This window comes from Onychomys torridus, chromosome 9 (genome assembly GCF_903995425.1).
Source record: "Onychomys torridus chromosome 9, mOncTor1.1, whole genome shotgun sequence".
Classification (NCBI taxonomy): Eukaryota; Metazoa; Chordata; class Mammalia; order Rodentia; family Cricetidae; genus Onychomys; species Onychomys torridus.
Window position 1 is genome coordinate 37,931,161 of NC_050451.1, and position 144,179 is coordinate 38,075,339.

General features: G+C 41.3%; 1 protein-coding gene and 1 pseudogene across 8 annotated transcripts; one reads left to right on the plus strand and one right to left on the minus strand.

Moving 5' to 3' along the window:
* Positions 1-721: 721 nt before the first annotated feature.
* LOC118590696 lies at positions 722-1,122 on the minus strand (annotated as a pseudogene).
* Positions 1,123-3,588: 2,466 nt separating this feature from the next.
* On the plus strand, positions 3,589-101,811 carry Ktn1 (kinectin 1). Of its 8 annotated transcripts, XM_036198586.1 has the most exons (44): positions 3,589-3,914; positions 26,410-26,962; positions 30,526-30,663; positions 32,857-33,027; positions 35,107-35,237; positions 37,921-38,037; positions 39,919-40,059; positions 43,745-43,851; positions 45,082-45,214; positions 46,594-46,681; positions 50,500-50,666; positions 51,390-51,458; positions 52,990-53,027; positions 54,178-54,268; positions 54,631-54,699; positions 55,250-55,287; positions 55,420-55,501; positions 55,949-56,017; positions 60,894-60,928; positions 61,363-61,453; positions 62,061-62,129; positions 63,081-63,118; positions 64,025-64,115; positions 64,262-64,330; positions 65,503-65,540; positions 66,162-66,252; positions 66,329-66,397; positions 67,163-67,200; positions 70,252-70,342; positions 72,039-72,107; positions 73,247-73,281; positions 75,649-75,739; positions 77,806-77,892; positions 81,122-81,211; positions 85,540-85,620; positions 86,821-86,910; positions 87,039-87,131; positions 88,162-88,233; positions 88,445-88,528; positions 88,691-88,774; positions 95,482-95,565; positions 97,923-98,018; positions 98,695-98,811; positions 100,901-101,811. In XM_036198586.1, exons 2-43 carry the CDS (start codon positions 26,440-26,442, stop codon positions 98,797-98,799), a joined length of 4,053 nt encoding a protein of 1,350 aa, XP_036054479.1. In that variant the 5' UTR covers positions 3,589-3,914; positions 26,410-26,439; the 3' UTR covers positions 98,800-98,811; positions 100,901-101,811. The 8 variants fall into 8 exon arrangements, with proteins under 8 accessions (XP_036054479.1, XP_036054481.1, XP_036054484.1 ...); XM_036198588.1 differs by lacking the exon at positions 88,691-88,774; XM_036198591.1 differs by lacking the exon at positions 77,806-77,892.
* The last annotated feature ends 42,368 nt before the right edge of the window (positions 101,812-144,179 follow it).

The window sequence follows — 144,179 nt, forward strand, 5'->3', positions numbered from 1 at the left end:
GTGAGAGCATATGAACAAGAGAGCCAGGAGAGCATTACTGATGAGTGAGGCCCTCAGGATGCCAGGGGGCTGACAGCCAGAGCTCTGTGTCATGGGACTTGTGATCCAGAAAAATGATTCTGTAGCCGTCACAGAATAATGTCTTGCAACAGAGCTTGGAATCTGCTTACTTCTAAACAATATATAGAAGTACCAAAAGGTAGCTTTCAAAAACTGTTCAGGGGTTGGGGATTTAGCTCAGTGGTAGAGTGCTTGGCTAGCAAGCGCAAGGCCCTGGGTTCGATCCTCAGCTACACCGAAAAAACAAAAACAAAAACAAAACTGTTCACCCAGCTGGGCATGGTGGCAGTTAGAAGATTCATTCATCAACGTGGCATCTTGGAGGGGACAGTTACTTGAAGACTGGGGGTCCAGTTGAGCCACTTTCCTCTCCATCTAGTCTCAGGGTCTCTCTAAGTGGTCTCCTCAGTCATGGAGTGGGATTTCTTTTCTTTCTTTCTTTTCATTTTTTTTTTTTTTTAAAGTGACCTCATCCAACTTTTTATTCAACTGGGAACAGCTGGCAACATGGCTGCTTATCTTCTTGCAGTCTGAGCTGGAGAAGAGAAACCAAGGCAGGTGGGTAGATGGGAGACATGGAAGAATTCAGGGAGAGGTGGGGAAGAGGGCAGAAGGGCAGGGCAGGGCTCTGCACAGGTGGATTCTGGGGAGGCACACCCCCTCACGGAGGCGCCCTCTGGCTTGATTTGGTGGCTGCAGGAACATCGAGGAAAGACCACAGACCTTTGAGACATTTCATTCTTGCCGTCATAAGGCGGCTGCCAGAGGGTCTCAGGACCCTTGCCTCCAGGGGTCGCTGGCACTGAGCCAGGGCAGCTCTGAGGGCGGTCAGCAGTTTCCGAAACTTGCTTCCTGTATCCACGTAGCCATCACCTCTCATTCTTGGAGTGAACCAAGTTGCTGGCTACTGTCATTTCAAAGAACACGGGGACCTGAGAAGTCCCCTCATCCAGGAATGTCCAGGCATCCAGCGAATTCATGTTCTAGCTTCTCCTTGAGCTGGAGATAACTGGGCTTGTAGCCTCAAGCTCCACAATACAAGACTCGAACAGCGAGTGTCATTTGCTCCAGATCGCATCCTGGCACAGCGCGAGGACCCGACAGAGGAGCAACAAGGACCTCGAGATCTGCTGGAGTGGGATTTCTTAAGAGGCAATTTAGAGCTCTAAGTTGAATGGCTCCAAGAGACAGTGAGTGTGAGGATGTGGGCCTCACACTTAGCATCAAGTTAATTCTGCCGCATTGGATTGGTCATAGCTATACAGAGCCCCCCCCCCCCCCATTCAAGAATGAGGACACACATCCTGAGTGACAGATGACTTGTGACCCTTATTGTTGTACAAGCCCTTGCATGCCACATGTTTGAAAAGATCGCCTACAAGAAGGGCACAGCACAGACTCCCTTCTGTGCATTAGCTCCTTTGTTTTCTTTTCTTCACACAGGGTTTCTCTGTGGAGCCCTGGCTTTTCCGGAACTCACTTTGCAGATGAGGCTGGCTCATCTCTTTTGTTTAAGAGCTGGTTACTGAGCCAGGCAATGGTGACACACGCCTTTAATCCCAGCACTCAGGAGGCAGAGGCAGGCGGATCTCTGTGAGTTCCAGGCCAGCCTGGGCTACAGAGTGAGTTCCAGGAAAGGCGCAAAGCTACAAAGAGAAACCCTGTCTCGAAAAACAAACAAACAAACAAACAAACAAAAACAACAACAAAAATCCAGCTCTATGCACTGCCTCACGTGTTTGTCCATCTCTGCCTCCCCCCAATCTCTTACTCATATGTTGCAAGAACAGGCAGGCTTCTCCTTCATCTATCTGTATATTCCATGTCTTTAAATCCAGGAAGATGGGAATTGCTACATGCTAAAAGCAGTAAACCGCACTTCTCTCAAATGAGAAGGGGAAGAGAAATACTCTTTAGGTAGCTACATTACAGCTTACAGTTTCAAGAAGGTTTAATTTCTTGGTTATTTCAATGCAGAGTGCTAATGTTTTTTAGTTAGTTGTGGGTTCCAGCAACATGGGTGGGTACTAGGCAGCAAAGTTAGTTATAACTTAGGTTAATTATATGCGTTAATTACAGTTAATTATGTTACATTTGACTATACTTCCAAACTTCGAGGGTCGATCTTACACCCCAATAGGGCTTACCACCTGTAACGTTTCTAGTAAATCTTTGTTTTGATGTGAGACATTAGAAAGCTTATATATAATGAAGCATCCGGCCACTTCCCTTTGAGGAGTCAAATTCATCCAGAAAAGATGAAGTAGCCAAATGCATTTATTCTTCTTTATCGACTACAAGGAGCAGTACATCTAAAGAACTGGTTCCCTAAAGACCATTTTACTGTCTAACAAATGCAGCTAAGTACTATTTGTGTGTAAAATGATGGTGTCCTTTTCCTAAAGTCAGATAAAAAAATTAATTCTAAATGGAAACCGTCTTTCTTCTTCTTCCCTTTTTTTGGGGGGTGGTAATTAGAGTTGTTTGTAAGCTCTTCAAGATCCTTTAAATTCCATTACAGAAACGATACGGCTCCACTTTGTATTAAGCCACTAATGGTTTCACTTCCCAACAAAGCCAGCTCTTCTGGCTTTCACAGGCTCAGGAGACAGCCGCTCAGCAACAGCTTTTTGCTGGTCTTGGAGCCCGCTGAGGGCTGAGTAATGCTTATGAGATAGAAAAAGAAGAGCAGGCTTCTTGAGTTAAAATCTGTAGAATGTCGCGGTGGAGAAAGTGGTGACTACTCGCTGGCAGAATTCTCAACACCTCATCGGGCTGCTGGGGCATCTGCTTCAGTTTTCATTTCTGCTTTGGAGGTGCTCTGGAGAGCTGGGCCAGAAACCATCTGAATCCAGGTGCACACTATTCCTGTAACAGACATTCTGTTAATGTTGAGACCTATCTGCAGCTCAAATCCTTAAGGATGTCTGTCCCTAGTCAGGATGTGGGTGAGGGCGAGTCCTGTATCTCTACCCGCACTCCAGGAGCATGGTAACTTTTGAGAAGAGCTTTGAGTATTTTGAAGCTACGTTCTGGGCAGTAACCGGCATTCTTTGACAGAATAATGCAAATTAACCACTAAAAAAATTAACACCGGACAAACCGCTTCCATCCTCGCAGCAGAGAGCAAAGAGAAGCAGGGATTGTGGCCAATCCCTCTTTGCGCTGCAGTTTCTCATTATTTACCCTGGTTTAAGGAATGGCCACCAGCCAGCAGACACTGCAGCCTCATAGTATTTGCACAACTTATTTAGGCCGGTGTTTAATCTCTCTCGGTTTGTAGCTAGGATTGCTCCCAGGAGAATTCAGAGAGAACTCTAGATACTCAGCAAAGGGAGCTCGTTTTTGTTTTTGTTTTTTGTTTTTTTAAAATTTCTGAGAAATCTCTGCTGAATGCGCGCGCGCGTGTGTGATGTCTAGCAACTTTGAGTATGGTTAAGAGGAATTATCCGGTGTCCGGGGCCCAGTGGTACTCTTGTGCGAGGGTCACGTGAGACCAAGGCCGATGCATGAGGGCGGGGCGGGGAGTCAGAGTAGAGTTGAGTCGATGAAGGGATTCCATGGAGACTTCCAGGCTGAGGGGGTGACGTCTCCGCAGGGCAGCGGGAGAGGGGCATCTCGAGGCCGCCGGGCACGCGGGCCTGTCCCTTTAAGGGGCCGGTCTCCGGGCCCCTCTGGCCGCGACGCCCGGACGTGCGGAGCCGCCCCGCCCCGAAGCCGCCCGTTTCCTGCGGGGCGGCGCGACGGCACCTGAGCTACTGCGGCGGGGCCTCGGAGCGAGCGAGCGAGCGCGCGGAGCCGGCTGTGGAGCCCGCGCCGCCGCGTCGTCCCGGCCTGGTTCCCGGCTGCGCAGGGTGAGGAGCAGGGCCTCCGGGGGCGGGGGCGGCTTCCGTGCGCTCCGGCGCGGGGCGCGTTCTCCGGGTAGGCCTCGGCCCCGGGGGTCGCAGTCTGCAGCGTCCGCCCAGGCCGCGCCGCCGCTGGCCCGCTCTGAGGATCCGCCTGCGGGTTCCGGCTCCGGGGCGCCGCCTCGGCCTCTCCCGGGCCGCGAGGCCCGACCAGTGGCCGGAGCTCCGGGGCCGGCTCCCGAGGGCGAGGTCGGCTCGCTCGGGCCGCGGGGTGACCGTGGAGCCTATTTTTAGCCGGGCCCGCGGGCCCCCGGGAGGGAGGGTGGATTAAGGCTCCGAGGAGGGTGGACGGAGGGAGCGCCTGGCTTTGGGGCGCCCTGGGCCGCGGCTAGGCCACGCGTGCGCCATGCTGGAGCCGCTCGCTTCTGGCTGGTCCCGGAGCGCGGCCCCTCCCACCGCCCGGTGCGCCGAGTTAGGGGAAATCCGCGAAGTTCTCCTGCCTCCCTCCCAGGGGTGTGTCCGCCTCCGTTCCCAACAATGGGATTTGGGGCGTCCGGGATCTGGTCCCGTTCGGGAGTGAGGGAGCAGAGTCCGGCCACCCGAGACCGGGGCGCGAGGGGAGCAGCGTCCCCTCCTTTGTCCGGCTTGCACCTCGATGAGGTTAAAAAGTGGGCTGGTGATAGTGTCAGCCGGTCCTTCTGGGGGAGGAGGAAGCCGGGGTTCTAACAGCCGGGCCTCTACTAGACACGGATTCCGGAGCAGCTTAAGCGTAGCTCCAAAAGCTTATGTCTGAACACTTCAGAGTTGTAGGGTGTTGTGAGAAATGTACACCCCTTACCCAGGTAAAGAGGAACACCCCAGAGGTGAAGTAAACACGGCGATGTGTAGCAGGTGACTTAGGGTGATTTGAGTTTTTGCCCGAATTAGTGAGCAGTGCAACAGTGGCCCCGGTGTGGCCTGAGACTTGAGCTGAGCTGGAGCGCTCCGGCTGACCTGTATTTTGTATGTCCCGCAGTGGCCGTTCATATTTGATGTATTGCTTGATAAACCAGCCCCTCCCCCACCCCCTTTCCGGACCTTACATGAAATAGCCGGGCTTAATGTGTAGGTTTCTTGCCCATGCCTACCTTGAGTTAGAAACGTCTCTTAATTTTGTAGCCCTCAGTAGACGTAAGTGTCTTAATTATCAGGTGCGTTTAGAGAATAAGGTGTTCTACTTTACTGAGACACACACTGACTGAAACTTAAAATATAGCAGGACCTATCGGAAAAAAACTCCTCAAATGTATTAAAAACTTCAGTGTCATAAAGGCTACTCAGTATATCCCTTTCTTGATTCATAGTCAGCATTATGAAGAGGCATTAGTTTTTTTGTTTTTTGTTTTTTTATTGCATTGGGATATTTCTGTGCCCTCCCTAAGTATTAGCAATCTGTTGTATAGTTTCCCCTTACACAAACAGAATCCAATAAATCTATCCAAAACCCTCTCACCTCAAGCAGCTCACAGGCTTGCTAGTTTCTAAGTTTTCATTTTCTTTTGTTACGTTTTTCTAAAGACCTAAACAGCTCTTGTTCTGAGGCTTAACTTGTAAAGGACCTGTTAAGATTGGTTGTTGGTCAGTTTTTGGCTGGAATTTTACTTGAACTGTTTGGAGGATGTATTGTTTTTCCAGGGAGGGGCGCATTGGGATGAACCAAGAATCTTGAGAATGCCCAACAAACAACTGTGCTTTAGAGGGACACCTCTAGCCCTGGAATATGTATTGTTATTTGTATGCATTTTTATAGCAAAATTTTAATTAAAAAGATTTCCAATACTTTGTAAAAATTAAAATTTAGTGAACTTAATGGTTCCAGGAGAGTTTGGTTTAGAAATTGCAGGAAAAAATGCTTTACATAAATATTCAGGTGTTTGAGAGTAACTTTTTGGGTGCTTGTGTGTGGTTTTAAAGTACTTTGAAGGATAATCCTGAGTGCCCATAGAGACTAGAAGCCACTGTCTAGAAGTGACAGTGACTACCATTTATTTATAAACAGACTGCATTTCATTTCATGCTGCTTCAGTTTTTAGGAGCATAATTTGGGGTATTCTGATAAAAAAGATCAGCTTATGTGTAAGTGGCTGGGGGAAATTGGTCTAAGAATATGAACTATATTTTCCCTGTACATAGGAATTTAAGGAGAAAAACTAGGTGCCATGAACCAAAGAGTTTAACTTAAAGCTGTCTCTAAAAGTCTAGAGGAGAAAAGTAATAATTTACAAGTGTTTGTCAGTCAGGTGAATGAATTGGTGTTTACAGTGTCTTTGAAAGAAGTGACCGTGTTAAATTGTTTTTAAGCCTTTTCACTTTTAAAAGATACTGGGGACTGGGGATTTAGCTCAGTGGTAGAGCACTAGGCAAGCACAAGGCCCTGGGTTCAGTCCTCAGTTCCAAAAAAACCCCAAAAACCAAAAAATACTGTTGGGCACGATGGTGCTTTAAACCCAGTACTCCTGAGCCAGAGGCAAGTGGATCTCTGTCAGTTCCAGGACAGCTAAGGTCACATAGTTAAGACCCTGATTCCAAAATAAAAATAAAGGTGGTTGTTGTTGTTTTTCCAGACAGGGTTTCTCTGTGTAGTTTTGGTGCTTGTCCTGGATCTTACTCTGTAGACCAGGCTGGCCTCGAACTCACAGAGATCCACCTGCCTCTGCCTCCTGAGTACTGGGATTAAAGGTGCCTGACTTGAGCTTTAGCTTTTAACTAAAAGGCTTTACTAAAAATTAAGCAATCCCCTCACCCACCTTTAAAAGAAAGGGTCTAGTCTCTACCATAGAGATAGTTGTACCCCCATGTTTATGCACTATAGCAAAGGATTGGAATCAACCTAGTTGTCTATCCGCAGATGAGTGGATAATGAAAATTAGGTCTGTGTATAAAACAGAATACTACCCAGCTCTAAGGAATAATTATGTCAAAAAATTTGCAGGAAAATGGATAGACTTGGAATGTATATTAGTAATCAAGGTCACACAGTCTCAGAAAGGAATAACTGAATGTTGTCTCTTGTAAGTGGAGTCTAGCCTATAATCTATGTACAACAGTGTACATGTAGGTCCATATAATAAGGTAACAGAACAAAGGCTAAATATAAGGGGATGGGAAGGACAGTGCAGGGACTGGACCTGAGTTAGGATTGAGGTTAGGAGACCTATTGCTCTTTTTCTTTTGTTTTGTTTTTGAGACAGGGTTTCTCTGTAGCTTTGGAGCCTGTTCTGGATCTCACTCTGTAGACCAGGCTGGCCTCGAACTCACAGAGATCCGCCTGCCTCTGCCTCCCGAGTGCTGGATTAGAGGCGTGCGCCACCACTGCCTAGTGACTGGTTGTTTTTCTAGTGCTAGTTCTGTCATGGATTTTTGTCTTGTTTTGTTTTCGATGGCAGATAAGTACATAAAATATATTTGATACTGCAGCTTCCATTTTGAATGTTAATTCTAACTGTATAGAAGCTCATTGAGTTGTATAGACTTTGAGTCTGGTTAATTTTGGCATTTGATGTTTTTTGCAATTTTTAATTAAAGTTTATAAATAAGTTAATGAAACACTTTACTAACATAACAGAAGAAAGAAAGGGGCTCACTCTAGCCTTGACTGCCCTTCAGCTCACAGAGACCCCTGTCTCTCTCAGTAACTGCCTCTTGAGCAGCACGCCTGACTCCTGTGGGCTTTTATTTGCTTTTATAGACAGAGAAGCAAGACACACTTTCAATGAAAAAATAATTTTGGTGGAGATTCTGATTGGAAATATGACATTCCCAGGAAAAGTATATGAAACATTTGGCTCTTTAAAAGTTGTGTTCTGCCACTGTGCATGCCATTACCCCATCCCCTCTTGTGGAGGATTGACTCAGGGCTCCATATGGTGGGCAAGGGGTGTATTGTTCACCTAGCTACCTGGCTCTCTGTCATCTTAACTACTGCAGGGGCTTGAGAACTTTGAACTCCAAGTCTGCTTTCAGCAAAGGGATTTGTACTACTTTTCTTCCAGGATTCTCTGCATATTGGGTTCCATCCTCACGAATTGGCTCTTTTCTTTATTGGTCATCCGGTAAAAGTGGACATGCTCAATCCTTGATTCACTTTCTCTTTATATTCTTCTGGCAGTTTCATCCAGTGTCACGGCTCACATATCTACTTAAATGTCTAGTCTGGTTTCCCTCTGCTCTTTAGACAATGTTAGGTCTTTCCATTTAAACTAAGCTTCCCTGTTTCTCCTCCACCCACTTCTGATGCTGCTGAACCCCTTCATAGCTAATGCCATCTATCCAACAGTCTGGCAAAAATGATTGGAGTTATTTCTGACTTACCAGTTTTATGCTTGACATTCTCTGATTTTTCTTGTCCTAATAACATGATGAGAATCCAGATGCTTGGCACTGCAGATGGTCTGGCCCAAGGCACGCTCATCTCTTGCTTAGATATGTGAAGTTGTCCCCCTAATGGTCTCCGAGCTTCAGTGCTAACTCCCCACTGTCGTGTGATATTTTGTGTTCTGACAAATGAAGCTTGCCTGGAGATCAGAGCTAGCCACTAGTTAACCATAGAGGCCAGGCAGTGGTGGCATGTACCTTTAACCCCAGCACTTGGGAGGAGTAAGCAGGAAATTGTGGAGTTTAAGGCCACCCTGGGATACACAAGATTGAACCAGTCTAAAAGAGAAGCCGGGGGGTGGGTACTCGCCTTTAATCCCAGCATTAGGGAGGTGGAGACAGGGTCTCGGCCTCCATTGAGTAGTGGAGACTGGAGCCCCCTATTCGGTCTGAGAGTTCATAGAGATAAGTCTCTGGTGGCTGGCTGCTCTCCTTCTCTGATCTTTCAGCTTTCACTCTCCATATCTGACTTGGAGTTTTTATTGTTAAGACTAATTAAGATGGCATACAGTCTTTGCACCACAGCAGCCAGATCATACCACTTCTCAGAAGTAGTCCTTACAGCCTGGAAGGCCATACACAATCTGGGCGTGCTCTCTCCAGCTCTCCTGACCTCAGTTTAGCTGCTGACCCCCAGGTTGTTTGTTACCTTTCTTCTCTCACTTTCCCGTGAAGTATTTCACGGCTTACTCTCACAGCTCCTTTGCTATTCAAGGTCCTTTTTCTGCCTGCTTGGTTTAAAGCTTACCTCTGCTTCTAGTCTCTGCTGTGCTCTAGTCTGTACCATGCTCCATTTCTCTCTTAGCACTTGTACGTTTTAGCATACCTGGTAATTTTCCTGTTAATTGGGCTTGTTATTTCTTCTACAGTCAAACACATACTATAAAACAACTTTTAAGAGAACAGGTGTTTTGCTTGTTTATTTATGTATTTATTTTTGAGAGAGAGTCTTCTCATATAGCTGAGGCTGTCCTTGAACTAGCTAGGTAGTCCAGGCTATGTACCCTAGGTTGGTTTGAATTTGCAACCTTTCTGCCTTCACCTTCCCAGGATGGGATTATGAATATATGCCGTCACAACTCACACTTCTTTGTTTAACCTAAGTGTTTAAGGCATTGTCTGGCTCATAATAGGTGCTAAGAAAGAATTGGTCAAATGAAATAATTAAGCCTGTATCCTGCAGTTCCTGTCTTGTGGATACTGCCTTCTGGATCCTGTAGCTTTTAGTTTGTCCCTTTAGTTTGTTTCTTAGACAGTTCCTAAGAACTTTCAGAGAACAGAAGGGAGTGGCAGGGAGACTCTGTAACCTTTGGTAAAGGGAATAAATAATGTTACACTGTGGTGGAGACTGAGTTACCCACTGCATATAATTAAGACTATTGGTTAATTTAAAAAATTGGTTAAAACAAGGACTTAAAATACATATGTACTTTAGTCAGGTGAAGTGATAATGTGCCTTTAATTTCAGCACTTGAGTGGTGTGGGGGAGAACAGGCAGGTGGATTTCTGTGAGTTCGAGGCCAGCCTGGTCTATATAGTGAGTTCAAGGAAAGCCAGAGCTACGTAATGAGATCCTGTATTGAAAAAAATATCCTAAAACCAAACCAAGACACATTAAATGTTTGTACTCAAATCATTTAACGTTAATTTATATGTATACCTTTTTATTCAGGATAATTATTTTTCTTAGAATAGGGGTCTTCTGATTTTCCTTCCATAGTTGTATTCTAAAAGCATTGTCTATAACTTCATTGTTTCTAGCTTTTTTGTTTGTTTGTTTTCGAGTTTCTCTGTAGCTTTGGAGCCTGTCTTGGAACTTGATCTGTACACCAGGCTGGCCTTGAACTCACAGAGATCCTCCTGTCTCTGCCTCCCGAGTGCTGAGATTAAAGGTGTGTGACACCACCGCCTGGCTTTTGTTGTTGTTTTTTTTGCTTTTTTGTTTTTCTAGACAGGGTTTCTCTGTGAAGCCCTGGCTGTCCTGAAACTCACTCTGTAGACCAGGCTGGCCTTGAACTTACAGAGCTCTGCCTGCCTCATGTACCACCACCACCTGAATGTCTAAAACTTTGTAATATTGGTTTCTTTAAATGAATGAAAATGTTGATAGTGAGAAATTCAAAATCCTGGAGTTTTCCAGCCCTTCAGAGGTCTTGATTTTATTTTCCTACATTTATCTTTTGGCAGACATTAGTCATATATTTCTGCAAAAGAGAGACACGCTAGTGTAGTTAGAGTTTTCCTGCCTGGCCCACAGTCAGGACAAATCTCTCTCACCCGCCGGGCCCATATACGCTCAGACCCAATCAAGTAAACACACAAAAACTTACATTGTTTACGAACTGTATGGCTGTGGCAAGCTTCTTGTTATCTACTTCTTCTATCTTAAATTAACCCATTTCTGTTAGTCTGTACTTTGCCACGTGGCTTACCGGTGTCTTTACATGTTGCTCATGGCAGCAGCTGCCAGTGTCTCTCCCCCAGCCTTCCACTTCCCAGAATTCTCTTCTCTCTTGTCCCGCCTATACTTCCTGCCTGGCCACTGGCCAAACAGCATTTTATTTATACAGAGCGATATCCACAGCATACTAGTGCATTCAGGGAGAGGCCAAGACAGCACCATTTTGAGTAAACATCACAGTCATAGTAGCTCTAGGGTCTTAGCAGTCCCTACTGCTAAGAAGAATGCTCTTTGCCCATATTTCTTTATTTTACTGTTTTCCTTTTCTTTTTTCAGAGGGGGTACTGGTGATTGAACCCAGGGACTTATGTAAGCTTGGGAAAGTGCTCTATCATTGAGTTACAGCCCCCATCTATTTCTTTGTCTTGATCTGAGTAAATTTGTAATTATCAGTACTTTTTTGAGATTCAGTGAGTACATTGTTTATTAGGACACATTGTTATGTTACATGCTCATTGAAAAATGTGGGACAATTCTTTATTGTTACACAGGAACCAGATGAGTTGCCAAGTAAACAGTAATAAGCTAGAAGTTGAAAGGAAACTTGCAGGTCTTAGGCCTTATTAACATTTAGGTTTTATGTAAGTTCTTTATCTTCCCGTTCTTAATTTCGTGCATTCATGTGTCCTTAGAGACAATGCATTAGAGACAGTGAGTGTTAGAGAGTCTGAAGAACTTTGCTTTGAGTCTCGCCTTGATGGTTAGTACCACCTGGTCATGGCCACCTACAGCAGTTACCTCAAACTCATTGCTCTTTGCTTTTTTTCAAACTTGCATGTATATTTTGTTCCTAAGCCATTTTTTGTTTGTTTTGCTCCTTTTGAACTCTATAAACGGGGTTCTTTTTGTATGAATTTATTTGAAACTTCCCTTTTTCCATTCAAACTTTGTAGTCATGGTACTTATTTTTTGCCACACAGACTTTTGTATGATTGTTGTTTTTTTCTGAGACAGGTTTCCCAGACTGACCTTGAACTCAGGACCTCCCTGCTTGCCTCCAGTGCTGACTTTAGAGACCAGCTGCATCATTGTGCATGTCTGTAGCTTTCTGTATGTTGCAGGACATTCTTGTCTCCTTTTCTTAACACATAGCTGTTGACTTTTCTGTTGGGTTATATATCTTTCTTTTTGGCTGCTAGGAGTTATTTGTGTGACCTGAATACTAATTCACGACCAGTTATGTATTATAAATAACTTCTGCTACATTATGGTTTGTTGTCATTTTTTATGTTGACTGTATTAAACCTAGTTTAGTTTTAATTTATCATTATTTCCCTCAGTGATTTATACATTGTATCCTGAAATTGTATTAAGATCAAGATTTTGAGAATGTTCCTGCCTGTTCTTAGAAAGTTTCTATGCTGCCTCACAGTTTTGTTCCTGAAGTTGACTTTGTAATTTCTTCTTTCATGTGATTGTTTCTTTTTCTGCCAGCTCTGCATTGTGTCAAGTTTCTCCTTTTTCAGGGCTAAGATGTGTTTGTTTACTAGATTCCTCAGTAGTTTCCTACAAAATAGGGTTGTTTTAAGGATTGTATCTATGTTTTGCTTTATTGATTATGTGGGGTTCATTAAAAAAATGGAGGATAGTTACATTCTTTGAAATACCAAACCCAACGCCCACAGGAAATGTAAAAGATTAGTAAACCTCTCAGATCAGGCCTGTGTTTGCTGTGGTTTTCTTAATTTGTCAGTACTTGCTGCCTGAGTCAGTGCTGTGAGGCCTGTGTGTATCCAGCTGATGAGTGTTCTTAGGGAGTAAGCTCTCAGCTCTCTTGTCCTGTGTCTCGTGCCTCCCCCCCCTTCACTGTTTGTGTAGGCTTTCCATCTCTGCTTTCCCTTAAATAGACTGTTAGGAATTTGCTTGTGGAGTGACATTAAAGTCAAAATTAAAATTTAGACTACAAATTAGATAGTAAGGTTTTAGAAAGAAGAATCAGTGAGCACCCTTGAGTTTGCCCATCTGAGTGTGCGTCCATAGCATAAACCACCAGGAAAGACATTTTCTCTGTTGAAGAGGATGCACTATTTTTGTACTTACTAAATGTGTGTGTGTGTGTGTGTGTGTGTGTGTGTGTGTGTGTGTGTGTATACACATACAGGTGTGTGGAGGCCAGAGAAAAGCTTTCTGGGGGGTCAGTTTTCCTCTTTAATCCTGTGGTTCCTGGGGATTGGCCTCAGATTGTCAGCCTTGGTATCAGGCCCCTTTGCCAACTGAGCCATCTTGCCAGCCCTGTTTTTATATTTTGGTTATGTCTTTCCTAAAGTTCTCTTGTGATTGAATTAATCATACGCAGACTATCATTGTGAAAGTTTTTTTCTCAGCCCATGCCTTTAAATATTTGCCAACACTAGTGAAAGGTGATAATGTTTTCAAATGTAATTTTCTGATGGTTTCATGAAATCTAGGATATAATAAGCTACATTGTTTAAAGTGTCACTTTACTGGTGAAATGATTACCATTCTCAAGGCACTGAACTCGTACTTCCTGTCCACAATTTCTTGGTTTTCTTAGTAATCCATTACTCTTTGTCCTGGTTGCCTAACTGAAAAGAGATGCTATGGTATTTCAGTCTGTGTATCTTTAATGTTACTCGGGTTGCTTTGAAAATCCATCCGCTCCTGGGTGGGAGTGGTGGTACCAGCCTGAAACTCTGTGGCAGAAACCAAGACGGGGAGAAAGAAGAAGGAAAAGATGCCTACAAGCCAGGCTGGTGGAGGCATTTTCTCAGTGGAGAGTCCCTCTTGCCAGAGATGTCTACGTTTAAATCAAGTTAACAAACTGACCAGCATGCTGATTTGACTAGAATGTGATTTTAGGTGAAATTTTGCATTTTGATGTTCATTTCAGGAAAGGTTAATGTTTTGTCTTTATTTTCTTTTGTGTTATTTAACTCTTTAAAAAATAATTTATTTTTATTTTATTTGTGTTGATGTTTTGCCTACATGTATGTCTGTGTGAGGGTGTCAGATCTTGGAGTTACAGACAATTGTGAGCTGCCATGTGGGTGATGGGAATTGAACCTGGGTCCTCTGGAAGAGCAGTCAGTGCTCTTAACCACTGAGCCATCTCTCTAGCCCGTATTGTTTATCTTTTGCAAATTTATGGATATCAAGCTTGTTTTTAAGATCTCTTACTGGCAAATGTAGTGGATTTGTAAACCTTTAGCTTGTATAAAGGGAATTCACTATTTTTTTAGGTTTTAAGTACTTTGTTTTCTATGAATAAAACTTTGGATTATTTATTTAACACATTATGGTGTGCGTTTATGATGTGTATGTGTGTGGGTACCCATCTGCCAGTGTATGAGCAGAGTTCAGAAAACAATTTCCTGGAATTATCTGGCCTTCCACCAGGGGATCCAGGGATCAGACTTCATGTTGGCAGGCTTGGGTGGTGTCAGCTTTCGTATGGATAAAATACCTGGACAAAAAACAAGTTAGGGAAGGAAAGGTGAGTGGGCTGTGGAGGGGAGGTGTAGGGGCAGGAGTGGGAAGCTGGCGAGGCTGTCCAGTGCTGGACTTCCTCTATCTGGCACGGTCCTGGGTTCCTAACCTTCAACAGCACCACTAGATAAGTGAGCCTGTCAGGGACGTGTCTCACTGAAACCACCATAGACAGCAGGCTTTTGTACTGGCAAAGAAATCTCTCTGGCTCTGGATGTTTTTATTTGATGTAAATGATCTTGTCTTTGCTCTACTGATTTGAAATAACTTTCGGCAATCTATTTGGGTTTCCTTGAGTTAGTTTGTTTTGTGAGACAGGGTCTAGCTAACCTAGAAGTCATGTGTAGATCAGGCAGGCCTTGAACTCACAGAGATGAGCTGTCTGTGCCTTCAGCACTGGGGTTAAATGAGTGCTCTGCCACTCCTGGGTCAGTTTTTTTTTTCTTTTTAATTATTAAAAGAAAATAGTATTTACCTTTACTTTTTGTGTGTCTATGTGTATGTAAAGTGATTTTTTTTTCATTTATGGACTCTTGCAAAATACAAACAGTTACTTTGGGCTCATTAATTTACAAAATTGCCTTGTCTTGTAAGTGGTTGCACTGCAGTACTTGTGTCTGTACTGGCTTGAGTTTCTCCTCTAATCTAATTGAAGGCGTGTTAATGATGCCCTTTGAGACAGTATCTCTCTCTAGTCCAGGCTGTCCTCCTGCATTAGCCCTCCAAGTGTTGGTGTGATAGGCATGTGCCACCATACCTAGACCCTCCAACCTATTTTTGTCATTTGTTAGTTTTAAAAGTTTGATTGCTTTTTACTTTAATTTTTCAGAAATCCCAATTCATATTTGTTTAGTCACTTCTTTATATTGACTGCTTTTTGTTAGTATTTGTCTTAGTTAGGGTTTCTATTGCTGTAATAAAATATCATGACTAAACTCCGTGTGGGGAGCATGGTTTTGAATGAAAATGAGGACATGACCTCTCCCAGGTACGGTTGATGAAGTTTTTTATGTAGAGAACAAACAGCTAGAGGCATCTGGAAGGGTGCAGACTGAACCAAGCTATGAGAAGAGAGAGAGGAACCAAGAGTCCAAGAGAGCACATGAGAACCAGGAAGGCATGTAGCCAAAATGGCTGAGTTCTACAGGAATCAGAAGCTGGGGAAGGGAAGGGAAGCCCAGCCACCTGAGTTGGAGAGGTTTAGGGTAGGGTGGGCGGGAAGTGCTGGGAGGAGCCACGGGTACTGAGTGAGACTTGTCCCAGGTTTCTTTGTGACCCGACAATTCCATCCTACAGGTTATAGTCCATCATCCAGAGAAATCAGATCAGAAATTCAGGCAGGCGCCTGGAGGCAAGAACTGATGTAGAGGCTGTGGAGGAGTGCTGCTTCTAGCTTGCTCCCCGTGGTTTGTCTAGCCCGCCTTCTTGATTGCATACACGTTCATCAGCCCTGGGATGGGCTTGCCCACAGGCCTATCTGGTGGGGGTGTTTTCTCAGCTGAGGTTCTTTTTTCCAAAATGACTCTATAGTGTTTCTCAAATTTGACATAGCACTAGCCTGCACAGTATTAATGAGTGTGACATATTCGTGCATGGATATAGCATATTTGATCATATTCATGCCTCTGTTACCTCGTCTGTCCGTCCCTCTGTCCTTCCCTGTAGTGCCCTTTCTACTTTGATGCATTTCTTCCTGTATTCTACATAGGAGAAAGTCGTTGATACTTGTCTGTGTCTGGTGTTTTCCACTTCACATGATTGTCTCTGGTTCTATCTGTGTCCTGTAAACGAGAGGATTTTCTCTGTTGCTGAATGAATTCTCTACTGACATATACTACATTTTCTTAGTTGATAGACACCTGAGTTGGTTCCATAAACTTGGCTGTTGCAATAAACATGGATGTGTAAGCATCTTTACTATATGCTGTTTTAGATTCCTTTACTTAGGGAGTGGTATAGCAGGATCATATGATAGTTTTAGTTTTTTCGCTTTTTAGAGTCCCTCATACAGATTTCCAAAGTGGTTGTACAACATTTCTAACAGTATATATTATTACCCCCCCACCATGATCTTTTGGTTTAAGTTTTTTTTTTTTTTCAAGTTATTGACTAAGTCCTGGATATTAATTCTCTGTCGAATGAGTAGTCTGTAGAGATTTCCTTGTTTTTAGCTGACTTTTTCAGTTTCCTTCGCCGTGTAGAACTGGTTTGTTTTGTGCAATCTCATCTGTCATCCTTCCTGAGCTGTGGGGATAATGTCTGGTCGTTACCTGTGCCTATCTCTTGACTTACTCTCTGCTAGCAGCTTCAGGGGTCCGGGCTCTTGACTTGTTTTCAGGGGATTTTCAGGTAGGGGAGAGAGACGGTTCTAGTTTCAGTCTTCTCCGTGTGGCTGTCTGGATTCCTAGCGAAGAAAGGCTGCCTTTTCTCTCTCGTGTGTTTGTGCACCTTTTGACGGTTGGCCATACATGCTTGGGTTTGTTTCTGAGCCTTAACCTGGCTCCGTGGTTATTTTTATGTCATGCCGTGCTGTATTTGTTGCTGGTGCTCTGTAATTTAAACTGAAACCAGGCACCGTGATAGCTCTAGCAGTGTTCCTTTTGTTGAATGTTGCTTTTGGACATTTTGGCTACCAGTAATAGATAATTGCTTATCACTATAGCATACTGCCTACAAATGAACCATTTTTCTTTTTTTAAATTAAATATATTTATTCATTAATTTTGTTTCCATTTTACATACCAACCCCAGTTCCCCCTCCCTCTCTTTCTCCCGCCTCCTCACCTCCCTCCCACTCTACCCCCATCCACTCCTCAGAGTGGGTAAGGCCTCCCATGGTAGTCAACAAAGTCTGGCATACCAAGTTGAAGGAGAGCCTAGCCCCTCTCCATTGTATCAAGGCTGAGCAAGGTATCCCACCACAGGGAATGGGCTCCAAAAAGCCAGTTGATGCACCTGGGATAAGTCCTGGTTCTGCTGCCAGGGACCCCACAAACAGATCAAGCCACACAACTGTCACCCACATTCAGCAGGCCTAGTTCAGTCCCATGTAGGTTCCCCAGCTGTTAGTCCAGAGTCAGCTGTCTCTGTGGGTTTCCCCATCATGTAAATGAACCATTTTTCTAAAAAAAAAAAAAAAAAAAAAAAAAAATGCATTTGGCTTAAAAAAAAGGCAACATAAAATTAGGTATTGTAGGCTTAAAGGACAGGAAACCCCTGATACACTGGTGGTCTGTTCTGAGGCTCAGGGATGAGATTACAGATTGTTTTACCAGGATGTAATAAACTTGCTTGCTCAATGTTACCTTACAGCTATTCTTGTCCTTTGAATAGCATGCTTATAGGCTAACTCATGAGCATGCGCTTCTTTTAAAGGTGGATTCATTTAGTTGTCCATTTCGTTGTTTTATAGTTAAGGGTTTTTGGTGACTGTATATGGATGGGGGTAAGAACCACTTTTAGTTTGCTTAGTCTTGTGTTTCGATAATTTCCCCCCAAATGTTTGTTTGTTTGCTTGTTTATTTATTTATTTATGAATGATACAGGGTTTCTTTGTTCTGGAACATGCCCTGTAGACCAGGCTGGCCTTGAATTCAGTGATCTACTTGCCTCTGCCTCCTGAGAACTGGAATTAGAGGTGTGTGCCACCACTGCCCAGCTTCCAATTGTTCTTTTAAGTCATCCAGCTTAGGTAATTTTGTTAAAGTACAGAAAAAATTTAAAAGTAGGTGTGTGTGTGTGTGTGTGTGTATCACTTTCATTTGTTTTAAGGCTTAGTTTGAAGAAAATGTTAGTAGATGTGAGAATAAGTGAACATCCCAGTAAGAAGAAAATAGAATTCAAATTTTTTACTTATTTGAAATTTAATAGTATATGATGATATTGCTTCAGTTTTCCTCTGTGCAGGCAGACAATTTTTTATTTCTGTTTTTACTTCTAAAAGTATAATGTAACTGAGGGTGGTGATTTAAACCTACAATTCTGTATTTGGGAATATTAGGCCAGCCTGAGCTATGTAGTAAGACCATATCTGTCTTAAAAAATACTATTGTCCATTAAGAATGGTTCCAGTCTGGAGAGATGGAGCTGGCTCAGTGGTTAAGATCACCGGCTGCTCTTCCAGAGGACCTAGGTTTAATTCCCATCACCCACATGGCAGCTGTCACTGTCTGTAACGGGCTCCAACATCATCATGAAGGCATGAATATAGACAACACACCAATGCATAGAAAAAAAAAGGTTCCTAGTGGAGCAAGGTGGCATATGCCTTAGTCTTATGGGTCTCAACTTACTTTAATACATTTCCTTGTATTGTGGTGACCTCCAACCATAAAATTATTTTCGTTTCTACTTCATAACTATAATTTTACAGCTGTTTTGAATTGTAATGTAAATATCTGGTATGTGACCCCTATGGAGGGTCCTTTAACCCTAAAGGAGTTGTAACCCACAGGTTAAGAGCACTGCTTTAAGAGCACTTTAACCACTGCGTAGCTGGAAGGTTTTTCTGGTCCTGCTCGGCCCTGTGGTCCCCCAGCCGCTTATAAAATAATCATTAGAAGGCTTATATTAATTACAAACTATATGGCCTATAGCTTAAGTTTCTTGCTAGCTAGCTCTATCATCTTAAATTAACCCATTTCTGTTAATCTGTGTTTTGTCACATGGCTGTGGCGTTACCAGTCTGCTGGCATGTTGCTCCTTGGGCGGCAGTCTCTCAGACTCTGCCTTTCTCTTTCCTGTCTCCTTGGATTTTCCACCTGCTTTTAAGATGGCTTGCCATAGGGCAAAGCAGCTTATTTATTAATCAGTGGGAACAACATATATTCACAGTGCACAGAAAGACATCCCCCAACACCACTGCTTTAAGAACCAGCACTCAGGAGGCGGAAACAGGCAGGTGAATCTCTTGTGTTGTGAGGCCAGCCTGGTCTACAGAGCTAGTTCCAGGACAGCCAGGGCTACACAGGGAAAAACCTTGTCTCAAAAAACAAACAATGAAAAAGTGGTTCCTTAAATATCTAATTTTAATTAAAGTTTTTTTTTTTTTGAGACAGGGTTTCTTTGTGTAGCTTTGTGCCTTTCCTGGAACTCACTTTGTAGCCCAGGCTGGTCTCGAACTCACAGAGATCTGCCTGCCTCTGCCTCCAGAGTGCTGGGATTTAAGGCATACACCACCACCGCCTGGCCAAATATCTATTTTAATGTGAAAGAGATTTAATTATTTGTGATCTCATTCTTTTAAAAAAATGTGATCTCATTCTTTAAAAAAAAAAATTCTTGTTTTTTATGTATAGTCTCAGTTTATGTAACTGTTAGGTTCAATATAAATGCTCTTTTATGTATTTTTCTATATTGTCTTAACTCTTGTATAAATATTTCTGTAGATGTTCCACATTGAAATAGTTTTCCCATTAAAAACAATGAAATCCATCTCTCTCTCTCTGTATACAGACACATATACTTTTACTAGTTAAGTACTTTAATTAGAATTCTGAAAATTATTTTCAGACTTAAATATCTTTGAGACAGGTCTCACTGTGTGGCACAGGCTGGCTTCTTCACTGGTGGTCTTCCTGCTTCGGCCTCCACGCACTAGGCTTCAGTCACAACTTGCCATATGTCTCATACCATTAGAATTTTGTATTATACATATTCTTAATATAAACTAGCTTTTGTGCTTGCTAAGAGATTTATACAGTTCATTTTAACTCAGTGATATAGCTCAATTTTTATAAGAAAATGTATAAATTTTAAGAGGACAAGTAAATAGAATTTAAAAGCAAGATGATTACCATTCATAATAAATACTCTGAAACATAGCATGTGACTCTTATTTCTCCATATTTTTTCTTGGTTTTGCAGTGCTATGGGAGTCATGCATGCTAGGCATGTGCTTTACCATTGAGTAATCCCGTCCTTATAGTGTTAATATTTTTGGAATTCTTTAAATGTACTGCATGGTTGAACTCTTTGATTCTTATTTTAGGACAAGGTTTTTGTGCATAGATGTATGTTTTCCCTTGAGAGAATCTGGGAATTATTTGTAAACATTAGTGGGTATACTTTTTTTTTATTGTAGTAAAGAAATAGTATATTTCATTATTTTATTTATTTATTTTATTAATTTTATTTTTTGGCTTTTCAAGACAGGGTTTCTCTGTGTAGTTTTGGTGCCTGTCCTGGATCTTGCTCTGTAGACCAGGCTGGCCTCCGACTCACAGAGATCTGCCTGGCCTCATTAATTTCTTGAAGGATTTAATCCGGAGTAAAATAGAAAAGAGACTATTGTGTGGACTGTGCTTTGAGCAGAGTTTGGGCTCGATTTCTTGTGTCCTGTGCAAATTTTGCTCTTGATTTACTTGACAGAAATTCCATTTGCCATTATTGGCAGTTTCCAACATTCAGATTAGAATCCATTAAAATTTGCATATGGTTAGGTTAAAAAGGTAATTAATCTTCATGCCTGGTAAGGGGAAAGTAACATAGGTCACTTTTGCCAAGTCTACCTAGTCTCTATTACCAGTTCAACAAACACAATGCATTGCATCTTAAGGGCTTAGAAAATGTTAATGATCAAGTTTCCATCCACTACAGATAACTTTGTCTCAACCCTTTCCCTCCCCTTTCCCATTACCTCTACCTGGTAAATCCCTTAGCTTGTCTTTTTTTTCCCTTTCTGTGTAGTTTTGGTGCCTGTCCTGGAACTCACTCTGTAGCCCAGGCTGGCCTCGAACTCACAGAGATCCGCCTGCCTCTGCCTCCCAAGTGCTGGGATCAAAGGCGTGTGCCACCACTGCCTTTTTTTTTTTTAAAGTTCCCTCTTATTTTGTTCCTAGGCCCTCATTGCCATCCTTTCCCCTCAATGTATAACCCTGTTACCTGTAGTTATAAAGTGAATTTAAGGTGTAGTAATAGATATAATACATGCTTCTTTATTTTTAATTTTACCTATAACAAATATGGAATTGAACATTTTGTAATCTTTTTAAAGTCAAAGTTTAACATTTTAAGGCAAGTGATTCTGACAGTGCTATATCCCTAGTTTTAGTTATTGAATTTATTATATGTAACATATCTTAATTAAATAAAATTATGACTTTTTTTTACTTTAATTATTGCATTTTTTATAGGTAACATATCCTCCACCTCAACCCCCTGCTCCAAGATAGGGTTTCACTGTGTAGCTCTGGCTATCCTGGAACTCATTATGTAGATCAGGCCTTGAACTCAAGATCCACCTGCCTTTGACTCCTGAGTGCTGGGACAAAAGGCATGTACCACTATACTTGGTTTATGTAACACTTTTTCCCCCTTCTCTTTCTTCTAGACAGGGTTTCTCAGTGTAGCTCTGTAGACCAGGCTGGCCTCGAACTTACAGAGATTCCCCTGCCTCTGCCTCCCACAGGGATTAAAGGTGTGATTTTTGACTTTAGTAGAATTGAATTTAATCATAACCATAGTATTTATAGTTTTTGTTTTTGTTTATTTTTTTTAGATAGAGGCTTATGTTGTGTAAGCTGGCTTTGAATGTGTACTAGCACATCCAGTTTAAATGGTTCTAAGGATTGAATCTTGTGCTAGCAAGCACTCTATGAACTAAGCAACCCCAAGTACTTGTAGGTTTAATAGCTATACACTGAGTTGGTCTTGAAGCTGAGTGTTTTATGTCTTCAGTTTGTATGTGATGCTGCTCTGTGTCCTGACATTGTGGTTAGGTTCCTCCACATACATTTGAGATCCATATGAATTCAAACAAAGTCTTGAAGGAATTCCATGAAAATCCAGAGGAAGGCAGCAACATTCCTTCAGATCTGTGGGGCCTGAAAAATGGACATAGAAAGTGAGCCTAATGTGAGGACAGTGTTTTCAGACCTCTGTGCTCTGGTGTTGGGTCTCTTTGCCCTGAGTGTTTGCTGCTTTTCCTTTTTGTTTGGATGAACTTGGTTAGTATGATCACAGAGGAAGATTCTGGAAGCCTACGTGTGTATAGGTGTATGGATTTAGCGTACTCTTGTAGCTTCTCTGTCTGCTGCTAAGCAAAACTTTGAAATGTTCTCTCAATGGCCCAGCACATCTGTATATCCTGTGGATGCTTTAAAACACACACACACACACACACACACACACACACACACACACACACACACACACCACTCATCTTTAGAAGCATTTCAGTTGAACATAGCTAACAGGCAGACAAAGCAAATTGTGTTTAATTGACTCTCAAATGAGACGAGTTGTCAGGGGGAGCAATCTTAAATAGTTAGCATGTGATCCCTTTCCTCCTTGAGCTTCTGTGATCTCACTGTAGTAGATTGCTTGTGGAAATGTGACTTTTAGTCAGAAAGATTAATCTTGTGCCTGTTGAACTATTTTGTTTTTAGGTTCTGTTTCAATTTTAGATGTGGGTCATTGCTGGTGTAACTTCAATTAAGAATGCTCTGGTTTTAAAATGAGCTATAAATTAATTGAAAGACAGAGTTGATTTTAATAAGTTTAAAGCTGTTTATGATTACCATGTACAGTCATTCTGTTTGGCTTGGCAGTTAACACAGACAAATAAATGACTCTTTTACTAACATCTATATTCAGGGAGGATCTCATGTGGCTCAGGTTGGGTTTCAACTCTTAATCCTTCTGCCTCAGCCTATATGCAGGGATTGCAGGCCTGAGCCACCACTCTGTCCCAAGTATGTTTATTTTGTCTTGTAATATTTAACTTTGTAAAAATACTTCTGGTAAAGCAAAGTTTTAAAATAACTATAAGAACAATGATTCCACATTTAGGAAGAATTTGTTCATTTTTTTTCTTTGAGATAGGGTCTCACACTTTGGCCTAACTTTGTATGAGGGTGCTTGAACTTCTTAATATCCTGCCTCCACCTCTGGACTGCTGGGATTCTAGAATCTTGTGCCACTATACCCAGTTTATGAGGTGTTGGGAATCAAACTTCATGTATGGTAAGCAAGCACTCTGTCAACTGTTTACATCCTCAGACCATCCCCTTTAAAAACAACACTATTTACACATTAACTGATTGATTCAATTAAGAAAAAGATCACATGTATAATAGGCTGGTTTTGAGTTCACTATGTAGTTGGGGACGGGTGTTTCCTGTCTCAAATGCCTGTTCCCAGATACCCAGTAGCCACTTTCCAAATTACCACACAGAGGCTTATATTAATTATAAATGCTCAGCCAATATCTCAGGCTTATTACTGACTAGCTCTTATACTTAAATTAACCTATAATTCTCATCTATGTTTAGCCATGTGGCTTGGTACCTTTTCTCAGTATGGCATTCTCATCTCCCTTCTCTACGTTTGCAGGCGACTCTCTGACTCTGCCTTCCTCCTTCTCATCATTCTCAGTTTGGCTTTTCTGCCTAACTTCCTGCCCAGCTACTGGCCAGTCAGCTTTTTATTAACCAATGAAAATAATACATATTCATAGTTTAGAAAAGTATTATTCCACAGCATCTCCCCCTTTTTGTCTAACCAAAGAGGAAGGTTTTTGTCTTATTGTAGTAAAACTGTATATAACAAAACAGTTATTAAGTAAGAATTGCAGTGACAATATCCAATCCATTTGCATTTGACAAAATTAGAGAAAATACTATTTATCTTATCTTGGTGAGTCTAAAGTTTTGTATCTAATTTGTTTTCTATTATAACTAAGGAAAACTGTAAGTATAACTATTTATTCTTCAACTACATCAAAGACCCCAGAAGGGTGAAATGTTGCCTATGACAGGGACAAATACAAATGGACTAGACATTATTAATATAATTATTGCCTGTATATATATTTGTATATAGTTATTGTATTGTATATAGTTTTACTGTATTAGCTAAAACCTTTACTTTTTATTTAGACAAAATGGGGGAAATGTTCTGTGATATTTTGATTGTGTTCTGACAAATAAAGTTTGCTTGGAGTCAAAGGGTGGAGCTAGCCACTAGCTGACCATAGAGGTTTGGAGGACTGTAGATAGAGAGGAGACAGGAAGTGGTAAGGCAGGACTGAGAGAGGATCTCGGCCTTTTGGATGGAGGAGTGGAACATGTAGGAAGCAACTGGTGGCTGCCCCCGGTTCTTTGATCTTTCAGGTTCTTACCCCAATATTTGACTCCCAATTTTTTTATCGATAAAGATTAATTAGATTAATGCTTCAATAACCTAGGATGTAAAATGCTCCTGCTCTACCTCTAGAGTGCTGAGATTAGGGGCTTGTACTACCAAGCTTGATTTTTATGATGTACTGGAGCTCAAACCCAGGGCTTTGTGACTGCTAGGTCTACCAGTAGATCCATCCTCTGCCTCAGAATTTGGCTGCTTTAATCATCTCAAGAACATTAATTAAAAAGCTGGAATATTCTTAAATTTATTCTACATTAATTGTGCAAAAGTTGGTACTGGGGAGATGGCTTAGTGATTAAGAATATGTACTGTTCTTGCTGAGGACTTCAGTTTGATTCCTATGTCAGGTGGCAGACCTGTAATCCTAGCTCCAGGAATTCTGATGCTTCTGGCCTTTGAGGACACCTACATTCAAGTGTACACGCATACACATACATGCACATAATATAAAACAATCTTTAAAAAGGTACAAAAGTTAATTAACTTGCTTCAGTTTGCTTTATTACAAGTGTGTCATAGGATATAGTTAAATCTTGTGTTATATATACTGTCCTTTCCTCCAACATGTTGGAGGTAACATAAGAATACACGTAGCATAGAAATATATATATATAGGAATATTAATGTCTAGAATTTAAACTCCCAAATCACTTTTTCTTTAAGTTTCACAGAAACCCCTGGAGGTGAGGCATATGGTGTCTGTGTTCAGACAGGCAGATGTGACCAGATAATGAGATTACACCTTCAGGCAGCATTGAGTCATCAGATAGGGGATATTGGGTGCTGCTGCTGAGATAGAGCCTTGGAGAAGACAGTGATGGCAGTGCACAGTAAATTGTTTCATACACAAAGTAAGATCAGAGGATTTAAGAAAAGCATCTACTTTGTGCTTGTAATGTCAAATACCATATCAAATCATTGTGATGTTTTTACTCCTGTTTCCTTAATCTTGCTGTATCCCATTACGTCATGAGGCTGGTTGTTAGAGGAATGACATTTGCTAGCAGTTGTCTTAACCATACCTATTTTTCCTTTTCCTTTTTTTTTTTTTTTTTTTAATTTCTTTGAGGCAGGGTTTCTCTGTGTAGCTTTGGCTATCTTGGAACTCACTCTGTAGACCAGGCTGGCCTCAAGATCCATCTACCTCTGCCTCCATAATGCTGGGATTAAAGGTGTATGCCACCACGGCCAGACTCTAAAGTTTGGCACTTTAATGACGTTAGTATGTTGGTAATTGCTAATACATCACTATTTTCAAATGTAGTAAGTAGTATATGTTATATACTAAAAAGGGGGAAACTAAGTATTAAAGTAAGTACCAAAAATGAGGGTGGAAGAATAGTGTATTGTAGGTGGAATATTCTGTCCTGCCTGTTAGCTCCCAAATAGCCACACAGAGACTTATTTATTATAAATGATTGGCTGGTAGCTTATGCTTGTTACTAACTAGCTCTTACAACTTAACACATTTATTAATTTACATGCTGCCATGTGACTCATGGTTTGTTACCTCATCTTGTATATGTCCTGCTTCCTCTGTGCCTGGCTTGTGACTGTGCCCTTCTTTTTCTGGAACAGCATTTTTAGCCTCTTCCTGCCTAGCTTTTGGGCACTTAGCTCTTTATTAAACCAGTGGAGCAACACATCTTCACAGTGTACAAAAGGATTATTCCATAGCAGTGTATTGTATAATATGTTTGGGATGTTCTGAGTTTAATTCCTAATAGTATTACTTCTTTCACTTCCTACCCTGTCAAAAAAGGGAGGGCAGTGGAGAAGAACTACCCTCCCCCACCTGCCCCTTTTAGGGTCTTTTCATGTGCTTTGAGAAGGAAAGGATATGCCACACTACTTAGTTATCATTTCCCTTTCATAGTATAGTTCAGTTGTAGAACCTGTGGTTTAAACAGCTAACTTGTTTTAGGCTATGTTTGTAGATTGGGTTAGATTTGAAATGATAATTGAAAGGACAGGGTGTTTTAAGTAGGTTTTTATAACTGACTGGGGTTTTTCTTTGTCTTTTTTGCCTCCCCCATTTAGATTTCATAGGCTCCCGTTAAGAAAAGCGCCATGGAGTTTTATGAGTCAACATATTTTGTTGTCCTTATCCCTTCAGTAGTCATTACCGTCATTTTCCTTTTCTTCTGGCTTTTCATGAAAGAAACACTATATGATGAAGTTCTTGCAAAACAGAAAAGAGAACAAAAGCTGATTTCTACAAAAACAGATAAAAAGAAGGCAGAAAAGAAAAAGAACAAAAAGAAAGAAGTCCAGAATGGGGCCATTCATGAATCTGATTCTGAGAATCTACCTCGGGACTTTAAATTATCTGATGCTGCAGCCGTGGAGGAGGAGCAGTTTGTACCTGCTCCATTGAATGCTTTTGGAACTTCCAGCAGTGTTAAGGAAAGAAAGAAGAAGGAAAAGAAACCAAAGCCTTCACCTGAAGAGCAGACCATCAAAGAAAGTGATGCATCAAAGATTTCAGGCAAAAAAGTAGAGCCCGTCCTAGTTACAAAGCAGCTGGCCCCACCTCCTGAAGCAGCAGCCTTGAAGAAGAAAGCAGGGCAGAAGAAGTCTAAAAATGGCAGCGGTACATAATCTTTTAACTCATTGCATGGTTCTATGTAGTAATCTGAAACAGATTGTTCACCTCTCTGGTTGCTCTGGTTAACAGGAATTGCTGATAGAAATTAGCAGTGGTTAAAGAAACACTTTAAACTTCATCTTTAACTATGTAAAAGACTCATTGGAAATTTATACACCTGATTTTGGTGGCTTGAGGGCTTCTAGTTATTGACAGTGACATTTCAGTGAACACATTGTAATCAGTGTGATAGGAGTTGAAAAGGGGAAATGTTTCTCCCTTTTGATTCAGTTTTCAAACAGTTACATATCTGGAGGCACTGGGCCTCGGGAGATGAGTCATTTGCCAACTGTAGACACTAGAGTAACAGGTCATGATGGTAGAAAAAGATCTGTTGATCCAGGTCTCAGGACTTCTAAGGTGAGCTCCTTTGGAACATGCAGTGCCAGGCATTAATTTTAAAGCTTGAGAAAGTGCTGGCTAGTTGTGACTGTGTATGTAAATATATATGTGTCTGTATATCTCATGTATACACACACACACACACACACACACACACACACACACGTATGCACATATGTAGATATAATTAATAAACATTGGATTGAAAATACTTGAAAAAAGATTGTGAAAATATTTGAAAGAGAGTCCGTTTTCAATATGGGCAGTCATTTAAAATTGTCATTATTTCCTAGACAATATGGTACAACAACTATTTACATAACATCCACTTTTTATAATATATTATAAATAATCTAGAGATGTTTAAAGTATACAAGAGAAGTACATGGGTTGTATTGAAATACAGTGTCATTTTCTGTAAGGGAGTTGAGCACTCTTAGGCTTTGATATTGGTGGTGCTTTCTAGAATCTGTTTCCCCCATGCGTGTCAGAGAAGGAGTGTACTATGGAAAGGAGAATGTGTAAGCTAGTGACAAAAGGTGATTTATACAAAAATATGGAAGGGGTAATAGAGAAGAAATACAGAAACCAAAGCAACAATAATTAATGGTATTTAATTTAAGAGTTTCCAGAGGGGGCAGTGCCCAAGCTGTCTTTAGGGCTAAGTCACTTTACCAAGTCAATAGTGGGTCTCACCCTACACTGACAGAAAGCTACTTGTCAGGGTACAGGAGAGATGCATGAGTATAGAGTATTGTTACGAGTGCCGTCAACAGTTTAATCCTAGCACTCATGAGGAAGAGGCAGAGGCAGGTGGATCTCTGTGAGTTTGAGGCCAGCCTGGTCTACAGAGCAAATTCCAGGACAGCCAGGGCTACACAGAGAAACCCTGTCTGATGGGTGGAGGGGGAAATACAGTGAACAAACATGAAAAGGTCATAGTACCTAGGTCATGATGGTTTTTGTAAACACCCCAGGAAGTAGGGCTTATATTAGTTACTATTAGAGCTTTCAGTCAGGTTAATAATACAGTCCTTCCGTCCGTCCTTCCTCCCTCCCTCCCTCCCTCCCTCCCTCCTTCCCTCCCTCCCTCCCTCCCTTCCTTCCTTCCTTTTGCTGCCTGCCTGCCTGCCTGCCTGTCTGTCTGTTTCTATCTATCTAATCAATTTAATGAGTACATTGTAGGGGAACAGTGAGTTGAGCAATGTTGGATTGCATTTGATTTACATATATGTAAATATGTATTTTAAGAAATATATGTATTTTAAGGATTTAATCTTTATTTTATGTGTATATGTATATGAGTATTTGCCTACAAGTATATTTGTGTACCACTTACATTCCTGGTGCCTTAGGTGTGTCCTATTTTCTGGAACTAGAGTTTTACAGGTGATTGTGAGCTACCATGTAGGTCCTGGGTACTGAACCCAGGTCCTGTGCAAGAGCAGAAAGTACTCATAACTGCTGAGCCATCTCTCCAGTCCCTGATTAGATCTATATTTTAGAGAGTTCTTGGTCAGAATTTATGAGAACAGATTCCATGACATTTTCACATAGGCATAAAGATGGTTCATCAGTAGTGCAGAGTTAGGTCATGGGGTCAGGCTGTGGTAGTGCCAGAGGAGGGAAAGAGAGGTGTGCACATGTTAGGAAGCACCAACCTCAGACTGGAGTGGCGGGTAAAGAAGTGAGGGTCAAGGCTGATGGAGATTCTAAGTTAGGATGGGCTGGGCAGACTTCAGTCTGTGAGCTAAGTCAGTCATCCTGACTTTTGTTGCCAAGAATAGATTTTGCATTTTAAATGATATGGAAAAGAGTCAAAGAATAATACTTGGAGAAATGTAGAAATTATCAGTTAGGCTTCAGTGTCCATAAAGTTATTTTGAGCACAGTCACTTCTGTGTATTTGTGACCAGTCTTCACAGTGGTCAATAGTGGACTTGGATGGTTGTGGTGAGCGTGTAGTGGCCTGCAAAGGCTGAAGTATTTATCCCCTGGCCTTCAGAATAAAGAAAAGTTTTCCAGTCTGTGTTTAGCGGGTCTTTGTTAGCACTGAGGTAAGGAATGTTGGAGAGACTGACTGAGAGAAGAGAAGAGAATGTTTCTAGTTTGGGTCGTAGGTGTCTGTGTGTCATTCACATAGTTAGCAACTGAGGGTGCAGCCAAGTGCATCCGTGGGACGGCCAGGGTGCAGGGCAGGCTTAGAAGCCAGAAGTGTGAAGGCAGTAGTTGAAGTCATGGGTGTAGTCGTTCGTTGTGAATGCCAACATGTGAGGTTTTCCTTAGAAGTAGTTCTCAGGGCTGGAGAGATGGCTCAGAGGTTAAGAGCACTGACTGACTGCTTTTCCAGAGGTCCTGAGTTCAAGAGGTCCTGAGTTAAATTCCCAGCAACCACATGGTGGTTCACAACCATCTGTAGTGAGATCTGGTGCCTTCTTCTGGCCTGTAGATATACATGCAGGCAAGGCAGAACACTATATACACAATAAATAAATCTTTAAAAAAAAGTAGTTCACAAAGGACACTCGAAAGGGATGTGAGAAAAGAATTGGGGAGCTTAATATTTTTAAAGTGTAGTAAAGTTTGGGACTCAGATTTGAGTTAATCCTTTTTTTTTTTTTTTTGGTTTATTGAGACAGGGTTTCTCTGTGTAACTTTGTGCCTTTCCCTAGAACTCTCTCTGTAGCCCAGGCTGGCCTCGAACTCAGAGAGATCTGCCTGGCTCTGCCTCCCGAGTGTTGGGATTAAAGGAATGTGCCGCCACTGCCCTGCTGAGTTAATCTTTAATTGGAGTGGGAGAGATAAAAATTAGGCTGTAGTTAGTGGTCTATAGAAAAAAAAGCACAGGCTATTGTTTTATCCATGGGAATGGATGTGGCAGGTGGGAATTGTCAGCGGTAGGGAAGGTTTAAAATGGTAGTTGATCATACTGTGGGCTGAATAGGGCTGGCAATGGCCCTGAAAGGAGGGAAAAGGGGCCAAGTACATTAAAGGTTGGACATTGTAGAGTAAGAAAGCCAGAGGAAAAGTTTCTGGTAAGAGACTGAATATGAGACTAAGCTTTGTTGTGGTAAAGCGTGCTGGGAATTATTTATTAATAATTTCTTGTTTTCTGGTGTGTTCATTGTTTGCACTGATGATTTTTCTCCCACTTATATTTGATAAAGATGACCAAGATAAAAAGGTGGAAATGCTGATAGCACCTTTAAAAAAGCAAGACATGTCACTCCTCCATCAAGAGACTAAACAGGAAGGTGGTCTGGGAAAGAAGAAAGGTCTGTCAAAGAAGCAGAAGACAGAAAATGGTGAGACTGGATGCACGTTTATGAATGCTGATTGTAGAAAGATGTGGGCAGAAGCTCTGGAGACCGTGTGTACTGTAACCACTGGAAGTCTAGTGCCAGTCTGAAATTCTAAAATGCTGGTGTTTAAATAGTCATCTTGATTTTGAAACATAATTAACAGTATGTACAAGCTAGACAGAGTAAAAATATTCTCCAAATGTTAATACTTAAGATTTTCCCAAACATTTTACTTTTATTACAATTATTAACCTGTTAATTGGACACACTAATAATTTTTTAGAAGTTATTTACTTAGGTGTTTTGAGGTTGTCTTATGCCCAGGCTGTCTTCTAACTCACCATGTAGTTGAGGATGACTTTGAACTTCGATTTTCCTGCCTAACTACAGCTCCCCAGCACTAGGTTCACCTGGTTGGTCCAGATTGTGTGTGATGCTGAGGATTGAACCCAGGGCTCTTGCATGCTAGATGAACATTCTGCTAACTGAGCTGCATCCCCAACTCCAGTAATGGGCTTTCATGTGACATGTTCTCTGTGAGATGTTCATATATGTGTGTCTTTTGATCTTTCCACCCTCTCACCATCCTCCCTTAATGCCTCTCCGCCTTCCTCCGCTCGCTCTCCTCCTCCTTCGTAGTCAAGCTTCTATTTTCAAGTTAGTTTTTACAGATGAGAATATGTGCAGTATTCATGCTTTTTAATACCACTTGAAAATTATAATTCACATTTTTGACCTAGCAATACCCTGAATTTTTTATTATGTCCTTCAAATTTGCATGTGTTTATGGTAGACATGCAGTTAGAAGTGACAAAGCAATCCTATATTTTAGACTTTTCCAGAGAAAGCTTGACTGTAAGGTTTTTGGAGATTAAACAGCAATGTTTACAAATGGTGTTGGGCTGTTATATTACTTAGTGCTAGAAAACATTGGAAAGAAATGGTGAAATTTTATTTATGTTAAAATTATGGTGTGTCAGACATAAGTTACCAGACAGTATTACTTGGACATATTTGATAACAGTTAAACTTGACCAATTTGTAAGTAGGAGATAGGAATTATTAACACAAAAGTGCTTATGGGGAAGCGGTACAATATCAAATCCAGGGCTTATGTATGCTAGGGAAGTGCACTGCCACTGAGCTATATCCCCATGCCCTGAAAGTCCGATTGTAAAGGAATGTAGTGAGATTTTCATCTGGGTATAGATATTTGTTTTCTTTAAACAAGATACTATTATTCAAAGTCTTTGTAGAGTTTCTCACATTAAAATTGGAAGCAAAATCTGCAGGCTACCCGCTATTCCATTTTTGGCCCCCCAAGACAGGACCTCTCTCTCTATATATAACCTTGTCTTTCCTCGAACTCATTTATGTAGACCAGGCTGGCCTCAAACTCAGAGATCACCTTTCACTGCCTCCTGAGTGCTGGGATTAAAAGGCATGCACACCACATCTGGCCCTTCCTTCATTCTTGATGTGTATAGTAGGGTATGCCATAGAAATTAAAGGCATTACTATTAAGATGAGACGCTATCTGCAAGCAAAAATGACTGATTTTGTACCTAGCTTTGAAAAGAGACTTAATTTCAAATGATCACTTGTGGGTTGGCAAGCATGCAGAGAGCTATGGGTTTAATCCCAGCACTACTAAAACCAGGCATGGAGATGCAAACCACCTAAGGGATCATTAGAGTCATCCTGGGCTGTGTAGTGAGTTCAGTGCCACTTAAGAGTAATTCATCACCATAAATAGAAATCAATTTTTAAGAGCACTAATGAGATGAAAAAGGTTATCTTCTGCTCAGATAGAGAATTAGCTTGGTGTTGTAGCACACCTAGAAGGTTGAGGCTTGAGGATCCTGCATTCAGGCTTATCCTGGGCTACACAGTGAAATCTCATCTCAGAAACAGAAGACAATCACAAAGATTAAATAAGAGTTAGCTAAAAGATAGATGTAAGATGTTGTCCACACTCTTAGAGAAGATATACCCCATTTTAAGAGACCTGAGTGACTTAAGAATATTAAAATGATACTCTAGAAATCGTGTTAAATAATGAAGTGGGAATTTGAAACTAAATTGAGCAAATAGAGATTTTAGAATCACTGTATTTGTAATTAAGTGTGTCTGTATGTTGTTTAATGACTCTGTTGTAACAACTTAGTAATTATGATCTTGTTACTTAAATTGCAGTCTTGGTAGATGAGCCCCTTATCCATGCAACTACTTACATTCCTTTGATGGATAATGCTAACTCAAATCTTGTGATGGATAAGAAAGAAATTATTGATATGATTAAACCTGACCACGTAGAAGGGATCCATAAATCTGGAGCTAAAAAGCTGAAGATTGAAACTGACAAAGGTAGTATGCAAAATGTTGTCATCTCTTACATTATAACATTACAATTTTGAGTCTTGGACGGTGCACATCTTCTTACAGGATCAATGAAGTGGAAAGACTAACACCCTTGAAGTAAAAGACTTCTGTCTAGTTCAGACCTTCTTAACTTTTCAACACTTGACCATTTTTTGCTTGGGAAATTTTTATGCAATCCTAGGTGTATAAAATGGTATGCCAACAAAACATTTACTGTTAGTAAGTCAAAGGAATTTGTTTCAAAACAATTCTAAAAAGAATTACATGTTAAGTGTTTGGTATTGTAGGACATCTGTATCTTTCTGAATTGGTTGATATTTTGATTTTAAAATCCTCTATGCCGAGAATGTTGCCTTATATAAATATGCAGTACAAAATGACAGAAGTATGTTTAGGACCATTTCAGAAATTGTTGGAAATTCTGCCTTAATTCTAAGCCAAAATTCATTTAGCATTAAAAAACAAAACAAAAACAAAAACCTCAGTAACTGAAACAGCATTTAAAAAATCAAACCTCCTAACAACACAATCTAGAGTACACACTCAGAACTGACAGCAGGAAAACATTAGTGCATCATTTCTATCATTAACCATTGTTTCTAAAGAGCAGAGGAATCAGGGTGTGCTGTGAAGACATTGCAGTTTATTTCAGGCACTCTGCTGTGCACTGTCTGTCTGTTTATTTGGCAATTGGGTACAAGTTAGGGCCATTTAGGAAGAGGGATCCTCAGTTGAGACAATGCTGCCTCCATCAGATTGGCCTATAGACTATAGGGCATTTTCTTGATGGATGTTGGCAGGCCTAGCTTTCTGTGGCCAACCTCAGACAGTTGGTCCTAGGTTGTTTAAGAAAGCAGGCTGAGCAAGCCATAGGGAACAAGACAGTAAGCAACATTTGTGCTGACCTCCTGCCCTGACTTCCTTCAGTGATAAGACTGTGATATGGAAGGTGGAAGTCAGAAGAGGGTGATCTGGTACTGGAGTTAGAGATGGCTGTGAGCCTACATGTGGGTACTGGGAATTGAACCTGGTCCTCTGGAAGAGCAGCCATTGCTTTTAATTACTGAGCCATCTCTCTAGCCCCTAAATAGATTGTTTTAGCTGGGCACATTCCTGTACTTTTGATGCTCTGTAGAGTAAGAATGAGGATTCTAAGCTTAAGACCAGCTGGGACTACATTAAGTGATACTGTCTCCATATATATTTAGGATCAGCTTTAACTTCATATCAAAGTAGAGAAGAAAACTCAGAGTTTTCATTTACCCTTCATTCCACACACGCACACAATTGTTTTTAAACAAGTAGTGTAGCTGACATGTAGAATGCTTAGGCTGCCTGCTTCGGGCCTTGGGGGTAGAAGTTTCTTGAAGAAAGGGAATTTGTTGCTTAACAGAGAGTCCTAGGGGAATTAGAATAGGTGAGTCCAGGAGGCATTTCTGCATACAGTGTTTTAATATATAGTTGTATATATTTGATCTTTTTAGAAGCAGATTGCATTGTTATAATTATCCTAGACTTAGTTTCATCAGTGGAGTCTGGTTTACAAAGTCAGGATTATCAAAGTTAAATGAGGAGACTGTGGATATACCTGGTGCAGATGCTAATATAGACTAAGTGTTGCAGTGGTTTTAAAAGTGAGGCAGGCCTGTGGCATGCCTTAGTTGATAAAGGCATTTGCTGCCAACCTGGTGACCTGAATTCAAGCCTTGGGACTCAGACATGGCAGAAGGATAGACTCTGAGGCAGGTTATCCCTGAATTGCACATGTATGCTCCCCTCCTAAATAAACAAACAAATATATTCATGAAATCAAAAGTGAGAGCATACTGGGACTTTAGTATCCTGCAGTCTGGGAAAACTTTCAGCTAATGTCACTTTTCTGTAGTACAGATGATAACCACGTGCTTTCCCTCTTGACTCAGTTATCTATTGTTACTTGACTTGAAAAGTCCATTTTCTTGTGGTTATTGACTTTCTCGGTCAGGATTTTTATGTTTACCTTTGCTCAAATTATTGCTTGGGTCTCTACTGCTAACTTTATCCTCTTTTTGTTTTTTAATTAAGAAAATGCTGAAGTGAAGTTTAAAGATTTCCTTATGTCCTTGAAAACTATGATGTTTTCTGAAGATGAGGCTCTTTGTGTTGTAGACCTGCTGAAGGAGAAGTCTGGTGTGATAAAAGATGCTTTAAAGAAGGTAAGCATAGTTTTTGATTATGGCATAGTTGTGAACAGTTATTAAGAGTTTTCCAAGTGAGAGGTGCTTGTCCAAATATTAAATTATCCAAGTTTGATATTTCTGTTTTTAATGCCATTATAGTCAGGGATGCTTTAGAAATCATTTCATATATCTATGCCTATTTATGCACTTGTCTGGTCAGACATCCTTCAAGTCATCTGTTGCAAGGTTTTTATGGCTTTGAAGTCACTTGGCTCTAACTAAGTTGATTCCTGCTTTGCTTTAACAAGTGGCTCTTAACTAAGTTGGATCCTGCTTTGCTTTAACTAGAAGTCCAGATGAAGTCAATATCAGGTGATTTTTAGATAGAAAACACAGATAATACTTTTGTGATTCAAGATTTCACATTAGAAAGACTGTAGGACTGTTTGTTCAGTGTTAGTATTTTTTTTTTTTTTCATTTACACTTTTTTTTTTTAATAAGATATAATTGGAAGACAGGCAACGGAGAGCTAATGTTGGCTGACACAAATGATTTTGATGCTTTCAAGGACATTATGGAAAATTAGTAATTTTCTAGTAATTAACTTGAAAATAATGGTTGAAAGGTGTTTTCACATTGTAGTTGGAGTTTTCATGTTTTGGGAGTCATTTCCAAATTACCACACAGAGACTTAGATTAATTTTAATGCTCGGCCAATAGCTCAGGCTTATTACTAACTAGCTTACATTCAAATTAACCTGAATTTCTTTTTTTTTTTTTAAAGATTTATTTATTTATTTATTTATTATGTATACAGAAGAGGGCACCAGATTTCATTGCAGATGGTTGGGAGCCACCATGTGGTTTCTGGGAATTGAACTCAGGACCTCTGGAAGAGCTTTCAGTGCTCTTAACCTCTGAGCCATCTCTCCATCTCCATAACCCGTATTTCTTATCTAGGTTTTGCCATGTGACTCATAGCTTGTTACAGAAGCTCATTTTTTACACATTGTGCTTCCTCAGCAGCTGGCTGGCATCTCCAGATTCTGCCCTTCACCCCATTGTTCTCAGTTTGGCTTTCCCACCTAGCTTTGTCCTGTTCAGCTATTGGCCAGTCAGCTTGTTTATAAACCAGTCATAATGACATAGTCACATGGTATACAGAAGGATTATTCCACAGCACCACATTATAATAGAACTACTGCTGAACTTCCCACTAACCAAGCCCCCTAATGGCTACCAGTGCAGGCAACAGGTGAACCAGTAGATAAACACAGCTTGTTATTTAAAGAATGCTTCTGTTGTGAGAGTGCAATTTGATAGAACTCTGGCAAGCATGTGAACTTCAGGCTGGCCACCCCCAGATCTGTTTATGTGGAAAATAATAACAAGTAATGAAATTTTTTTTTTCAAGGAAAGAGAGTGAAACTCAGGGCAAGTAGTGTTCAATCTCACTAAACTATTATTCAAGTCTAAAATCAACAAAGTGTAATCTTTGATTTTTTTAATTTTATTTTATGTGCATTAGTGTTTTGCCATGGGTTTCAGGTCCCCTTCAACTGAAGTTACAAACAGTTGTGAGTTGCTATGTGGGTGCTGGGAATTGAACTCAGGTTTCTGAAAGAGCAGTCAATACTCTTAACCATTGAGCCATCTCTCCAGCGCCCCAACGCAGAATTTAATGTGACAAAATCTTGAAAGTAAAGTTTCCACAAAACCTTGGAGATTCATAGAAACACAGCTGTAGCTGAGAAGTTTGAAGAAGTATGGTGGGGTAGCCAAGGCCTGGGCTCACCTCCAACCACAGAGCCAAGACTGAAAGTGTGAGGCAGGCGGGAATTCTAAGGAACATGTGGAGAATAGAAGTGCTGTCATTCACAGAGGTTGGGAAAGGAAGGGAAAAGAAGGGAGGTCCATTGTTCTGATGTACCCAGTGTGGGGCCTCTTTTAAGAGGGCTCCTTTCTTGGCCAGTCTTTGTGTTGGGAGTGGATAACAGTGAATTTGTCCTCCTTAGGGCTGTGTAGGCAGTGTGCCCTTCTGTTGGGTCCTCCTGTAGACACCTCCAAATGCCTGCTTGCTGTGCTCTTAGTAAAGTTGGTTACTTAGAAAAGCACCTTTTTTTTTTTTTTTAATTGTTTTCTCTAACCTTCATATATCCTTTACAATTCCAAGAAAGTTCTTGCCTGAAACTTTGCATTTGTTCCTCATGTCAAGTGGGACTTTGTGGTGTTGTTTTGGACATTTTTCTATTTGGGAATGATGCCCATTGACATCAGAGAATTGGGCATTGGTGGCCTCTGGGCATGTTGTGACATAGTTGTTGATCTGTGTTTGATCTTTTCTGCTTTGTCTTGTCTTTCCTGTATTGTGCTTTGTGATTACATGATTGCATATTGGTGAGAGGTTACATTTGATTTCATAGCCTTTTAATCTTCTGGAAAAATAATGATGGAAATTGCTGTTTTTTGACTTCTGGGCTTGTATGTGTTAGTTCTATACTTCTTTGTTAAAATATGTTTCTACTCCACTAAGTTTAGGATATGCACTGTTGGAGTGACTTACCTGGTTTTATTTGACTGACTAATATTTAGCAGTCATTTTGTTTTAGACATTGTGCTTCCCATTGACCCAAGGGCTCTTGATGGTAGATAGTTGACTCTCACAGTTTTCAGTGGATTGTGTTAACTTGCTCATTCTGTATTGACTTCCAATTACAGTCGAATAAAGGAGAATTAAGTGCCCTTTTGCATCAGCTTCAGGAAAAGGAAAGGCTGCTGTCTGCTGTGAAGGAGGAGGCCACTGCCACAAAGGAGCGCTGTAAGCAGTTGACGCAGGTGAAGACATTCTTGGGTTAAGGGTGTGCATCCTGAGTCAGAAGTAGGGAGACCTCAAGGGGCACCCGTGCTCCTTGATGTAATTCCTGTGTCAGAACTTACACACAACAAAAGTCCTCTCCTTGTAGAAATTTGATGTGGAAGACTTGCAGTCTTTCAGGATGTAACAGATGAAGATATTTATTAGACAGTCTAACCAGAGCCACTGTGCCCAGAGCACCAGAGTTTGTTTGAAATGGATCTGATGTAAGTCTGTTCTTCACAGAAGTATAACACCCAATTATGTGATACATGTGAAGCTTTTATATTATTTATATATAGAAAGTCTTGTGATAAATATTCATACTTTTAAAATCAACTTCTTTAAAACCTAAGATATTTCAGTCTGAGGGGTAAAATCTAAACCCAGACAAACTGTTTTTAAAATGCTGTGTAGACTAAGAGAAGAGAATTGAAACTCCAGAGAGAATGTGGTCTCCTCCTGAAACCTTCATTAGATGGACTAGTATAGACAAGCCTGTGTGCCTTGTCTTCACCACCCGTGACAGCGTGTAAATCCTTTGTGCGCTTTTGACTAATGAGAAGAGCCATGGGAGCGCAGAATCCGTCAGCCTGCTTCCTTAGAGCTAGCCTTAATAGAGCCTGGTGTGACTGTTGTTCAACATGTGCTTTGAAGTTTAAAAAATAGCTAAGTTACTTTTTGATTGTCTTGGTTATGAGCCTAGCCTTTAATGGCTAATTATTTCTCCAGCCCACTAAGTTTTAATAACTCATTGTCCTGTATACTGGGTTTGTGTATACTTTGTAACTAAGTTAAATAGCTGCGTAAAAACAATCTGACTTAGTTATCTCCAAATAAAACACTTATTAATGCTTTTGAACATCGTATTTTGTATGGAGTTAAATAAAGTGCAATGCTTGTTTTTCTGTTTTATTTTGGGACAGTTTTAGGTAGCCCAGGCTGATCTAAACTGGCTGTGTAGCTGAGGGTGACCTTGAACTCCTGATCCTCCTGCCTGCATCTCCAGGCGCTGGGATTATAGATATGTGCTTTAGTATTTTGTAAAATGTATTTAGTGTTATTCTTTCTGTTGTTTTGAGACAGCGTTTCTCTGTGTAACAGCTCTGGCAGTCCTGGAACTTGATCTGTAGACCAGGCTGGCCTTGTACTCACAGAGATCTGCCTGCCTCTGCCTCCCCAATAACTGGGATTAAAGGCTACCACCACCTGGCTTAATTCTTTAAAAAGAAATTGTGAAGTGTATTGTATATCAATATAACAACTTTCAAATATAAATCTAAAATATGAATAGAAGTATATAAATAACTTTGTAAATTATATAAAAACAAGTTTTGTCACAGTTTCTTAAAGCAGGAATGTGTTCATACCTTCAGATAGCTAAAATTGCTTTTGCTTTCTGACTTAGCTGTTTTCAGATTTCTTTTCCGCTATAAAAGTGCCTGCCAAAAAGAGGCCTCCCTTTGCCTCCCATTCTAGCACCTTTCCCAGTCTTTTCCCTGAACTCCGAGAAGAGTAAGAAACAATCACTGTTTTGCCTTAAAATATTTTTTCTTACAATCAATTGCATCAGAATGTAGGATTTATTTCAGGCTCACAGTCTTTGGTGATTAAATGAGAAGTACATTTAAAATAGAAACAAATTGGTGAATGCCTGTACTATGAAGGGAATTGTGAAGAGTGGGGAGATGTAGAAGTCTCTTGGTTTCTTGTTTTTTAACCCCTGGCTTTGCTTTGTACCCAAGCCTTGATCGAGCATTCATAATTGTGTTCCTGTTAAAACATTGGCTTGCTTTGATAGTGTTATAATACCTTTTTCGTAACAAGTTTTTCATAAATCGATTTTCTGGTTACTCTTCTAGGAAATGATGACAGAGAAAGAAAGAAGCAGTGTAGTCATAGCAAGGATGAAAGATCGGATTGGGACACTAGAGAAGGAACATAATGTGTTTCAGAACAAGATGCATGTCAGCTACCAGGAGACGCAGCAGATGCAGATGAAGGTATGTTTGAAGTCTTGGAAAGGAAGAGATAAAATATGTCTATTCATTTAGTTAACAAACTTTTAAGTGCCTTGTATGGGTTGGTCCATTGACCTACAATGGCTAGTTAAATTCAATTTTCTTCATTCCAAAGTAAATAAGTGTTCTGTGTTGGGATAAGGTACGAGGGCTGGAAGCTAATAAGTAACACCATGCCAGTAAAGGTAAGCATCGTGTGCTTTCCAGTAGAAGAGGAAGGTGGGAAAGAGTATTGATAGTAGATGGGAGAGCTGTTTAGACACAGTATTCAGACTGTGTTGGATCTTCTGAGTCAGCATTGTCAGGGGAGACTGAAGGAATGGGGAGGCTAGAACAGTTACTTGCTGTAGTTCTTTATCCCCATCTCTGTAGATGGTGGGCCACTGGCTGTATTTTGGGAATCCAGGACTTTGTGAGAAATACAATAAATGCTTTAAGAGTTGAGAGCCAAGGTTGGAATGAAGCAAAGATACAGAAATAAGTATGGGCCCATTTAAAAGGTCTATGCCTGAAGATTGGACAGCCAGTGAATGAATTTAGGGTAGTTAGCAGTGTGATTCATTGTTATTTTCAGTGATCACTCTGGGTGCAGTTGGAAAAGTTTGCAGGAATCAAGTCAGAGCGGCTAGAGAGAAACCAGGTGTTGGTAGTGAGAAGATGAGTTGGGCTGATCCAGAGAGCTAGATGGCTTTGGCATTACAGTGGAGGGGAGGGGTGGTGGGGCAATGATCCAGAGGATTAGTGAAAGAGACTGCTGTGTCCTGGTGTTCGTACGCTTTTCACCAGTCTCTGAGTGTTTCTAGAGATCTGGTTCTTGGGATGTCCTCCATGTATCATTCATGATCAGGACTCAGTTAAGTCTAGACCAGTGAATTCTTACCCCCCCTTCCCCTCCTAGCTCTTGCAGACAAGGCTTGGATCTGTTTGTTAGTTCAGGCTTTAATAGTATCCACAATGGAACTCTTCCAATTATCCCTTTCATTTGCTGATGATGCTTTAGTTCTAAAAGAATGTACAAACCTGTGATTTAACATAACTAATGCCAGATTCTTACTGATCAAGTTGTTTTTATTTTCTAATAGTTTAACACATTGTCCTTACAGTGAATCCCTTCACTTTTGTCTTTAATGCCCAGTTTACAAATTGGTCTGAATCTTACAGATACTTTATATAGAGTTGAGGCAGGTGAATGTAAGATCAGCTTTTACAAGCTAAGAGACTGAGCTTGGTTTAGGCTATCCAGATATTTCTCTCCTAAGAGTGCACCTAGCAACCTTGGAATCCCTACCTGCGTTGAATTATATGGTTGTTCCACTTCATCTCAAACAGTGATTTCTTCTTCTCTAACAACCTTGTTGGGGTTAGTTTCTAGTAAACACATTTTGGGACATATCCAGGTACAGGAAGCAGTAGCTCTGTCTAGGATGACCTAGTTTTAGATGCATGAGTGGTAAGAGAAACTGTGTCCTCTGAGTAAATAGGAGAAAATCTCTTTTTAACCTACCTTCTTATATTAAAATTAGATATGTCACAGGAAGGGACAGGTATGGTGAACAAAGGTTTGCATAATCCAAGTCTGTCAATCAAAACAGAACTGCCCATATTTGCCCTTAGCAACCAATTCCTTCTGGTACCCATAAACAACGGCCCAGACAATAGCCAGGGATATTGGAGTACTCTAGCTCAAGAAGCCACTGCATACTTCCAGCATATCTGATCTGTGATGTAGTGTTACTTCTGTATAGTTTCCTTGCCCGTTTGAACTCTGCGTGTGCTTTGTCAGGTTTTTGAATAAGATGCCAAGAACCTGGAAACACCTAGTTCAGACAGTAACCCTAGTACTATAGTATTCTTGCGTTCAGTGCTTAGCTTAGAATGTGTATGTGTGTGTGCATAATTATGGCCCCTTACTAGTATGCTTTTCTTTGTATTTTAACCTGTAATTGTTTCCAGTTTTAAAATTATTCTTCACTGCTGACGAAGTTCAGTGTTTCCCACAGAAATATCAAATACCAATAACAGAAATGAATGGCATTGTTAGGTTGTTGCTGTCCATTGTTTCTAATGTTTGTTTTCTTAGTCCTTAGTCATTTGAGACATTCTCTCTTATCAGTTTTTTAAATGATTTTTTAATATTAAAAATATTTTATTACTTTATGTGTACGAATGTTTGCCTGCATTTAATGTTTTGTACCATATGCATGCCTAGTGCCCTCAGAGGTCAGAAGAGAGCATGAGATCCCCTGGAACTGCAGATGGTTGACAACTACCATGTGGGAGCTGGGGATCAACGTGGATCCTCTCCAAGAGCAACAAGTGCTCCTAGCTCTCTTCAGCCCAGTGGTCCTTTCTTGGTCACTATTTACAGCTTCTGTGAAAGTCAGACAGCTGTTAGGCAGCCTTTCCTGCTGAAGGTGAAAGGGTAACCGAATTCCCTCCCTCTGCTTCTGCTTGATGGCTGGTAGAGCTCAGGTTTTATAAGTCCACGTGTGGAGTCTATAGGAATCTTTTGGAAACTAGAAATCAGTACTTTCACTTTTACTAGCTGAATTGTTAGTAAGAATTGTCAACAGGTATTCATTTTAATGGAATAATTTATATAATGAAGGAAGACATGTCCTTATATGACTGTAAGAATCAATGTTCTTTATTGTCTGATTTTATATTTCTGAAATTAAACCATTAGAGGTCAAAGGAATGTGAGTAGCGAGTGGTTGTAGGGTTGAGGGTGACTAGGAGTTACTTAGGAGTCACACGTATGAATGGTAATGATGGTTCTATAGCAGAATGGTAGTTTTAATATCATTGAACTTGGCACACATGTATGAATGGTGGAGCTAGCAATGTGGGACTTGTGGCTAAGCCTGATGATGTGAGTTCAGTCCCGGGGAGAGAATTAATGCCCTAATGTGTCCTCTGAACACACTCACATACACACTCACACACAACATACATATGCACACACCAAATAGTGGAATTAAAGAAGAAGATGGCTAAGATAGTACATTTTATGTCATTTATTATATGTTATTTAGCACAGCAAAAAACAAAACAAAACAAAACAAAACAAAACCTCAAGTCTTGAATATTTTTCAGATAGATTTTGTGATGTCTGTTAGTTACGCTTAATTTATAACTTTATAAATGTGTTTATGCATATTTATGTTTAAACTTTGACTAAAACCCCCCTTTTTTTAAGATGGGGGAGGGGTCCTCCATTTGTTGTCCTGGGTGGTCTGGAACTTGCTGTGTAGACCAGGCCAGCTTTAAAACTCACAGAGATCTACCTGTTTCTGCCTCCCATGTGCTGGAATTAAAGATGTGTGCCAGGTCATCCAATTTACAACTTTAGAAGTGTTGTCAATGTCATGTGGACCTTTTCTGGGTTCAGGACAGGACTACTTCTGTGTTGGGAATGAGAAGTCCCAAGTCTTACTTGGTTCTGAACCTTGAGGTGTGAGTGGCTGTGGATCTGTTTGCGTTTGAGCTGGGCAGTTGTAGTGACTTTCCATTCATCGCTAGGCAGTTCTTTGTTTGGGTGTCTTCATATTGACTGAAAAGTAGGGTTTGGATTTTCTTTTTTCCTTTTCACTGTCTTATAGTGAAATTTCTCTTAAAGGTGGATTTACTGATCTTTTTTACTGAATCTTACCTATTTTAACAATAGTTTCAGCAAGTTCGGGAACAAATGGAAGCAGAGATAGCTCATTTGAAGCAGGAAAATGGTATACTGAGAGATGCTGTCAGCAACACTACAAACCAACTGGAAAGCAAGTATGTCTCCAAATTCTTCATTCTCAACTAAATGGCAGACAGTTTTCTTCTGTCATCAAAAGGGTGCTTGATAGTAACTTGTTAGACTTTTGCTTCCTCCTTTGGCTTCTGATCTTGTTCTCAGGACAGCTGTTTTCTTTGGGTGAAGACCTCTGGCTCTTCTAGCTCTATTATTAGTATGCAGACTCTAAAGCCCCTTGGGCAGCGCTGTTGCCAGTGAAGTCGCACACTGTACTGAAGCTGTCTGTCTCCAGGCCAGCACTTCTTGTATTTCATTATTCTCAATAGCACCTGTCATGCTAATTCAAAGAGTAGTCTTGGTCCTCCTACCTCTATACAGATTGTGATCCAAGGTCTCAGAAGTGGAGCCTAGGTGGTTCATGGGCCATTTGAGAAACCATACCTTAAGAGGCTAGTAGTCTTGTATAAAGTAAGCATTTTAACTGGTTATTTTTTTCTTTCAATAATGAAGTAAAGACTTATTCATTAGAATTAAAAGTGCTCTCTTCCTCTGGATCATAGGACAAGTCCTGTTACAGTGATGTAGGTATTAGGAAGGTGTTGGTTTTTTAAAAGATTTTATTTAGTTTATGTGTTTGCCTCTGTGTACCACATGTATGCCTGGTGCCTATAGGAGACCAGAAAAGGGTGTTGGATTCCTAGAACTAATTAAGGATGGTTCTGAGCCATATGTGGGTGATGGGAACTGAACCTGGGCCTTCTTCAGAAGCAACAAATGCTCTTGACCACTGAGCTTTCTCTTTAACCTCCATATTAGGAGGCTTTTAGATCAGTTTAATGGCAGCTTTTGTATGCTCCTGAGTTTTTGGTTATCCTTTTTTTAATATATATATTTTATAGTGATTTTCAAATTTAAAATTGTTATTATTACTGAGTATATGCCACAGCATGTGTTTCATGTCCTGTGTTCCATGGATTGTATCTAGAGGATACACAACAGCTTTGGGGAGTCGGTCCTCTCTTGCCACCATGGAATCTGGGGACGCTTTTACCTTCTTAGCTCTCCATTCAGCCCTACAGTGTGCTTTTTAGAGTTTGCCATTATGATCTGAATTATTTAGGGGAACAGTATTACTACTTAGTCATGTTCCTTTCCATTTGCCTGTAAGTGGGGTTACTAGCTCAGCACAACTAACATAGAATATGTTGTGCTTGTGAGTTCTTTAGGTGTGTAACAGTGCAGAGCCCCGATCTTGTCTCTGTTTTCAGGCAGGCTGCAGAGCTAAGCAAACTGCGCCAGGACTGTGGGAGGCTGGTGAGCGAGCTGAACGAGAAGACAGGGAAGCTGCAGCAGGAGGGGGTCCAGAAGAAGAACGCCGAGCAAGCAGCTGCACAGTTGAAGGTGACCCCGTCTTTGTGCTGGTGTCCAGCTTCATGACCTAAGTGTGTGCGCAGGGCTGAGACTGAGAAATGGAGGGGTGGGGCGTTTCATGAGACCCACACTGTAAGGGTTCTGCCTTTTTCAGTTTTTTGAGACAGGGTTTCTCTGTGTAGCTTTGCGCCTTTCCTGGATCTCACTCTGTAGCCCAGGCTGGCCTCGAACTCACAGAGATCCACCTGCCTCTTCCTCCCGAGTGCTGGGATTTCAGGCGTGCGCCACCACCGCCCGGCTGGGTTCTGCCTTTTTAAAGTTATATTTTGGTGAAAGAATTGAATGTAGGCCTGGATTTGAAGCTAAAGACTGAAGATATAAAAAACCAAACCAAGAGGTCGACAAGTAAGGGTGGAATTTTGTTTATATTTGGTGGTTAGACTCCACACATGTAGGGCAAAAATTATTTTAGAAAAGGACCTTTAGCATTACTTTTATCATTTATAATTTAAATTCCTCAAGTCCATTAGAACCCCTCCTGGCATTGGAATAGTTTTTTTTTTCTTTCTTTTTTTGAATATAACACCAAAGTACTCCAGTGGCTTGCACTTTATTTAGCCCATGGTCTACAAAAATCTTACTGTTTTCAGATTCCAGAATGATCGCTTGTGTGGTGAGGTGCTTATATGGTCAGGGAAGGATGTGTAGGGTTGCTCTGGCTGCCTGGAGGAGGAGCAGAGTTACTCTGGGAGATTACAGGAACTCTGGAACTTAGGTGTTCTGAGGACTGAGAGCTACCTGTCCCTCCTTTTACTGAGAGGTCCCACTGTTAGATCTTCATCCATATTGATATACAGCATACTTTGAGGCCATTTCTAGACAGTTTTACAGTTGCCTTTAAATAATAATATATAACTTGATTTCTTTTTTCCCCAAGTTTTGATGAATCCTTTGTGAAAGTGACATCAACGTCTCTCTTTTAATACTGGATTTTCTGGGAGATTAACTGCTGACATGGATGTGGAAATGTGTTCTCTATAGATATGAATAAATAATAAGTGGCATTATAATTAATAATCTTAGTGTTTTGCAATATGTATATTTCAAAATATGAATTTTAAGTACTTACTGAGATTTAGCAATAAAGGTACTGTCTTGTCTCTCAAAAGCTTATGGACTTAAGAATGGTTGATGAACAGTAGGTCATAGCTGGTGGATGAGATGAGGATGCCACCGCAGCTGTCTGTCTTGATCCAAGAGTACACGATTGAGTTTCTGCAGTCTTGGAGGAGAATGGTGGATGTGCCTGACAAATGGCTCTCCCCCGCTTTTATTTTTACAATTGAAACCTTGTCCGTTGGTCTGGTTCTTTTTTCTTACTTGTTTTCTTTCTCTCTTTAAATATCAAGGTTCAACTACAGGAAGCTGAGAGGAGGTGGGAGGAAGTTCAGAGCTACATCAGGAAGAGAACAGCAGAGCACGAGGCCGCGCAGCAAGGTAAAGGAGGAGGCGCTGTGCAGACTGGGCGACGGCAGCCTCTGTCTGCAGGGGAAGATGATTGGCACTTAGTAGAGCCAAATAAAATTTGGTTTTGTCTTTTTGGATTGTCTTAGTTCTCCAATATTCGCTAGGAGTTTGAAAATATGAGCCTTTGTAGCCTCCTCTGCAGTGCTGTTAACTGCAGGAGAATTACACCTGCTGGGTAAAAGAGTGGTTATGACATTGATTTCTCCAGTGGTCTGCCTTTAGTCTTGTCGGGATTCTTGGTCTTGTGATGAAACAGGTTGCTTACTTGAGTCTGTCAATCTTAGTAAATGTTAGCTTTGTCTGCTCACTTACCCATTCTTTGATGCATTCCTGTGCGCTGTTTTTATCCCTACTGCTCCCTTTTGTCTTTGTCAGGGTGTCTGTTATTTGGAGAAACACCATGACCAAAGTCAACTTGGGGAGGAAATGGTTTATTTAGTCTTAGGGCTTGTAGTCTATCATGTGGGGCAGTCAGGGTAGGAACTCAATCAAGGCAGGAACTGATGCAGAGGCCACGGAAGAGTGCTGCTTACTGACTTTCTCTTCATGGCTTGCTCAGCCTGACTTCTTCTTCTTTGTTTTTGGCTTTTCAAGACAGGGTTTCTCTGTGTAGGCCTGGCTATTCTGGAACTTGCTGTGTAGACCAGGCTGGCCTGCCTCTGCCTCCTGAGTGCTGGGATTAAAGGTGTGTGCCACCCTTTCTGGTCTCAGTCTACCTTCTTATAGCACCCAGAACCTAATGGGGCCACCACCCTGGGCTCTCCCACATCAGTCGTCAGTCAAGAAAATGCTCCACGGGTTTGTCCACAGGCCAGGCATCTGGAGACAGTTGCTTAATTAAGACTTCTTCTTCCTCGATGATCCCACCTCTGTCAGATTGACATGAAAACTAGCTAGCACATCTTCCCTACTCAAGTGTGGCGCTACATAGGGTAGACAAGAGTTTTGACTGTCAGTGCTTTGTTTTCCTCTAATTATCCCTTTTGGTCAACACTGAAACGTGCACAAGTTACTTCAAGACTTCTACTTTTGTATGAAGTTGGTATTTCTGTGAAGATAGTTATTGAAAAATTGAACATTTTACCAGTGAAACACAGGAGTCTTGAGGAGGGACTGTCAGTATAGACCAGATAGCTGCGAGAGTAAAATGGCACTCCTTATGTCAACATTTGCTTAGGTTTATTACTTTATTTTACCCATCTGAGTGTTTGTATGTGCATCATGTGCGTGTATGCCTTGCCCAAAGAGGTCAGAAGGAAGGCATGGGATAGCTTGGAACTGGAGTTATAAATGGTTGTGAGCTGCCAAGTATATGCTAGAAACCAAACTGGGTCCTCTGTCCGAGCCGCAAGTGCTCTTAACTCCTGAGCCATCATCTCACCCATGACTGTGCTCTTTACTGCCTACCTTTTGTGATTTACCTTGTATTTCTGTTTAACTATTGTGCTCTGATCATGACATTACAGCTTCAGTATTTTACTCCATATTTCTAAGCACATGTAATACTGATACTTAGTGTTTCTTTTTTAAAAATAAACTATTATAAAAAAACCTTATAAATCAAACCCAATTTTATAATTTCAATGAGTTGTTCACTCAGAGTAGTTATTCCAGAGCTGAGGAGTTTCACATTAAAGTTTACATTTTTACTATCAAATATACTTGTGTGTATTTATTCACCACCAAAAATAGAAAATCCATAGCAAAGTTTTAACTAGAAGAGCAACTAATTTTATATACCTTTTTATAACTTGTGTCTATCACCTGTGTCCAGTCCCTCCTGTGTCCTTATAATTAACATTTCTTATTCTTTTTCTTATGTTATAGTGTCTCCACATGTACATTTGTTTATGTAAATGTATATATTATTGTCTAGAGTCCACATAAAAGAATAAATGCAGGGTTTATTTCTTTCTATATTCTCCAAATTTTGTGATTATATTTTTTTTTTTTTTTTTTTAAGAGCTGGGCAGTATTCTATACGCACGCGCGCACACACACACAGGCACTTGTGTGTACCACATTTTCATTATCTGTTCATCTATTGATGGACATCTGGTTGATTTTGATTCTTCGCTGTGAGTAAAGCAGCCACAAAGAAATGCTTCCCCGGGTAGAAACTGATTTCCTGTTAAAGAAAGGAAAGTCTTTTTTTTTTTTTTTTTTTAACCTCAAGACAAGGTTTCTCTGTGTTGTTTTGGTGCCTGTCCTGGATCTCGCTCTGTAGACCAGGCTGGCCTCGAACTCACAGAGATCCACCTGGCTCTGCCTCCAAGTGCTGGGATTAAAGGGTCTGTGCCTGCCTGGCCAGAAAGTAAAGTCTTAATCTCATTCCTTCCACTTATATTTCATTGTCCTGAATTGTTGATGCATTTTCACTACATCAGTATTCATTTTTTTGTCAGCATGACCACAATGGAATGATAATCCAGGATATATGTTAAAACTGATTTGTTCCTTTCTTTTCTTTATATCCCGAAGCTTATTATGACTTTATTTAGCCCTTGCTTGATGCATTTTATTTTAAAACTTTTGCCTAATGTTTCTTAATCCACTTTCCCTCCACATCTTTGGCGCGAGAGGCAGGCGGTTGTGTTAGGTTTCCTCATGGTCCCTCCTGGAGGTCACTGTTGATGCTCTGGTGCATGTGACTTTCTAGGTTCCTCCACAGTTGCCTTCCTAAGATTCGCTTCCTCTGTACCATTCTGTTTGGAGTCTCTGTCACTGCCATGGTCCCCTTCCTTAGTTGAATAAAGCTTGATTTTCACTAGCTGCATGTGAGTATGCCTCGAAGTGTGTTTGTGGAGTCCTTAAGTAATCTGCACACATCTTTACCATTGTAGATTGGTTTGACTAGAGGTTGAGTTGTAAGTCGTCAATAATTTCCTCTACAGAATTTTGATCATAACTTATAAATCATAAATTTAATGCTTTAACTTTTGTTGTAAATATTATGCTGCTTGAGAATTTTAATCCCGTACATGTCCATTATATGCTTAATTTTTAGGATTTCTTTCTGAGTTGTATTGTTTTATAGATGTGAGAACTTATCTTTCTTAATGGAGACAGGTGCTCAATCATAGCTACATGTTTCTGTCTGTGGTAATGGGTTCACTGTTATCTATGTATGGCCTTGTTCATGGTATGGGACAGGGCAATGGTTCTCATGCTCCCTGATGTCTCCTGTCATTAATCAGTTTGATTTAGGATGTTCCCCTTCCTCCTTTCTGCCAAGTTAGTGGTTGTCTTTAAATTCACTTTGTCTTCATTTATTGTGCTTTTGAGTTAAGATGGTTTATACTTTTTCTGATTTATCTTCTTGGGGTGTTATCTGTAGAAAAGAAGAAAGGCAAACAGAAAAGTTACCCTTCATTTCAAATTAATTAAATGGCATTTTAAATGTCAGCTTTTACATAATAGATTTCTTTGGCATCTTTCCTTGTAGCAGGGTTCAAGGAATTTACATGAAGTTTGCTAACATAATTATTTATGTATCTTTGGGGAAATAAAGAGTCCTTTCAAGAAATGGTAGAACCATTTAAAATTTTTGTATCCCATTTAGTTAATGTTTTTTGAGTATTGTGCCAAGACAGTATCTGACCCGGAAGCACTCACTCTTAGGCTAGCAGGCATTAGAGAAGGTGTTTATTATACAGGACGGATGACTGCGGAGCCTGCGGAGGGCGCTGAGACGTCGTGGAGGGCTCCAGAGAAGGCACTCGTACACTGAGGATGGGAGGGTGAGAGGTGAGGCCTTGGATGAGATGGAGTATTTTTGTTTGCTACAGACTTACAAAGTAAATTTGTGGCCAAAGAAAATGAAGTCCAGAGTCTGCATAGTAAGCTCACAGACACACTGGTATCAAAACAGCAGTTGGAGCAAAGACTAATGCAGTTAATGGAGTCAGAGCAAAAGAGAGCAAGCAAAGAAGAGTCTTTGCAAATTCAAGTTCAGGTATTGTTTTTCTTTCTTTAAAAATAAGGGGTTGTATTTATGTGTTTATATGTGTAACACTAATAATTAAAGAAAGATCATGAATTTGAGAGAGTGGGAGTGGAGCCATTGGAGAGATTGGAGAGGGTGGTATAATTATATTTTAATTTAAAAATTAAAAGCTATGTCTATGTAAATATATTACGTTCAAATAAATGTCCATTTCAATTCTAAATCATTAAGAAAAAGGAATTTAGATAAGTGTGGTATGTCTTAATTTTTTTTTTTTTTTAAGATTTATTTATTTATTATGTATGTAGCATGTATAACTGCAGGCCAGAAGAGGGCACCAGATCTCATTACAGATGGTTGTGAGCCACCATGTGGGTGCTGGGAATTGAACTGAGGACCTCTGGAAGAGCAGTTGGTGCTCTTAACCTCTGAGCCATCTCTCCAGCCATGTCTTAATTCTTAATAGTGGTAAATAATTAACATTGAACTTTTGAGAATTCACTAAAAGATGAGCTAACCCACTTCCTTAGGACTTCTTGTAGTAGGATCAGGGACAGTAAAACAGCCTAAATGTCTGCCTCATTAAGTTAACTCAAAATAAGATGCTAAACTACTTTAAATAAAGACAATTTAAAGATAAACCAAGAACATGTAAATCATTGAGTTCATGTGCATGTGGATTACATTAATAACACATTTGTCTCCTCTCTTTTGTTTTATGTTGATGAAAAGGATGTTTTGGAACAAAATGAGGCTTTGAAAGCTCAGATTCAACAATTCCATTCCCAGATAGCTGCCCAGGTAATGGTGGATTTTTAATTGCTTACCATTAATCGTAGCTTTCTAGCTGTTTGAACTATCTGAATGCCTGTGTATTACCAGACTTCAGTAGTTGGGAGACTAGTCAATGAATTAATATGTAGTGGCCCCAAGTTTCAAACACTAAATATTATGTGTAATACTTGGGAAGTACCAAGAACCCCAAATCTGTATAATTAGAAGAGTTAGGTGAGAGCACTCAGCTCTGGGAAAATGCTCCAAGCTCTGTCACAAAACAAAAGGGACAGCCAAGCAGACCCAGAATAGGGACTGGTGTATCGATTGACGCACTGTCACAGAATATTGACTTAGCCTTAGGAATCTCACACATGTGTTAATCACACCTTCCAAGTTGTTATTTGCAGAGGACTCGATTTGAAATGTGTGCTTCAGTTTAGTTCATGATAAACATTGCAGAATTAAAAAAAACTGGTATGGTAAGACCTGTTGTTTGATACCATTGCCCCATGCTTTGATTGATTGATAGATTGGCTTTGGAATATAAATGATAAAATGTTCAGAAAAAAGAGAAAGTTTCCACAAATATTCATACTATAAATTTCAATTTCAGTTTAACTTTCAAATTATAAAAATTATTTGTAGCAACAAGTACTAGAAATTTGACTCTTGGGCTGGAGAGGTGGCTCAGTAGTAAAGTGTGCCTGCTTCTGTTCCAGAGGGCCAGAGTTCAATTCCCAGCACCCGTACCAGGCAATTTGCAACTGCCTGTAACCCCAACTTCGGGGATCTAATGGCCTCCTCCATCATCTGCACTCATGTGCCTATGCCCCCCAACAACACTTACACATATTCAAAATAAAAATAAATCTTTAAAAAAGAAAATTGACTTATGTAAAAAGTGATTTTCACATTATAAGTATACTTTAGAGTTCACACTCCCAAAGCTGCTTTATGCACATGGATGTTTTTCCTAATTGCTTTCTTGTAGATGATACTTTAATAATATTAATTTAATTAATTAATTAAAATTAATTAATTTAATATTAATTGAGGGAGGACTACTTACTACAGCAGAATGGAGGGAGCTGTGTATTTGTGAGTTACAACTCAGATGGGCTCTTCATCATCAGTTGACAGACTTGGTCAGAAATGCCTTAGGGGTGCTGAGGACGCCTTTAGTAGTGGAAAGGGAGCTCTTGTGTTCTCCCCGGTATCTAATCACGAAGAGGATCATTTCAGAAGATTGTGTTGAGGAAGAGACGGACCTGTCCTTACGTACTTGTAACTTGTCAGCTTTCTAGTCCCCAGGCCTGCACACTTGCTTAAGTCTTACTATTCTGTGACGTGATGTGTATGTAATTTCCTAATATTGGCTGTTGGTGATCAGATGTGCTTTCAGAATGATGGCAACTCACTATAGGCCAGATATGTCTTTAACAACTTGGTGTGTGTTAATTTCTTGTTTTTTTTAAAGCGCTGTTGTGATTATTATTGTACAGCTTTTAAGCTTTTTCTCAAATGCTCTTATGTTGATAATGTTTTTCTTTCTCAGACCTCCGCTTCAGTTCTAGCAGAAGAATTACATAAAGTGTAAGCCTGCCATTCTACACTTCTCTTATAATTGTGTTATAACCACTAACAGATACTTGTTTGATACAATATGCAATTAACTTCATACTCTGATCTGTTTGAAAAATTACTTAAACTCTATTTTGCTCTTTTCTTTTAGCCTGTTTCTGTTTAGTCCCCAAACATTACGCGCTGGTTTTGTTGTTGTAGAAGAGCTGGGCAAGCTTTCCTTCATTTGGGGTGTTGGTCCTCATGTAGAAGAGGCAATTGTGTTTTCAGAGTAGTAGACGGGTTTAGTGCTTCTGTCTGCTTTGTACCTGAGGCTCTTCTGTGTCCAGCCCTGTGACAGGAGGCTGTACACTCAAAGTCCATTTGCCTTGTTTTGTGTTGTATAACTATACAGATATGGGTCGTGTTTGCAGGGGACCCGTAATCTGGTTTTGATGCCAGACTTCTTAATGTAAACTAACTTCTTTGACTCAAGTTTTAAACAATGGATCTGTCTGTCTATCCATCTGTGTGTCTATGATTTGAGGTCTCATTCTGTAGCCCAGGCTGGCCTTTAATTTGTGGTGATCCTCCTAGCCTCTTGAGTACAGGTGTGAGCCGCCATCTTGCCATAAAATAGGGGAAAATTTGGGCTGTCAGGCGGATCTCTGTGAGTTCGAGGCCAGCCTGGGCTACCAAGTGAGTTCCAGAAAAGGCGCAAAGCTACACAGAGAAACCCTGTCTCGAAAAACAAAACAAACAAACAAACAAACCCACAAAAAACAAAACAAACACACACACACATATACACGCACACACACAAAAAAAAAAGAAAGAAAGAAAGAAAAGGCTCTCATTGTCCAGCCCTGATGACCCAAATTTTATCTCCTGGTCTCACATGCTGGCAGGAGGGAGCAGACTTTTGCAAGTTGTCTCTCTCTCTCTCTCTCTCTCTCTCTCTCTCTCTCTCTCACACACACACACACACACACACACACACACACACACACACACACACATTTTAGTGTGTTATGTATGACAGTTACTAGTAGACTAAATAGAGTCTGTTGAAAGAGAAAGTACAGTTATATGAAACTTAGTTAAGCTTATCCTTTCCAGGTAAGACTCAAGCCTTTGCTCTGTAAATGCTTGTTAAAAGCACAGGTGTGTTTCCTTTTTGAAGGATTGCGGAAAAGGACAAGCAGCTAAAGCAGACTGAAGACTCCTTAGCAAGTGAGCACGACCACTTAGCGAGCAGAGAGGAGGAGCTTAAGGTACAGTAGTAACTCCTACAGCTTGCTGCTGCAGCAGCTTTTGATAGAACTCAGAGCTGAAGATTATAGTCAGTATGTGTTCCATGAAGGATGACATACTTTGGGACTCATCGGAAAGTGCTCACTCTTTCTTAAATACTTTAGCTCTAAGAGGAAAACACCAAAATGTTTTTACTCAGATGATGCATTTCATAACAATTTCAGAAACTTGGCAAGTAATAGAAATAGATGATGTTTCTTTTTGATTTAGGAAATTTGTAATTTGAGACCTTTAACTAACTCTTAAAAGTAGAACAGATATGTTGTAAAGTAAATTTTATGAAATACTTTTAATGCCGTGTACACTTTTTTTTTTGCTCTAGGATATACAGAATATGAATTTCTTATTAAAAGCTGAAGTGCAGAAATTGCAGGCCCTGGCTAATGAACAGGTAGATCATTTTTGTATATTTTCCTCTGAAGAATTTTGCTTTGCCTTTTCTTTTTCCCTATTCATATTGGAACTATGTATGATATAATGAATTAATAACTTCTGAGATAGAGGAGTCTGTTAAAACAGTCTTTTTTTTTTTTTTTAAGATTTATTTATTTATTATGTATACAGTGTTCTGTCTGCAGGCCAGAAGAGGCACCAGATTTCATTACATATGGTTGTGAGCCACCATGTGGTTGCTGGGAATTGAACTCAGGACCTTTGGAAGAGCAGTCAGTGCTCTTAACCTCTGAGCCATCTCTCCAGCCCCTAAAACAGTCTTAATGTGCTGCTCGTTTTATCCCTTCCTTTTAATGTACAAAAGGCAAACTTTTTATTAGGGAAATTTTGCCTCTGAGAATTAAAAAATAATGGACAATAAAACACAGAAGTATGTAGTTTTGTTATAGCTTTAATCCAAATGTATGGAAATGCAGGTTTTTATATGGATAAAGGAATAGTTTTATTGTTTCCTAAGGAATGATTAGACTGATTTATTCTGACTACAGGCTGCTGCAGTGCTCGAGGTAGAAAAGATGCAGAAAAGGTGAGTGCTGTGTTCTGTGCAGAGACACTGGTGCGTTCACTGTCGTGGGCGGTGCTACTTCCAGCTGAGGCTTCTTCCCTAGCCCTGAACCTGTGAATGAACGCGCTTTAATTGACACTCTTCTTCTCATAGTGTTCATGTCAAGGATGACAAAATAAGATTGCTTCAAGAGCAGCTGCAGCATGAAGTTGCAAGCAAAATGGAAGAATTTAAGGTGTGTGATTAATCTTGTGTACTCAGCTTTCTCAGAATAACTTCATATAATTTTAGTTATAATGACTCTAAAAATGCTATTTTTTAATACAGTCATTTGGAAACATTATTTCCTTAATTTATTTGGTAGCTTATGTGAATAGTGAATTTTTAATAAGCTTTTTGCCTGGATGTATTTTATCTTACCTTAAATTAAATGTTTGAAATTTATTTTGCCCCAAGCATTCCTTGGCATCTTTAAATGAATATTTTACATTTTTGCATATTTTGCTGTCTGCACTGTTGCTGCAGTGCTAATCTCTGTTGAGCCCTGGATTTTTATGTCTGTATGTAACTGCAGCATTGCTTTAACACCTGAAGCATTAGTATGGGGTGCTTGTTATGAAGCTCGATTCATATGGTTACTGCCTTTCCTTCTCTTAAAGTAAACTGGGCTTCATTTTTCCAGATTCTGAACGAGCAGAACAAAGCATTACAGCTGGAAGTTCAGAAGCTGCAGATGGTTGTTTCTCAGCAGGTGAGGCTTTTCATGCAGTAGTGTGGGACAGCCAGAGTGTAAGAAGGTCTAGTGAGAAACAACTGATCAAGAAAGCATGCTCAAAGTTAGATGTGTCTGTTAAATGCACCCTGCTCATTTTGTGCTTACCAAGTTTCAAAATTTAAGTTTTGTGTCTCTGAGATGAAGCAAATGTCAATCTTTTCATAAATATTTTGCCAAAAAAAAAAAAAAGAAGTTTTTGGAGCCTTAACCTTTTCATACAGGCAGTATAGTTTCTCAGGAGAGTGGGTTTGAAACTTAGGAGCACATTGAAATTGCGTAACATTTCTGAGACCTTTTACTTAGTCTTTCACACCAAAGTTATACTAAATGATTTCTTAGATTTGAATGGCAAAGCTTAAATGTATTGTTTAGTCTCATAATTTGCATATAGATCACATCTATCTAAATCGTTCCATTTAAAAAATAAGTGTGTGTGTGTGTGTGTGTGTGTGTAATATATATATATATGAGAGAGAGTGGTACGGTGGATGATGAGGAACACACACACACACACACACACACACACACCCACACACCCACACCCACACGGTCCCTTTTACAGTACATACACACATATATTCTTAAAAAGAACATATATATTCCTTATCACCCACCTCCCCACTCCCTGACTTTCTGTATGGGGGCTTTGCTTCATAAGCCAGTGTCCAGTGGTGTCTTCCTCTGGTGCTCCCATAGAGTTGCTTTCCCGCTTTCCTCACACAAACCCTTCAGGTCATACTTTCAGACAGCTCAGCAGGTAATGGTATTTCCTACCAATCCTGAGGACCCAAGTTTGATTTCTGGGAACTACAAGGTGGAAGGAGAGGACCAGCTCCCACAAGTTGTTCTCTGGCCTCCACATGTGAGCCATGAGATACACACACGCACACGCACACGCACACGCACACACGCGCACGCACGCACTAACGTGCGCCTCAACAAACAAACAAACAAATATATGACAATTTTTACAACAAAGTAGTCTAGAAATTCTTGCTATTTCTTGCTACATCAGAATATAAACTTTGTAGCTGGGCAGTGGTGGAACATACCTTTAATCCCAGCACTTTGGAGGTAGAGGCAGGTGAATCTCTTGAGTTCCAGGCCAGCCTCGTCTATGTAGTGAGTTGCAAGACAGCCAAAGTTACACAGAGAAGGAAGCCCTGTCTCCAAAATCCAAACCAAACCTGAAAAAGTGCCTGCATTTGAAAAGAAAACCAGAATCTTTTTTTCATTCTGTTTTTAAAAACACTTATTTATTAATTTATGTAGGGGTACATATATGAGAGTGAGCACATGCATGTGTCTGTGTATGAGTGTGAGTTGTGTGTTGGTATATCTTCTCTCTCCTCCATCATATGGGTTCTGTGGATTAAACTCAGGTCCTCAGGCTTAGTGGCAAGCACTTTACCTGTTGAGCCTTCCTGAGAGCTGGGAATCCTGAGTCATTAAGACCCTTTTTAACTCATGGGGGCTGAAAATGTAAGTAAGGAAATGGAAATGAATGCCTTTTCTTACGTTTGTCAGGCATACTTAACATTTTCATAAAATATTTGTCAATAGGAAAAAAATAGAAACCACCTTGTAAACTTCTGTTCTTTGCCAGACTGATATTTGCAGCCTATTTAACAGTAACCTCCAGATCCCATTATGCTTTGAAAACATTGCTTTCTATTGTTTTACACAGAAGTTTAAACCACACTTTTGGAAATGACTATTTTGAACAAAATTCTCTTATTATTTTATTACCAACTCAACTTTCTGTCTAACATGTTGTACGCTTGAGGTGTTCTGTTAGTGTGAGGTGGAGTTTTCTCATCTTCTCTGAACACATTTTTTGTAGCCACAATTTTATATTTAAAAGAATCAGGGAGATGGAACCTCATTTTGTGAGGCTAATTTAGATCTGCTATTAGGTAATTCTTAAATATGTTCTCTGGTTTTATAAAAAAAATAAATTCGGAGGTACATGAGTGACATGTATATTTATTTTAAAATTCGAGATACATACCTGAGACCTTTTGTCGTAGTAAAGAAGACTTGTACTTCTCTTTAAACATTTACTCAATGTGTGCATCCACTGTGGGGCGGGCCGAGAACAGCTTGCCTTGTTGTTCAGTGATCAGTTCTCCCTCCACCACTGGACCGGCCACAGGTGTGAACTCTAGACGTCAGGCTTGACCACAGGCTCCTCTCTTTCCTCTGCCATCTTGTCAGCTTCACTCCTGTGGCTCCTTCTGTGGTCACCTTTTATTGTTACTGATTGTGAAATAAGAGACGCTTTCTTTAACCTCCTCCTTCCTATGTGACAGTTAAGAGAACAAGTTTGTGATGTGAAACTTTCAGCTCTCTTGCCCGATGCTTTTATTCTGGAGGAAGAAGTTGAACGTAGTGCAGGAGAAACTGGTCATGTTGCCATGCTGTTGTTTCTTCAGGTGTAGGAAGAGCAAAGGCCAGAGGCCTCAGGTATGGGAATGTGCTTAGACCTGAGGAAAGGGAGGCTGGCTGTGTGCAGGTTTGCTGTCACTAGCTAATGCCTAGGGAAGACAGGTAAGTTCTGCTTGTCATTGTGGCCTGGGTGTGCTTGCTGGAGTGGTAGCTGAGCAGCAGCATGCCTTTATTCTTGTTCCCGTAGGCTTTTAGGAATCTGTGATCAGGGTTACTAAGTAGAAATCATGGGAAATTGTTTTTCTTTGCCTTACACCTCTTTGTGATCCTACTGAATTATAGAAGATTTAGGTTAATCACTCTGAAGGAAGTAGTAGGATTGGATTAGGTTGATAAAGTGTGTAATAAAGTGAAATGTTGGTCAGTATTTGAGCTGATGAACCAGAATACTTAACTAAGTATTATTTCTTTAAGGGAAATTGAGTTCATTGAGTATTTGTTTAGTTGAGTGTACACTCGGTACTTATTTCTATGCTGAGGCTCTGGAAGTGAATGAGACATGATTCTTGCCTTGAGAATATGACTTAATATGCAGATAGCTGTGTATAGAAGCAAAGTGTGGTGAGTTAAATTCTTGAACTGTGTCTAGGTGTATAGTAAGATTTTGTTTGAAGGTAACATGGGATAGCTTAGCCAAGAATTTGCTGAGCAGGGAGAGGCAGTCCAGGCTGAGAGAAAACTTTTCAACAGCATGGTGGTGTGCAGCAGAACTGACGTTCATTGAGAACATGCTGAGATATTGTGTAGAGAATGGCTGTGGGGCTAGAGACAGACGTGCTAGGGTGTAGTTAGGAAGTCTTTGTCCATTGTATAAGGCTGTGAACCCGACACAACCCTGAAGAGCATTGCAGGATGGACAGACACTTACTGTACATGTGAGGGAAGTCACAGTGAGAGAAGTGAGGTCTCAAGCTGGGGGGCAGAAAAGCAGCAGGGTCCAGTGAGCGCACAGCACACCTAAATAATTAGGCACAGAAAGCTGGTCTCCATGGTGTTCTCTCTTGGAAGATGGGATTCATTGAAACAAGTGTGCATTAAAAACTGACTTCATAAGAGTTTGGAGTTTATAAAAAGCAACTTCTCTAAGAGTTGTTTCTATACTGTCAGATTGGTGTAATGTACTTTAGGAAATTCCTCTGTCCTTTTTATGGTGGAACAAATTTCCTCATTGGGGCACTCTTTCTTTGCAACTAACAAAGCAGTCCTTATGAACTACAGACAGAGAATTTAGGGCATTTGTGATGTTCAAGATATAGAAGAGGTTGAATCTTAGGCCTCATATTTGGCAATGGAAACTTTAGTTTATTTGTTTGTTTATTTATTTATTTATTTTATTTATTTATTTTTTCCCGGAGCTGAGGACCGAGCCCAGGGCCTTGGACTTGATAGGCAAGCGCTCTACCACTGAGCTAAATCCCCAACCCCTAGTTTTATTTTTGAAAATGAGTATAATGAGATAGGTTTAAAAAATCAGAAAATAACAGGATTAGGAGATTATTTTATGAGATGTGGACAGAAAAGCCCAGACCTATTTGCGAGCCTACTAAATTGCTGAGTGTCTGAGAACATGGAGGGAGAAAGCTTTACTTCTAGACACATAGTAGTAACCCCAGGAATTTGTGTCCAGGAGCCCACATTGGGGGGTTCTAGGACTGAGGGTCAAGGGGCGAGGGTCAGTTTTTTTTTTTTTTGTTTTGTTTTGTTTTGTTTGTTTTTTGTTTTTGTTTTTCAAGACAGGGTTTCTCTGTGTAGCTTTGCGCCTTTCCTGGAACTCACTCTGTAGACTAGGCTGACCTCGAACTCACAGAGATCCACCTGCCTCTGCCTCCCGAGTGCTGGGATTAAAGGTGTGTGCCACCACCGCCCAGTGAGGGGCAGTTTTAATATCATGTTTTCTGTGCTTTCTAAGGAGATGCATTTGTGATACTGCTGCTGCGGTGCCCAAGCACTTTAATATGGTCTCTGTTTCTGTCTGGTAACATTTTCATGGTGTATGTTCAGAAACCACTGGACTATGACAAGGTCTGTGCAGTTGCATTTATGTTATCGACAGTGTAGGGAAATGACAGCTGACAGAAGGAAAAGGCCTCTTGTCACTCAGCCTTACAGGCCTAAATTTTGTATTTGAGGAAATCTTCCCGTTATCCTTTTTAGTGACTAAAAACTCTCCTTAAGTCCGAGTTCACTTTGCTAGTGCCATGCCTCTCCTTTGTATCCTTTGTCTGGAGGTCTCTTTCCTACTGTTTTGAAGAAAAATTTGTAATTGTGAGCAGTCCTCAAATAAGGACTAAATTTTGGTATTACTTAGAATCCTAAATTATTTCCACAGAGTCTTTTTCTGAACTAATTTTATCTTATGCAAACTTGGTAGAATTCAAGCCTTTTTTGATGTTTTTGTTTCTAGCCTAATAAAGATGTGGTGGAACACATGGAAAAATGGTAAGAGTTTAACTTCTCATCCTTTGGTGACTCATTCCTACCAAATTTGTGCTGACAGAATTGTTAGATGATGATGATGACCATCATCATCATTATCATCTAGGTTCTTAAAGTAGTATTTATATTTGTATTTTGTGGTAGAAAACAATATTCTGGGCTGTGGATTAGCCGGGTTCCCTTATGGTATCTTGTGGGTGTCATGTGGTATTGATTGACTTGTTCAGACTGTCATTGGTCCATACATTCCCTCAGCCCATTTTCCTTGTTAGTGAAGAGTTCAACTTAACACCATGATTGAGATCCTCAGAAGTCTTTCTAGAATTAAAAGTTCATAATGAATAAGGAATAGAGGGGTTGCTCTATGTAGAATACTTAGGAATGATATTTACCTTGACCAAACAGTTCATATGTGTGTTTTAAATTTCTAATTTCAGCATTCGAGAAAAAGATGAGAAGTTGAAGACAGTAGAAGAATTGCTTGAGACTGGACTCGTTCAAGTGGCCACTAAAGAGGAGGAGCTGAGAGTGAGGCGCTTGCTACATTGTTTCCTTGTGTAGATCCTGTCAGTATGAGGGTTTCATTGTAATTAATTGTTTTCCCCAAGCTGTGGGCTACATGTTACAAGTTCATAAAAAATTTCATTTAATTTACATGATATTTCTTTAGAAATTAAAAATGTGTAGGTGACTGTAGTGTTCACCTCAGTTAGGTAGATATTGTCACTGTGGTTTGTGGTGTGTATGTTCAGATTATAACCAGTGATTACTAGCAGACGTCTCAAGTCTGTGAGTGGCTTTGGGATGAGACTTGAGAATAAGTCAAATACAGCTGCTCTGTGCTCACTGTTAGCCTTTACTACAGTAACACGGACCTTTGGGGAAGAAAATTAAAAGTGTAATTGAATTTATAACTGCCTGGCATAACTGAAAAGTGGCACACTGTGTCTTTGAGGATGCCAGCATTTCATCTGAAATGTATATGGTGTTGGTTGAATTACACAATGGTTGACTAACTCTAAAGGTTATAGGGAAGAGGGGAGACGAGGAAGAGTGACAGAATGGGTAGATTATTTGGAACTAGCTAATGGCTCAAGAATAAAAAAAGTATATTGTGCTTTGGTTTTGAAAACAGGCCATAAGGACGGAAAACTCAACCCTGACGAAAGAAGTCCAGGAGTTAAAGGCCAAGCAGAGTGATCAGGTGATGCACACTGTTGACCCCACATTCCCCTTACAGTAGGCACAGCTGGTGCATGAAATTTAACACCCAAGTTGTTTCTTTTCCAAGGCTGAATTTTTCAATTAAACTTTTCATCAATGAATCATTAGTGACTTGAGAAGTAATAGAAGCTGTAATTTACTGAAAACTGTCTGCATGCTAGGTAGGCATTCTGTGAACTATTCCAAATAGGATTTCATTCTTTTTTTTTTTTTCCTTTATCTAGTTAAATTGACTTATATTTTATGTGTATGAGTATTTTGCTTGTATGTATGCCTGTGCACCACATGCAGGCAGTGCCCACAGAGGTCTGAAGAGGGCACCGAACTGCATGTGTCTGGAGTTTGAAGATGATTCTGAGCTGCTGTGTGGGTGCTGGGTGCAGAATCTCGGTCCTCAGAAAGAGGAACAAGTGCTTTCCACTTTTCATCTGTCTCTCCAGCCCAACTTTGTTTATTTAAAAACTGTATTGTTGTTGCTGCTGTGTGTAGGATATATGAAGTACATGTGTCACAGGACGACTTAGGAAGTGCTCTCTCCCTCCACATTTCTGTACATCGTCAGGCTTGCCTGACGAGCGCTCGTCCTCTGGCCTCTTGCTGGTTGTTTTCTCTTGAATATAATAGTAAGGGCTTTGACAACACATAGACCTCGAGTCTCTAATAACGGCGAAAAAGGCTACATGAAATGAGAATTACTAATTAACTAATTAAGCATTTATCTAATGATTATTCTTCTAGGCTGTACTTAGTAGTCTTAAATGTTATTCCTTTTCACCATTATGACGTTAAGCAAATCTAGAAAGGATTTCTGGGTTACCTTTTTCCTTTTGGTTTTTATTTGTATAAAAACAAATTTAGGGATTATGCATTTCTATTTCTGACTCACTTATAATTTTAAAAATTACTAAATTATGCATCTTTTTATTTCTAGGTTTCTTTTGTGTCTCTAATTGAAGAACTTAGGAAAGCGTAAGTGATAACATTGTTATAAATTGGTCTTTTTCTTTTGACTTATTTTCTTAATGCTATTAAATGGAGTTTTATTTATTTGGCAGAGTTGACATACATTATTACATCTCTCTCTCTCTATCAATCAATCATCTAATCTATCTGTCTAGAATTGACATACATTACTCCCATACTTCCCCCTCTTCTACCTTTTCCTCACCCTCTCTCCCTTTCTAGTCCAGTCTGGCCAGGGTTCACTACATACTTGAGATGGTGTCTTCATTCCTGATGTTCCTCCCTATCACCTTCCTGAGTACTGACTTAGTGTATACCACCACACCTGGCTCAGTAGAACTTTCATTCTAGAATGTCTCATCTGTGGACTAAGGGAGATTAGCTGTGCTTCCTAAATTCAAAGATTTTTATCTTTTTTAAAATTCATTTTCATAATTGATTCTTTTTTTGTAACATCAATTGTTAATTTTCCGTGTTTAGCAGAAGATACTACAGATGAGTTTATGTTGCACAGAGATAGTTCCATGCATGCATTCCCCTTGCGAGGTACCTATCAGTTTTGATGCCATATTGTGTAGTAAGCTCAAAATCCTATAATCCAGTGTCACTGAATGGAATTTGATTCTCCCTGGTGTTGGTATTCTTCATGGTACAAACAGATTTTCTGTATATTTTTTAAGTAAACCACCAACTTCTTGTATGAATAGATTTTAGTAGTTGCTGATTAAATTCTTACTGAAAAGGAGCTTTAGGTATTTTCTCTGCTTTTTGTCTGTGAAGTCGAGTTACTGTTTCACTTTAAATGAAGGAATTGGCTTGGAGAGGTTTCTCATGATGTGGTGCTGTTTTTATGCTTAGTTGGTTGATTGCAGTGATTTCTAGTCAGGTTAATACTTGATTTGTTTGTTTAAGGATCCATGAGAAAGATGGACAGATCAAGTCTGTGGAAGAGCTTCTAGAAGTTGAACTTCTCAAAGTTGCTAATAAGGAGAAAACTGTTCAGGTATTAGGAGAGAGAACAGTGTCTAGCCTTTCTGTTTATCACCTCGAGTTAATACCATTTGATTTCATGTGTTTGTATGTTGCATTTCTTTGTCAACTTCAGTGTGTTTTCCATTGTCCAATCTTGTCTGTTTTATCATTGTCAAGGCTTTGAAACAGGAAATAGAGGTTCTAAAAGAAGAAATAGGAAATGCCCAGCTTGAAAAGGCTCACCAGGTAAAACTCCCAGAGCCACAGCATGACAGACTTATTAGTGTTTATGTTATTTGTGAGCTACTTTTAAATTTTGTACCCCTTGCTGTTCAGAAAAGTCCTGTAATACTTTGCTACAAGTATATTTGTTTATATTGGTTTTTAAAACTTTTTACTAAGGCCCTCTTCTAGAACAAGTTCTCTGTATTAATGTTTCATTTTAGTCAGTCTAAAACATGCAAAATACAGAACACTCTGATAAAACAAACTGCATGGACTAGAATGTATATTCATCCTCTGAATGTAGAAGGAAAAAAAGGAGTTTCCTTGGAGCTTCTAGAAGTAGACATTTTTACTTGGTAGATAGGTTTTATGAAATTGAATCTGATAAGTCATCATTAAAATGGTGCGATTGTATGGAAGAGATGATTCGTTCATCCATCATCAAAGCCCTGTGCTAGGATTGGAGATAGTTTTTGTGACTGAGACTTCAGGAGAGGCTCCTTCTGAAGAACTGACATCTGAGAGGGAATGGGGTAAAACATTAGATTGCCTGTGACTTACTAGAAAAGATACCCAGGGCTGGGGAGACGGCTCAGTGGGTTACATGCCTCTTGTGCCAGCGCAAGCACTGGGATTGAGGTATCCAGCTCCTGTGCAAAAGCCAAGCATGGCAGCACACAGCTGTAACCTGAGCACTGAGGGTAGAGACAGGAAGATCCTAGTGCCTCACTGGCCAGTCAGGTTAACCTGATCAGAGCGCTTCAGGTTCAGTTAAGAGACTGTTTCAGAACACAGAAAATCATAAATAAATACATCGATAAATGAACAGGAAATTAAGGAAGTCACAGAGCACTGTAGAGCATGTTTTTGAAGCCCAGCTGGGGAATTCTGGTACTGTATGGTGGTGTGTGGTGTGGTGAAGACTGGTGTTCTCAGCTGTAGCGATACCTCCTTATGCAAGCGTGCTCTTTATAATCCTCTTCCTTAATTTGACCCCGTCCTGTTAGGGTTTTACTTTGTTACTTTCACTGTCACTGGAACAAGAAGAGTGAAATGTAAACACATCTTAATTTGGCATGGGCAATTCAGCTTGACTTTTCCATTTTGAAGTGTACACACTGTAAAGATTGTAACATAAAGCTTGGTCAGGGTAAGGAAAGGATTTTAAATTGCTTCTGTCCTTTCTGTTTTAGTTATCTGTCTCTTCTCAAGTTCAGGAGCTTCAGAACTTGTAAGTAATGTTTGTCTCATTTTCCTATAAATATCTTTTTCCTACAAGTTAAATTTAATGAAAAATACAGGTTTTTATGATTTGACTTCAATGTTCTGGAAAATACCAAGGTTTTTCAAAAGACTTTAGGTGTTTTTTTTTTTTTTAAGTATTTTTGGTTCTCATATTTTAACAGCTACTAGTTTTGTGGGAAGGAGGTGGTGGTGTGAGAACGCTTACTCTTTTGATTCATAGTCAGAGTATACCTTAAATGGAGATATTGCTTCTTGCATTATTGTAATGTATTGAAAGTGGCTGTGATTGACGCCTAAACCAGTTTGCTAAGCTGTGAACTCACTGACGCTGACTAGATGGGAGGACACAGGGTAAGAGCAGAGCTACAGTAATTTATCCGCCTGCTTATTCAGTGGTAATGTGACTTTCTTTCATTATCTTACACTTTTTACCTTGGCGTCTCAAATCTTGTATTCCTTTATATTAATGGTTTATAAAAATACTTATTTCTATAATAGTCCAGTGGATCTGGACTACAAAAACACCTGGGGTGTTCTTACAGTCTTCAGTACTTTTGCTTTTTATGATCATAAAAATCTTTATTTCTCTCTCTTACTAACTTGCCAGGTTAAGAGGCAAGGAAGAACAGGTGAACACCATGAAGGCTGCTTTGGAAGACAAGGACAAAGACCTGACGGATAGAGGGAAGTGGATACAGGTAAGAAGGTAAAGACAGAAGGGAGAAGAACCCTTTGCTGATATTTGAGCATCAATTCCCATCTATTCTTTTTAAGGATCTTCAAGAAGAAAACGAATCTCTAAAGGCTCATGTTCATGAGGTAGCACAGCCCGATTTGCCAGAGGTACAGTATAAACATGACAGTGCTTCGTAAGTAATATGCCATTCTGTGTAAGGCTCTAGAGAGTAAGAAGACACACTCTCAGTTTCTGTGTTGTGCCATAGTTTATTTACTTAGTGCTGTCAGTTACTTTCACTACTCTCCAGCCATGTTTAATTGCCTGAGTGTCGTCGAGTGGATGGCGTAAGTGCTTCTCTCCCTTCCTTTCTCATGTGTACTCCAGGCTTATGCTTTAGTGGCTTCTTTGGTATACTACTGTATGGTCCTTTAGAAAACATGCCCCCTTTTCTTTTTGGTTTTTCGAGACAAGGTTCCCTGCATACCCTGGTTGTCCTGGAACTAGCTCTGTAGACCAGGCTGGCCTCGAACTGAGAGATCCTCCCGCCTCCGCCTCCCAAGTGCTGGCATTAAAGGTGTGCCACCACAGCCTGGCTTAGAAAAATACCTTTTAGAAGGTAAGTTTGATTAGGAAAACTCATTCTCTCCAGGCTGATTGGCTCATACCTATGATCCCATCTCTTGGACGGCTGAAGTAAATAGATCACTGTGGGCTTGAGACCAGCCTGGGTTACATAGTGAGCTCCTGTTCCAAAAAACGATGGAAAGGGAAAAAAAGCGTTCCTTTTTTTTTTCCTTTTAAAATAAACAATCTAATCTTAAATTTAACACGATTATATATTTATTTTATACTTGGGTAGGTTTGGCATTTATAGTGTAATAACTGATTTGTTTTGATATTAACATTAAAAAGGTGAATCTGTTTCTTAGGTATGTTCGACAGCACGATTTGAAGAACTTGACAATATGTAAGTATGCTTTTAGCTAGTATTTTGATGATGTGTGCCAGAATGTACATAAAGTTAAATATTTATGGGTCTCTGAAAGACCATTGATTTCATGGTCAAGTATTATAGTCTAGAGACAGATAAATTTCTGCTTGATGACTGGTAAAGAAGAGATCCTTTAAATGTTTTAGAATGTCTAAAGACTTGCCCATTTTCTCCAATATTCTTTCTGCAAGTTTAGATTTTTTTTTTTTTTTTCCCAGAGCTGAGGACTGAACCCAGGGCCTTGCGCTTGCTAGGCAAGCGCTTTACCACTGAGCTTAAATCCCCAACCCCGCAAATTTAGATTTTTTTTTTCTCACAAACAAATTACTTAATTTTTATATAATAAAGAGGAAATCAATTGATTTTCATTTAATCAGGAGATGATCTTAGCCATAATAGATTATGGGCATATCATAATTGTACTCCCTTATAGGAAGCATGGATCTTGTCAAGCTAGTTCCGTGCTGAATAATAAAAATACCACCACCAGTTTGATTATAGAAATCTGCCTTTTTAGGTGTTAATACCACAACCGGGTTTTTTTTTTTTATCCTGCAAAAGTCATTTTTTTTTTAAAGTTTATTTATTTATTATGTATACAGTGTTCTGTCTACATGCTTGCAGGCCAGAAGAGGGCGCCAGATCTCATTATAGATGGTTGTGAGCCACCATGTGGGTGCTGGGAATTGAACTCAGGACTTCTGGAAGAGCAGCCAGTGCGCTCTTAACCACTGAGCCATCTCTCCAGTAGGCCTCCCCCCCCCCCCCCCCCCCCGTTTTTTGTTTTTGTTTTTTTTGTTTGTTTTTTGTTTGTTTTTTTTTTTTTTTTGAGATAGAGTCTCACTTTGTTGCTCAAGCTGGCTTGAAACTTACTAGGTAGATCAGGCTGGCCTCAAATTTGCCATGACTTTCTTTTCCCAACTGCTGGGAATATAGGTATGAGCCACCATGCACAGCAAAAGTTGATTTTCTTTCTCTGTCTCTGTCTCCGTCTCCCTCCCTCCTTTTCTCCCCCCTCTCCCTCCCTCTCTCTCCTTTTTTTTTTTTCTTTTTCCTTTTTTGAGACAGAGTTTCTCTTTGTAGCTTAGAGACACATTTATGGTGTCGTGCAGTGGGTGTATAATCACTAAAGTATATAGTTTCAGGCTTATTTCTATCCTTAATTTTTTTTATCCTGTCCTGCATTTTCTTTTTTAAGACAGGGTCTTACTCTGTAGCCTTGGCTGGGACTCAGAATATCTCCCTGCCTCTGCCTCCTGAGTGCTGGAACTAAACTAAAGGTGTGTGCACTGTACCTGGCTCTGACCTTTTCTTTAGTAAATTAATAGACTTTAATTTTGGGGAAGCACTGTTAGATCTACAGAAAAGGTTGAGAAGTAGAGTCTCTGTATCACTACTTCCTTTTCTCCTGTTACTGACATGTCAGTATTGATGCGGACATCACCACAGATGAACAAATAGCACTACAGTTGTTAGCAACCGAACACCATGTTTTCATTAGGTCTTAGCAACAACGCATCCCATGGTGTCATGCAGGATACTTTCACTCTCCTACTGAAATCTCTGTTGTTAACCATTTCATCCCTCCCAATTCACTCTCCTACCAGTATCTCCCTGAAAACCTGGTGGTCACTGACTGTCTTCCTGTGTTTTACCTTTTCCAGAGTGTCCTGTCCTAGTTGGGGCCGTACAGTTCACACAGCCTTTTTAGATCGACTTCACTTTTTTTTTTCCGTTCAGGAAACAAGATTTTCTCTGTAGCCCAGGCAGGCCTTGAGGACACTGTACTCTTCCCACCTCAGCTTCTTGAACGCATGCATATACCAATATGTCTGGGTTTCTCTCTTATTTTTTTTTCCAGTTTACTCTTTATGTATGCTATTGTGTGTGTGTGTGTGTGTGTGTGTGTGTGTGTGTTTGTTTTTTGTTTTGTTTGTTTTTTGTTTTTTCGAGACAGGGTTTCTCTGTAGCTTTGTGCCTTTCTTGGAACTCACTCTGTAGACCAGACTGGCCTCGAACTCACAGAGATTCTCCTGCCTCTGCCTCCCAAGTGCTGGGATTAAAGGCATGCGCCACCACCGCCCGGCCGAGTTATTTTTTATAAGTACTTATAAGTGTCTTGGCACTTTCTAAATTAAGGAAGGATAAAAGTAGTGTTCTGCTCAGCAAATATTTGATGAGCCTTATATGTCTTCAGACACTGGGGATGCCAAAATAAATATAGGTTCTAGTCCTGAGAATACAGACAGACCAATCATTTAGTTGTGTTAGGTGTTGAGAGAGCGCTGTTGCTTAGAATGGCAAGGGCAGTTGGAATTGGCTTGGGCCAGATTGAAGCCTCATGTGTACAAGGGAAGGCTCGCTGGGTAAAGGTGCTTGCTCCCAAGCCCAGTTACCTGAGTTTCAGTTCCTAGGATCAGTTGGTTAAGAGAGAAAACTGACTTCTTCATACTGTGGCAGTAGGCACACAAGACCACACACACACACACACACACACACACACACACACACACACACACACACAGTGTGCGCCATGACAGCTGTATACCTACCCCTACTCCCATAAATATACTAAAAAGTTTTAAAAAGTAGAAGAAAATTTGGGTAAGGAAATACCAAATTAAATACTATGCATATATCTTTAGTACAAGGAGTGTTTTTTAACTTTGAGGATTAATGAATTACGGCTAAGATTTCTGGAAGCAAAATTTCTTTCATTTTTTTAAGTAGTAGTTTTTATAGTAAGTAGCTGAAATGCTGTTTTGCACTTAGCATTTATTTTAGCTTTCTCTTATGTAATGCCATATTTACTTAAGACGTGTTAGAATAAAATATGTTGTTTTAGATTGTTCTTGACTAGGAAGTAGAATGAGCTTGGAAATACCATCTTTCAAACAAACTGTAAGTAGATAGAATACAGAAAGCAATGGCTGGTAGGCATTGTTTGCATTTTCTCAGGGGTGATAGCAAAATCTGCTTTTTCTTTCCCTGGATATCACTAACATAAGATCTTTGTAAAAATTCCAGGTTGAAAGAAAAGGAAAATGAAATTAAGAGAATAGAAGCTATATTAAAAGACACCGAGAGTGATCTTTCCAACAAATCAAAGCTGTTACAGGTAAGTGTGAGTTATTATCTTTGGCTGTTCAGGTTGTGGGTCCTGTCCATCAAAGCTGAGTGCTCTGGGGGCTGGTTCTGTCTTTTGAGAAAGTTCTCGGTTTTTCATAGAGTGCCTTTCTCTGCTTTTTAACAGTTTGTTTTGTTTTGTGTTGATCAAATCCAGGGAATCCAAGGCTTTGTACATGTAAGGCAAACGCTCTATCACTTACCTATATCACTAGTTTTGATTTTTAAAGTTTTTCGAGACAGCATCAAGTTATGTATCTCAACTTGACCTTGGAATTGCTACCTCTAACTTGTAGTCCTCCTGCATCTGAGCTGGAGTGTTGGAATTAAAGGTGTGAGTCACCATGTCCAGCTGCCCTTGACCTTTAATGGGTTTATGTATTGTACTGTATAAGCAATCCCAGCTGATAAGGGTACATGGAGCTTAGGGTTGTTCTCCCGTTACAAACCTATACTTCAGTGGCTATCTTTGCATACAGATTTTGAATACTATTTGTCTTATACTTTCCTAGAAGTAAAATTTTGTGTTAATGGCTTAAGCAAGTTTGCTTTGTTTTCAGAGAGATTCATAGTTTAAAGAGAAGCTCAGTTCTCACCTTTCATGTAATTACTGTTCAAAGTAATTCATTCAGGACTTTAGCCTGAAGGGGCAGCAGATTTGTAGCAGCATGGAGTACCTTGAAGCGGCCTGCTTCATACTCCAGGGCGAGCCTTTGTCCTGTCACCCCTCTCCTCAGGACACTTAGGTCTCGTTTTCTTAGGCCATGCTGAAGCGCTCCTTGTGCATGTTCTTACTTAACCTGCACTCTTGCTGACAGCACGGTTTCCCTTCCTGTCCAAAGCTGGCAGAAGGTGTAGATGTGATGTCCTATCTGAGAAGAGGGATCATTTTAAATTGCTTTAGACAGAGAAGTTGAGATTTCTTAGTATATTGAAGCCATTTGTATACTCAGTGCTCTTTAAATTTTGTTCTACAGTTTTTCTTTGGGATGACTTTTTAAAAATCCCTGATTTTTAGGATCTTTTTATGTAATATGGAAAATGAATGTTTTGTTATTATGTAAGGTTACATTTTCTTTGATTCCCATCCCCTCTTCCAAAAATTGAGAAAATTTGTACATTCAATATAATAAGTTTCCTGTTTTAAGTCACAAGAAGAAAGTCCTCTCATTTTGTGATTATAAACACTTTTGTGTTTCCTTTTAATACATTTAATCTTATTGGTATTTTTTAGTTCATACGTAATTTACCTCACAGAGAGGTGAGAATAGCATCTAACCTCCGGAGAGGAACGTCACTGTGCGGTTACTCCCCGTCAGGATGCCGTGGCTGTGCTCCCTAGGGTGTTTACTGAACAGAAGGAGCAGCCACCTTAGGTTGTTGCTGAGCCTTCCAATGGAGGAGCCAGGACCAAGGCCACAGTGTGAAGCTTGACCCTACCCTGTCAGAGGCGTGCCGCCTCCACTAGATTCTTAGCCGGGCTGGGTGGGTCCGCTCTATTGAAACATCCCTTCCAAGACAGAACTAACACAATTGCTGTAATTTAGTAGCATGTTTTAATGTGGCCTTTTCATCTTTTTAAAATGGTTACTATTTTGGAATTTTTCTCAACCGTATGACATTTTAAAAGCTTATATAGAAAAGTCATAATCTCTGTCTAGGTATTCATGTTTAATTTTTGTTGATAGGAGGTACAAGATGAAAATAAATTATTTAAATCCCAAGTTGAACAGCTTAGTCAGCAGAATCACCAACAGGTAGGTTCTATTCCACGTCTCTCCTTTATAGTGATAGCTATTTACACTTGCTCTTGTCCTTTTTACATGTTCAGGGAGAGTAAAGTGTTGGTTCTTTTATCCTTTAAATTTCCTATAAAAGCAATTTACTGTGCCATGTCTAAGGTAAAATAAAGTGTAACTTACAAAATATGTACAAGTAGTCTTACTGTCAGTGTTCCAGCTTGATTACATACATATACTTGTGTGTGCCCTGATCAGTGTTCCAACTCTACTATATATGTGTGTGTGTGTGTGTGTGTGTGTGTGTGTGTGTGTGCGCGCTCAGATCAGTGTTCCAGCTCTATTATATACCCGTGCTACTGTGCCTGCATATGCCCCAGTCTTACAGAATGCTTTTCTTAGGAAGTCAGCTGATGTCTTGGCGAGGTCTGTTTAAACCTAAGTGTACACCCTTCTTCTCCTCTTAAACAAAACATCAGTAATTGGAAAGAAACTAATAGATATGTAAGATAGATGTTATAAGTAATAGGATAGCATTAATATGCCCTTTAATATATATTTCTGCTTGGTAAAGTAAACATAAGGTATTTAAGAAGATATATATGTATATATGATATACACACAGTTTTTTGGCATTTTGGAGGTTGGACCTAGTGGCCTTGTGCATGCCAGCCAAGTGCTCTACCAATGAGCAAAGTTGTAAGCTCTACCAAATACGTGTAACCATCGTTTTTGTGAACATGTATGGGTAGATCAGAATGTATTTATGAGACACTTGAGAGTCCCTGCTGACAAACAGCTTCTGGTGGTCATCATACTATATCCATATGTGAAAGCTGTATACCTTTGCATACTATATAAAATCACTTCTTTTGAATGTGAGAAAATCAGCTTTTCTTAACTTGTTTGTTGATTTTATTTAGACCCCTGGTGCTGTACAAAGTCAACACTGTATGGAGTGATAGTGAAAATTGGACTTACCACTCAGTACACCTTATGAATTTGTGTATGCTTTTATCAAAACTGCTTAATCACAGTGCTGGCATAAGCAAGTCTATAATATTTTTCACTTTGGTGTTTATTTATTTCCAAGAAGAATTTAATTTTCTTATGTTCTAGACAGCTTTATTTGAACTAATATTTAACTCTTTTAATAGGCATCTTTTCCCTCTCAGGAAGAATTACAAACAGTGTAAGTAATGCATTGATTCAAAGTTTGGTGTGTTTGTATAAAGTTAAGTGCTACGTTTCCCTCTGACAGGGAATTGAATGCAATTTCAGATGGTGGTCTAAACTGAGCAGTTCTCAGTGAATGCTCTGGACTGCAGGCCCGTGAGCAGTAGTGCTTTTTCTGACTAAAGCACCTTTGAGACATGTCTTTGCCTTCCATTCTTTTGTTGAGGGAGATGTTTGGGCTTTTCTTACTCCTGTCTTCTGAAGACAGTCAGAGAACTCAGATGGGGCGGAGCTGCACACTGGAGCTTTTCCTCAGCTCAGCACAGCCTCAGCTCCGCTGCTTGCCCTTCCTCAGGTCCCACTCTGGGCCCGTGGTACAGACTTTGGTTCGACTACTGCATTGTTATGAAACTTAGAGTTGTTGGCAGTTCTCTTTGATTTTTGGGTTGGCCTTTGATTTCTCTAAGAAGCTACTAATTGAAAGTCATTTCTCCTTACAGTATGTTTTGAAATGCTAAATGCCAACCACATTACATCTGTCAATAGAGAACAGTCTAAATGTTCTCCCATCCTGGCTTATTTGTGAAGTTGGCCATTTAGTAGGTTAAGGTTGTTAGTTGTTTGAACTGCGTCCTGGGTCAGCTGTATGAAGGAAAGAGTCTGCAGACATTGTCTGTAATGAGCTGACAGTACTTGAGGCCTCAGGGACCATAGCGGTCCAAGTTTCCTATTGTTACTCTTTGTGTACATGTAGGTTTTATTTTATTGTTGTTTGTATGTATGTGTGTTTTCCTGCCTTTCTGTGTGTGCATCGTGTGCACACAGTGCCCAGGGAGGTCAGAAGAGGATATTGTAGTTCCTGAACCCGGAGCTGAAAGTGGTTGTGAGTGTCCTGATGTGGGTGCTGGGAACTGGAGCTGTGTCCTTGGAAAGAGCAGCAGTGTTCTTAACCACTGAGGAGCACTCCAGCCCCTCGGCTTTTTTTTTTTTGGAGACAGGGTCTCTCTGTGTAGTTTGGTGCCTGTCCTGGATCTTTTTGTAGACCAGGCTGGCCTTGAACTCACAGAGATCTGCCTGGCTCTGCCTCCCGAGTGCTGGGATTAAGGTGTGTGCCACCACCACCAGGCTCCTATTTAGTTTTTTAAACATTTAAAACTGGAAGCAGGACCCTGGCACACCTGTAATCCTGGCTGTTTGGCATGAGGAGGCAGTTGGATTTCCTGAGCAGTGATTGTTGGACCAACCTTGGCAACATAGCAACCCCTCCCCTGAAAAAAGAAAAACACCCCCAAAGTGAAATCAAAAGTATTAATTACTGTGATAATCAGACTTGTGACTGACCAAGATGCTTGGCAGTCTACTGTCCTTAGCTCTACTGACACTGGGCTGTAACGGGGAGAACAGGGTATTAGGAACCCCACCCCAGAGGATATGGACTGGGAACAAGATACTTTTCAGTGACCACTGCTAGTGATACACTTTTTCCATATGGGGTCCTATCAGACCCTTTCAAAATAGCAGCACCATGTGGGATCAGACTCCCATCACATGAGTCTTTTTGAGAAGACTTCATGTTGTATATATAGCAAACAGTTGTGAAGCTCAAGGACCAGATTGGTTGTTGGGCAGCTTTTTAGTCTTAAGAAAGTTGTTTGTGATGGGACATTCTGCTCAAGTATAACACAAAAGAATTCTGAAATTTTGCCTTTCTTTGTTTTCTGCATTTCTGGGAAACAACTAAGGCATTGGACAGGACCAGGAGAAAAAAAACGAACAAAAATCAAAACCATGAATCCTAAGATTGGGCAAAAATAACAATAGACTACCAGGTTACTTTAATATAGTGTTGTTGGTTTAATGAGCCAGTTAGTCGTAACTGATTTCATTGCCTTTAAATAGAATGCTTTTAAAGACTGCCTTTGTGTCAGACTCACCCAACCCCCAGTTAGACAGTTACATAACTTAGGCTGGCCCTCAGCTCACTGTACAGTGAGGGTGACCTTGAACTTCCGCTCTTCATGGCTCCACTATGCAAGTGTTAGTATTGTGAGTGCTGTGCTGTCACACATGGGGCTCATAGGCTGGGGATTAAAACCAGGGCCTTGTGCATCTTGGGCGCAAGCACTCTATCTACCAACTGGGGAAGTTATATCTCTTGCCCCAGAAATTACTTTTGAAATAAAGAATTCAGAGGATGGGTTCTTTATGCAAAACAGTAGTTGATCTATTATTACATTTTTCACAGGTTCACCTGTTTTTATTTTGTATTAAAAATATTGAAATGTAGGTATCTGGATGGTATTACTATTTACCTAATTTGTAAGTTATAGTATTGTTTATTTTAGATACTGTTTACCTAAAATATATTCACATTCTGATTTAGAATTTCAGAAAAAGAAAAAGAATTAACTAATCTTCGCAATGAATTAGATTCTTTGAAGAATGCTGTTGAACATCAGAGGAAGAAAAACAATGTAAGCCACTATTCATGAAACAGATTTTTCCATTAGATAGCATTAGCGTTGAGACCTGGGCAGGGATGTGTGTGTGTGTATGTGTGTGTGTGTGTGTGTGTGTGTGTGTGTGTGTGTGTGTGTATTTTTGCTTTAGAATTCTTGATCTCTGTGTGAGAGCATTTTTGACTTCTTCCTGGTTTGAGGATGTTATTAGAGTCCTCATTTTATTGGAAAGCAGTTTTAATAGTAAAAAGATGAATTTTTATATAAAAAATACTGGTATTGAGCTATTCCAAAAAAAAGCTTTAAAAAAAACCCAAAAATATGATTGATTTTGTCTTAAGACTTTTGTTTAGAAAAATAAGCCTTTCAGACTTGTTATTTTAAAAACAAAGGCATTTCCTTTTACTTAAATAGGGCTAATTTTTGTTATTTTTGTGTTCCTTTTTTTTTCCTGATATACTTAAAGAAATATCAGTTTCAATCTTTGTAATTAAGCTTGCAAAGCTTTCTGTAACTGCATTTTTTTCAAATGAGAGGCAGTAAAAAATATTGGTAATTAAATTTGCTAGTGGTCTTAGAACTTGAATATATGTTTTCTAAAATGGAAATGATTAGTTCTTTAAGAATTATAAATCCTAGTGCTTTTACCAAGCAAATAGTAGATCCAGTTGAATTTCCTAAGTTCTCTTTTACCAAAAGGTAGTAACTAACAGTCCTAAGTATTCTTGCTAGAAGATGTGTTTTTCACACAAAAGTGTGCTTGCTAATTGTGAGTAAGATCAAAATGTTATTAAATGATAGGAGAATATTGATATTAAATAGATGTGTATTTTTCAATGTAAGTTAAATCTTTGAAAGTTTGCATTAAATTACTAACAAGTTGGCATTTTTTATGCCCCGAGTTTGTCAAAATTAGGTATATGAACTGCTCTTTGTGTGTTATGTAATGTTAATTACTAACAGCATTACTTAGCCACAAAATTTGGCATGAATGTTTCAATATGTTTCTAACATTGTAACTGTGTTTTATCCCTGGGATTCTGAGATAAGAAAGGCACAACAGTGGAGTTTCATTCATTCACTATAGCGGCAGCAGCAGCTCTGCAGGTCTTGATTTCAAGCCTGGGAAAAGAGCCAGGGCAGTGGAGGTCAGCAGGGTGCAGCGTCAGCCCACTTCAGTTCTGTCACTCATTTGTTCTACACATTTGGCCAGATTTCTTAACTTTCAGCTGTGGTTTCCCATCTATAAAGTGGGAATAGAAGATCATAAATTGTTGTAAGGATTAATGAGAATTTGTGGAATGCTAAATACAGTATTTGGCATCTAAACTTGGAATAAATGGTAATTATTGGCTTTTAGTTTTTGTTTATGTTTATTCCTAATTCTGAAGATGAAATAACATTTTTATTTGTATTTGGTAAGGAATTGCTTTCTTTCAGAGCTTGCTTTTAAATGGCCTCTGTTTCTCCTTAATGAAAAGTGTTTTATCATTTCTCTGCTTCATTTGCTTCAGTCAACTGGCTAGTACAGTTGTGTCTGATTGCTTGTGGTATCCATGTTCGACCATGCTAAGATACAGAACACAGAGGGTTACTTTGCCTTTCCTAGAAAGATTGGAAATTTACTAATTTTATTTGAAATAGGGTTAGAAAAAAAAATGTTATGCGGCAGTATAAAGTCCTGGGAGGGTGATGTTGGGCATCCTTTTACAATTACAGAGAAGTGTTTTTGCAGTACTGTGCATTTGCTGTTCTCAGCTCTAATGATGAACTTGAAGTGCTAACTGCAATCCCAGTTGGCATGTTTACCTTTGAATGCTTTCCTCCTTGTCACATTTGTACAGTTGATTGTCTGTAAAAACTGGCATATTTGGTGTGCATACTAAAATATGAGAAGTAGGCATCTTTATTTCCTCATTCAAACTTCTAAACATTACCTTTTTTGGCTAATATACACATTTTCCCATTGAAATAATTTTGCAGTAACCAGCATTTAAATGCAGTGCAAAATATTGATGAAGTTAAAGGAGAAATCTCTTAAAAATGGATAAACTGAAATCATTCTTTCTAAAAATGATTAGGACCTTCGGGAGAAAAACTGGGAAGCAATGGAGGCATTGGCATCAACTGAAAAAATGCTGCAGGACAAAGTGAACAAGACTTCCAAGGTTGTAATTAACTCCAGAAACACCGTGCACAGAGAAAGTTTACAGCTTGTCAGATCAGACTAGAGCATTTCCTGTTACTGAAGTTTAAATATAGTGTCTCTTTGTCACCCCCATTTGTCATCTTCATCATCTCTGCTTGTTCATCTGTCTGCTCCTTGAGACTTTTGGGCACTCTGATCTGTTGGGATGACTTGTTGGTGTTTTGGTGATCACAGCTGTAGGTGTGAGAGGCTCAGACTTAACGCTGTGTGAGCAGGTCTCTCCTTGTAAGATGGTGTGTGCCAGTGGCATAGTTAAGAGAACTTCAGTGAAGTCTCTAAATCAGAGAAATCGATGTGAATTAATGGAACGGATTTGAAAACCTAGCATGTATCTGTGATGCACAGTAAAGTGGGGTTTCTAGAGCATACCAGGAGGATTCAGACAAGGTAGGAAAACAGCAAAATCTTAAATAGTACAGGAAAAGTTTCAATTCAAAGTTTGCACTGGGGATGATTCCTCAGAAGAGAGAGACTTAAACTTTCTGTTTTGAAGTGGCTGGACGGTTGTGGCACACGTGTCCTGTGAAGTATGTAGTATTAGTATGAATGGAGAATTCTCTTGATGAGTATATAAAATACTTCAGACAAATATGTTCCCTTTATCTTCAAAACAACAAAGGGCATTCTTTTTGAGCCTAGGGAAAAGGGTCAGAATGGAGGAGAAAACTATAAAGTGGGACAACTGAGCATGAATGCAACAAGAATACTGGATTTTGAAGCCAGGTTTAATGAATGCCCCATATGATTAATTCCACGTTCTGAAAGTGTTTGTGTGCCAAGGTAATCTATTGCATTTTAATTACAGTCTTAAGGATATTGGAAACATTTTTTTTTTAGTAGAGTACAATTTTAAGATTTGCTAACATCATGTGTACAGTTATATTTCCTTTAGTGCAGTAGATTTATACTTACTGCAGTATTTAACCTGGTAAAAATTTTCATTAAGTTGAGACAGTTGGCAGCTATTACTGCCAGAGGGATTTCAGCTGCACAGGTACTGTTTAATTGTGAAGGGTTCCTGTTGTGCAGTCCCATGTCACAAAGGAGGCTTCTAGTATGGGCTTTGACTATTGCGAGCTAAAGTCTTCTTACCTTTCCTGTACAAGGCATTGTTGCGTCCTCTAATGCACAAAGGGAGCTCCAGTACGTGCATGATGGCTTGATAGCTAAATGATTTACAAGGAATAGACTCCAGGCTTCCCTTAGCAGAACTGAGATCCTTTCACAGCCTGGGTGTAAATGATGTTGATTTACTCAGTGCCACAAACTGTGACGTGACTACATGAAGCACCTTCAGTGTTTCAGGTACTAGAGATAAAGTCCAAATAAAGGCTAGCATACTGTTCTTAGATGTCTATTTATTGACGTGTGTGTGTGTGTGTGTGTGTGTGTGTGTGTGTGTGTGTGTGTGTGTGTGTGTAGCCCTGGCTGTAAATGTTTAGTTTTTATTAACTAGATTTTTCTTTTTTGTGTGTGATTGGGTCTCAGTACATAGTCCATGCTGGCCTGACTCTTGAGATCCTCCTGCTTCAGCCTCCTAGGTCTGGGGTTACAGGTCCATTCCATCCACCATACCAGCCTCCCAGGTCTGGGGTTGCAGGCATATTCCACCATATCAGCTTCTAGAGATTCATTCACTCACTCACTCACTCACTCACTCATTCATTCATTCATTTTTTGTTTTCTTTTGAGACAGGGTCTCACTACAGAGTAGCTTTGGCTGGCCTGAAACTAGCTAATTAGACCAGGTTAGCTTCAAACTCCTAGAGATCTGCCTACCTCTGCCTCTGTCTCTACTGGGTAAAAGTGTGAGCCCCCAAAACCTAGCCTGGAGTTACTTTTAAAGTAGTAAATACTTGTAAGAAACTGTAAATGACAGACTTGCATAAAAGGTGCTTTGTATATTCTAATCAATGCTGGAATTAAGGAAATAATTCAATTTCTAAAATTAGATCTATTTTAAGTGTTGAATGGAGATTGCTGTTTACAACCAAATTCTCTGTAGAATAAAGTAGTTTGCTTGGTAGCTGTTGATGATGAGCTACGTTTTCTCCCTCTGTGGTCTCAGGATGCTTCTGTTCACGCTGTCTGTAGGCAAATGAGAACAATACTCCGTCTCTGAAGTATCAGTTGTTTCCTTCAAGTGAATATACCCTGCTTTGTGCAGTTAGACATATACGTACAAGTTCGTGGACTTCACTAAATTATTGAAAATACTGGATAAAACAGTTATTAGTGGTAAAATATTGCCACTAATCTTTAATAATGCAGCATGTTTTAGTGTGCATAGAATACGATTTCTAGTTTCTCTTGTGTACATTTAGATTTTCATGTGATTAATGTTTTCTTGAAGTGTGTGCGTCTCAAATCAGTGACAGATTGAAAGAGCTGAGTGATGCTCAAGGTGCTGCTTGTCCCCTGGTGTCGCTTGCTGGAATATTGTGAAATGGTTTTCTTGGTTTTGGTGTACATTTTTATAGGTGTCTTTTTGTTTGTTTGTTTTAATCTTGTAGAAATAGTTTGAGCATTAGATTTGAGGGGATATGTGTATGTGATCAAATTGTTTCCCTAATTTTGACAAACCATGGTACTGAGTTTATAATTGGAGTTAGAAATCAACAACTGTAGATTAAACGCCAGTACTAGTTGAACTTTACAGCCCCACTGTATGTCAGAAGTGTTCCTACTGATGTTCGGCACTGGTGCGGTGATCAGCTCTGCCCTCCCCATCCCAATTTATTCGTCCCTTTTGTTTAACAGAAGAGGAAAGTGTCACTGCTGTTTTGTATACCATTATTGGTCAGTAAGCCTCATTTATCCCACCCAGCTGCATGTTTCTTGGTAAAGTCGTCTGTGAGGTTTTAATGTTAGGAAGGGATGTATGTTTGACGGGTTCCTGGAGAGGCAAACCAATCACTTCGTTTCTAATGACAAAAAAGACCTGTATTGTCAGTTACTGCTTTTCCTTGATTAACTCAAGGTGTTATTTGCTATTTAGGATGCATTAGAGATCTTGTCTTTAAGCAAGTATGCTTTAATGCCTTAAAGTAAGAGAAGTGATATTTTTTAATTTTAAGTTTTAAAAATTGACTTTTTTCTCCATTAGAGTTTCAAAGGTCATAGCTTTTTTTTTTTCTTTTAAAATTGTATAACCTTTTAAGTTTGATTTGGTATGTCTTTTGCTTTAGGAAAGACAACAACATGTGGAAGCTGTTGAGTTAGAGTCCAAAGAACTCCTCAAAAGATTATTTCCAATGGTGTCTGTTCCTTCTAATTTGGTAAGATGACTTTATTCTTTTTAATATTTCTCCTGAATTATGCAGGAAGTTGTCAGTAGCAGCATTTGGTTTCTGAATTTGATTTGTTAGCATGCTGAACTCCTCACTGTGCCTGCGACTTAACGAGGCAGGTGTGCTTCTGAGTAAGTTGGTCCAGAGCTCTGTACCTGAAACTTTTGTTGTATTCTATCAAATTGAATGGCTTGTAGATGTGTTTGGAAAAGCTTTTTTCTGAATGGTAATAAAACCAATAATAATTTAAGTGATTACTTCTTAGTTTTAACAACGATCCTTTAATGTATTCCCTCCTACGCACTAGGGTCTTTTATATTTTAAAACTATGAGTTTCATTTCCTCTTCACCCCAGGTCACGAGCATGAACTTGGTTTCCAGTAGGTTAGAAAAGTGACCAGTGCAGATAGCAGCAAGTATTGAGGACAGATACCAGGGAATGTCCCTGAAGTCTCTGGAATGTCCACATAGGCCTTCTTAAAGTTTGAATAAAACCAGTGTATGTATACTCAAAAGTAGACAGTGGAATAATGATCACAGGACCCATTTTGGGAATCATCATGTGTGCTTTTGTTAACACACACACACACACACACACACACACACACACACACACATGACTTTATACTTCCCATCCCATTAGTTCTCAAACTCCTAATGCTGTGACCCTTTACTATAGTTCCTCGTGCTGTGGTGACCTCCAACCATACAATTATTTTGTTGCTACTTCATAACTGTAGTTTTGCTGCTGCTGTGAATTATAATGTAAATATTTTGGGAAATAAAAATTTGGCTGAGGGGTTATGACCCACAGGTTGGGAACCTCTGGGTTAGATCACCCAGAAGGAACTCAGGCATTTTATCTGTAAATATTTTAACACATAATCCTAAAGAGATAAGAATTATTTTATTTTAAAAAATACATCTTTAATTTCACATATTTAGTTTCTTCTAATTTCCATATACAGTGCTCATGCTAATTAAATAATGAGGTATTTTATTTTATAATTAGAACCCAAATAAAATCAACAAGTGATTGGTGTTTTCAGTCTGCTAATTCCCTGCAAGTGTGCTGTATCCCATCTTTCCCTCACTCTCCCATTTTAAGCCTAGAAGTGTCTTGTTGCAGTTTCTGATAGTTTGGATTTAGCTGACTGCATTCCTAGTGTGGATGTGTTCCTCTGTCCTTTGTATAACTCATTAATCGGTACCCATTAGAGGCTTACCTGACTCAGGGTCAGTATTTCAAGGTGGGTGGTGGTAGGTACTGAGGTCTATGGCATCTACTTGCGTGGTTCACTGGAGCTTCTTCAGGCTGGCTGCGATGGCCTTTGGTACCATTTGTGCCTTGTGCTGTAACAAGATGTTCCTGATTTATTGGATAGTCAAAGCTTCAAGCACAGAATGGCTCCTTCCTCCAGGTATGGGTGCTGGGGCAGAGCACATACTTACAGGTGTGCTGTATGAGATGTAGAAGGTCGGCTGTTTTCTCTCTTTAGGTTATGTATATAGGCACCTACTGTTAATTCAAGTAAGGAGGGCAGGTTCCTGTTTCCTTTCTCGCTGTGAGTAGGGCATACATGCTTGAATAGCAGATGTCACTACCATCTGAACTGGAGAAATGTCTTGTATTAGACAGAGAGATAACCTAGAGGAAGGGTGTTAATACATTCCATATCCTTTTCTTCTGTAGCCATAATCTGGTTTTGTTTCTACTGTATATTTTATTGGATGAATTTATTTATTTGACAATATTTATGAGCCAAGAGTGCTGAAGATATCTAGTTCCTGTTCTTCAAAGATTGTAGAAAATTGCCAGTAGCCAGTGTTTCTTCTTTTTCTTTTTTTTCTAATTAAAAAAAGTATTTATGTGCTTTGGTGTTTTGCCTACATGTATATCTGTATGGAGTTACAGACAGCTGTGAGCTGCCATGTAGGTGCTGGGAATTGAACCTAGGGCTTTTGTTTGAACATCCAGTGCTCTTAACCACTGAGCCATCTCTCCAGCCCCCAGAGTTTTTCTTTTAATGTAACAGATCTCTTGATTGTCTTATTATTACTTGCTCATTTGTTTGGTGATATGGTCTTGCCATGTAGCTCAGGCTGGCCTTGAATTCCTGATTCTTCTGCCTCCGAATCCTGGCTTGAGATTACAAGTGTGCCACAATGCCTGGTTAAATTCATTCTTAATGGTATTACAGTTAACATTCAAAAACTAAATCTTCATGGCTCTGTACAAATTTGTAAATCATCATAAGACATGACAATATTCTTTGTGTTTTGTTCACATACTTGTTGAATATTACATCATGTTGTCTGTATTTTAAAATATATATTAAACTTTTTATGTGCTAGTTAAGAGATTAGTATTGTAGATTTTTAAAAAATTTCTTAATTTAGCCAGGCATGGTGGTGCATACCTTTAATCCCAGCACTAGGGAGGCAGAGGTAGGCCATCCTGGTCTCTATAACAGACTAGCCAGGACTACATACAAGAGAAAAAGAAAACAAAGTTAACTTAAACCTCATTATTATTAGGATAAATTAACATAACTATTAAACATGAAAGGGCTTTTATATGGAGCTTTTTTATTGCTTGCTATTGCCACTGTGTAAAGCAGATCCAGACAGTAACTATTTCATCTGGTTTTAATTATGCTTTTGAACCTAAAGTAGTCTAGTAGTGTGCAGAGATGTGGTCTGAGTTTGTGTTGTGAGGATGCCGTTCTTTTAAAATGGATAGAGGCTTTGAACACTAACAGGACATTGAAAGCTGTGCAGTGAGGTGACTCAGCGTCACTCACTCTTCTCATGAGATACTTATAGGATATTCTGATCCAGCTACATAAGTCAGAAGCTTTACATTATAGAATTAGTAAACATTTATCCATTTTCTTTATCAACTAAACTAAACCAAAAGTGTAAGAAGAAACTTGAGTGTAAAATATTAGACACTTGTTACCACAGTTTAAAGTTCTCTTAAGAAGCTTCAGATATCTGTAATTTATTCTAAAGTTCCAGATAATGGCAAAAATGTGTATTGTTTTCTTTACTTGACCTGTAAACAAACCAATTTTGTGTTGGAGTTAAGTAAATATGTGCGTATCATCCCCCATTATGATTTAAAATGTGCTTATAATATATGTTTTGCCCTTTTTTTTTTTTTAATGGTTTTTCGAGACAGGGTTTCTCTATGTAGCTTTGCGCCTTTCCTGGAACTCGATTTGTAGATCAAGCTGGCCTCGAACTCACAGAGATCCACCTGCCTCTGCCTCCTGAGTGCTGGGATTAAAGGTGTGCACCACCACCGCCCGGCATGTTTTGTCTTTTAATTTGAAGTATTTTCAGGAACTTTGGAGTACCTTCAAAGAATTTGAAATCCTCTAAACAGAAACCCCTCAGTTAGACTTTGAATGTTTGAATTCTGCTTCATTTTAAGAATTGTTTTACCTGGAAAGGTTTTTGAAAAGCTGCTCATTCTAGATTTTGAGTTTTTCACAGATTGAGCTTAGTAGCCTGTTGCTCATGAGTATGTCTCATGACATTAGAATGTGAAGTTTGAGCTGAGGTCTACTTAGAGTCCAAAGTTCAGTTGCAAATAATTTGATATGAATTAAAATGTATTTTATTTTGATAGTAATGCGTGTATATTTAATTTTTAATGTACATTAAATTATTTACTTACTTATTGCTGACCATGGTGCCATTTGTCATTAATCCCAGTAATTGGGAGGCAGAGGCAGAAGGATTTCTTTTAGTTCAAGGCCAGGCTACATAGTAAAGCCTTGTCTCAAATTTCTTTTGATTTTTGTTTGTTTGTTTGTTTGTTTATTTTTAATAATAGTCTTATATAGCCTAGGGTGTCAAATTTCTTTTGATTTTTTGTTTGTTTGTTTGTTTGTTTGTTTATTAATGATAGTCTTCTTCTATAGCCTAGGGTGTCCTGAAACTCACATGTAAACCCAGGTTGGCCTTGAACGCAGTATCTTCCTGTTCATGCTTCCTAGGCTGTGTAGCTAAAGGCATGTAGCATCATTTGGCTTTTAGTGGTTTTTGTTTTTTTTTTTTTAACTTTTTATTTGTTTGTTTATTTTTTTAAGAAAAACTGGATTATGTTCAATCTGTGAAAATTATATCCTCCTCTGAAATTCTGAAAGTGTAATGACAATGTATGTAGGGTTTTTTTTTTTTTGTTGTTGTTGTTTTGTTTTTTTTCTTTTATAATTATCTGATTTGGTGCTTTTAAATGTTTGAATATTTCTTTTACTAATCAGACTTTTTTAGAAATCTGTGCCTTGGACTTTTCTCCTCTACAGACTTACACTGAATGGTTACGTGGCTTTGAAAAGAAGGCAAAAGCATGTATAGCTGGAGCTTCAGATGCAGAGACGGTCAAGGTTAGTTCAGGAAATGAACTATGTATTTATTAAAGTGTGAGGTGGAGCAAATCAGAACTTGTTCTCAGGAACATTGCTTGATAAAAAGATACATTATTAGTTGGGTAATGAAAAGAATATGGTGCCTTCATTTTTAAAACCAAATGTTTAATTTAATTACTCTCATCTCTTCTTAGCTTAAATTTTCCAAGTAAAGCTCAGCTAAGATATGTAGCTGGTCTCTCTGGCTTGCTGAAGCACCCTCAGATAATTTCAGCAGCACTCTGGAACTAGCTTCCTTCTTACCCTTGACCACTACGAGTGTGCAGACCCATGATTGTTCTGAATACTAGGCAGCAGGAATAAAATCTTCCTTCTGTGTGGCATAAGCATTGTAACGTATGTAGCAGGAATCTTAAAATGTCAGTCAGTAGAGCACAAGACTCTTAATCTCAGGGTCGTGGGTTCATGCCCCACGTTGGGCGCCAGATGTAGCAGGAATCTTAAAATGTCTTATTAATAAAATCAAACCTGAGACCAGTTATTGGGGTGAATGCTGGAAGAGCAGAGAAGCAGAACAAGCCACAGCTACTTCACCTCGCCAGTTCCTCAGCTGATCCTGTTTCCTTAGACTGTAAGCCTCTCAGTCCTCATCCTGAATGAATCTCAGCTGAACTGTGCTGCTCCAAACTCTGAAAGCTTAACCAGCCAAATGCTTTTAGTTTTTGGCCCTCATGCCTTATATACCTTTCTGCTTTCATCACTTTCTGGGGTTAAAGGTGTGAGTCACCATGCTTGGCTGTATCCTCCAACTCACAGAGATCCACCTAGCTCTGCCTCCCAAGTGCTGGGATTAAAGGCACGTGCTACCACTGCCTGTCCTCATGTTTAATATTGTGGCTGTTCTGTCTCTGACCCCAGATAAGTTTATTAGGGCGCACAATATTTTGGGGAACACAATACCACCACAAACGTGTATTTATGGGCCTCCTTAGATGTTGCCACGTGTATGAAGAGTAACATCCTTGCTGTAAATGTGTGATGGACTTAAAAGAGTGTCACAAATGGACACCATGTGACCAAAAAGCCATTGGACTGCATTGCTGCTTAGGAAGGTTGAGATGTCATATTCTGTCATAAGTCATTTCTGTTTATTATGTCACTAGATGTTGAAGCTAATAGAAACTGCAACCCTGCTCTTTGTCATTTTTTTCACTGCAGGTTTTGGAACACAGATTGAAAGAAGCTGATGAGATGCACACACTGCTACAGCTAGAGTGTGAAAAATACAAAGCCGTCCTTGCAGAAACAGTAGGGAATGACTTGAGTTTACATTTCGGTTTTATTTTTAAATCATTGACTTATTTCTTCCTGGCCTAAGTGATTTTATCTTGACATCAGAATACAGATTTTCAGAATAATTTTGCCTTTGCCTCCAGGAAGGGATTTTACAGAAGCTGCAGCGCAGTGTGGAACAAGAAGAAAGTAAATGGAAGACTAAAGCTGATGAGTCACAAAGGACTATTAAGCAGGTATTTAAGGAAGTGCTAGAGCAGCTGTACTGAGCATGTGGGTCCCCTCTAGTGCCATCTGGGCTGGGGTACACCAGTGATACGTCACCTATGTCTTACACGCGTGCAGGGGTAGCAGATTGTGTGAAGGAACCCTGGGTGATTCTGATGTTCACTCATTTGAAAACCACTTATCTGGGTGACCCATGGGTGAGGTAGCAGACCTAGTGCTTTGAAAGTGATAATATCACATATGATAGCAAGGTCAAGAACCCCAGATTCAGAATTAGTTTTCAATCAAGAAAAAGCTAAGTCAATCTGTTCATCTTATTTATTTATTTATTTTTCCTGCCATTTTCATGGTGGTGAAGAGATGCATGGGGTGGATTTTTTTTTTTTTTTCCCCTTCTTCGAGACAGGGTTTCTCTGTGTTACAGCTTTGGCTGTCCTGAAACTCACTTTGTAGACTGGGCTGGCCTCGAACTCAGAGATTTGCCTGACTCTGCCTCCCGAGTGCTGGGATTAAAGACACACACGCACGCCACCACCGGCTGCATGGGATGTTTTTTATTTTTTTGTGCCACTGTGTACATGCAGGCCATAGGTTGCTAGTTGTGTTCTGTGTTAATACCTTAGGGGGTTAAATATAGTGATTATCTGTTAATGTCACCAAAAATCAAGTGATTGTAGCTGACTTTTATTTAATAGAGGGTCATACAAATGGGTAGGTTCTGAGCAATATTTGAATGAAGTTACATGTGAGACTTTTAAGAACTTTAATCGACAGTTCAGTATGGTGTACAGCTTTGAAACCTCTGAGCAGGGTTGATGAAAGGCTTGCAGATAAACCAAAAGCAAAACTAAGAAAACCTCTTAAGGTGAATTCCAACCTGTGGCCTAGGACCGAGGTGAATGTGGCCCAAACCTTTGTGGATCATGCATGTCATGGTTGAGCAGCCTGGCCGCCATGAGGGTAGAGTGTGTCTTGCCGTCCCTCCGCAGGTTGAATGCCTGTCCTCAGTGTTCTCTTCTCTGCTGTCTCACGTTTCAGATGCAGTCCTCCTTCACATCCTCAGAGCAAGAGCTGGAGCGACTGAGAAGCGAGAACAAAGATATGGAAAATGTATGCTATCTCACGGTTATACTTGTAACCTGTGAACCTGCTTTTAGCATTATGGCTTACCCCAAAAAGTTACTTTTATGTCTAATGATCTAGTTATGTTTTTATTATCTTGAGTAGTTTGAGTTAATAGTTTTAAACTCCTAACTTTCCATTATGGAAAATCCATGGACGGAACATTTCAATGTATTGACTCCTTGTGTTATGCTGACAGCTGAGGCGGGAACGAGAACACTTGGAGATGGAGCTCGAGAAGGCAGAGATGGAACGATCGACCTACGTGACAGAAGTCAGAGAGGTACTTACGACAGAAGGCCTTCAACCTTGCTTTCCAGTTCACATTCAGTTGCAACAGAGTGTTAAAGTATTTCCGTTTAAGTTGTTTGTAGAAGAGCTTCCCAGTAGCTACCAAGTATGGGTCATCCTGGAGATCAATCTTGAACTTTAAACTTCATTGCAGCTGAAAGATCTGCTGACTGAGTTGCAGAAAAAACTCGATGATTCATGTTCTGAAGCAGTAAGACAGAGTGAGGAGCTTAACTTGGTAAGCGGCTTGCCCTCCACTGAGTTCCAGGTGGCTCTGGAAACAGGCCTGCTGCTGCCCAGACCCCACCAGGCTTCTCCTGGCTAACCAGCCCTTTAGCTTGCACTTCCGTTAGAGCCGGTCTTCTTCTCCTGAGGTCTCCAAGGATGGTTCTTCTTTTCTCCTAATAATGGCATGTTTGGCTTCCAACTGTTTCACAGTTTTCTGCCTTTTACAGCCTAATTTCTTGAACAGTGCTATATTTGGTGAACAAAGAAGCAAAAGATTGGTGGAGTTTAGGGATTATTTTCTCGAACTCTCATAGTTCACTAAGTTTGTAACCTGGAGGAAGCTTGTTGAAGCTTACACACACATGGTCTTCATTCAAGGGAGTGACCCAACCAAAGCTTCTCACTAGTCTTTCTAAAAGTAAATTTCAGAACTTTTAAAAGTAATTTCCTTTCTGTTTGTTCTTTTGAGACAGGGTCTGTTACATAGGCTGATCTCAAACTCAGTAATCCTTCTGTCTCTGTCTTTTGGCTGTGATTAGAGATATGAGCCAGTGTTTATTGTCAATATATTATCTAACACATAATAACCCAAAATGACTACTGACTGACTGACTGACTGACTGACTAACTGACTGACTTTCTCCCTCTTCCCCTCCTTCCCTCCCTCCCTCCCTCCCTCCCTTCCTCCCTCCCTCCTTCCTTCGTGGTCCTAGGAATTAAACCTAGGACTACATGCATAATGGGTAAGCATTCTTGCTCTGAATGATATCCTCAGCCTTTCCCTTTAGTTTTGATAAAGGGTCTTGCTAAATTGCCTAAGGTAGTTGTGAGTTTTTTATAGCCCAGGCTGTCCAAGGAGCGGGGACTGCACCACCAGGCCTAGCTGCAGCTACATGTTTTAAGACATGACAGTCTTGCATTCCTGTTCTTGTAGTTTTTAGGGATTTATATGGAGTGTTGACATGCTGAGCTGTTAAATAGATACAGCTTTCTTGTTCTGTTTTATACACTAATCCTTGTAACTTCTTGTGATTTAAAATGTTCCAGATTAATTTTTTTAAGTATCTGAGCATACTTTAGGAAGAAGACAGTAAGTTTTTCCTTACTCCAAATCAATCCTGCTAGTTGAGAGTTGTTTCATTTAGCACTACATGTGTACAAGGAAAACTTACCTATTTATTCTCATTTCTGATCACTCTTTCTTACAGCAGTTATGCTTATTAAATCTGGATCTTTTTACTTTGGTGTTTAAATTTTTTTTAGGTTAACATACAGTACTGGGTTTCATCATAGCATCTCCATACACATATCTCAACCATTCCCTCCCTCCTTCCCCTTCCCTGTCTTCCCTTGTTCCCTCTCTGTAATTGGAGAGCTTCTTTCTAGGTGCCACCAAGCCCCGCGGTCCCACAACCCACTTATAAAATAATCACTCAGACGCTTATATTACTTATAAACTGTATGGCCGTGGCAGGCTTCTTGTTATTTATTTCTTCTATCTTAAATTAACCCATTTCTATTAATCTATACTTTGCCATGTGGCTTACCAGTACCTTACATTTTGCTTGTCATGGCTGCAGCTGGCAGTATCTCCCTGCCCCAGCCTTCCACCTCCCAGAATTCTCTTCTCTCTTGTCCTGCCTATACTTCCTGCCTGGCAACTGGCCAAACAGCATTTTATTTATACAGAGCGATATCCACAGCACTTCCCCTTTTCTTTTTTTTTAAAGGGAAGGTTTTAACTTTTACATACTAAAATTGCATATAACAAAACAATTATCAAGCAAGAATTATAGTTACAATATCTAGTCTATTTGTTTTGGCAAAATTAAACAAAATATTCTATCTATACTATATGAGTCTAAGGTTTTATATCTAATTTATATCATAACTAAGGAAAATTATACATATCTAGTCTTCAACTACATCAAAGACCTCAGAAGGATATAATATTACCTGAGAATTGGGAGAAGGATGCAAGCAACTTTCGGGAGTCTTGCAGGGTAGACAGAGACAGCTGGCAGCCTGGACAGTCTCCTAATGTTCCTTTGTAAAGTTGGGGCATTTGTCTTCAGCCCACAGGGCTAGAGTCTCTTAGTCACTTCTCTCAGTGTCCTGTAGAATGTCTGGCAGTTTCCTCTGCAAAGCAGGAACCTGAAGGACCATTTTGTCAAGCAAAGTTCAGTGGTCACCTTTCTATGGGTCCTGCATGTCCAGTCGATCAAGCAGTCCAGGCAAGAACAGTTTCTTGCCCAAATGGCTATTTTTGCCAAGGTGAAGATAAACTCCATATGAAGTGTCTTTGATGCCCATCCTCCTCTCTGAAGTAAATCAGTGCTGCCAGGAGCAGACATGTCTCACTGTCCAGAAAGTCTAAATTTTAAAAATATTTTAAATGCCATATTTTGTAGGTCTTTGAAGTATTTGAAGATTACCTATCTATCTGAAATATCTCTATGTATATCTAGAAGACTTAACTAACATGGCTATGAGTATGATTATCATAGATGACTAATTATTAATCTATTTTAAATTATCCATTACAATTTTAAATGAGCTATACAAACATAATACCTTAAACAAGAGTAGAAATATACACACAATATAACAAAATTAACTTTAAGTTTGTATTAATAGACTAAAATCTATACCAATGTAAAACATTTTAAACAAGTTGTTGCTCTTTAAAAGTAAGTTCATTAATCTCCCCTTTCATCTGTTATATCTATATCATCTCCCCTTCTTTAGAAAGAGATCACATTTATAATCAACCTGATTTAAATAAAAATATTGGTTTTTCTCTGTCCCACACCAGAGGGCTCTTCTGATTTGGGACACAAGAATCTCTTAACCTTTTCTTTTAATGATATGCCTGGGTTTAGAGAAGGAGTGAGCCAAATTCCATCTCCAAAGCCAGCTTGATATATTTGGGAATTTGGGCATAGTTTCTTTTACTACTTCCTGCTGGAGGGGGGTGCTGTATCTTATGGGGACACAAAGAAAATTTTAGGATTATGGAGTAGTCCGTGAGGGGTATATCTTTTGAGCCAGTTGCCTTGAAACCATTCTGGATGTTGGATCATCTGGGCCATGCTGTCATAGGAGACCTTTCAGGGGGTCTTGGCTGGTCAAACCTGATGTATCTTAATCTGGAGCAAATCCATATCCTCTTGCTTTCTGTGGAAACAAAAGCAGAGACTCTTTTCCAAAGCAACATATCCTTATATCCAAATTTTGAAGTCAAGATACCTTTAAAATTTACATACTTGTTTAACTCAACAGCTTTTATGATCAAATCTTTTTCTGTAGTTAAAAATCCCAAAGACAACACAAACCAGATTCTCTGTGTAATATCCATCTTTGTAAGACTGAAAAGCCGTTGTGGCTGTTGGCTCCGCCCACCTCAGCTTCCCAAAGTGGTGGTGGTACAGTTTACCACCAGCTCTGGCTCTGGAGCCATGTGTACCATCAACTATCAGAAGCAGTTCTGTCAAAGCAGCGTGTAGCCCAGAAACTTTCTTTTTTTTAAACTAGCAAAGGCTAAATCCACCCTGCAGCAGAGTAAAGTGCCACTTGTAGACTCCTCATTCCCGCCACACTGCAGGTCAGACGCACACACCAGGAACCTGCCATAGTAGCTCAAACTGGCAGGCTGCCGCTAACTTGTGAGAGACAACTAGGAAGTTGTTTATAGCTCTGTTCTAGAACCTTTTTTCTCAGGTTTTAGGTGGAAACTCTTGCCCCACATTGGGTGCCATTTGTAGTTGGAGAGCTTCTCTCCAGGTGCCAGCAAACCCCCGCGGTCCCACAACCCATGTATAAAATAATCATACAGACACTTATATTACTTATAAACTGTATGGCTGTGGCAGGCTTCTTGTTATCTATTTCTTCTATCTTAAATTAACCCATTTCTATTAATCTATACTTTGCCACGTGGCTTGTGGCTCGTGGCTTACCAGTACCTTACATTTTGCTTGTCATGGCTGCAGCTGGCAGTATCTCCCTGCCCCAGCCTTCCACCTCCCAGAATTCTCTTCTCTCTTGTCCTGCCTATACTTCCTGCCTGGCCACTGGCCAAACAGCATTTTATTTATACAGAGCGATATCCACAGCACCTCTGCCTAGTTGTATTTGTTCTAGTTGGCGTTCTTGGTTATATAATCCAGTCTAGCCTTGAACTGGCAGCAGTCTTCCTGCTTGAGCTTGCAGAGTATTGCACTTTATTGAGATTTATAGGTGTATGCCATGATGCCCAGTATGACAGTGATTTATGAGAATTCATTTTTAGAGTTGTACGAGGAGTAAACACAGAGTACTGTACGTATGTACACACACACACACACACACACACACACACACACACACACACACTGTTTTTCATATTCTTGTTTCATTTACCAATACTTTGTTTTAATTAGACCCATTTCCAGTGCACTATTAGACTAGTTTTGTGCATGTATTTGCTATATACTACACCTGTCAGGGCTGTGGTATGCCACCATTGTTAGCCTATAGTGTGTTTTTAGAAGGTTCCTTGTGCTACCAGGTTTTAAGTGATTTAGTTGCTTTATTTTAAAATAAAATAAATTTGCTTGGCCATACACACACTGCTGTATTCTTGTGCCAAAAGATGACCCTCTCAGCCAAAGTTTTACAAAACTCTCAGTTAAATTTTACAAAAAGCAAAAGCTTTAGGCATTTAAATATAGTTCTCCAAATAAATTGTCCAAGTGGGAATTCCCCTTCCCCTTTTAAATGCCATTGTATTTGTTTGTTTATTTCCTTTGTTTAGTCACTCCTGTTAAGTCTCTAAAAGTGTTTGGAAGGTCATGCCTGTGGCTGGGAGGCAAAATCAGTAATTTTTTTTCTTTCCATTTTTTGAGATGGGATTTCAGTGTAGCCCTGGCTGTCTTGAAACTCATTTTGTTGACCAGGGTGCCCTCAAACTCAGAGATCTGCCTGCCTCTGGCTCCCAGGTGCTGGAATTAAAGGTGTATGTCACATACCTGGCATTAACTTTTTACGTAATGTGGACAATTTCCTTTCTATCTAATTGAAACAGTTGTGAGAAAAGAGTTATTATACATGGACACTGGCTTTATATACAACCTGTTTTTGACAAATTGGCTATTGAGATTTCTATCTTGGCATTTCTTACTGGTGTAGTTCAGACTAGAGTGACCTTACACTGCTGTTTTCAAAATTACTTAAACTATTCGTTGTCTTAAAGTGATAAGCAGCTGACTCTCTTAGATTTATTACTTATATGTATGGGTATTTGGCCTGTCGGTATGTCTTTGTACCACATGCATGTCTGGCACCTGCAGAGGCCAGAAGAGGCATTGGATCCCCTAGAACTGGAGTTAAAGACAGTATATGTGTAATGTACTTCCCAGTCCTGCAGCTGCTTATAATCACTCAGAGGCTTAATATTTTTTACAAACTGTATGGCCTATGGCAGGCTTCTTGTTAGCTCTTTCATCTTAATTAACCCATTTCTATTAATTTATGTTTTGCCACATGGTCATGGGGTTACCATTCTGCTGGTATCTTGCTGCTCCTTGGGTGGTGGCTGGCATCTCCCTCCTCTCCTTTCTTCTCTCTGTATCTCTGCTTAGATTTCCTACCTGCTTCTAAGCTGCCTTGCCATAGGCCAAGACAGTTTTATTTATTAGCCAGTGGGAGCAACACATATTCACAGCATATAGAAAGACATCCCACAGCATATGTGCATGCTGAGCATCAAACCAATGTCCTCTCCTAGAGCAACAAGTGCTCTTAAACATAGCCAGCTCTTCAGTACCCCAACTGACTTTTGTAGTCAGACTTTTTCATTGGGACCATTGGCTCCCCAATAATGACATGGAGAATTATGAGAGCTCGGCTGATAGCTTAGACTTGTTTCTAACTAGCTCTTATAACTTATATTAATCCATTTTTTTAACATATGTCCAGCCACCTATCTAATGGCTGTTACCTCTCCTCCTGCTTCCTCTGCCTCTGGCTGGCAACTTCATCCTGCTTCTTCCCAGCATCCTCTGTGCCCTGAAAATCCTGCCTAGCTATTGGCCATTCAGCTTTTTATTAAACCAATCTGAGTGACACATCTTGACACATCTTCACAGTGTACAAAACGATTATTCCACAATAGAGTTTTTTTTTTTTTAAAGATTTATTTAATTGTTATGTATACAGTATTCTGCCTGCATGCATCCCTGCAGGCCAGAAGAGGTCATCAGATCTCATTACAGATGGTTGTGAGCCACCATGTGGTTGCTGGGAATTGAACTTGGGACCTTTAGAAGAACAGCCAGTGCGCTTAACCTCTGAGCCATCTCTCCAGCCCCCTACAATAGAGTTTTTAAGAGAACTCTAGATTAAAGGAATGTTTTAAAGCTGGTTGGAAATTTTCTATTTTCCTTTTGATTTGGAATAATTTCAATAACTATGAAGAGTAACTTTCAAAGCCACTTTGCTAGCATCTGGCTCTGGTTTGGGGTTGACAGTTTCTACACTTAACTCTGTTCATTCTATGGCTTCTCTTCGGTTCTGCTCTGCAGGTGGGACTTCTGCTGCCAGCTCCTCTGTACCTCTGGTCAGCTCTTGGCTAATCCACTGTGCATAATGGCTGTTAAGAGCTCATTCTGTATTCATGCTGCATTAGCAAATACGCATGCAAATGAAGTTAATCATTCTGTTCCTCTGTTTCTACAGTTGAAGACACAGTTAAATGAAACACTCACAAAACTTCAAAATGAACAAAGTGAGAGAAAGAAGGTAGCTGATGATTTGCATAAGGTAAGATACTGCTTGGCCTGGAGACGTATCCCGAGCCTGTGCTGTGCACATGTCCTGAGCAGACACACTGTAAAACTGCTCTTGTCCTTTTGGGTCCTTGGAAGTGTAGGCTGCTGATTGCTGGGACAAAAACTTTCACTTGCTTCCCCATTTAGAGTTAAAGTTTTCACTTTTTCTTTAAAGTTATGATTTGATGTGTATGGATGTTTGTTGGCGTCTACATCTGTGTACCACATGGGTACTTAGTACCTCTGGAGACTTAAAGGGGGCTATGTACTCCCTGGAACTGGAGTTGCAGATGGCTGTGAGCTACCTGTGGGTGCTGCAGATTGGACTCAGGTCCTCTGGAAGAGCAGCCATGCTCTCAGCTGCTGAGCCACCCTCTCAAGTTTTAAAATAAGATTTGCCATTGTGATTTTCAAAGTCTGTTTCTGTTTGTTATGGAAAGGGAGAATGCAGAGATACCTGTAGTTTTAGAAGTCTGCTCCTTCATTTGGTTCTTTGTACCGGTCTTTGTCTCCTCTCCTCCCCTCCTCTCCCACCCGTTCCTTCTTCTGAGTCAGGGCCTCACTGTGTAGCCCAAGCTGGCCTTGAACTCAGTGACTTAGCCTCCCAACTGCTGCATTGTAGGTGTGCCACCATGCGGAGCACACATGTTTTTCTTATTCTCATATTCAAATTGATGATTTGTTAGGATTGTATTTCTTGCTCTGCATTTTTTTAACAAGTTATTTACCATTCTGTGTGCTATGTTTATAGTGTTTGTTCTTGCATTTTTTAAAGTAAAGATGGCTTAGAACTATGCTAGTATTTATGAAAGATTATTTTTGTCAGAAAAATTACATCTGTCACTTTGTTGGAATTGCAGAATCAAGTGTTTGCACAGCTTAAATTTTGATACCTGTACCAATTACTGGGTAGTACTAAACATTTAAATATTAATATGCTAATAGATCTTTTAGAAGTTTCTCATTTAAATATCATGCCATACCATTTTATAAGAATATGAAAGTATTTTTCTTTTCAAACATAAAACTTATTGTTATTAATACAGAAAACTAAGAATTGAAAAATGCTTGAAAAATTTCAGATTATTTAAATGCAGATGAAATGTTAAATGAGAATTCAGGAAGTTTGTGTTAGAGTACAAACTCTTTTTTTTGTTGTATTTTGAGACAGGGTCCCACTATGTAGCCTTGGTTGGCCTGTAATTCTCTATGTAGACTAGCTTGCCTCAAGCCGCCTCCTGAGCTAGGATTAAAGGTGTGTGCCACCATGCCCAGAGAGAGTACAAACTCTTATTTTAATTTGGTATGTTACTTTAAATTTTGGCTTATGAATCAAAATATAAAAGATTCAATTTTAGCCTGGCAATGCAGTTTCTCAGACAGTACTTTCAGGATATTGAAAATGTAGATGGGGGGTTGGGGATTTAGCTCAGTGGTAGAGCACTTGCCTAGCAAGCACAAGGCCCTGGGTTCGATCCTCAGCTCAAAACAAACAAACAAACAAACAAACAAACAAATAAATAAATAAGTAAATAAGTAAAGGAAGGAAGGAAGGAAGGAAGAAAGGAAGGAAAGAAGGAAGGAAGAAAATGTAGATAGGCCATGGTATGTGTGATGGCGGAAATGGCAAGGATAGGTGGCAGTCACCTACCTTTATATTATAGGAATACTTAATTGGAATTGGAAATGCACATAAATATTTATGGACTGAAAGTGTTTTAACAAAACATTTTATAAAATCTGGAGTGTAAAACTTAAAGTATGTTGGAACCCATTCATTTAAAATTTTCTGCTAGTTTTCTCTAAATTTGTTTTATGTTCCAAGAAGGATTCAGAATAGTAGTTAGAAAACTCAGTTTAGGATTAGTGGTCTGAGTGTGATATTCTTACGTGTTTCATTCAAAAACAAAACTAGAAAGTTCCAAGTGTGGTGGCATATGCCTATAATACAACTACTTGGGCAGCAGGGCCAGAGGATTATTAGTTCAACATAAGCCTTGTCTACTTAATGAATTCAAAGCCAATCTGAGCTATCAGGCTATCTCAGAATTAATTAAATAATAAAACCTATTCATAAATGTGAGCTGTAAAAGGCAGATTGTGGGTAGGATTTGGCAGACTTGCAATCTAGACTAAAACTTAAATATCAGTGTGGTTATTCCTAGTTTTAATTTCTTATACAGTTCCTGGGTTTGAATTATTGAAAGTGTGAACACTTGTTTTATACGCCGGTGGGAGATGTAGCTATTTTCATTTTGGTGACAAAAGTTGTACATTGTGCAAAATACATATTCAAGTTATTTCTTTTGTGTGTTTTGATGTATTTGCTCCCTGTTGCTTTTGTTACAGGCTCAACAGTCACTGAACTTCATCCATTCAAGAATTTCACTAAAAGCTGCTGGAGACTCTACTGTTATTGAGAACAGTGCTGTTTCCCCAGAAATGGTGTGTATTTCCTTTACCCGCAATATTCTAGGCTAATCGCCCTGTAAACTTTTGAAGAACAAGCATGTGCAAGACCAGTCTTTGGCTCCAGACTGTGCTTCCATGTTTAGGGGGAGGGGGCAGACTTGAGGAGAGAGTGCTGTTTATTACTTCATGTGTGGCCTAGGGGAATTCCTTAGTCGCTCTGCTTCATAAAAGAAAATGGTAATAACTGCTGTCCTGGGTTGTCCGAGGGAATAACTGAGTGCCCTGTAAAATACCTGAAGAGAGAGAGGGCAGCTCTGGCACCCGGTAAGAACCCTGTGTGTGGCACCTATGGTTGGGACTGTTGGAGGTATGCTAGACAAGGTTTTTTTTTTTCTTTTTCTTTTTCTTTTTCTTTTTCTTAATATAGTCGTTTTTGTCTTCTGAAAGGAAAAAAATACATTATTTACAATATCCACAGACTAGATTTTTTTCCTCTGCGGCCAGCATTTTATGCAGCATAGTTTCTTTCATGCCAGCTAGTTTGTGCTACTAATCAGCAAACATTATACTGTTGCTAATATTTTCAGTAAATGTTCAGATTTTCTACATTTACATTTTTAAAAACATCAGTTCCTGGTTTTGGTTGCACGTTCTTGGTCTTTGTATTTGGTGGTTTTTGAAACTATTATCCCTTCCACCTTCTTTTCAGGGGTCTCCTGAGAAAGAGACCATGTCTGTGAGTCTCAATCAGACCGTGACGCAGTTACAGCAGTTGCTTCAGGAAGTGAATCAGCAACTCATGAAGGAGAAGTGATTCTGGCCGTGGGTACGGACAACAAGTACTGCTCTTTCTTTATCCATAACGTAGCGGGGAGGAGTACATATAAAATACATACTCACCATAAGATCACTTTTCATCTCACTGTAGAAAAGACTCCCTTCCCATCCCTCTCAGTGTCCAGTGGCGCTCTGCCTTTTCTTGTTTTGTTTCTCTCCTGCCTGTGCATAGTCTGCTGTTTTGGGTCTAGTGTGCTTCCGCCAGCCTCTGTCAGGCAGCTGCTGTGTGCCTGCCCACCCGCCGGGGTTGGTCTGTGCCTCTTCAACTGCCCATTGACTCTGACCCTAGTTCAGGGCGAGTGTCCAGGTGACATTTTCCTTCCCTTTATGCTTTTGGCTTTGTTTTATCAATGCCAAACTGAAAATGAAACCATCATAACTTTGTAATGTGAAACCAGTCTACAACATTTATTGTATATCTAAATATGGAAGTATTAGATTAACACCATTGCTGTAGATTGGAAGCTGGCTTGGCATTTTGTTTTGTTCTGTTTCTTGTTTTGTGGTGACTTGCTCAGGTAGTGGTAGGCTAGGCCTCCATTGTGCTAGAATTACAGAGGCACCACCATACCAAGTTAGTGTTTCGTTTGAGTTTGCTTTTGTAGATAATCTAAGAAGTTTACTTTTTTATGCTTGAAGTGAGAGTTTTGCTTTAGGAGAAATAATAAATGCATCATTAGATCATGCTGTGAGCTCTTGTTGCTTACATGACTATAGAAAGCTCGACATTAGCAGCATTTAAAAATGCCTTGTATTCCTGCTGCTGAATGGAGGCTTTGTTATCTATGTTTTGCTTTCTATAAATGACTTAAAGCATACCTGTAGAACATTTGAGTATACACAGAATATTTCAGATATTCTTCCTTTGAGGCTGTTTGTTCCAAAATAATGGCACAAAGGGACACCTGAAACTGCCATTCAGAACCCGTATCAAAGGCCCCAGGGATAGGTTAGGAAGTCTGTGACAAAGTTGACAGGCTTCTCTTGTCATGTGGCAAGTGTGTACTGTCACACTTTGTGTTTGTGATACTTCTCCTTTAGCCTCCCTAAGCTCATGCTCTTAAAAAACGCTAACTCCCCCTAAGACTAGGCACAGTCAGTCACCTCGTCTCAGTCTTTACTTGCCCTCCGGTGTAAGCTCCTTCTCCCATTCTCTGAAGTCATGTTTCTGGCACTTTCTTTCTTTGTCTTCGTGGAGAACTGCTTGTATTTCATTTCTTTCTCCAGCTTCAGCCTGACATTTTTTCCTCTGTCTTGTGAGCATGGCCTGACCCCTTCCTTTAATCTTGTTTTCCCTGCATGTTATAAGTTTTTTGTTCGCTTTTAACTTTTTAAAAAAAATTTTTTTTTGTTTGTTTGTTGCAAACAAAAGACAGGATTTCCCTGGCTGTCCTGGATCTCGCTCTGTAGACCAGGCTGTCCTCAAACTCACAGAGATCCTCCTGCCTCTGCCTCCCGAGCGCCACCGTTGCCTCACCAGTCTAAGTTTTTATTTTACTTTTTAACAGTGTTCCCAATAAGTCGTTTTTCTCCGTGTGTTTTTTTCTTTCCTTGCTGTAATTTCTCTCTCTACTCTAGAATAACGTCTGTCTAAAACCGTTTTGCCAACATCATTAATGATTTACTGAAGCTTTTCTTGGCATACAGTGAATGGCATAGATACTGGAAGTCTGGACAAAATACACCAAGTATGCCGACTTGGTGCTATGAAAGGGCTTAATTATTAGAGAGCTTTAACCAAGTCCTGAGATGATTGGCTACTGCCTGCTGCTTCAGACCGTGTTTGAGCTTATTAGTGGTGGGGTTTGTAAATGCAGTCTGTTCAGCACTGGCACCTTAGCTTTACATATCCTGAGCAACACTAATAAGAATGACTTCTCAGGGTTGTTCTCTTTTTAAAATACGTCCCTGAAATCTTCTGAATGTTGAGACTGCTTTCCTGTTGATTACCATCAGAGCACATTGCTCTGGGTGCCCCTGAAAGTGCCAGGGTGATCTCATGAAGTATGTATGGGATACAGCACTCAGGATACCTTTCTTACCTTGTTCTAAATGGATTGCTTTCTTATCTTTTACAGAGTGAAGTAATTGGAAATTACTCGGTAGAAGTTAACAGAAGGCGTTGTATTATATTTTGCCAAATTAAAGCCTTATTTATGTTTCACCCTTTCTACTTTGTCAGACACTGAACAGTTTTGTCTTTTCTAACCCTTGTTAGACTACTGACTTAAAAACACTTTAAAAAGCCAACTCTGTAGACACCTCCAGAGTTTAGTTTTATAATAAAACTGTTTGAATAATTAGACCTTTACATTCCTAAATATAAAATAAATGTAATCTTTTACCTTATTTTGGTCAATTAAATTGTTCAGAAGATCAAAGTGGTGTAGACAACGTGAAATTTAACATTTTAATACTGATGTTGTCCACTGCTTTACTTAACACTTGGGAAGTAACTGCCTCTGACGTCAACTCAAGGAACCGCTTTTGTTGCTAATGTAATCAGCAAATAAAGGGACACTTATTATTCCAACCTGACTCACTCTACTTCTCATTGAGTTTGAACAGGAGTCTTCAGCTCTACAGATCATTTAGAATGCAATTTCTGATTGCAACCGCCAAACAGGACACATCTTGTTGCTCCTGCAACCTCCTCACTAGACCTTGTATCCTCTGTGGGTCAGGGCTGTGTCAGGTACCATGGCGTGGGCGACAAGGATGCTGCAGGCATTTGGTTCCCTCCATCATGAAGAGGGCTTTGCTTTCTTCTTACTATGATTACTATTGTTAAGTTTTCCTGTCCAGAGACTCTGTCGTATACATTCTCTTTTCTGTTGAAAGGTGTGTGTGTGTGTGTGTGTGTGTGTGTGTGTGTGTGTGTGTGTGTGCGCGCGCGTGATTGAGGGGGTTGGTCACTGTTTTCTTCAAATGGCAATAACAATTGACAAGTATCTTGTACCACTAAGTATTAAAGTACCTTTTAGTATTATTGGTGTTTCTTTCTTTTTATTTTTTGTGCATTAGTGATTTGCTTGCATGCATGTATGTGAAACATATGCATATAGTGTCCATTGAATCTCCTAGAACTGGACTTTAAAGACTTGTGAGCTGCCGTGTGGGTACTGAGAATCTAGCCCAGGTCTCCTGGAAGAGCAGAAGTTCTCTTAACCACTGAGGTGTCTCCCCTGCCCTTATTGCTATTTCTTGGACAAATTCATGCTTCTACCACACAAAGGTTTTGCACTTTGTATTCCTTCTGTCTAGAGCTGTTTTATTTTTGAAGCAGGTCGAGTGGTATACATGTGTCTTAGCTAGGGTGTCTGTTGCTGTGAAGAGACACCATGACCATGACAACTCTTATAAAGGAAAACATCTAATTGGAGCTTATAGTTTTAGAGGTTTAGTCCTTTGTCATCATGGTGGCATGTAGGCCGATATGGTACTGGAGAAGAAGCTGAGACTTCTATATCTTGGTCTGCAGGCAGCAGGAAGTGAACTGTGTACTGGGAGTAGCTTGAGCATATATGAGACCTCAGAGCCCACCCCCACAGTGATACACTTCCTCCAACAAGGCCCCACCTCCTAATAGTGCCACTCCTTAAAGGCCAAACATTCAAACACATGAGTCTATGGGGGCCTTACCAATTCTAACCGCCACACCATTCATCAGACTTCAGTTGGTAAGTAGAGGCAAGGGGATCATGAATTAGAAGCTAGCCTGGGTTACAAAGCAAGACCCAATTACAAAACAACAATGGCCTCTTTTGTTTTAACTGTCAGCTCAATCCCCTGTTAATTGTGCCTCTCCCTCAATGTCATGACCACACACTCATGCATCTTTTGCCTCTGAAGTAGTGGGGCATTCACAGTACGGCTCATCCCTATTTGAGACGTGAGTAATTTTTAATTGCTTCCTGTATGAAATCATATTAGAAGTTTTGTTCCTGGTCTGTCTATCAGTCTAACCAGTCTCTCCACTCTGGAGTAACATGGGCAAAGGTAACCATATTCCCATTCAGTGGTGGTTCAGTCTCTGCCGTTAGATGAAATATTCCTAGAGCTGCAGTCTTCTGAATAGTGAAAGGCCTTGCTAGACTTTTGCCTTTTGGTCCCAATGCTCATCTTTCCACTGTCTTAAGTACGTACATACTTGGAAGGGGACTTGTTGATACTCAGAAGAGAATGAAGAGATGGGATGGGAATGCCCATGAAGCAGCCCGTTTCTCTTGGTGTGAGAAAGCTCATCAGTTTCCTAGAAGTCAGTGACACTGTCTAAAAGACTGGGCTTCAGCTGTCTGCGTCTTCGAGCCACAAGTGAGAGGAGCAGTTGTGGTTCCCACAGAATTGGAGCTTTGGGGCCCGTGCTGAGGACGCCCCTAGATGGTGTGTGTTATGGGTATGAATTACAACTCCCTGCTCCCTAGGTTTGTGTGCTGAACTCCTGCTCCTCAGCTGGTGACACTGGTGATGGTATCATAAGGGTTCTGGCCTGCACTACACACGCATACTGGCATGATATTCTGTAAGGCCCCAAGCAATGACGTCAGCCAATAATGGACTGAAACCAGTGGATTTTGTCAGGCCCAGCAATGGAAGGTGGTGGTTGTGGTTGGGAGGAGCAGAGACCACCAGGAGAAGGCTGCCTGGAGCACCCCCTCCCCCCAAGAAATCCCATAATTAGGCTCTCACTCACCCAACCCCCCCTTGAAGACAAGACAGTGGAGGAAGGGAAGGACACTCAGTCTCTTGATTAGAGCACTGCAGCAGTGGGAGCTGGTCAGGCTTTGCACTAGACAAGAAGAAGCTGCCCAAGGCGAAGTGGAGAGCGACTGGCAAAGAAGAATGAGTTCAGGTGATGACAGACAGCCGGTCAGTGTGTTTGATTTCACTCAAGCTTTGCTTTTTATGCTTCCCTAGGAAAGCACTCCATTGCACGTTCATTGGTATAATTCTGTTATATAACAATATCATGTACAAGTCATCATTTGCTAAGTAGCTTAAACACATTTACTTGGGGTGGACATTTGATTCTTCACTGGAGATGTGAAAACCTGTTTTGGCTACTCAAGAGAGCCAGTCCTGAGCGTAAGCCATCTGGCTTGGTGCTGAGATGTGAGCATACACATGCCTACATACACAACTCTGTAATGATGTGTATGTAATTGTAGCTAGAGAAAGTTTAAGATTGTGTAGAAAAAGAGTGATTTTAAAATGATTTTGTTCTGTTACCACTGTGCTTTCTTGTCTTCTCTTGATAGTTTCTAAGGGACTGTCTCCTGAGTGGTTCTCAGAAGTATGACATTCAGACCACTTGGCATCCCATGATCCTTGATTTCTAGGGGTCTTGAAGGTCAAAACCACTTTGATAAGATACCATCTGCCTTTTTCTCTGTGTTGACATTTGTGCTACTCCAGGAAAACTGTGTCTTGCAGACCCAACAGGACTGAGGCACATATAAACTCCCAGAGCCTGGCGGCATGCACAAGTTATGCCAGATGGAGTCCCAGCACTGCTAGGGGAAGTGGACCCAGGCTCCCACCCCTAACCAAGAAGCAATCTGCACTTGATACCCACTGGCAAAGGGAAAATTACTTTTCTCCAGTGGAGTCTAACGGTATATAAACCACACTTCAGGGCAGGCTCCATGCCCAGGAGTATTTGACCAGCATAAAATGGGCTCAGTGATATTTTTACAGAATTTCTATCTCATTTTACTTTTGTTTGGGCTTTTTTTTTTTTTTTTTTTTGTCCTACTGATCTTTTGCTTGTATATTTTGGTTTCTGTTTCTTGTGAAGCTTTTTTTTTTTTAAAGAAGGTATGGAGTTGGATGTATAGAGAGATGGGGGGAATTGGGAGGCCTTTGGGAAGGGAAAGCATGATCAGATATGTTGTATGAAAAAGTCTTTGATAATTTTTTTCTTGGTTTTAATTTTAGTTCATTGAATATTGATAGAAATATCAAGCATTTTTAAATCTAAAGGAATTCTGAGACCAAAAATTGGAGAGTCACTGTTTCTTTCCTATAGTTTTTAATGACATCTGGCAATTATCCACACTTAAAAAAAATACACCTTATTTTATATTTTTATAATTTCCATTTTGCTCTTTGACAACTTTTGTGTAAAATTTGTTTTCAATAAATTCATTTTAGGCTGTAGGTTTTCCTCTGGATTACTTTGTTACAGATTTTTATCATAGGGGCTTGTTATCTTTGAATATATTAAAATATTTGAAGCCTGTAGGAAGTCAGAGACAAACCGCTTTTGTCCTTTATCAGTTATTAACATGTTTACTTGACTGCAACAACAAACCTGTGGTTAGACTGTCTTGTGTGACCTTCTGACCCCATCTCCCTCTTAGATACGATACAGCCATTGTACTGAGGGTGAAGGTGACCATGTAGTTTATGCTGTCATGTAACCACATAACTGTGTACATACTCCTACTTAACAGCTGTTCTGTATGCTTTCAAAAAATGAGCCATTCTGCCGTTTGCTTAGGTTAGCGGTAGATTGAAGGCTACATGCCTAGGAATGGAACTCTCGGCTTGTAGAGTGCGCATTTGCTCAGTTCTATTAAGCACCGTCAGATGATTTGTGGAGTGTTACCTTACATTCCATGCCACGCCCACGACGGTGTCGCCCGCGTGACAAATGCCTTGGATGAGGTAGTTACATGGGAAAGGGGGGCTCTCGGCCCTCGGGTCTATGCCCCCGGTGACCCCTCATCAATCTGCCCGAATCAAGGTGCCAGGCTACACGGAACCACACAGATCTGCTTGCAGAGGCTGGCTGGCACTCTGCCTTCTTTTCTTTGCAGCTGTAATTGTTGCTGTTTCCTTGTGTATTAATTCCAAGAAGTTAACTCTTAATGTTCCTGATGTGCCCCATAAAGAGAGTAATGATTTCTCAAAAGTGGCTTTGATACCCCCACCTATGATTCAAGCTCTTAGGCCAACAGTTCAAGAGGGTCCCTAAAGTTTGGGGGAATTCATGAATGGTTTAGAGCAGAAAGAACTTATGATTCAGAAGGACAAAGATTCTAGCGAAGAGAGAATGAAAGTAAAGGTACAGGCACTCATAGGCAATCCACACGCGCAGCCGACAGCAGCTGCGAGGAAGCAGTTACAGGAATTAGTCATTCCTACAAGAATTATTCAGGGACAAATAAAGTTTCTCATCAAGGGTCGATGGTGACAACCCCCTAACTTTAATCCTAGATATAATAATTATTTAGAGCCATTACCTTTTACGGGAGCTTATGACGTACATGGGAACCGATGTGTGAATCATAATGGTATGAAAACAGAATGGCTTAAGTTACAGTTCATGGAAAGATTAGCTAGGTACCGACCCCCCTGGTGCCTTCTCACCCACAGACAAAGGTTAAAATATTTTCACACAAATGAGACCATGGTTAGAACAATGATAGAAAGGATTTAATTTTGATACAGAACAAAGGTGTAGAAGGAAAACTACAGCTAGGGCCGTAATGTTCTCTGTCCGGATGAGGACCCACAAAAGAAAAAGTAAAGGCTATATTCATGAGATCTGTTAATCATTCTGAGAAAAGTGTGTGACTACATTGTTGATTCTATGTCTATCACCATCCTGGCCGATTGCCATGTTTCCTCAAGTAACTGTATAAAATTCACTGCTTGGTCTAAGTAAAATTACAGCAGCTTCACAACATACTCTCGTGTCTGTGGCTGTCTGTCACTCGCCGAATCCCACTTATCCTGAGTACCTTCACCCCGTTCTCCCTCGGTCTGGTGGTCTAGCTGAGATCCAGTCCGCGGCAATTCCACAGAAAGTGAACAGGAGCTCCTTTGTTCTGTAACGCACACCCTTCATCTAGATTACTCTTGTTAGTACAGTGGGAGTGCACTGAGACACCTATGGTCTGTTGTTCAACAGTGGTCTGTGTAGTACATGTTACACTTGGACACATTTTGCTGTATACCTATGAAACCACCACAGTTAAGAAAATGAACAAACCATTAACTGCAAAGCATTTCTGTGTCTCTACTTCCTGGTTCCCAGGCAGCTCCTGTGTTTTCCGTCACTTCATCTTTGATCTTCCTTGTATTGATATAAATGGAATATATAGCAGGTATATATATATGTATATATGTATATATATATAAATACAGCATTTGTCTGGCTCCTTTGACTCAGTAATAAACATAGTTCTTTCTATTTCTGTGTGTATTGTACTGTATATACTGTCTATTATAATGAGCTTATCCCCTCTGGGGAAGAATGTTTGAATATATTCTAATTTGCTTCCTGTTGCCGTGATAAACACTATGGCCAAACCCAACTTGAATGTAAAGGGCTTATTTGGCTTATGCGTCCTAATCACAGGCCATCATTGACGGCATTCAGTGTGTGAACTCAAACAGGAGCAGAAGCAGGACCTGTGGAGGAACACTGCTTGCTGACTTGATCAGGCTCATTGCTCAGCTACCTTTCTTATACCTCCTAGGATCATGTGCCCAGAGGTGGCACTGGCCACAGGGACCTGGACCCTCCTACATTATTAGACAAACTAATGAACTTATTTCCTCAACTGAGGTTCTGTCCTCCCAGGCTGGACCATTACAGGGAAAGCTAGTGCATTTATATATGAGACTTGTGTATAACTAAGTATGTACAACCCAGCACTAAGCTCTCATGAAATGTCCAGAGTCGCCCTTCAGGGTAGTACATACTGGTTTTGTTCCTAGTGCTCTTGTAGTACCTGTTTAAACCCAGGGTAAAAGATATGAATCCTCATCCTGCCTGGGCAGGGGCGGGGTTGGAAGGGCAGGATTCTGAGCCAGGAGAAAGTAGCAGCGTTACTGGTGGTCTGTCTGGACCCAGTGTCAAAGAATTGAAATGCATGTGAGTATCAAGGGAGCAAGGCACGCATTTAGGGTTAATGTGCTTTCTGTAAGAGAGCAGTGGCCTCTGGTCTATGCAAGAATTGTGGTTGCTGCCCAGAGCTGCTTTTTGTGGATTCAGGGGGAGAAGCAGATTAATAGGGAAAGAGTGTTGGTGGTGGTCTGTGTTTATTGACAGGCGTGGGTCACCTAAACCTTGGTTCACTGTGCACATCTTCTCCCATGATGCATCGCTTTTAATCATATTCATGGCCCATTATACATAGGCATAAGATGGTAAATAGGCTTTCTCTTAAAGTTCATTTTGCCTTATTGTGCATGCACCCCAAACTAGTCTGCATTGGCTCACTACCCCTAGTTTTAGAATGTTTCGGGCTTTGACCACAAAAGGGGAGATAGAGCTTGGAGCGACCCGATTGCTTTGTTTGGAGAGGGGGTGCGCAGGTAGCTCCTCTCCAGTGGAGTCCCAGGTTGTTGAGTGCATTATTGGGAGGTATGTCTGGAGCTTAAGGCAAGCAGTGAGCCTCGGAGCTGTCCCCATGCTCACCTGCCTCACAGGACCATGCACTAAGGTGTCGTTTCTGCCCCCTTTCCCACTTCACATCCCAGCACCCACCTTGACCACGGTAGGACTGGCTGTGGCAAGTTCTCAGTGGTGTTCCTCTGAGCCTGACAGAGGCCAGGTGCATAGCCTCGAGTGGGGAATGTACCCTTCCGAAAGAAGCCTAAGTAATGCACAGAACAGCCTGGGAACTTTGACAGCAGGCCAGGGCCAACAGCGTCCTTTATCTCATTCAAAAGAAAAGGATGGCAGATTCTGTTGTCACCATCTTCATGGCAGCCATAATCTTTCGTCTGAAGTATTTGATCTGTGTCCTAACACACTTGATGAACTCACCTGGCTCCCAGCCTGTCTAATGGGATCATATTTACCTTCTGCTTCTAGAGCTGGTCAAAGGACTCCTGCTACAGCGTTTAGGTGAAACCTGAGTTAGCTTGTAAGGTGAGCATGAGGACTTGAGGTTAGGACTGTTGTTTGCCAGAATAGAACCAATACATTTCCCGGTGATTGTTGGTTGGACAAATGGGTCCATATGTGATAGAGTCTAGGAAGAGTGAGAGCAAGTGTAATTTGATGCCTTAGGATCTTTAAGTATTGGGGAAAGTATCTGGAAGTCCTTAGTGAATTAGGTGTTATTCACAAGTCTGGCCTTTGCTGCTTCCCAGAACCCAGTCCAACAAATCTTGGGTTTTCAGGTTTGACTGGGCATGGCTTAGACTATGATGCACCAGATGATACCTGGTGGCTACATGAGCTGCACACCGTCAAAGCCTCCAGCTCTGTCACAACTACTCCAGAGTTCTGGACACTCAGAGCAGTGAGCTCACCAGCTTCACAGAGCGTCATCCCTGTCTACTCCCTAAATGCTAGGTCCCCTGTGCCACTTTCATTGCATGTTAGTTCTGTGTATTCCTCCCATTGTTCACTGAAAGGTAGAGCTGGGTCTTCCAAGCCTCCTCCGAAGCTGCAGCCCTGACTAAGCTGTGTCAGCACAAAGGAGGAGGGAGGTGGCCTGGGAGTACCTTCTTAGTTCTGATCTCCTCGCTCCTGGATGGCAGCTGTCAACAGCACATGTGGGATGCATCCCCTGATTCTCACCAGTGTTGAGTGTTAGCTTCCAGCCCAGGGGATGGTAGGCATCCCATTGGTAAACTTCCTCACCTACCTCTGCCAACTCAGAGGTAGGAGAGTCTTTCCCAGCTTCCTGTATAGCAGACAGAATAATGACCCCAGAGATGTGCGTGTTCTAATCTCTAAAACCTGTGGAATGAAGTAAAGCTGTAGGTAGAATTAAGATGATTAACAGATGATTCTGGATTCTTAGGAGGTGGGGGTGAGGTGAGCAATGAAATCCCAAGAGTCCTTTAATATATAGAGAGGGAGGGGAATTCAAAGATAGTTAAGTGGCAACAGAAGGAACTGGAAAGTTCCAAAGTGAGGAAAGAAGGGTGGCTAGAGATCCATGCAGTAGCCGTCCAGTGTCTGTGAAGGAAAGGGCCAAAATCTGCAGAATAAGTCATTGAAAATGTCCCAGCTTAGAAACTTTTCTCACCTCCAGACATTAGTTTATGCAAAAGAAAAATTAAAAAAACCCAAAGACCACAGTGATTTCCGTCCCACTAAGTCCTGCCATGCCACACTGGGGAGACTCCAGTCCTTCCGGTCTGCCTCATCTTCATGCAGCTTTCTATCCGTGTCACTGAATATTACAGATTTCCTGATTCTGTGAATACCTTGGTGCCGAGGACAACCTTATTCATTTTGGTGACCCCCCAAAAGTCTACTACTGTGCCTGGACTGTAAGAGCAGACCAGCAACTTACTAGTGCTCTGTTCAGTGAGTGAATGTGGTCATGTGGAGGACATCGAGGAGATGGGGGAGGTGCTGGTGGCAGTGAGCCCAGGCCATAGAGAACCAGCCTCCACCGTGACAGAAACGGGTGGGATGAAGCCAGTAAAGGAATGGACAGGGTGGAGATAGCTGGCAGATCCTGAAAATGAAGTGGGTTTGGGCATCCAGCAGACTAGGGCAAGCTCTTCAGCCATGTGAGTTCCTCTGTCTCCTCTGCAGAGTGAATGGCGGGAGAGTGCACTGTGTACAGAATGCTCGTCCTGTGCCTGGGACACAGCAAGTTTTCAGTATGTTAACAGTTCCCTCCCCCCACCCCTGACCCACACACACTCACACTCAACACACGCCTACTTAGGGCAAGATAGTAGGGAAGTGTGGAGGTTATGGAAAGCAGTCAACATGCACAGAAACAGGGAGCTCAGCTCAGGGGAGCAGGCAGAGTAACTTCAGGATGTTAAGCATCCCTCTCCATCCCTGGAAAGAAAGACTTCACTTAAAGTGAGCCAAAGCCTTTTAGCAAGCTTAAGAGAAGCAGGATTAGAGGCAGCCTGCCTTTAGTTGGCTTGTGCCAACTGCTTATACTGCTTTGATTATAGTTTTCAATGGGTCCCAGAAGGCTTGGGGTAGGAAAAGAAGAGTCAGGCACATTCAGTTTTAATATGAAGAATTGCACACCATTCTGTGGCATGGTAGAAGTCTCGAGAGGGTTGTGCCTAGCAGATTTCTACAGTTACTGAAGCTCAGCAGCTAGATAACAAGAGTGATGATGGAGGGCCATTAACTACCAGGTAGCAAAGGATGATGCTGCAGGGCCGGGCAGGTGACACAGCGAGGTGGGGCCGCTCTTAGAGGCTGACATCAGAGGCCTTAACAGGATTACCAGGGACGGTGACAGAATTCTTCACTGAGGTCCTCAGAGGCTCAAGGGTTTCGCTTTAGTCTTGATTTCCCTTTTGTAGGTGGACAGAGCATGATGTTCATTTTTAAGGATGGGATTAACGCCTACCAGCCAGGAGGAGGTAGAATCACAATTCTGGTGCATGTGGCCGCCAGATGTAGCCATTTCCTCTTCCTGTGTTGTAGTACATGTGTAGAATGTGGCTGCACAGACACATTCATCTGGACAGTGCGTGCATCTGCATTACAGAAGGACTTTCTTGCCTCCCCTCAATCTGGAAACCTGGTAATCAGAAGGACCAGAGCATCATGGCTGTCCTGAGCTGAAGATGGGAAGGCCAGGAGGAACTCGGAGGCATAGCTTAGTGAGGAAAGTCTGCCATGAGGCTAGAACATGGGGTGTGTCATTCTGGGTGGTGCTGTGAGGGTGAGTCCAGGTAAGACAAACATTTAAGTTGGTGGATGGTTTGCCCTAACACTCCACACTAGTGAGAGTGGGTTCCACACATAGTTGGAAGCTTGAACAGAGGAAGGACAGCTTTCTCCAATAGGAAGGATTTCCTCTTGCCTGGTGATGAATGAGGATACTATGCATTTTCCTGCTTTCTTAAAGTTAAAACGCTGGTTCCTCCTGGATTTCCAGCTTGTGGCCTCACCCTGCAGGTCCCAGGATTTCTCAGCAATTCACCATGCTTCCGGTACCAGAAGGGCTTCAAACCCCAGGGTGCTTTCCCTTCTCCCATTTTGATTGGTAGGCTGTAACCAACATGTGCAACCTGAGGGCTCATACGCTAAACATGGGAGGAGATGGTTATGAATGTAGCCCAAGACAAAATAGTAAACTTACTGAAAACATCATGGGGGGATTGAGGAGTTCACTCAGTTGGTAAAGTGCCTGCCATGCAGGCATGAGGATCTGAGTTTGAATCCCAAGCACCCATGTAAAAAAACTCCAGGAACTTGGTCCATTCCTGTATCCCTAATTCTGGGGATGAGGTGGGGCAAAGAGATGTGGCTCTTTGGATCATTGGTTACCCTGTTATCTTGGTTATTTTTCTATTGTGATAACAGCCATGTGACATGGTCATTATTAAGTACAGAGATGTCTCCTTTGCTAACGACATTAATCCAAAACTTGAAAATTTTAGCCTCATACAGATTCTTAGGAAAAAAAAAACAGCTAAATTCTTTGCCAAAATATCACAGAAATGGTCTCTAGCTACTACTAACTACTAACTACTAACTACTAACATCGTTCCCCTCTGAAACCTCCTGAGCTGGCCTCCATAGTTCACGCTCCTACTAGGGTGGCTTGGTAAGCCCAGCTTAGAGTATTCAGCTGTTTTCTAGTCCAAAGCTTCTTACAACAAAATTTCTTTCTCCAAAAGCCAGCATGGTCTGGCCTGTCAGAAATAGCCCACTCGCTGGTATCAACTTCTGTGTTAGTCAGTGTTCTATTGTGGTGATAAGACACCATGAGCAAGGAAGTTTATAAAACAAAGCATTCAGTTTGGGTCTCACTATTTCAGAGGACTAGTCTGTGAACATCGTGGTGGGGAACATGGCAGCACACAGGCAGGCCTGGCACTGGAACCATAGCTGAGGGCTCATGTCTTAATCGACAGGCACAGGCAGAGAAAGAAGGCTACTCTGTCTCAAAGGCTGCCCCAAGTGACACCATCTCCAAGGCCACACCTCCTAATCCTTTCCAATCAGTTCTACCAACTAGGAACCAAGTATTCAAATATATGAGCCTATGGGCCATTTTCATCAAAACCACAACACCGCTTGAGATGTCCCCACCTGCAGCCACCTGGCTTGGGCAGAGTGGAAGTCGATACCACAGAGGCCCTCTGCTTACATACGGCTCATGGTGCCACTACTGATGAGCAAGGAGGTGTTAGATGGGAGAGAAAGAAGTGGACCAGTTTCTGCACTATGAAGAGAAGTGGAACTAGAGATGAGAGGTTTCGAGGAATAGCCTGATGTGATAGCCTGTACTGCCACCTGAGGCCATGGAGATGTCCCAACTTGTGCTGCCGCCGAGGGCCATGTCTGGATCCATGGCCCTGCAGCAGCGGGGGGTCTGGGTCAATGTCTGTGGCCCATGTTACTACCAAAGATGATGTGGATGTCCCTTGTCTGGGCTGCCACCTGGGGCCATGTTGACATCTGAGGACTGTGCAGAGCTGGCCCTGCCCCTCATCAGCTGGGTGGTAGTATGTGGGCACAGGAGAGATGCCCTTCACTTGCAAGCTTTGGTATTCAGGTGAGCTGGTCCTGCCCCTCACCAGGGCCCAGATCCAGGGCTTTTAATTGGCCCATCCCAACATCTACCTCATCTAAAACCTGCTGGAGTGAGTGAAGGGGCTAGTCCTACAGAGCCAAAGCTGCAAGATCTCCAAGACACAAGGCAACCACAGGATGTCTGAGAGGAGTTCTGGTGAGGATCCAGTGCTGATGGTGTAGCAGAAGCCAGAGGCCTCAAATCAGACCCGTGACTCTGCAATGAACATTTGCAAGTAGAGCCGTTTGGCCAGAAAGGTAGACTGCGTGACACCCCAGCTTCCATGGCGAGATTTTTGTTTGTTTTAATTTAATTAGTTGATTTTGTTTTTGTTTACTTTGAGAAGAGGTTGCAAGGGCAGGGGGAAGATATGGAGGGCTGGGGAGATGAGTAGGATTGGGGTGAATGGTGTGAAATTCACAAACAGTAAAAAGTAAAGACAACAACAACAACAACAACAACAAAAACCCCAAAAGCACTATACCAGCCTAGGTGACTTGATGAGGCTCACATTCAGTGAGAGGACTTGTCTCAAAAATTATAGATGGCAGTTGTTTAGCTTGAACTCTTTGGGGGGCCCCCAGACAGTGGGATCGGGACCCACTTGGTGCATGAGCTGGTTTTTTGGAGCCCATTACCTATGGTGAGACACTTTGTGCAGCCTTAGTGTGTGTGGTGGGGAGGGGGTTGGACCTGCCTCAACTGAATGTGCAAGGCTTTGCTGACTCCTTGGGAGACCTTGCCTTGGAGGAGGTGGGAATGTGGGGTGGGTTGAGAGGGAAGGCTGGGGGGTGGGAGGAGGGAAGAGAGGGGAATCTGTGGTTGGTATGTAAAATGAATAGAAAATCTCTTAATAATAATAAAAAAATAAGGGGGCTGAAGAGATGGCTCAGTGGTTAAGAGCATTGACTGCTCTTCCAGAGGATCTGGGTTCAATTCACAGCACCCACATGGCAGCTCACAGCTGTTTGTAACTCCAGTTCCAGGGGACCTGACACCCTCCACACAGATACACAGACAGAACACCAATGAACATAAAATAAAATTTTAAAAGAAGAAAAAAAATAATAAAATATAAAAATAAAAAGTAAAAAAAAAAAAAGATAAAAATAATTATAGATGGAGGAACTGGAGAGCTGGCTCTGGTTCAGAGCACTGGCTGCTCTTCCAGAGGACCCAGGTTCAAGTCTCAGCACTCACATTGGTGGCTCACAACTGTCTGTAACTCAGTGTCCTTCTCCGGCCTTCAAGGGCACCAGGCACTCATATGGTGCAGCTACACATACAGACAGAACACCATTCACATCATAACAGCCACAAGGAAGAAGGTGGAGAGGGATAAAAAGAATCAGACATCTGATGTCCACCGCTGGCCTCCACGTGCACCCCCACACCTGCACACACTAAAGTAGCAACTACACACACCACACCATATACACATGCAAACATTAAGAGGTTTTGTTTGTGATTTAAAATTTTTTAAAAATGTATTCTAAGTGTATGTGTCTTAGCTAAGGTTTCTATTGCTGTGAAGAGATGCCATGACCACGGCAACTCTTACAAAGGAAAACATTTAATTGGGGTGGCTTACAGTTTGGAGGCTTAGTCCATTATCATCATGGTGGGACATGGTGGCATGCAGGCAGACACGGTGCTGGAGAAGGAGCTGAGGAGTCTACGTCTTAATCCCAAGGCAACAGGAAGTGAACTGACTGTCACACTGAGCAAAGCTTGAGCAAAGGAGACCTCATAGCCCACCACACAGTGATGTACTTACTCCAACAAGGCCACACCTACTCCAACAAGGCCATACCTCCTAATAGTGCCCCTCCCTATGAGCTTATGGGGGTCAGTTACATTCACACTGCCACAGTATGTTTGTATACCGTGTACATGCATAGTCCTTGGAGGCCAGACAGAGGCACAGATCCCTTAGAGTGGAGCAGTCACCTGATGCAAGTCTTGGGAACCAAACTGGGGTCCTCTGTAATAGAAAGTGTCCTTAGATAACCAAGCCATCTCTCCAGCCCCATGTTTGTGATTTTTTTCCCCCTTGGAACTTGATCGCACAGTTCTCAAGTATAAATTTGTAGATGACAATATTGACTTCTGATATCAAAAGGCTGAAGAAGCCTCAGTCTAAAGCAGTGCCCGAGTGAGAGGTGATGGTGGGAGCATGTATCCTGTTCTTCAGAGCTGTCCAGATGCGCGAGGTTACCTGCAGAAGCACACCGAGGGATCTGCCATACCATAGGAGCAAAGAGAAGTCTCATCAGCCCCGCCCCTGCTGCTGCTGCTGCCGATGCCGCCGCTGCCACCACTATCATGGTCAGCATCACCATCGTCATCCATCATGGGGTCCTTTAACTTCCAGCTCCTCTCACACATTCACATGTTCAGTCACTAGGGGGAGGTAACAGACAATGCATATAAGCAAACTCGGAAGGAAAGTCTTTTTTTTTTTTTTTAATGATGCTTGGGGACTTAGCATACAGAAGCAGAGTTTGTTTTCAGGGCTGGCTGCCCTCTTTATCAAGGTTAGAGCTTTGGCAGCCTCCTCTGTCACCAGTATGTTAGCTCAACAGCCTTTTTATTCTGACTTCTTGCCTGGCTCCGCTATGGGACGCTACCTGTGGCCGTTTCTGTTCCCTCTGGGGTGCTTCACCCTCTCCATCCCATCCCATTGCCATCTGAGCCTGCAACAGGCCTGCAGAGTTCCATGTGGTGACCCACATGGGGGTCTCTGAGGTTGGCCTGTTTGGATACTTTGTATACTACGCTGGATAGTTCTAGTTCATCTCATACCCACTTTTCTTATAGGGATTTGTTTATTCTTCTCTCTTTCCATTATTCTGAGATTCCATCTGTCTTCATTTCCATTCTGCCTGGTGGAAAGAATTGCCAGACCGTGTTCCAGGCCTGTAATACCAACCAGTGAGTGCCTAGTTGGCCTTGAGGCCTGGCAGGCCCCTGCCATGCCCTTGCTGGAGAGAACATAGCTTCAGGTAACCCGTCTGTCTGTAAGTAAAAGGCTGTTTACTTTGTAACACTGTGGTTGGCCACAGTGTTTCCTCCACTCCTCAAGGGTTTCCTGAGGCCATTCCCAAAGTTCTGTGAATATGCCCTCACTGTGGGCACTGCTCTGCTCCCCCAGGCACGTGTGACCTATCCCCCACCCCAGCCTCAATGGATTTTCCTGAACTAGGATCGCACAGCATTCTTGGTCTGTTGGGACTGCTAGCAACATGATTCTGTAGACAGACGTAAACACCAGGAGTGTGGTGTTCCCTATCATTCCGCATGTGAGGAGTCTGAGATTGGGGCAGGCATGGTTAGGTTCTGGTGAGGGCCTCTTTTGGGTTGTAGATGGCCTGCTTCTTGTGTCCATGAAGATGGGTGTCCCAGCCCACTTCTCTCTATGTGCTAAAAAGAGAGTACTTGGCCCCTTTTACAGGGGTACTAATCCCACTGATGAGGGCTCAACTTTCATGATGTGCTCATCTCCCAAGGCCCACACTACTTACTCCTTTGTTTTGTTTTTGTTTTGTTTTGTTATTTCGGACAGATTCTTTCTATGTAGTCCTAGCTGTCCTGGAACTTGCTATGTAGATCAGGCTGGCCTCAGACTCACAGAGGTCCATCTGCCTCTGCCTCCTGAGTGCTGGAATTAAAGGTGTGTGATACCATACCCAGCCCAAGGCCTAACACTGGGGGTTAGAATTTTGGGGGGACACTGAAATCCAATTCTTAACAGGCTGTTCCGCCCAGGGGAAGAATGGCGTTTTGATTTTTTTAATGAAGTGACTCAGTTTTGGTTGAGCCTTCACAAACTGCAGGGCCCAGCTTCCTCTTGGTTGCCTTTCTTACCTCAGGGCTAGCAGAGGTAGACTTGCATAGTGGCCCCAGATGATTTTTGTCTTGAAAACCTGCTCTCCCCAGACAAATGACCTAGTCAGGTTAATTGTCAATTCGACAAAGCCTAGAGTCCCATAAATCCCATAAGAGTGTAGCCATAAGTTTCTCTGGTCACATGTTTCTCCAGTCCCACCCAGGCCTGGGGTCCTGCAACTGCTTATAAAATAATTACACAGATGTTTGTATTAACTACCAGTTCTATGGCCTATTGGCTCAGGCTTCTTGCTAGCTAGCTCTTACAACTTAACTCAGCCCATTTCTATTCATCTATGCATTGCCACATGGCTTCATGGCTTACCGGTACTTTCACATCTTGTTTCTCCTGGTGGTGGCTTGAAGCATCTACCTCACTCTCCTTCTCCTCTCTCTCCAGTTGGAATGTACCGCTAACCTTATTCTGCCTCGCCATTGGCCAAACAGCTTTATTTATCAACCAATCAGAGCAGCACATAGTCACAGCATACAGAAAGACATCCCACAGTACCTAAGAGGAGTGCTTTTAGTCTTATGTCCACATGACACAAGCTAGAGTCATCTGAGAGGATGAAGCCTCTATTGAGAAAACACCCCCATAAAATCATACTGTAGGGCATTTTTTAAATTAATGATCGATGAGGGAGCACCCAGCCCATTGTGGGTGGTGCCATCCCTGGGCTGATGGTCCTAGGTTTTATAAGAAAGCAGGCTGAGCAAGCCAGTAAGCAGCACCCCTCCATGGCCTCTGCATCAGTTCCTGCCTCCAGGTTCCTGTCCTGCTTGAGTTCCTGTCTTGACTACTTCAGTGCTCAACAGTGATGTGGACGTGAAAGCCAAATGAACCCTTTCCTCCCCCACCTGCTTTTGGTCATGGTGTTTCATCACAGCAATAGTAACCCTAACTAGGACAGCCTTAATTGAGAAACTTCCTAAATCAGTTTCTGACTCTGGGGAACTGTTGAAAAAGAAGGAGAGCCCAGCTCACTGTGGGTAGTACCCTTTCCTGAGCCGGTGGTCCTGAGCTGTAGAAAGAATAAAGCTGGGCAGGAGCCTGAGTGAACCAGCAAGCAGTGTTTCTGTGGCTCCTGTATTCAGGTTCCTGTTTGAGTGCCTGCCTTGGCTTCCTTCAGTGACGGACTGTAACTGAAATGAACTCTTCCCTCCCTAAGTTGCTTTTGGTCAGTGTTTTCATCAGCAACAGAAAAGAAGCCAGAATGACAAGGATCCAGTAGTTGTGCCTGCTTCCCACTTCTGCTACAGCAGGTTCCACCTTCCCATAGCCTTCTGGACTATTTGCCAAGCAAGTAGCATTTTTTTTCCAGAGCTGAGGACAGAACCCAGGGCCTTGCACTTGCTAGGCAAGCGCTCTACCACTGAGCTAAATTCCCAGCCCCGCAAACAGCATTTTTAAGCCTACCTACAGATACTCTGAATGCATGCAGACCGTGGTCAGTCCTGTCTTCATGGCTCTGGCCAAGGATGAGTCCTTGTTGGTATTTTTATAGCTTCTTATGTTGTCAGTCCTTCATGGTCCTTCAAGCTCTTGCTTTTATTTTAAATACCACTATAATGTGCTCAAAACTGAAGGGTGTAGGATTAGCTTGAAGGAGTTCTTTTGGCCAAGCAAACAAAACTATGAGTCTATATTTATACCAAAATAAAAGGGGAAGAGAGAAGGGAACACCTTCTGCTTATAATAAAGAATCATATTTTTGTGCACCATGTGCATGCAGTGTTTACAGAAGCCAGCAGAGGGTGCTGGATCCCCTGGAACTATAATTCCAGGTCATTGTGAACCACCTTGTGGGTACTGGGAACTGGATTTTGGTCCTCTGTAAGAGCAGCCAGCGCTCTTAGCCACTGAGCGATCTCCTCAGTCCCAGAAAAGCCTCCCCCCTCCCCCGCCCCCTCTGCCCCCCCTCTGCCCCCCCTCTGCCCCTCCTCCACCCCCCCTGTGCCCCCCCTCCGCCCCCCCTATGCCCCCCCTCCGCCCCCCTATACCCCCCCTCCTCCCTCCCCCTCCCCCCTCCCCCTCCCCCTCCTTCCTCCCCCTCCCTCTCCCCCCTCCCCCTCCTCCCTCCCCCCTCCCCCTCCCCCCTCCCCCCCCCTTTTGGAAGAGGAATGGCAGTTAATGATAAGTTAATGATAAGCACCACTTCAATCATCATTGTGATAAGCCAGGAGAGGAATTTTAATAGATGCTAAAGTCATTGAGTGAAAGGTTGTTTGGAACAGCATATTCGGTCTCAAAGTACTGCCTAGTAGATAACTTACTAACTACACAAGAAAAGGTGCCCTTTGTGGTGTTGAAATCTGGCAGATACTGTTTACTCCAATGACCAGACTTTGTTTCAGAGGAGGCTATGTCCACACCTCTAGTGTGGCATGTGAGGACACAACACTTCCTGCAGAAGATTCCTGCCCCAAATGACAAATCTGAACCGAATCAAGAAGAAACAATTACATAAATATAAATCAAGGGATATTCTGAAAAACAGTTGACCTAGACATTCAAAAAGTCATGGATTAAACCCACAACCAATCAAAATGCAGAATTGTGGACCACAGTCCCAGTGGATACATCTACAGAACACTCCCACACCCAAGGCTCAGGGAACACTCAGGAAGAGGGGCAGAGAGATTGTGTCAGAGGATCAGTGAGTTTGCTTTGAGATTGTGTCTCCTAATAACATCAGAAGCTATACCCACCATGTTTCACCCACAGGACTGCTCAAACATGAGCTGAACAAAGAGAACAACAACAGACATGTCAAAGTAGATAAAGGAAAGTGGGTAAATCCCACACAAAGAACTACAGGTGCCTAAGGAGTGAACGCTGGGCGTGGGAGAAACAGTCTTCCTCGGGGAGGAGCACACCAATTGGTTACCCACAACCAGATGGTCCGTCCCTAGAACATACATACATGTACAATTATACAAACTGACTAGGTTGTGTTTAGGAATACATATACACATTTATGCATATAGCCACAATAAATGAAAAAAGAGGCCTTGGAGTTTGAAAGAGGGAAGAGGGATATATGGGAGGAGCATTTGAAGGGAGAACAGGGAAGGGATAAATGATCTAATTATGGTCACAAAAAAGTCAGTGGTATAAAGGACAAAGCTACCCCAGATTACAAGAGATTAGCAAAGCATTCAATAACTATTGTCTGAGCCGTTGTCAGAAGAACAGTGTAAGGAAAACTGAATAAATTGTAGCAGTATATCCATGCTCAAAATTACAGTTTGGTTAATATAGAAAAAATTAAAAAGAAAAAATAATGATGTATGTTGTTACCCCTAGCCCTCAATAGTTATTGAGAAACAACACGATGGGTTCCAAAGATTTTAGTAATTCACCACATAAGCGGGTCACTGATCGATCAGGGCTGCAGGACAAAGACTCAGGAGCCTTGTTTCTCTTGACAGCCCCAAGCAGGAGCAGAATTGGGGTTTATGAGCACAAACATCACAAACATTTGTTGCCAAGTTACAGTTACAATTTTCACCAATCAAGATTTAGAGATACAGTGCAAGCCTTTTAGTCCGACCAATCAGATCCATTTGTTCCTTCTGTGGTTAGGAATGGCCATGATGTTTCTAAAGAACTAAAGATGTATGATGTCTATTTCTATGGTTTAAGGAGGAGGTGGATCAGCCATTGGAAGGTTCCCAAGCTCTAGGTGGGGGGGGGGGCGGGGGCTGGGAAACCTGAACTGTATTTCACCCTGCAAATAAGAGTCTGAAGTCAAAATGTCAGCACTCAGGCCAAGGTGCTTTTGCCTGCTTAGATTGCTTGGTTTCTCAGGATTGTGAGACTCAGCCTTTATTTTTGTCCTGTTCTCCTGGGATTCCTATTGAAGACAAGGACAGAGAGTGATTTACATTGGTCCTTTTCCATCTTCATCTCATGATTGAGCCTCAGTCTGTACCCAATAGTCTGAGCTAACAGATGATGGTGATGCCAAAGACCATGGTTTCTGCTTTGGGTTCCTGTCTTGAGTTCCTGCTCCAATGTCTGTCAGTAATGGACTGTTGCCTGGAATCAGAAGCTGAAGTAAACCCCATTTGTCCCCTAAGTTGGTGTTTATCATGGCAACAGGAAAGCAAAGAGAGGTAGACACATAAGGAGCCTTTGCTCCCTAATCTTCAGACTCTGTCCATCCAGGTGATGGGCTAAAAGTTGAAGACAGCTATGTTGACAATAGCTGTCTGGGACTGAGGGGAAATGGTTTCCTTTTGTCAAGTATCCTGTCATTATATCTACTGCTTCTCAGTTCTCCAAGGATTGCACTGTCTAGGTCATGAAGATTGATTCTGGTAAAGCTCTGATATAAGCTGATGCCTGAAGCTAACGCTCTGAGTCTCTGCTTCTACCTTCTAGACATGAATGAACATCGTGCCATAGGGTGTGGGATCCTGGCTTCTCTAGGACAATGGGACATTTGATGCAACTCAGAAATTACCCAACAAGATTGAGGATGGATAAATACATCCTCTCTCCAGTCTTCCTTTGGATGAACAGTCTGATGATGCCTTTTCCTTTTCTATAGTCTGGCCAGAGATGATGTGTGTGACTAAGCAGGTATACTCCCCAAGAAATAGCTGCGTTTCCTTAAAGCTTGTTGGGAAATAGCAGACCGCACAATGAAACATCTAACTGTACAAACTCCCTACCTTGCCTGACTCCCCCACTCCCTTCCCTTTCACTGTCACCCATTTTATGTCCTAAAGCATTAGCTCCCCTACGTTTTAAAGAAATTGAGAGTGGGGAGTCATCGGCATGGGCTTTATGTTCAGAGTGAAGTTTTGTCTGAACTGTATTCAAGACTTCTGTCCTATACCTTTCCGTTTTAATATCAAGCTGTCTAAGTAGCATAGCCCAGTACCTCTGATGTGGAAAGGATGATCTCTACACAGGGCCTTATTTCCATTGTCTTCATGGCAAGTTTGAGTGGGATGGTGAAAGCCAGGATATCGGCTACTATCTTTCATTCCTTGCTTACCCAGTGCTGGTTTTGGTAGCCTCGCTTTTTCTTCTTTGCGCACTTGGAGGCATGCCCTCAGCCTTCACATGGCATTGTGTCGAGAGGATCCGAATTCCTTTGGCTGAGCTTTGTGTTTTTCCATCTTAATATGTTAAATGGTGACTCAGTCCCCCGGGATCTCAGATCCCTGCTGTGAATTGGTGGTATTAGAAAGTTATGGCCGTAACTTTCCGTTCTAATCACTCTGAATGAATTCCTCTGCTCTGATGTGACTGCCAAGTTCCAGAAAGATCCTTCACAGATGAGTTCCAGACAGATGAGTGTTTTTGTCAACAGACAGAAATGAAAATTGGAACTTTGAGTCTACTGGGTGAGGGGGATGCCGACAGTGAAACATACAAGGACACTGTCCTTTTCTTATCTAGACGTTTGGTCATGTACTGGCCCCTACTATGGAGCAGTCTCATTGTGACGAGCCATGGGGTTAGTAGAGGTGTATATTTCAGATCTCTTGCAATTGGCTTATTAACAACAATGACATAACCTAGGATTTTATGAGCTCATGAATCTTGAAATCCCAGTACATGCCTTTGGAGTTTAGAAAATATCCCCAAGTTTTCTGAGATATTACAGTGAAAACACAGAGAAGAGCCTTCTGTAACCAAGCTGTGGAGCCTCGACTCCAAGCCTTTGCAATTGTATGATAGAAGTTGCTTTATTTGGGGAAGAAGGACTTGTCTACGACTTTGGGGTCCCTCAGGCTGGGTAGGAACAGGTCTTCTATGATCAGAGAAAGATGGAAAATGACCATCAGAAGCAAGATGGAAAAGGTACTTGATGGTCAGAGCAAGTGAGCCACAGTATACAATCCACCTGAAAATCTCAGGCAGTCAGCTCAGAGAAGCTGTGTGGGAGCCAGGTCCTCTGAACAGAGCTGGGAGCATCTCCTGAAGCCGCTGTGACCTCTGTGGAGTCTCCTAAGGAGCCCCAGTCTGAGAAGCAATTACTAGAACTGCAGGGGGTGTGATGGGGATGGGGAACAGGGTGATGTCCCAGGATGTCTGAGATTTAAACCTGTTTCCACATGAAAAAAAAAAAAGCTCAGAGGCAGGCCAAGTTCCAAGGCCCCACTGCCCAAGCCCTGGGTCTCTTTCTCCATCTACTGCCAGCTCTCATGCAGATTTACCTCTCTGGGTTGTTTAACTCCCTTTGTCTGGTTTCTAAAGGAGACAGGATAAATTTGGGAGCCATGTGGACAGAATGGTTCCCATGTAGGGGCTTCTAGGATCAAAAGGATCCTTTTAGATTCAGGAGTCTGGATTTTTTGGAAGGAGAATCCCATTCCTCCATGGTGGATACTACTTTGATTAAGGGATGAACATAGGAAAGGCACATGTCTACTTCCAGGGACAACCAAGTTTAAAGCAGACTCCAATATCTGGAATCGAAGACTTTTTATTAAAGGGTTCTTTGGGGACCACAGACTTGTAAACAGAGACGTGTCCTCAACATTTTCTTGGTCATATCTCTGGTGCCAGGGTGTCTGGCTGCTGTTTCGTTGGGAGCTGCGTCCAGAATTAACTACAGATTACTCAGCCTGGGTCTGGTTTCTCTGTCTCGGTAGACAGCAGGACTATGAGTTGATGGTCCCCAAAGGCCTTCTAAATGCAGACACAGCATCTCCTCAGCCTCTTTCTCCTGCTTTGCTCCTCTCTGTATGCATTGGTGATATCTGGGCCAGGCCATTCCTATAGAGGAGACTGGGTCAGTTCCAGAAAGCAAGAGACAAGACAGCATTTTTTATGGTGTCCCAATTTTGGTGGTTTTCTGACTTGTATGTTTTCTTTTCTCCCTGACTTCTTTCCTGCATTTCTTTTCCTTTTCAGGTAAGTGAATGAGTAAGGGTTCTGTTGGGCTATCAAGGCAACCAGAAGAGCCGGGGTGCTGATGGGGTACCAAGGGCCAGTGCTGAGACGGGAAAGTCCTTCACAAAGGACACTCAAGACATTTCTGCAAGGGAGCTGCTTCTCTGTCTTAGGTCACACTTGATACAAGCTGGTCTCTCCAACTTGCAGGCACCTCCTGGAACAGTGATTTTCAAACAATTTAAGAATCTGACCTCTCCACAGCTCTGTATATTCAACAGAGAAGATGGAGAGATAGGCATGTGCAGGTTTTCAATCCTTTTGACATTTTCTCTCCCCCTTCTCTTGGCAGCGCTCCACAGGCCCCTCCACAGCACCTGACACCTGCAGAACAGTGGAAAGCTCGAACAGTGGTTGGAAACATGGAAAACATTGTCCAGATCATGACACTGTTTAAGGCTAGGTAGAGATTTCTGGTTTCACCAAAGCATGTGAGTGTGTCATCAACACCAGTGCTAGTCTCTACAAAGCCATTTGATACTTAGAGCTAGTTGCTCCCTAGGAGAAAGTGACAAGTTGTGTTCCATAAAGGGCATGTAGAAATGTGGATGGTGGTGGCTGAGGCATCCATTTCCACCACAACCTCTGTGTCCCAGCTCAGAATACCACAAAAGCATAAGGATGACTTCTTGGAAGCTACAAGTCTGCTCCAGGTGCAGAGAGTTTTTCCCATCACTTCTTCTGAACCAAAGATCTGTAACAATCAAAAGCCATAGGAGCTCTGTGGTGTCACAGAGGATGCCTTGAAGGGCATTGACAGCAAAGTGGTAGATTTAGTAACTTACGGAATTGTTTTAGAGCTTATGTGTTTAGATATGCCTCTACCTCCCCCCACAGTTCTCAGTCTCCCTGAGTTTTCAATTTGCATTCCTAGTGGGTCTGCAGACTACTCACCAAGCACGCTGGTTGCTGAGGCTTTCTCTACAAACATAGCTAAGGAGACAGGGGAGCAGGTGTGTCACATGTTGTTGTTGACTGACGGGCCCGTGTGGGATTCTAACTGCTATGGTTTATAGTCTGTGTTGGATATTAATGCATAGGAAGCTTCCACTCTAGTGTGGCAATGTGACATGTGCCTTTAAAAGGAGGGCCTCAGTGCAAGAGAAATGGGTGATGGGAGTACCACCTTGGGCAGGCACTGAGTCAGTCTGGAAAGCTCTTGGGCTGTTATAAAGGAGCAGCATGACCCCTTCCTAGGGTCTCTGGCTTCCCATCTCACAATGGTATCTCTCATTTTTACACCCATCCCCACCATGATGCCATCTGCCATAATATTGTGTGTGCCTTTACCAGAGGCCAAATGACTGTCAATCTCTAAAACCATGAACTGTACAAACCTCTTTTCTTTATAAAGAACCCAGCCTCATGTATTTATTCGAGCAACAGCAAAGGGATTAATACACTGATGTTCCCTGGAAAGCTGCTACTGTACCTGCAGCCTCCACTTGGAAGTAGTGGCCATTCTTTTTGATCACAAATTCGTAACTTGTAGCTCATGTTATCATGTGAGAGGGAAAAAATAAAGCTATGGACTTAGAAATGGATCATGGGCTTACTCTAATAAATTCCAGCTCATTTCATTGCAAATATTTCTGAGAATTCAGGAAGAAGAACCCAGAAAGCTCTATCACTTCATCCTTGAGTAACTGTCAATGGTTATGCATCTAAAACACACAGATTAAATGTATTTTTCACCTGTAAAGAGATTTGTTCTGTTTAACAGAGTATAGCTGTGACATCTTAGGGTTTGTGTAAGCTACTGGGTCCTACTTGACATATACATAAATATAGAATTCAAATATTTCTTTTGTGTGTGTTAAAATAAGATGTACTAAGTTGTGTCTTCCATTCCTTGGTCCTTTAACACTGATAGCAAATGTGGGACTGGATAGAGTCCACTGCCCCATATGTAGGGTCCCCACCACCCCCTGCTTTGCTTCTTCATGGACATTTCCCTAACATTCTACTAATCCAAACCGTTCCTGGGCCCCGAAGAAGGCAGTGCTGTAATGAGGTTCGAGATGTGGAGTCTGGCAGGACAGTCTTGTGTTAAAGGGTTGACATGGGATAGTGACCCTCGTGATGGGAGGGATGCTGTGGACCACCACTTTCATCTGGTGGCGGTTTACCATTCATCCATTCAACAAACACCAAATTGAAGCCATAGAATCTACCCCACTTTTCTGGTCTATCTTTACTTGCCCAAGTGTGTATCTGTGAGTTATTTGTTTATTCCTAGAGAGATGCTGAGTGTGATCCTGGATGGGGGTAAAACAGTATGTGTGAGTGAGCATACAGTTCCTAGGCAATCTTAAACAGTGGACCAATTGCATTTACTCTCATGCCTTTCCCATTCACTAAGATGTCAAATACCACCTATATGTGAAAGCCATACCGAGGAGGTTAAGAACACAAGCTTCCAGATAAAGCACTCTGGCTTCAGTTCTGATTCTGCTGTTATAGGGGGCCCACCAGAGAGGACCACTCAGACATAGTGTAGAGCCATGAACATCTTTATTCCAGTCAGGTGGGACCTCACTCAAGTGTTCAGGGACCTGGGGATAGTCTTAAGTATCCAGAACATAGGGATTTTAAAGGCAGAAACCACACCCTGGCATCTCCCTCAGCAGCTGCAGGGGGGCTTCACAGATGTAAGCAATTTTAACAGAAGCTAATAAGGTAAGTGATTGGTGGGGTGAGGAGGGGCTTATGCACAAATGGTTTACACAGAAGCTAGGTTAGCTAGGACATCCTGACCTTTGGGTCCTAGAGTAGAGTAGGTAATTTTCCATGGGATTCTCCATCAAGGAGATCAGATTCTAGTTAAACCTGGTATGACCTCAGCATGAACACAAGATGGAAGACTTTCTGTCCTGTGTTGGCCTGTCTCACTGTCCCTGGAATGCATAGGAAATCTTGAGTTCATGATGCCATGGTTCTTTCTCCTATAACATGAAGCTTGTAGGCAGATTAGATAGGACCATAAGCTCCCCAATAATGTCACAGAGACATTATTAATTATGAAAGCTTGGTCAGTAGCTTAGGCTTGCTTCTAACTAGCTCTTATAACTTAAATTAACCCATTTCTATTAATTTGCTTTTTCTGCCTTTGTGGCTTTATTACCTCATCTCTGTACTGCCCATCCCACTTGCTCTGCCTCTCCTGGCATCTCTGCCTTTCTTCTTCCCAGAGTTTGTGGTGGTATTGTGTTCCCCAAAATATTGTGAACCCTAATAAACTTATCTGGGGTCAGAGTACAGAACAGCTACAATATTAAACATAGAGGATAGGCAGCGGTAGCACACACCTTTAATCCTAGCATTCCAGAGGCAGAAATCCTTCTGGATCTCTGTGAGTTCAAGACCACATTGGAAACAGCCAGGCATGGTGGCATACACCTTTAATCCCCAAAAGCGAGCCTTTAATTCTAGGGAGTGATGGTAGAAAACAGAAAGGTATACAAGGTGTGAGGGCCAGAACTAGAAGCATTTGGCTGGTTAAGCTTTTAGGCTTTTGAGCAACAGTTCAGCTGAGATTCACTCTGGATGAGGACTCAGAGGCTTGCAGTCTGAAGAAACAGGATCAGCTGAAGAATTGGCAAGGTGAGGTGGCCATGGTTTGTTCTGTCTCTCTGATCTTCCAGCATTCACCCCAATACCTGGCCCCAGGTTTGTTTTTTTAATAAGACCTGTTAAGATTCCTGCTACAAGAGTCCTCTGTGCCTGGAAATCCTACCTAGCTATTAGCTGTTAAGCTTTTTTATGAATCCAATCAGTGACACATCTTCACAGTATACAAAAAGATTATTCCACAACAGAGGCTCAGATGAGATGATCCTTCAAATGCATATAGAATGTTAGCCAGCTGTCCTAGTTAGGATCACTATTGTTGTGGTGAAACACCATGATCAAAGCAACTCAGGGAGGAAAGGGTCTATTCAGCTTACATTTCCACATCACTGTTCATCATTGAAGGAAGTCAGGACAGGAACTCAAGCAGGGCTGGAACCTGGAGACAGGAGCTGATGAGAGACTATGGAGGGGTGCTGCTTACTGGCTTGCTCCCCATAGCTTACTCAGCCTGCTTTATTATAGATCCCAGGATCACCAGCCCAGGGGTGGCCTACAATGGGCTGGGAGCTGGGCCCTCCCCCTTTAATCGCTAACTAAGAAAATGCCTTACAGGCTCGCCTACAACCTCATCTTACCAAGGTGTGTTCTCAGTTCAAGTTCCCTCCTTTCAAATAATCATAGCTTGTGTCAAGTTGATATAAAACTATCTAGCACACCAACCTTTAATATGGTTCTTGTAGTTGTAATCATAATCATTTTTTAATCTCTAACTTTCCTCAGTTATCAAGATAGTCATGCATTTGTGTACAGTGATTACTACATAAAAATGCCAATAACCCTGGTGGTGGTTTGAATAGGAATGCCCACATAGACTCATGTGTGTGAATGCTTGGCCCTATTTGGAGGTGTGGCCTTGTTGGAGTAGGTGTGGCCTTGTTGGAGAAGTGTGTCACTGTGGAGGTGGGCGTGGAGGTCTCCTATGCATAAGCTACTCCCAGTGTGGTACACTGTCTCCTTCTGCTGCCTGTGGATCAAGATGCAGCACTCTCAGCTCCTTCTCCAGCACCACGTCTGCCTGCATGCTGCCTTGTCCCGCCATGATGACAATGGACAAGTCTCTGACACTGTAAGCCAGCTCCAATGAAATGTTTCCCTTTATAAGAGTTGTCGTGGTCATGATGTCTCTTCACAGCAATAGGAACCCTAAGACACCCCTGTGCGATGATGGTTCTTCATTGTCAGCTTGCTGGTGGTATAACTCCTCTGAGCCAAGCAACCACCATCTTGAGGATTTCAGTTGCACTTTCTTGCAAAAGGATCATTCCAGCTGGGCTTGTTGACTGTTTATGTCCACTCAGGGAGGAGTTGAGGGGACCACAAGACCCTCACCTGAGTATCAGTCCCTCCTGCTCCTTACCACCTATTGAATGAGACTCTGTTTTACCTGCATGTGGCCTTGGAGAGGGCTTGGAGTCTACAGGCCAGGGAAGAGTAGGGGATGGAGGCTATGCGGCTCTGGGGAAGCCTCATCCCTGTTGGTAAAGGCTTTCTGGTGTGGCCTTTTGTAGGAGGAGCACCACATTTCTGTAGGCAACCCCTCAGCTGTGCTCTGTAAGAAAGCCCCAAAAAGTCATTGGTTCCTCAGAATAAACTTTGGTAGAATTTTGCCTTGTTTTACCTCTGGGACCGTAGGAGGAGGGGGAGACACTGCTTACATTTCCTCCTGGGAAGGAATTTTGGCAACAGCTGGATTTGGAATTACTGTGGAAACACCCCTGTGGGTGTGTCAGTGAGGGTGTTTTCAGAGTGGTTTGATGGAGGGAAGACCTAGCCAGATTGGGATGGCACCATGCCATGGACTGGGACCCCATACTGAATAAAAGGAGTGGAAGGAACATGGCATCCACCTGCCTCTGCTTCCCGACTGCTGACATGGTGGGAGCAGCTGCCTCATGCTGCCATGACTCCCCTGCTATGATAAACTGTACCCCCAAACTGAGATAAAGTACATCCATTATCTTTCCATTGCTCTTAGGCATTTATCATTTATCACAACAGTCAGAAAGAACTAATGCTGCCCCCCCCCCCACGCTTTCCGAAAGGGTCTCAATATACATTCCAGGCTGGCCTCATGGCCTCAACTTCCTGCCTCAGCCTTTGGAGAGCTGGAATTACAAGTGTCTGCCACCAGATCTAGCTGCTAATGTGCTGATTCTTGTCTAAAAGCTGGCAGAGATGGATGCTGGGCACAGCACACTCTCCTTCCTTCTTTCCTCTCATCCAGAATGCTCTGGAGGATCGTAGTGGATGCCAGAGTTGGATGCCTCATCTTCAGAACTAAGGAACAACCTTGGTGTTAATTCACCTGTCACTTGTGGGTTACCTTCCCTGTGTAGAAAGCACAGCCCTGGCAGTGAGTGTGTTGAGATGCATGTGCACACAGTCAATGCACACTTCCAGGAATGTTGTGTGAAACATAGGAGACACAAGTAAAAGCAGAGTTCTCCTCAGCCCACTGTGCTCCATGGAAGCTTTTTTATCTTTTGTTTTGAAACAGGCTCTCACTATGTAGCCCTGGCTGTCCCAGAATTGGCTCTGTAGACCAGGCTGGCCTCAAACTCACAGGGATCCTCCTTCATCTGTCTCCAGAGTGTTGGGATAAAGGTGTGCACCACTAGGCTCAGCTTCCATGGAACTTTTAACACAGCACAAAGCCAAGTCTTACTACTTACTGAGACCCTACTATGTGCTTGGATCTATATATTTATTTATTATATCATTTATTCATCAGGGCCAATTGGTGAGTGAATCAGTAAATTATATTATTCCCATTAAAAAAAAATTTTTTTTAGATAGGAACCAGCCTCCAAGGATTTTAGTGGCCAGTTCAAGTTCATAAGGTTGGTGAGTAGCAGGGGGCTTACAAACCAGACCTGCCTTTATCTTGGCTCAGGGGTACTCACCAGCACTGCAGGCTTCTGGGCCAGAAGGCCTTGTTGCTGACAGGATGGCGTTCTGCAGACCACTCCTCCTTCTGCATCCCTGACAGGCTTTTACATCAGACTGCTTCCTTGACTGATAGCCATGCCTGAGACAGACCTACAGAGCATGACAGAAACCTTTGTGATTTCCCCCAGTAAGATGTTGGAGTTGTTACTGCAGCATAACTTGGAAGATTCTTTCTTTGTTAGTTTTCGAGTATTTTTAAAATTAATTTGTTTTAAGTTAGCACACAAAGTAATAGGTGTCACTGTGGCATTTCCATGTATACTTTATTCTAATTTGTCTCCCTCCCTCAATACCTTCCCTGGCTCCCTGGCACTTTGCTGGTCCTCTGGTTCCAACATTTAACCCCTTTGTGTCTGTTTCCTGTCACACATATTCCATTATTCCCTCTCCATCCCTCTTTTACCCTTTCATGTTTTCCTTTCTCATTTCATCAACATGCACACACACACACACACACACACACACACACACACACACACACACACACACACGCACACACACACGCACACACACACGCACACACGCGCACACACACACACACACGCGCACACACACACATGCTCGCACACAAATTAATTTAAATCTAGGTTCTAGATTTAATTTTAATCTAGGTTCTGCATATGAGGGAAACTATTTGTCTTTCTGAGTCTGGCCATTTGTTTAATATGATTTCCTGTTCAACCCATTTTCCTGCAAATGATTTCTTTATGGCTAAATAAAATTCCATTATTCACACACACACACACACACACACACACACACACACACACACACACCACATTTTCATTATCCATTCTATTGATATCTAGACTAGTTCCACTTCTTAGCTATTGTGACTAGAGCAGCAGTGAGCATGGTTATGCAGGTGTCATAATGGTGGGACTTAGAGTCTTTGGGTGTGTGCCCAGCAGTGATATAGCTGGGTCACATGGCAGTTCCAGTTTTAGTGTTTTGAGAAACTTCCACATTGGCTCCCCTAGTGACCGTACCAGTTTACACTCCTACCAAAGAAGGAGTATATGCGGGTTACTCTCTCCCAGCATCCTTTGCCAGTATTTGTTGCCATTTGTTTCCTTGATGGCCATTTTGTCAGGAATGAGATGAGAACTCAAGGTACTTTCAATTTGCATTTCCCTATACGAACATTTTCAAAAATATTGGTTGGCCATTTATATTTCTTCTTTTGAGATCTAGACAGTTCTTAGTTCATTAACTTGTTCATAGATAAGCAGCTTTGGATTTTTGTTGTCCATTGTTTTTGAATTCTTTATGTGCCCTAGATATAAATCTTCTATTTGATGTATAGCTAATAATGACTTTTTTCCTATTCTGTAGGCTACCTCTTCACTTGATTACTTCATTTACTGTGTTGAAGCTTTTTAATTTCGTATAATCCTATCAGTCATGGTATTATTTCCAGTGCTACTAGATTATTGTTCAGACCCTTGCTTGTGCCTATACACTGAAGTGTACTGCCTATAATTTCCTTTAACAGTTCGAAGTTCCAAGTCTTAGGTTAAAATTTTTGATCCTCCAAACTGATTTTTATGCAAGGTGAGAGATATGGATCTAGTTTTGTTCTTTTGCATGTGGATTCCAGTAATCTCCTGCACTATTTGTTGAAGAGGCTTTTTTATCCTTTGTATGTTTTTGATACTGATATAAAAAATATAGTGGCTATAGCTGTGAAGGCTTATTTAGAGTCCTTTATTCTATTCCATTGATCTATATGTCTATTGTGAGCCTGGCAGATCTTGAATTCCAAATCTTAATGACCTGTAGACCAATCAAACACCTGGTGCATGGTAGTGCTTGGCTATTCATGGCAGTAGGAAGTTGATGCAGAACGTGAGGAAGCAGAGGGTTATATTCCAAATTCTCTTCTCTTTATTGATAATCTGATAAAACAGGCAGACAAAAGCCCATGATGTAAAACTATTTGTTTTTCTAACCAGGAAAATAATTACGACCTAACTTCTTTACTGACACATTCTTCTGAAGTCTTTTGTACTACGGCCCTGTGGCCTAAGGAAGATCCTGTGAGGATGTGGCTTTGCTTGCAAAGGCAGATTGAATTTCTTTCTGGCTCAGCTCATGCCTATCTGTCACCCAATTATCATCAATAAATATTTAAACATCAGGCCAGCAGCCCCAGAATGGCGCCCTGGCTGTTAGGCCTTTCTGAGTCCCAGATGATCGTTATTAATTCACTGACTGCTGTTGTAAGCTGGCTAAGAGACCAGGCAGCAAATCCATGTGCATTTCCTCCATTGGAAGATGCTGCAGACTTGATTTTGCTTTATTCCAAGATGATATGAGAGGCAATTTGCTTCAAACCAGGTACTCTTTAGTTTCTTGCCCAAATATTAAACAAAAATGAGGCAGGTTAGAGGAGCCATCCTGCAGTGTGTTATTCTGAATGAACTGGAGGTTCATAGGGTCATCCTGTGAGCTAATGTGAATTGGCAAGCAAAATGCTTTCCAATGAGATGAATTATGTGCTCAGAGTTACCTGCTTTTTTTTTTTTTTTTTTTTTTTTTTTTTTTTTTTTTTTTAAAAAGCCTGAGTTAGAGAGGTTGGAGTAGATAAAAATGAAATAACCCATTATCAAATAATCAATGAAAAAGCTACATTACTGCAATGTTTCTGAATCAATATACAAGTTACGTTTGAGATAGATGAATTATTCCTGGGTAGTTCAGAGCAGAACAAAGCCCACTTCCAGCCGCTTCCTCCAGAGCACCATGTGTAGAAGCAGAGAAAGAAGTTTTTAACTCAGCAGGGACAAAACCAAACAGCCATCTGCTTAATAGCCTGGTCAAAGCAGGGCCCTGCGGACTATGCCAGGGAACTTGGTTTCATGAACACTGATCTGGAGGCACAAGCAGGGGACGTTTCAGGACTGTGTGTGAATAGAGTCCTGGGGGAAGGGGTAACCAACCTCATGATGCAGGGGCAGGAGGATACATCTGCAGACTTTTGGATAGTTCCTACTATAATTTGAATTGCTATACTCTTTGACCTTGAGGCCCAATATCAAGAATTTATCCTACAGATGTAGTTAGACTTTGGAGGGTATAAAGATAGTTTTATGGGTGGTGGTGGCACATGCCTTTAATCCTAGCACTCGGGAGGCAGAGATCTCTGTGAGTTCGAGGTCAGCCTGGACTACAGAGTGAGTTCCAGGAAAGGCGCAAAGCTACACAGAGAAACCCTGTCTTCAAAAACCAAAACCAAACCAAACCAAACCAAAACAAACCAAACCAAAACAAAACAAAAAACAAAAGATAGTTTTATGAGGGTGTTTCTTGTTTGTGGTAAAGATATAAACATAACTTGAAAATAGCCATCAAAATGGGAATGCCAAGGTCAATTGTAATATGTCAATATTGTTGAATATTGTCAAACATTAAAAATGAGATAAATGCATATGTGCCAATATTAGGACTTGTGAAAGTTATTAAGTTGCTCATTGAATATCTTATTTGTAAAGTATAGATAATGGCATTCAATAACCATTTGATGAGTGCAAAATGTATACTAAATTTTATAAAAGGAACTGAAAACCTACTATATAGAGCCAAGATTAGAACTCCAGCTCTTAGGGAGGGCTAGAGAGATGAAGGAGAATGGAAAACAGCCTAAACACAATACTCTATCAGGTTGTCTGTTATCACCTTCACACGATCATCTTTAGCCCCCACAGTCTAGAGAATCTGGTCAGTTTCAGGGACTTCCTGAAGCTATTCTGAGTTGTTTACGTCCCTACTTAAGGAGCTTCCCTGCAGGATGGAACACTTCAGTCTTGGAGGAAATGATTACACAGTGGCTCTTTGCCCAGAAGTGCCATTTGTCATCCTTTCCCATGCCACAAGCCAGTGAGTCAGATGACCAAACAGGGATTTGGGAAAAGTTTAATCTTCTAATGGGAGTGTGTCCATGAAAACTCAGCAAGAAGTATGTGGTAAGACAGATAGCAAGTATTTCGAACAGTGATGCAGTATAGCCCACCACTACACACAAAATCAATGGTAAGTTCTCTGAAGTAGACTCTGGGTTTTCTACTGCCATTTAGCTCAATATTTAGAATGAACTTCCTGTAACCCCAGCATCTTCTTTCCAAAGTAGTAACTTGCTTCTCTTTTTTAAGTTTCACTCAAAACCAGAAGTTAGCAAAGTGTGTTAAGGGAACCCTAGTAGAACCCTGAAGCATTATGCCCAGTGGGGCTGTGAGTTCAGTCTCACCAATTAGAACATGAAGATGGATGTCTTAGTTAGTGTTTCTATTACTGTGAAAAGACACCATGACCATGGCAACTCCTATAAAGAAAACATTTAATTGGGGCTGGCTTACAGTTTTAGAGGTTTAGTCCATTATCATCATGAAAGGAAACATGGCAGCATGTAGGCAGACATGGTACTGGAGAAGGAGCTGAGAGTTCTAGATCTTGATCTTCAGGGAGCAGGAGACGACTGTGTACCACACTGGTGTAGCCTGAGCATATGAGACCTCAAAGTGTGGCCCCACAGTAACATACCTTCTCCAACAAGGCCACATCTAATAGTGCTACTCTCTATATGTCAAGCAATCAAGCACATGAGTCTATGAGGACCATACCTATTCAAAACACCACATTTCTACTTCCTGGCCTCCATAGGCTTGTAGCCATACCATAATGCAAAATGCATTTAGTCCATCTTCAAAAGTTCCAATAGTTTATTATAGTCTCAACAATGTTTAAAAGTGAGATTCATGCAGTCTCTTAACTGTAATCCCCTGTAAAATAAAAATAAAGAAAAGGTCACATGCTTCTAACATATAATGGCACAGGATATACATTACCATTCTAAAAGGGAGGATAGTGAGGAAATACTGGACCAAAGCAAGACTTAAAAACAGCTGGGCAAACTCCAAACTCTTCATCTCCATGTCTGATGTCAAAACGCTCTTCAGATCTCCAACTCCTTTTAGCTTTGTTGACTGCAACATACTTCTTTCTCTTAGGCTGGTTCCATTTCCTGTTACCAGCTTTCCTTGGCAGACATCCCACAGCTCTGGCATCTCTAACATCTTAGGAGTCTCCAAAGGAAATCTAGACTTCAACTTCACAGCTTCACACAATGGCCTCTCTGGGCCTCCATGCAGGGTCATCCCTGCCACACATCTGGCCTTAGTGGCTTTCCTTAGTCATGGGTTCCATAATCCCTTTCTTCTATCCTTGATTCTAAAGCCAGAACCATGTGACTGAAGCTGCCAAGTTCTGCTGCTTGCTGGGGCTGGAACATGGTCTCCTTGTTCTATTACACCTTCATTAGCTTTCTGGTTTTGATGGTCTCCTTTACTGCCTAAGCTTGTCCTGGAACTTGCTCTGTAGACCAGGCTGGCCTTGAATGCAGAGATCCGCCTGCCTCTGCCTCCCAAGTGCTGGGATTAAAGGTGTACACCACCATGCCTGAACCTAAGCTGTTCTTTAATTTCTTTTCACAAATTGGAAGCTTAGCTGAGTGAGGTCTTTCCCTGAGATCACTCCATTCCATGTTGTAGTGCCTTTTTCTCCTCAATCTGTAAGTGAACAACAACAAGCCAACTCCAGGCAGATGCAGAAGGGCCTTTAAGCACAGGCAACTGTGGGAACTACAGTGCTTCGAAGGGCCCAGCTGGGTCAGACAGTCACACGTATGCACACTATTAGCTCAACCCCCCTTGTCGTTTCTGTTCCTATGAATGAAGACATTTCGTCTTCGGAAAGCTGCTATGTTACAAAGCAAACATGCTTTATGTATCTATCTGGCCAGCCTGAGAACTTAGTCCTGAGGAGGCCAGGGGCCATGGGCTAGGGGAAAGCTAGGTTAACAGAGTGTGAAGGGAATGAGATTAACATTCCCCAGGTCACGACTGTGACTGGCACAGATCTAGAGAGGAAGCTTAGGTCATTGAGGATTTTAGCTGGCATCATGTTGGTTCATGGTAAAAAACAGAATAATGGCTGACTCTGAGCTTTACAGTTGATAACATCTCTCTGTCTCTGTCTCTCTCTCTCTTGGCTAAGTGCATCAGCCACCACAATGCTCTTAGGCAGTAGGGGAGAGAGCAGGGTTTCCTTCTTTCTAATCTCAGCAGGAAGATTCCCATCTCAAGTGAGATGTACAGATTCAGCTTTCTCTTTCTCAACATTTATCATTTAGAGATATAACCACAAACCCCTGTATCATATCATCCTATCTCATTAAGAGCTTTTATGAAGAGTGAGTATTGTATTTTACATTCCCTTTAAACATGTATTTATTGGACCACTTGGTTTTTCTCTTTTGATTTAATGACAGGGCCTTATATTAGTAGATTATTTTTTGTGGGGGAATGCATGTGTGTATGCAATGTGGGTGTATGCATATATAGTGTTCATGTGTATGTAAGTGCATATGAAGGATAAAGTTTGAACCTGGGTTTTTTCCTCAGCCACTCTCCATCTTATTTTTTGAGCCTGGGTCTCTTATTCTACTTGGAGCTCATTGATCAAGTTAGACTGGCCAACGGACTCCAGGGATCCATCTGTCTCTGCCTCGCTAGCAGAATTATGGGTGCATGCCATAGTTCCCATCATTTTATTTGGGTTAGAAGGAGCCAAACCCACAGTCTCATGATTGTATATCAAGCACATTACTGACTGAACCACCTCCCTTGCCTCCAGATTTCTTAATATTGAATTAGTTTACATTTTGGAGTAAAGCTTCCCTATTATAGTCTTCCTGTAAAATATATTGATGGGTCTCCTGTGCAAAATTTTATCAGCTTTTATTTTTTTTAATAATTGAAAAGTTTCACTTCTTCCACCCTGATCTGGAGCAGGTGACATTGTAGACATCATGTCCTTGAATTTAAAAGAATTCACATAGATGGATCCATCTAAGACTGGTGTCTGCTCTAGGGCATCGATTTGCAACTTTTCCAATTTCTGTTAGAGTTATTGGTTAGTTACTTCTCCATGGCTTGTTTGAACTTTTTAGTTAGTGGGTATTGGAGATGGCTCAGTTGGTAGAGTACCTGCTGCACCCGCAGGAGGACCCTAGTTGGTACTCATGACTCACATTTGAGAACAAGTCTGGTTCTCATGGTGACATGAATTTGTAATCCCAGCCCTGGAGAGAGATGGATCCCTGGTCTTCATTGGCCAGGCAGTCCAGCCTGATTGGTGAGTTTCAGGCCAAGTGAGAAGTCTTGACTCAAAAAACAAGATGGTCAATCCCTGAGGAGTGATGCTGTGGTTGATATCTCTTGGATTACACACAGGATTATACACAGGATCACACACACACACAATTACACACACACACACACACACACACACACACACACACATTTTTGCTTAGTGTACAAAATTAGTTCCATCATGACATTTTTGAGTATATGTGTGTATATTATATTTTTTATACTTACTCTCCATTGTTGCCCCTTCACTCTTCACCCCTTTTGTGTATGAATGAGAAGACATAGAATATTTGTCTTCTTTCCCCCCAGCACACTTTCTTGTTCTTCTCTGCTCCCTCTGCTGAGACCCCCCCTTCCTTTCATGTAGTCCCTCCTTCTTACTTCCATGACATACATGTATTTGTAAGATATAGTTTCTGCATATGAAAGGGAAAGTGATTGTCTTTCTCAGTGGCTTCTTTCCCTTAAATTACTTGAATTTACCTAGAACTCTGTGGTGATGTATTGTGTCCCCCAATATATTGTGTACCCTAATAAAGCTTATCTGAGGATCAGAGGAAAAAGCCAGCCACTATATTAAACATAGAAGTCAGGCAGTGGTAGCACACACCCTTAATTCTAGCATTCAGGAAGCAGAGATCCATCCAGATCTCTGTGAGTTCAAGGCCACACTGGAAACAGAGCCAGGCATGGTGGCACATGCCTTAAATTCCAATACTTGTTAACCATAAAGGTCTGATGTGGTGATATTGTGTTCCCCCAAATATTGTGCACCCTAATAAACTTATCTGGGGTCAGAGAACAGAACAGCCACTAGCTACAGAGGCTAGAAAATGGTGGCATTCACACCTTTAATCCTAGCACTCCAGAGGCAGAAACCTGTCTGGATCTCTGTGAGTTTAAGGCCACACTGGAAACAGCCAGGCATAGTGACACATGCCTTTAATCCCAGGAAGTGATGGCAGGAGGCAGAAAGGTATTTAAGGTGTGAGGACAAGGAACTAGAGCTGGTTAAGCTTTTAGGCTTCTAGCAGCACTTCAGCTGAGATTCATTTTGGATAAGGAATCAGAGGCTTCCAGTTTAAGGAAACAGGATCAGCTGAGGAATTGGCAAGGTGAGGTGGCTGTGGCTTGTTCTGCTTCTCTGATCTTCCAGCATTCACCCCAATACCTGGCTTCAGGTTTGTTTTTATTAATAAGAACTTTTAAGATTCATGATACATCTGGCGCCCAATGTGGGGTGCCATTTGTAGCTGGAGTTTTCTTCAGTCCTACCTGGGCCATGGTCAGAACAAATCTCTCTCACATGTCAGTCCCACAGCTACTCAGACCCAACCGAGCAAACCCACAGAGACTTATATTGCTTACAAACTGTATGGCTGTGGTAGGCTTCTGGTTATCTACTTCTTCTATCTTAAATTAACCCATTTCTATAAATCTATACTTTGCCACATGGCTCATGGCTTACCAGTATCTTACATGTTGGTACTCATGGCAGCATCTAGCAACATCTCTTGACTCAGCCTTTCCCAGAATTCTCTTCTCTGCTTGTCCTGCCTATACTTCCTGCCTGGCTACTGGCCAATCAGCATTTTATTTATACAGAGCGATATCCACAGACAGACAGGAAGTGATAGAGCTGAGCATAAAGAGGAAGTGATGCAGCTGGGTGGAGAGAGGAAGTCGGATGGCAGGAATAGAAAGGCATATAGGCCTGGGTGTACAGGAAGTAGATCTCTTTGGAGGCTGAGGGTTGGTAAGGTGAAGTTGGCTGTGGCTTGTCATATTCCTCTGATCTCTCAGCCCCAATATCTGGCTCTGTTATTTTTATTTTTATTTTTTATTAATAAGACTTTAGCAATTTGTCTTATAGAACTCTATATCATCTTCTCTGGTTATTATTGTTTTGTATACTATTCCTTTTAATGCTGTGTAATATGCCATCCTGCAGCTATGTTATGTTTCTTGCAGCCAGTTTTTATTTTACTAGGCACCTTGAGTGGCTGTTGATGGATAAATAAAGCCAGACTTTTCTTCTTGGGTTCTCTTACCAACTCTGCCCTGGCAATCTTGTCTAGGAGTCTTGCCGGTCATTTAATACACTGGAACTCTGGGGAGTTGAGTTGATCTCTCTGTGCTTTAAGTTTTCCCTTCTGGAGAGGGGCTTTGCAATAGTAATTTCCTTCCCCAGTAAGAGGAAGGAACCCCCTCTCAGCGTGTCTGCTGAAAGGGGTCTGATGTAGAAATGAGTTGTGCAGTTGTTGAAACAGCTGGAGGAACCATCGCTCGAGTCCACTTCTCAGAGCTGCTTTCTTTCCCAGAACTGACTTTCAGGACAACTACTGCCTCTGAAGCCACCATCGGGGAGAGGTCGGGTCAAGAACATGCAGCAGAAATCTTTTGTCATGACTTCTGCTTCAAGTGCCCAGGAAGCAGGAGAGAGGCTGCTGTCCCGAGAACCCCATCTTTCCATGCTTCCAAGAATGAAAGCGCTAACAGGACAAGCAGTGGCCTCTACCTCTCCCACCTTCCCAAGCCTATAAAATGCTTTTGATGGGTGAAACCCAGCTTGCTTGCAAAATCTCCCCTCCATAGGCACCTGGCATACATGGTTATTAGCTTTCCAGAATAGGGGATGTGTGAGCCAATCCACAGGGCTATAATACCTTTTATGATATCGTCATGAGGCCTATATAAAATAATTTGTGGGTGTGTGTTAAAGAGTAAGATGTCAGTGCAATTTATTGTTGAATTCACAGAGCAAATCATGTGCTAGGATTTATATCCTGGGCATGTGTTATTCATAATATTTCTTCACTGTTCTCAAAAGATTTCCAGTATTGAAAAAACAATTGTCTAACAACAACAACAACAACAACACAAGAATGTGATGAGAAGGTAAGGGCTCAAGTCCCATTGGCAGAATTTGTTAGCTGATTGGACAGTCATTCCTTAACAAGTACATTTACTGACATAATTCATGCCTGGGGCTCAGTGCTGGGATGCAGAGGTAGACCAGATGGATGTCATCCTTACTTGGCTGTGTAGGATGTGGGGAACAAGAGTAGAAATGGAGAGATGCTATAAGAGACAGTATCACAGAGCAGGGGACATTTGAAGGGTCTTTCAGGATGAAGGCGAGTTTAGACAGAGAAGGAAAAATAGTCAAACACAGAATCATGTGAGGCCAGATTTATGAAATTTCTTCAGCATCAGCTCAGGGGAAGCATTTCCCAAAGTGTGTTCCTCAGCACTCTTATTCCCAGAATGTTCTTGGAGAGACAGCTCCAGAGTGTGATGCCATTTGGAGAACAAGGGTAGTGAGTGAGCAACATTAAAATGCCAAAAACCTTAAAGCGAAATGTTGACTTTAAGTCTACTATTTTCTGACCATCAGATGCCTTTGGCAAGGTATTTATTACCATAGAAGACACTATAGAAAGGACAGTCCCTAAAGAGTCAACCAATATATTCCATGGAGTGAAAATGAGGCCAGAGAGGGCCAGGGACAGAGACTACGTCTTTCCCTACACTTTGAGTCCTCAGTAGTGAACCTGGCACACAGTAATGGGCAGGGAATATTCAGAATGCAAAATGATAAAGCCATTAGTGAGTGCTAGAAGAGAATGCAGACATCTCTATTCTCAGGCTTAGAGTTTCATTAATATAACCTCAGCTGTTTTTGCAAAGACACGGGAGGGACTCTTCCCATGGGAGCCTCTTCTTGTTGATCTGTTTGCCAGATGAGGGTGTGTGCAGTATTTCAGTTATTATGTACAGTAATAAATTATCATTGCCTGTGTAACATTCTTATGTAGCTGGGCATTCTGTACTTTTTCAGCTAACTTTGACAGTAGTCCTCTTAGGGAACAACAGCAGATCTTTCTTCTTGCTACTGCTACTCACCAATTACCCCAAATAACAAAAAACAAAAAACAACAACAAAAAAAACCAAAACCAAAAAAAATACAGACTTGTATTTTACTTTCTGACAACCACAGAGCCACTTCTTCTAACTGGCTCTGAGACGTTAAACCTATTATGCATAACTTCATTTCAGAGGGGAAGCTTCTGTGTCAACAAGAAGGCCACGTGACATTTATCTCATCAGCTTGGACCCTACTGCTTGGAAGGGCACACCAAGTCAGGGTGGCCTTGCCTGGGAGACAGCTGGGGAAAGATCATAGTATGTCTGATGGGACTGAGGGATAAATGCCTAAGATACCAGGCAACCTGAACTTTACAAAAGGGCAGACACTTGCTATCACGCACCGTATATCAGAGCCATGCTTCCCAAAGTTTCTTGGTATAGCCACATAATTCCTGGCGCTTCCATTAGGTGATTCTCAACTAGACTTGAGTAGAGATCGTCGACTGTAATACTCTTGAACCTTCCTGTCTCTGCCCACCTTTGTCCTGCCTCATAATAACTCACTGAGCCCTCAGAGACCATCCAGTATCACTTGGCCAAAGGGTCCTGATTGTAAGACAATTGAATAATTAAAAAGTTCAGTTAGAAAGACCCCCCCCCCCATTCTTTATGCTGTTGATTGTTTAGGCTGTTCACTGGCTTCCGGTTATAGCTCTGGTATAAATTAGGCAGGATCTTGTAAATGCAAATGTAAAGTCCACTATGGCTTTCTACGGCTTTTTGCATTGCATTTTTCTGTGTGGGTTATTTCCTGTGAGGCAGTGGGATGAATTTGCTTCCACAGAGAAGGCGATGGCTCCTTTAAAGTATCGATTAACTGCATGCCTGAGTTTGCTCATTTTTTTTTTTCAAACACTAAAAAAATATTCATACTGTGCTCTGGGAGCCATCTGCAAGGCACAGGTGGAACAGATAAAGGGTCTCCAGGATTTGGGAGCTGACCAGTTAAACAAACATTTGCAATTCATCACAGTAAGTCAATAGCAGTAACATTTGGGTAGGCGTGCTCAGATTGGGGCTCAGCCTTCAGCTCCACCTGAGGGAGGTGGGTCTGGAAGAGCCGCCCAAAGAAGGTTCATAAGCTGAAGTCTGAAAATAAATAGGCCTTTTCTGAGTATGGAGGGGTAGGATGCAAAAACAAGTGTAATTTGTATTTCAGTGAATGTCCTCCACAGGCTGAAGAGGATTTATTGGGAGGTAGAAAGAAAACACCACGTGTCCTTTATTTTCTGATGTAAAAAGAACCATCACTAATATTTAGTATGTGACTTACATTTGAGTATGTATTGTTTCTCAGCAAGATGACTCCCAACTTATGACAGCTTGATGTGGAGTGTTTGAATTTCTAAAGGTACAGACGCCATAGACGATCTGATCTTCCCCAGATTGGTGACAGCACTTCCGGGTCAGCCGCCATATCACAGGGAGAGATGCTGACGTTCGGATGGTCCACAGGCGAGGCCTATACAACAACAGAGTACTTTCAACTCCCAGAGGGTTCACTGGGACGGAACCCCACCACAGGCCAAGACACATCTGTGTCTCTGGCAGGTTGTGTGCTTGAAAGTGCTCGACTAAGAGAGAGCTGGCACAATCAACCAAAACTGGCTACCACTGCTGGCAAAATTAGAGGTTCAGTTTCTGGCCCCCAGTCAGGCTTTGGCAGTGTCAAGGATAATGCTGTGTGTGTGTTCATATATGTGTGTATGTGTGTGTTTGTGTGTGCATATGTGTATATGTGAGTGTGTGTGTGTGTGTGCATATGTGTGTGTATGAGTGTGTATATGTATGTGAATACATATGTGTGCCATATGTGTGTGTGTCTGTGTGTGTACTTGCCCATGCTAGAGTGAATGTGGAGGCCAGAGGCTGATGTCAGACATCATGATGTCCCTGTCTTGTTTTTTAAAAATGTATTTTTTTTGTGACAATTTTGTACATGAATATCATGTATTCTGGTCAGTTTCACCCTCTCATTATCCCCTCCCACTCTCCTCCCACTGAATCCTTTTTTCCTAACAGGTCTCTACGTCATGTGTTGTTGTTTTTTTTTTTTTAATATGTTCTCTTAATTTTGATGCAGAGTCTCTCACTGAACTTAGAGCTCATTAATTTGGCTAGTCTGCCTAGCCTGCAAGCTCCAGAGATCTTCGTGTCTCTGCCTTCCCAGCACTGGGATTAAAAGAGAAGTGGGTTGGGACTAGAGAGATGACTCAGTGGTTAAAAGCACGGGCTGCTTTGACAGAGCGGACCCGGTTCAATTCCCAGCACCCACAGGGCAGCTCATGATCATGAGGACTGTGGTTCTAGCGCCCTCTACTGGCCCCTGTACACAGCACATAGACA

Excerpts from the sequence above, each read along its gene's own strand:
- Ktn1 (XM_036198586.1), top strand. The coding sequence starts at position 26,440 with ATGGAGTTTTATGAGTCAACATATTTTGTTGTCCTTATCCCTTCAGTA. Across the intron at positions 35,238-37,920 it reads TAAAAGATGCTTTAAAGAAG|TCGAATAAAGGAGAATTAAG; the intron begins GTAAGCATAGTT and ends TTCCAATTACAG. Across the intron at positions 75,740-77,805 it reads ATCAGAGGAAGAAAAACAAT|GACCTTCGGGAGAAAAACTG; the intron begins GTAAGCCACTAT and ends AAAAATGATTAG.